The sequence below is a fragment of the Semicossyphus pulcher genome, unplaced genomic scaffold (assembly GCF_022749685.1).
Source record: "Semicossyphus pulcher isolate SPU_LCO1_2020_fin unplaced genomic scaffold, fSemPul1.0.p SCAF_1, whole genome shotgun sequence".
Classification (NCBI taxonomy): domain Eukaryota; kingdom Metazoa; phylum Chordata; class Actinopteri; order Labriformes; family Labridae; genus Semicossyphus; species Semicossyphus pulcher.
The window spans coordinates 3,903,701-4,034,532 of record NW_027211603.1 but is presented as its reverse complement, the minus strand read 5'-3'; the positions used below and the strand labels follow the sequence as shown (position 1 = coordinate 4,034,532).

Sequence of the window (130,832 nt, the reverse complement as noted above, 5' to 3'; positions counted from 1 at the left end):
TCACTGTCCCACTGGCAACTTGAGCTGGCAGAAACGAGATGGAAAAGAGGGATGTCCAGTGGTTCGATCGGCCTGTTTTCCTGTGCACAACCAAACCATCCGTCCATCCATCCAATGCACCATTTATCCTGTTCAGGTTCGCAGGGAGGGGGGCTGGAGCCTATCCCAGCTGTCATTGGGCAAGAGGCCGGGTACACCCTGGACTAATCGCCAGTCAGTCACAGGGCTCACAGGTAGAGTCAAACAACCTTTCACGCTCACACCTACGGCCAATTTTAAAGTCACTAATTAACCCAACGAGCATGTCTTTGGACTGGAGGAGGCCAGAGTAGTCTGGAGAGAACCCATGCACACATGAGGAGAACATGCAAATTCCCGAATGGGTATTTGAACCAGGAAACTTCTTTCTGTGAGGCGACAGTGCTACCACCGCACCACTGGGCCACCCACAACCAAAGCACAACACATATAATTGGACTGTACTTCTTGGCTTCTTCCTACTCCAAATATCTTGTCCCTCACCTTCAGATTCTGCGAGTATAATCAGATACCTGTACCGATCCACTGGACGTTCCTCACACTATGTTAGTCTACCTTGCAAACGAGCAATTGGGAGGGAGCAATCCAATCCATTTGTCAGCAGAGATCAATGGTCCTGGACTTAGAGGTGCTAACTCTCATCCCGACAGCTTTATACCTCTATTCAAACTGTGTATCTGAATGTGTGTAAAGTAAAATGCAACTGCACTCTGAGGTTCAAAGTTCATTACTGACTTTGAGCTGCAGTTGAGAAAACTCAATTAAAGGTCAGAATAGCAACTCTTTCGATCCCATTGTATAGTCCTCAACATATAAAGTTTAATCACTTGGGAGTAATGGAAGAAGTTAAAAGTTCCGAGTTTTGTCCATGTTGGACTGAAAAAACTCCATCTGCTGATGAAGATCCTGTGATACGATGACAACAGCTGCTAAACAGACCCAGTTGTGAGATATTTTGCCGCTTCCTCAGAAATATTTGCTTTCTGAAAAATATTTAATGATAGTCCGGCCATCTGTGTGAAGTCTGGGAAACGCAGAACAGAAAGCTGATGATGATTCTGTTTTTCTCACTTCACTAACAAGGTTATGTTCAAACCCTTTCTTGTCTCTTTGGCAGAAGGAAATCTCAAACATCTGAAAATTTCCAGGAAATTCGGCAGGAGGCTGATCCGCTTGCCAAAAACAAACAGATTAGATTTTAGTCCTGTGATTTGTGCCGCGTTCATGAAAGAAACATGAGAGGGACTCGATTGGAAATCCTCAAAGGATGTCTGCAGGTCGGAGTGATTGAGGTAATCTTAAAAATGAAAGTGATAGGATTAATTTGTTTGGGTGTAACAGGAGGAGGCTGAATTTGGGCAGCACTGGTGGAGGTCTGTGCTCTTCAAGGTATTAGCCTAAAATTACACACATAAGATATACAAGAAGGTACCATGGAGGCAGATTTTTACATATTTATTTTCATGTTCTCCTGTTCTAGCGTTTTCTCATCATCCTTTTCTGAGATTACTGGACTTCAGACACCAGCACCCCGATTCATGGTCTTTAACAGTCACAATTCAAAGGAATAAAATAAGGCAGGACGTGACGTAAAAGTACACTGCTTTGCGTGCAATTGGCAAACACTTTCGGCGTCGGCCCTCACAGTCAGAAACTCCTGAATCTCTTCATCTCTCCAGTTTGCAGACATCTTTGCTGTTGTCGTCTTGTAAATGATCCTTCTTCTTCAACCCCCGATGGTCAAGTTTCAGGAGCAGGACCACATCTCAACCGCGCCCTGAGGGTGTTCGTTGTGCCCGAGTGCTACGGCGGATCCTCAGTGAAGCTTCCCCAAAACAAAACAATCTCTTTAATCAATAAATTGTTAACTCTTACCTTTACACCTGGTGATGGTGTGGTCCATGCTCGTGAATCATCCTGTTTTGTGTCGCTCTTCTGGGTTTGCAGCAGTCGCATGATGTTAATGTCATTACCCTGACCACTCGCTTCCGGTGAATGTTCCTGACTACGACCTGCAGAGTCTTTGGATTAGTTTTAGTCACATTTTAATCTTTATAGTTTTAGTCTAGTTTAGTCTCGTTTTAGTCGACTTCAACTCATTTTAGTTTTATTCAATTAAAAGTCACAGTTTAGTCATTAATTTTTGTCAAAATGTCTTGTCTTTTGAGAAAACCCCTCCAGTTGCCCCGTTCTCGTTTGTTTCAGGTAAAATTATCACTTTAAATTTCAGCAGATCATCCAGTAAAAGAACGATGAGGGCACAGCATCTAAAGACACTCGTCCTAACTTTTCATCATCGCTTCTTATTGAAACAGTCTGACTGAAGCAGACAGCTGATGATCTCTACTTTTTGTGCAGAAGAAGCATCAAATAACGCATTAAACGCCCATTTTTCTGTAAGCGGGCACAGAGCCTGAAGCGGAAAACCTGGGTTAACAGAAAGTTCAGGATTTCCTTTATGAAATCTGTTATCTCTAACTGGTGCTTGAGGCTATAAACTATCACGGGACTTGAATGTCCGACAGCCCAACACTAACATTTTAGTCCCGTCTCGTTAACAAAAACAAAACATATGTCTCAACAGAGTTTTTATTATCAACGATCTGTTTTTAGCTCGTTAATGTCTCGTCTTCGTCACGAAAAAATGGTCGTTGACGATCATTTATTGCTTCGTTAACTAAATTAACACTGACTACCTGCTGCGTTCACACCGGCTCACCTGGACGTCTTGTGGACATTTCACTAGGAGGCTGGCAGGAAAAAGTGCGCATAAAGTCAGGGTGAAAACTTGGACCGTTTGGTTCACAAAGGCAGAGCGCAACTGCCGGGAAGAACTCAGACGACTCTCCGCAGCCTCAGCATGAAAAATCTTCTCTCCCTCCGTTTATGAGCATTTCACCTCTATGATTACATTTTCGATTTAATAAAGGAAATCAATGAGTGATAATGGCTTTAACCTGGATTCACCTCATCATGTCCTTCATTAAAGAGAGAAAGCAGCCCCATTATTGGGTACAGTCCGTGTCTTGTTGGGTTTAATTTGCGTGAGAGTGTGTTTGCGTGTGGCTGTGAAACTGGGCTGCTGAGGGGAGGTTTTCTGCCTGCAGCTTGCCAGTGGACGGCCTCTCTGTAGCCGTGCCAGGGCCGGACAGGCGGGTGAGGAGGGGAGGGGACGCATGCGGGAGGGGGGAGGGGTGTGTTGGCGAGGGACGGACATTGAAACAACAAAGGGCAGCGGGGGCGATAATCCCACCTAATGCCCCCTGTCTGCCCCGTGTCTGCAGTGGCTCTCTGGTGAGTGGCAGATTGAGTGCACTCATGCAAAAGGTTACTTGGGTGATCAAGTGCTCTCCTCAGGGACGGGGTGGGTTTGAGGAGGGGGGTAGCACAGGATGCCTGTCTTCAGTGGCCGCTGTGGGCCTCGGAGCAGCAGCAGCAGTGTTTTCCTGTCGCTGATTCAGCAGAGATCGGCCCGCCTTGTCGCCGGTGGTCATGCATTATGTAACAGATCCTGTGATGTCTGGACAGTAAACGCTCGCAGACACGACACCGGGGTCAGCGAGGGATGAGGCTGGAGTCCAGTTTGGGGGATTATTGATCTCTGTGCGTAAAGTGTTTTGATCTCCATGCTCGTCTTCATTCCAACTCTCACATAACATTACACTTCCTTCCTCTCCGGTCTTCTCCTCGCTCTCTCTCTGTTTGCATTTATGTACAGTAAAACCAAAGGCTTATTATGTTGCAGAGAAAATTGCAGCAGTGTGAACTGGTTAGTTGCAGAGCGTCTGAAGCCGTTGTGTGGAGTTGCAAAAGATTTGTCAAATCTCCAAATGCAGTTTTGTGGGTAAGTGGGTTAGCATCCCTGCTAACCCACTAGCTAGCTAGCTTGTTGGTCTTGACTCTGGTCTGTAACTGGCAGGATTTAAATTCAGGGTGGAGAGACATAAATTGCTTTAATTATCAATCTTTCAATAAGTGTAATTGGATTTCTGTAACTAGAGTTTGATCACAGTTTGTTCATAAGAGGTTTAACAGGGTGTCAGAGCTCTATTAGTCCTATTTGACCCCAAACAGGACAATCGTTTGTGTGAAAGTGACTCTGTGAAAAACTCAGGAAACATTTTATTGATGCAAAGTGCACGTAAGAAAAAACGAGACATTTTTATCGTTTCAATGCTACATTTTGGGTTTTAAAAAGTCCAGAATTAAAGTGAAACTCTTTTAAAACAAAAACATTTTTGATTTCGCTGTTAGTTTTATAATCACACGGAGAGTAGAGTCTGTGGGACAAAAAACTAGATGTTAAAAAGAACAAGCAACATAAACAAAATCTTGAGGGTATCAGCTGCTCTCCCTCTTGAACAGCAGCTCTAAAGTTTGTCCTTCTTTGCAGAGGACAGCAGCTGCAGTCAGCTCAGATTCACGGCGGTCACACCGGATTCCAGTGGTAACCCACGGTAACAGCTACACGTCCAATAGACACTCCTCATACACATCTTCATTTCGGTGCATTTCTTGTTGTGAGCGGGGTTGTTTTATTTATGTTTTTATGAATGACAAATGAATAGACACCATCACACAGGTATGCAGAGGTGATGGAATCAGGGAGGCACAGGTAGTGTGTGAGAGAGGCGCGTTCCTGTCCCTGAACCTTCTTTATATTAACTTAATTATTGTACATAGCAGACTGATACATATATATATATGTAACAGTGACAGAATGCAAACTGACAACACTCACAGTTATGTTTAAAGCTTGTATTAAAGGGTATGTCCTATATGTTTAACCTTGGAACTGCTCCAGTTGGTTGCATCAGCCATGAAACCAACTGTACATGCTGCATTGTTGCTTTCCGGCCAAAGGCACCTGTCAAAGAGCGTCTACTGAAAGTGGTTGTTTTTTCCACTGACAGGCTCCGTTATTCATCAAAGTGTCTGACAACAATTCAGAAAGTCTCCCTCCAAAGATAGAACTTTGGAAGATCCTTTATTTGAAGCAGAAACAGCTGTGACATGGCTCTCTTCAAAGCCACCAGACTCCAGAGACAAAAACAGCAACTTCAGATTGTGAGGCACACAAATTTAATGTTTGCCTTTTTTTGTGTGACTTGGTGTTTTAGTTAGTTAGTTCAGATCCAACATTATATAGTGTAACATATAATAACACAAACAAACAGATCAAGGAAGCATAACCCTCAAATTCCACAGGATCCGTCTCCGTGTACGTGCCAAGTCTATGATTGACGGAGGCCGCTTCAAGCACGCGTCAAGCTGAACAGGAAGTCAGACAGAAAACAGCATACAGCATCCAGTCATTTCAAAATAAAACACCATGTACAGACCGGTACAGACTCCTGTTTTTTCTAAGATCAATTTACTGAAATCTTGGAAAAAGAACATTTGCAATTAAGTAGTGTACTCAGTTCTCCCGCAATCTTGTGATGTCTCGAGTCCAACTGCTTGGGCCGTCTGACGGACCAGAACCGCGGCGCAGACGGAACGCACCGGTCACGGATCCTATGGGATCGAGGGGTCAGACAAGCGACTCATGTTTTCTGCAGGGTAAAATTACTATTTTTATCAATGAAGTCTGGTGGCTTGAAGAATGTAATGTCACGGCTGGTTCTAGTTTTAAAGAAGGCTTTTACTCTTAAACAGAAAGGTTTATCTCTGCGATGATGTTGTCAAAAACCTTGACAAACAATCTGAAGGAGGAAAACAAGCACTTTCTGCAGACGTACTTTAATTGTTTGTAATTGCCCCAAAGGATTTGGTTATATTCACGGCTGCTGGCTGAAGCAATCTACTAAAACAATTCCAAACAGGCTTGAACCAACTTAAACACAAAAACATGCAAAAAAAAGGGCAAAGGGTCAGAAATATTTCCCTGTAAGGCTGGAGGACATGAACCCACGAGACTGTCGTCATATTTCTGGCTCGTCTGCACAGCTGCATTAATAAAAACACTTTTTGTGCATATGTAAATCCTCTGAAGCACAGCTGACTCTGCGAGCCGGCGTACGAGGTGAGCTTAACTCGAGGCTTTTAAACGCCTTCAGTGAGATAAAGGAATTTTTAGCGGAGGGATCTGAGTGAAGGGTTGGCAACAGTCTCCACTGGACGGCATTCAAACTGTGTTTAAGCTGCTCGTGTGAACTCTGCGCCGTGACCATCTGCTCACAGCCGCCAGTGCAGTTCAGTGAATTATTTTAATTTCTCACATCAATACCGATTTTTTCATGGAAAACAAGAGGATGTTCTCTGTCTTTGTGGGATTCCCTCTCCCACACGGACACAGAGGCCTTCTTTTAGCATCTAAGGAGAACTGGAGTGACGTTTTTACTTTAATGTAATGCAGAGAAACACAAGCTTTAAGACCTTTCATCTTTCAGCTGCAGATGCAACATGGTAAATATGTTTGATGAAATTAAATATAAGAGTCACTTTGTCTCTTTAAAGCAATGTCAAGGAAGAAAACTACAATACTTGTATTTACTTTTTTAACAGGTCATGAGTGTTGTTAAGTATACTCAGTATGTTAAGATGAATAGATCACTTCTTGATGAGTGAAATTAAATTCCCTCTCAGTCAAAAGCAAAGCCACGTATCAAGATGCACAAAGAGTTTCTGTTAATTAAAATGTGCTGTTTACTGGATGTCGCTGGTATTTTTTAACTAAACATGAACACAAGAAGGATGTTTTTACACTCGCATGACAACATTATTTCAAAATAAACAACTCAGTTCAATCTCATTGTTGACGGATAAAGCAGACACAAAGTTTTGCTGATTGTCTGCTTAACGTTGGCTTGTATTTATTGTTGCTTATATGTCCTACTTTGCATGATGCTGTCTTATTGTCTGTTTTTATATGTTGCGTGTTTTATTTGTTGTTTTAGTTCACATCAGGCCGAGGAACGGCAGTTGAAAATAGCCTTTTGGCTAACGCTGGCACTTTTACCGTGATGTTGATTAATGTGCAATTTCCCTGAGAATAAACCAATAAATTAAAAGTTAGGCTATGATTATGGTTTGTTCCAATGTTATCTGAAATTGTGTTTAAGGACATTTTGCACGTTATGTTTACCATGTGAAGCTTCTCCACTGGAAACGACAGTCAGTTGACATTTGTCAGGTCACACCTGCATCGTTAAAAACAAACAAACAGCTGTTTCAATGGAAACAATACAACACAGGCTCTTATGCTGCGTTCCAGACAATGGGGAACTTGAGAACATCCCAGCAGAGATTTCCGACTTCTGAGATCGGAGCGTTCCAGGCCCACGACCCCAAACGTAGATGCAAAACATGGCTGACTGTGATGAACTGATGTTTCTTTGGCAAGTCTTTTAGCTTATTTAACTTATTTACATTTTTAACGTTTTTCAAAAAAACGTTTGGAAAGTATTTAAAGTAACCAGCTACCTTAACACATCAGCCACATTTCCTATCATGCAGAACATGTGTTACTATATGTTAATTGTTGTTTTTCAATTAATTGTCAATTAAATGCAGGCAAATAATGTTGCTTTTCAGTTGATAGTTTACCATTAATGATGTGCCTCTCCGTGGGTGCGGCCATTGTTGTGTGACGTCAGAAATCTGATTGTGGGCACTGGGTTAGCTCAGCAGTTAAATCGGCGACCACATGAAGAGGCTACGGTCCTCGATGTGGCGGCCCAGGGTTCAACTCCCGCCCTCGACCCTTTGCCACGTGTTGTCCACTCTCTCTTCCGCCATTTCTGCCACTATCCACTGTCCTCTCTCTGAAATAAAGGCATAAAAAGCCAAAAAAATAATATTTAAAAAAAAAGAGAAATCTGATTCCGACTCGAGTTCACAAGTAGGAACTTCAAATGCCGTTCCAGACCAATTTTTCTAGTCAGAGGTCGGAAAAACTCGACTTCCGAGTTGTCCGGAACGCAGCATAAGTCAGATGCCTTCACAGCTGATGAGCACTTATCCTCCAGACGCAGCTTACATTTCACTGTCACGTTGTTCTCGTCCCTTTCATCCCAAACATTCAAAATAATGTGAATATTTCCACAAAGTAAACTCCGTCCTCTCTGACATCTACGCATGCGCACTGACACAGCTTTGTTTACCGTCTGCTGGTACGCAGCTACCTGCCGAGAAGTAGGACAGAAACTGAGCTTTGGGGATTTTCTGTTTTTGAGGCGACAAAAGGAAAAGAGAAATACGGTAGAACTCACGTGTAAAGTGGTTACAACAAAGAAGTAATCCGTTACTCGAACACAGCTCACGACACTGCTATATTATTCATTCGTAATTTGATGAGACCAGGCCGTTAGACCTCTTTATGCATTATTGCAAAGTAAAGTTTAAAGGTGTGCATTGCCTTCCTCTCCTCAACTAACTCCTGTCCTGTTGGCCTGCAGACGGGCCGTTTTTCACTAGAGGAGCAGTCAGTGACCTTGTGTGATGAGGTGAGTCTGTGCCGAGTCAGGGGAGCTGTAGATTCTCACTCCGGCCACGACTCTGTGACTTTGGGTCGTAATTCCAGAAAACTGAGCAGCGAGAACATTGCCGCCGTGTCCTTGATCGGTAGCTCATCCTCACCCAGCGAGCGGCATGCTGTGGCACTTTATGGCGGATCGAAGCTGCTCCAGTTTAATGTGTTTTTGTGGCTGTCGCAGCTCTGATAAAGGGGGCAATACATAACACAGGAGTAATAGAGGAGGACAAGCCAATCAATAGCCAGAGAGCCCGTTTGACCCGCGCTTTAAAATGACAAATCTAAAGCTGTGCATCACTGAGAGAGTCTCTGCTTTCAGCTGAAAATAACCAAAGTGGACACGATACCGTCAGCGGGAAGAGACCTGCTTTCACCGGCCGTACAGCTGCCTTTATGTGTGTGTTTCGTGTGTGTGTGTGTGTGTGTGTGTGTGCTAAATCTCCATTTCAGGTTCAATCTCAAAAAGTCCAAACTGGCAGTAAGAGTGTTGTAAGTAAAGACTGGGGCTTCACCTGTGAAAGGAGGCTTTTGTGGAAGCAGCCTCCTGTTTCGTGGCAGATAAAGCACATCTGCTTCAGCAGGAGATAACAGCGTGCATACTCTCTCACAGCCCCGCTCGCTCGCTCTCACCTTTTCTTTACCTCTCCTTCTCTCCCCGCCTCACTCATATCTATTTCTGTAATTCCCTCTCCATCTCGGCTGCATATTTTCTCTCTCTCTACATTTCTCCTCCGTCTCGTCTCCTGTCTTCTCCGGAGCAGCAGCTGCTGCACGTCGACGTCGTCTGCTCTGGTATATCGTGTGTGTTGTCTCTCCTGAAGTGTCCCGGCCTGGAGATTACCCTGCCCTCTGTCTGGGAGCAGCCTCTGGGATGAGACTGCCAACCCTGATCTAGTTCCTGTGTGTGTGTGTGTGTGTTTGCTTGAGGGCATACGGAGCTACCTGCTGTTATTTGACTAACTGAATCAAACATGATTATTTGTCGAAAGCTAATAACGACGGCCTTTTCTGTCTGTGATTAACTAAAAACTCTGTCTGGCAAATTAAAGCACCTAAATTAAAACTAACTAAACTGAGTAGTGAGAATACATTTAAATTTAGCCTTTAACTTGTTCATTTTATTTTCTAAAGTACTTTTTGTTCTTTGCACACATCCAATCATTTATCGATTTTCTATCTTCTCCCATGCAAAACATCCAATTCTCCTAATAGATGCATGATGATGAGAGTGGTGTGTGTGCTTGTGTGTGCGAGTGATGTCAGATTTGCACACAAACTCTTTAAAACTCTTTAAATTCCCAAACAGAATGATAACCAAACTGCGTTTGCATGGTGCTCGTGCAGGTGTGCAAGAGAGACAAACCTCCAACACTGACACTCTCGTCCACCGAGCTAACCCATGTTACAGCAAGCACACGTCTGTGACACCCACTGTTTGGCTTGTGTTTGATAATATGATGATGGCATTTAACAGAGTTGAGTATTTATTTTAGAACCGCCAGGGGTCTCAGTATACCTAAAACCACCAACAGGTAAAATGTATCCACTATTAGAACGTGTTGATTTTCAAGGTACAAGGTTCATTTATTTATCATTTTACAGCAGAGTTGTGTAATGAAATGCAAGATGTGGTGTTTTTATGCAGCTTACAAAATGACAACATGACAATGAAATATATAAATAACAATAAAGCACTTTGTGAACAAGGTGCTTCGCAGAAAACAAACCCATTAAACAGCATACAGTCCAGAGAGCTCCCACCATCAGACTCACCTTCACTCGAGGCACTGAGTAAATCTAATGCCTGATTTACACGACCAGTCAAAAGCTTGGACACACTTTCCCATTCACTCGTATGAGAATATTTACATTCATGCATCTCTTTCTCTTGCCCATGTTGAATTAGAGTTTATGACCTGATGAGAAACTTGATGACACACAGTAAAAAGGTGTTGCCATAGCAACATACAATGTAACAATCTAGACGGCGGAAAATGACGGCGTTCTATATCTGGGTAAATTTGACCCGCTGGTGGTTATAGGTATGAATGGCATTTTTTTTTTAAAAATCTGGCTTTATGTTGACGTGTTTTAACAATAGGGGGCGCTACCTAACACACTACGACTGGGGGGCTTGAATACTTCCTGGAAAAAAAGTTACATGCAATCAAAAGACAGCTGCGGGTAAATTTTCTAGTGTGAAAGAGCCAGGAAAGGGTCTGAAAGTGTTGCAGACTTGAGTTTGGGGTGATGTTCTCAATAATGCACAAGGCAGGTAAAAGTTAAAGGCAGAGTGTATTATCCAGTCCAGGTGCGGTGCACAGGTAATCACAGGCAATAACCCAAATGGGGCCAAAGTCCAAAAATCAGACAAAGGTCAAACACAAAAATCACTAGAAAAAGATGCTGGACGAGGCGACACGAAGAACCACACAGACAAACTGGTAACGAGAGAGACGACACACAGGGTGTTTATACACTGACAATCAAGAGGAAACAAGATGCAGGTGAGTCCAATTAGGGCGGGGTTGACACATGAGGCGGGAAACACAGGGAGCAGAAAGAGAGAGTTTTTCAAAATAAAACAGGAAACAACCACGTGAATAAAATGAGAACATGACCTTAGGGAACTTGACGGACTGTGTCATTCGGGCAGAAATTACTGACTGTGCTTTTAACACTGCCAGTCCGTTGTTTCAACAGCGAAGAATCAGGGTACAAAGCAAAATGCTTGCAGGGAAGATGCAGATCATTCATCTCTCTTTCAGTTCATAAACAAGACTGCAGTGCAACATTACAGAACAACAACTCAACAAAATAAGAGCAAAAAGACCTTAAACAGATGATTCTCCCTCAGACTGCTCACAGGTGTTTGGAGAATATCTACATAAGTCATCACCGAGCCGTCCTGCAGGTTGTGCAGAGTTTTATCATCCAGTAATCAGGTAAAAGATATTGCTCTCTGTGTAATTTAAGAGAAGCAGAGACAACAAGCAGAAGACGGCAGCCGTAATAAATCCTCCTGAGCTGCAAGACATTTCCTACAGAGTGCTGCTTCCAAGAGATATCCTCGAGTGTCAGGGACTTCCTCCTGCAACAGCTTCTTCATGCACACACGTATGTTTTCTAGAAATTGGTAATAATCCTCTTTTTTCCTCCTGCTGCTGCTTTGTGCTCAGTGTAGATTAAAGAGCAGAAATCAATAAGCTTTTACCTGGATTCACCTCGTGTTGCACCACCTTGTTCTTTAAAGAGCAGACTCTCAGCGTCTCAGTGAAACCTTGAGGCTTTATTCTTTTCCTTCTGGAAAACTGGTCATTAATTCAGCTCAGATATATTAACGGGAGAAAAGGTGCTAATTAAACAATTTATGAGTTTAATATTCTGCTTTCTAAAATCTCATCATCAGCGCTGGAAGATTCTGTTAGTCTGAGCTAAAAGGAGTCTGAAATATGAGTAGTGTGGTCGACAGACGGCTTCACAGATTGCTCTCTCTGCATTCAGAGGACGAGGCGACGCCACAGTATGTCTGCTTTGATCGCACAGCCGGCGTCTATAATTTGATTTCACAAGTGTTTGGAATATAAGTTGACCTTTTCTGCTAATGACATAATGTCAGTATTTGCCATATTTTTCATATTTTCTGTTCCTCCAGCTGTAAAAATATTCTGCACATGCTTGCAAGTGAAATTGCTTCTGGGTTAGTGACGAAGTCTGGAGTCATTTCAGGATTTATTCACACGTTTTTAAAGCACAGAATTAATTATGTTGCCAGATCATGGATGCTTGGATGTCCATTCTATGTTGTATATTTTTTATTGTTTGGGTTTTTGCTCTCTTGGCCAGGTAATTTTGTATTTGTTGTATTTATTTTCAGTTTTTCATTTCCTGTTTGTGACTTTATTCTCCTTTCTTGTTGCTTTCCTTCCTGTCTTTGTCTTTTCCTGCCTGTGTGATTGTGAGCCTCGCCCTTATTGTTTTCACCTGTGTCTCGTCAGTCACACCTGCGTCTGATTACCCTCACCTTTCCAGAGTAATTAGTCTTTAGCTGCGTCACAATTCAGGGTCCTTTGAAGGACGTATTTGAAGCCGATTGTGACACAGCGGCATGTCGAAGTCTGTCCCATTTCGAAGGCTCGGTCAAATGCATCCTCCTTTTCCCGGCCACGTAGGATCCATCGGATGCATCCTTAGTGGCCCACCGTATCCCGAGATTCATTGCACGCCAATTCAAACCAGATGGCGGACTCTCAAGCGGCCGAGGAATACACTGGTTTCAACTCAGTCGGCTAGCTAGCATTACAAATGTTAAAAATAACGAAAGGAGCCTTGAAACAAATTATCTTTAAAATTATAAGTTATGTGACATTAGTAATGATAGCAAGCTAGCTACCTGTTGCTAGGCGACAGAAGCAGCGTTGACGCGCCTACTCATTCATTTTCAATGAGAGGCGAGTGGGCGATCTGACAGGCGGAGCGACCAGTGAGCCTGTGAAGTTGTTGCAGTTGTGCTCGTCTCACGCACACACCCGCCCGCTGCCAGAGTTGAAGGCTCTTGAACATTTTTCTACGTGACGCGCAGCAGTAACCATAAAAACTCTAATCACTTTGGAAACGGTTACCGTACATAAACAGGAGAGCCTTTGCATATCAGAGCATCAGCGCGGGACTGGATGCAACAGGTAACGTTAGTTTTAACTTAAGCCAGGCTGTACGTTACGTTAGTTGGCAACGGTTAAGTTCCAACTATGCTACTTTAGCTAGCTGTTATAGCCTATAGAGAAAATACAGTTGTACCGGCAGTGATACAGTAGTGCACAGAAGCGGTTTCCATGGTTACCACATGTAGAGTGCCTAGAGCGCTTGTGTACCTGTCTATTCACATGAGGAGCGCAGTGAGACACCGAAATCCAAGCGGGTAGGCAGGCGGACTGCTGACGCAAACAGGAAGACCTCCGCATACCAGGACGACTCATTTCAGTTCGGCCTTAGTGGTCTTAGTGACGCATCCTTCATCGACACGTGTTTTGTCTTCCACCTGCAACTCCTTGGTCCTTGCGTTGATGCTTTCCTCGAGGCTCTACTAGTGTTTCACTTGTTTTGCCGGAGCTTACGTTTGTTGGAAGTTTATTTCTCACCAGCTCCCTTTGGACTGTCGAACAGTAAGCCTTGTAGTGTTTCCTTTTATCCCTCTTGACGTCTACAGTTGGGTCATCTCCCTTTGTGAAGTAGATGTTATTCTTAAGGAGGCTTTTACCTGGTTAAATAAAGGATCTAAATGTAAGTAAAATCATTTCACAAGGCAACATTTGTATTATAGATTCTTTGTGAGCATGTGTCTGATTCAGTTCTCTCTGCTTAGTGTGGGGAGAAAAGTACAGCAGGGGGACACAGGGGGACGTGTCAGATAAGTAAAAGCAGCGTCGGAGCATCACATTGATTTGACAAACAAGACACAGCTACAGCCATTGATTAGAAAATCCACTATTAATGACTTTGCTCTGCACAGCGCACAGTGTTACTGCTGCAGAATCACAGGAGGAATCAAACCAGCGAGGTTTCACTCTTCATACTGTAAATAGTGTAAACGCACAGAGGTAGGTTTCCTGCTGTGTGATGCTGTGGTGGGGGATGGAGAGAGGGTGAGGTGTGAAGGTGGCATACGGGTGAGGGCGGTGGGGGTGGGGGGACGGTTGGAGAAGCTCATTCATCAAGTCATTACGGGAGGTGGCTTCTGTGGTATTTCAGGCTGTCCATCAACTGAGGAGGAGGATGGGGAGAGAATCCCAGAGGAGGACCGCTGCTCCGCCGTCCTTCCTCCATCTTTTTTAGCCCCCCCTCCACCCCCCTCAGACGTCCCTGCCCTGCTTCTCCTCTGACAGCTCACCTTCTGACTGCTATTACTCCCCCTTCTTCCTCTCCTCCATCACACCGTTTTCCACTTTATCTGCCCCCTCTATTACATCCTCCATCTCTCTGTCTCCCACACACACACACACAGTCCGTCCTCCTCTCTCTCTCAGTACTTCCCTCGCTCTCTTCCTTTTTACATTTCTCCCGGGAGGCAGCCCTTGACTCTCAGATGTCCCTCGCATGCCAAAAATTACTATTGACATTTCAATTCAGTGGGGTTTTTTCTCTGGCTGCTCTCCGCTGATGCCTTATAGCAGGAGGACATTTACATGTCAATGGGGCAGACAAAAGAGAGGCAGAGTGCGCCCGCTCCCGTGTCCTTAACACAGTCGCTGTAGCACTGAATTTGTGGTGATGAAGAAGCTTTGTGTGCTCGATCTCTGCTTTAGGAAATGGATTATTAATATACTAAGAGTTAAGCCGACCTACAATGTCAAACTACTAACAATGAAGTATCATCAGCGTTTTTTCCTGGCGTTCACTTTGCAATTTGTGGCTTTAAAGAATTGATTTAAACACAATTAGAAAGACAAAAGCCGAGGAAAACTGAAGCACAAAAAGGGCAAATAAAGAGATTAAAACAGTTAAAGATTAAAGATCAAGGGTGGCTGGTTGGTATTTGATGGGAAGCCAGTGAGGGATCACATTGTAATTGTTGTTTAACTACTGGTTGTACACAGCACTTACGAGGAGGAATTACCGTATTGGTCCGAATATAAGGCATCTGAAAAACACATCTGAAAAAGTGCGATCGTCTTATATTCGGGGTCTAGACTTTTCAATGCCGATAACAACAACGGTAGACGATAGAGATGGGAGGTTCGACTCTTTTTACTCGAGTTTGTACGAGTCACTCACTGAAGAGACTCGGGTTTACCAGTCACTTGAGTCGGTTACCCAGAGCTTGAATTCCTCTCCGGCCCAAGCACCCATAGAGCATGCGCACTAGAGACTTCCATCGTCCGATCGAGCTAACGTCCAGTTTACCACTCGGCTAACATTAATGGAGATTATGTTTAATCGTGCAGCTCGTCGAGACCTTCTGATTGTTTTTGGACCTAATTGATGGATTTCTGATAGTGAAGCGAGTCACTTCGCAGTTTTCCTATGATGGTGTGCAGAAAAAGTCCTTTATGTGCCCTGTTCGACCAGGAAGTTGTAATTAAATAGTTTGACCACTATGTAATATTGCCTAAAGCTCCATGCTTGAAGCACTCAACCGGTTTCAGAGCTGCCAACTTGAGTTGAAAGTTGAGTATCAAATTATCCAGTAAGTCACTGACTCGCAAGTCACGACGAGGCGAGTTCCACCCGCTCCCAAACCCCGTGGTGTGTTGAGCGAGTACTGAGTGAGTAACTGAGCGAGTGAATGAGTGATTTGTGTAACTCGGAGTCGGACCTTCAGCTCAGGGCAGGGAGCGAGCTCCGAGCGCCGGCCTGTGGGAGTAAGTACAAAGTTGAAACAAGCGTGGTTGTTTCTCTCACAGGCGAGGCTTACACGGTGGTCTCGCCTCACATTCTCAGTTTGCAGTGGCTAGTAGCGGGAAGGAGGGATGAGTAAGTGAACGGGTAAGTGGAGATGAGGACTCGTGACTCCCGAGTCAGTAAAAAGAGTTGTTCGTTTCAAACAATCGACTCATGACTCGCACATCACTAGTAGACTGAGGACAGACGCCACCCGCAACTACAGACCCAGGCTGATGAAAGATGGAGAGACACCGTGTGTGAGTGTAGACTAACATTTGAAGACAGTGAGTCCAAAAAGATGGTCTTAAAAATGCTAACAGTCTTAGCTAAGAGATGCTAACAGAGAAAATCGTACCATGGTCCTCAAAGCGGCCACTTCCAACAGACTGACATGAGAGAGTGTGAGCATGTTACTGAATTACAGAACAAAGGTCTGCCCGTTACCAGAGCCGTCATCCAGCTGTACCGTGTTTAGCCACCGTCTCCAGCTTCCGGTCGGAGGCCTTTTGATCAAAAGTGGCGGTGTTGATATTTTTGACAGATTAAGAACCATTTAGCATTTTCATGAGAGGCAGGTTTCAAACTACTTCCTATGTAAACTGATCCGACGCAATATGAGACGCTTTAAGCCTCCGCTCGGGCTGTCTTGCACGTAGGGAGTCCAGTGACATAAACCAATAATGGGGTGGTGATACCCGTACAATGATGCACTTCCTCAACCTAGTAGTTTTCTATGCTTAAACCTAACCAAACTGCAGCCATGTTGCAGCAATGACCTCATGTTAGAAAGGAAGAAAGTAGACCATTATATGGTTGCTAAAGCAGATGTTTCCTTGTGCATCATTGTGAGACACCAAAAGCGTCAGTATTTGACAACCAGTTAGTCGTAGAAAGGCTGAGAAAGTCCGGTTTGGGTTGAGGTTAGGTGTAGGGATGCACGATACTGGTGTGTTAAAAAGCGTTGATATGCTGGGATTAAAACCCGTTGGACCTGCTGGTACAACCCAAGCTGGCACGTGAAAAAGCAATACATAACAACGATGGCGGTTGCAGGGACAAGGGTCACAGTGAGGTGTTGTTAAGAGCATGTAGAATAAAAGAATAAAACATACAGCTGAGTAAAAAATCCATGTGTTTTTTAAGACTTGGATTAAAACTATTGATTGCAGGTGGAAGATGAGTTGGGGGAGGGGAGCTGTGTCCCTGCACCTTAAACATTAGAGGGGCTGTTTTACTTCTGGCCTCATGATGTGTGACTTCAATTGGTTCCAGCGTCTTTACCATAGAAATAGCCTGAAATGAGCTCTGTTCATGCATGCAGGAGCGTGTGTTTGCATGTTTCTGAGCATGCACGCACGCCTGGGTTTATTTCCCCCTCACGAGAGGCTTTTTCAGACATGCATCTTCATTTCTAAAACCCTGTAAGGTATCACCACCTGACGGGTCCCGAGGCGACGGGGCCCCCGCCTGCCTCTGATTATCTTAAAGGAGATGCATTGCATATGTAAATGTCCTGTTTGGGAGAGAGCTGGCTGCTGCTCAAGAGAAAGAAAAACCCCTCAGCATTGATCTGCCCTCCTGCATTTAGTCTGGGTTAAGTGTTCAGCTTCCATTAGGACAGAATTCATGCAGGGGTTTGTATAATTATGCCAAAGTCAATCCCCATTACTCCTTAGCACTATCGAGCAGCTGCTTACTTTAATAAAAACACATGTCAAAATCAGGGAGAAGAGCTGCTGCGTGTATCTGTGTGTGTCTGTTAGCCAGCGTGCATGCATATCCTTGTGTTTGCTCATAATTTGAATCAATACACACAGGATGGAGGCATTAAAGCGGCTAACCAGTCGCAGGCAGAAAGAAGACCTCGTGCGCCAAATATTCTGTCAACTCCACAATCCTTTCAATCAGGGCAACAAACAACTCTTTCAACATTTGCCTCTTTCTCCCCCAGGACACGATTCCTCTTCTCCGGCTGCTTACTGGAGACCATCAATCTGCAGCTTCTCCCTGTTGCCCTTCTTTCATCATCCCACTTTTTTTCCCCCCTCTTCCAATGAGAGCTTTCAAGCCTGACCTTTGTGCACTCAGAAAGGACCGCTGCGGGTTACAAAGAGCGTCGACCAATCACAGAGCGGTCTGAGTGGCCTTGGGTATGTGAGGCTCATTCTTGATGCCATAAGAGAGCCTGAAATGGATTTTAAGGGAAGCTGGTGAGAACTCCTCGAGTGAACTCACATGCAAGTGCATGCTGGAATATCCTCCATTTCTATTTTATTTGTTTATTATTATTTATTTATTTATAGCGTGTCATCTTTACCTTCTAATTAATCTTGGAACCAATCAGCTACAGTCTGAAGACAATAAAGACATGTCGGGAGTGGCTGGTTTAGCCAGCGTTTAATGATAAACGTCTTCCAGCCCAGACTTCCTTCTCTGTGCGCTGCATTGTTTACAGTCCAGTTAGGAGGTTGGATCGATCGTTTGTGATGCATTCGAGGAAGTCGGGAAATCTAAACGCTGAGCGGCTTTGTGACACAGCGTCAAGTGAATTTGTCTCAAGTTGAATTTTTGATCTAGAACAGATTGTTAGCTGAACTTGCTGCAGATGTCTGTTTATAGAGATTAATAAGAAGCTAAATCGTCGCCAGATGACTGCTTTTGCTCTCCACACTCCTGCATATGCCGCAGCCTGCTGATACGTGGTTGATCAATATTACTCAGACTACAAGCGTACAACAAACAAACCCAGGATACTTCCCCTACTAAAATCCAGTTGCGTGCCTACAGATTCTACGTTTTTAAAAATGTTTGGACTCGGTGTCGCTGCTTTTCACTCATTTGTTTGTGGGTCAGTTGTGCAACCTTCTTCCAAGTAAGAAGTACCGAACGTCTAGCAAGCAAGGTGCAGAATGCTATAGCCCCGGCCTGGTAATTTGTTGGTGGTGTCTCCTGCAGGACGACACCAAACAAAGCAGCCAAGGTTAGGGTCAATATTACACATGCACGAAAAGGTGTTTAAATAGCCGTCCTGGCTGGGTCCCTGCTGCACCACAATGGCTGGTGATGCAAAGTGTTGAAAGTGATCCTGCAGCCTTCAGCTCCAATAGTTGCTCAAGGATTCATATTTAGATGTTGAAAATGTGAATAAGGGTGAGACTAACTTCTTGAAAAGGATCGGAAGGAACTCCAGATCAACTCTCTGGTTTATAAAGCCGAGGACTTCCTGTCAACGTATGGATCATGTGCGTACACATTTAGGAGTGTCTTCAGTAGAATACATGTGGCTGTCTTTGCTATCACACTGAATCTCTACATGGAAACAGTCCAGGGGGTGTTAGATGCTGTAAATGTCGAGATGGTGGAGTTCAGTGAAGTATCCGAGTGTCAGACAGAGACAGAGCTGCGGCTGATCGCATTAGAAGTGAGACGCAGAGCCGCTCGACTCGTCTTCCTGTCGCAGGTTTTCATCCCGCTGCTCCTCCCATCATCTCTCTCTGCACTCTCTCCATGGCAGGTTTGATGTCGCTGCAGGGGGACGCTTCTGATGATGATTCTGTTTCCTCTGACGCTGCTGAGAGGTTTAACTGCAGATTAGGAAGGATGAGGATAAATAGAGCTCGAGTCTTACAGGTGAACGGTGTTCCTCATAATGAGGTCGATGTAATAAATCACATTTGTCGTCTTAAGTTGGAGATTTTGGAGGTTTTGTCGTTTACCTGTCGTCCTGGTCAGATTACTGCCTAAAGAACCGACACCATGTAGCACACTAATTACTGCTTGTAAACATTAATGTAAGAAGGTAAAATTATCTTTAAAGAGTTAAAGGAACATTTTAATAAGTGTTATGAGAAAGTCAGAAGACAAATTACAAAGAGTAAATGTCTCAGGGATTTTTAATTGAAAAAATCTGTGTAAAAGGTCTGCAAGGTGGTGTAGTGGTTAGCGCCTCACAGCTAGGAGGTTCCGAGTTCAAACCCTGGTTTGGATGAAGAGGGCCTTTCTGTGCAGAGTTTGCATGTTCTCCCTGTGCATGTCTGGGTTCTCTCCAGGTACTCCGGCTTCCTCCCACAGTCCAAAGACATGCTCGTTAAGTTCATTGGTGACTCTAAATTGCCCATAGGTGTGAATGTGAGGGTAAAAGGTCTGTCTCTATGTGTCAGCCCTGTGATTGACTGATGACCAGTCCAGGTGTAACCCCGCCTCTCGCCCAATGACAGCTGGAATAGGCTCCAGCTCCCCGCAACCCTGAACAGGATAAGCGTTGTAGATAATGCAGCGTGAAGGCGTACATTTGCCAATTATTACTGATGGGCATTTTAAGCAAAAAGTACTATTTGTTATTCACTGGGAACTATTCAACTATTTTTCTTTTAAAGTACTGTAGCCTCTGTACATGGGGCGCCTGCTCTACCGACTGAGCTAAACCAGCGTCCCTATTCAACTGTTTCAAAGACACCCACCCGTACGTGCAAACACACACAGGCATAAGGAGAGAGAGACCGATTTACTTTTTAACTACTCTGTCGGTTTTATTCCGCTCTCAATGTAGACTCATGATGTAAATCGAACTCTGGTGCGGACAAAACCACCGGACCACGGTCCGCCAGAAAAGACGGATCTCGGTCCGTTTCCAAATGACCAACGGTCCGGTTTGATTCTGGTGAGAACGTAAACGGACTTAAAGTAGGACCAGATGCAGGAAGCAAACCAAAACACAGTGCATTGTGGGTTGTTAACGGGTGCTGAAACTTGCAGAGATGCCACGCAGCCAGGCAGCGAGATCAGTAGAGGACAGACATGGGGGAGCGACGAGGGATAGGCTGACAAAACAATTCACAAACGCAAACTCGGAGGTGTTCAAACTATTCAGTGAAAAACTAAAGGAGATGGAACTGATCGATCTGTGGAACAATGTCGGTTAAAACCACAAAACATTAAAGTCTGCGATCAGTGTGCTCTCTCTCTTTGTTTACTTCAGGGAGTTTTCCCACGTGGAAATTCTGACCAATCAGAGAGCAGCTTCCTCGTGCATCAAAACTTTTGGTCCGCTGGTAAAAGCTGCCGTGTGAACACAAACTCGAGGCAAAAAGCAACTCTGTAACAATTTGGTCTTTAAGTCTGACCAAACAAACAGACTTCAGGTGTGAATGCGCCCTACAGCACAACTTACCCTGCAGTCAAACTTGCACTAGCTTAACATGACCATGCCTTAGACATTAAAGCAATGTAATTTGTTTAAAAGGAGAGTAACTTATGTCTTCATGTATCCCCATGAGTCGTGGAAGTGCTCCCATGCTTACATTTGATTCAGTCGGATTTGTTTGAAATAAAAGAAACAGGAAGTCGAGGCTGAGCTCAGAAAAATGACTCATCGGAAACATTTTCAGGACTTTAAACAATGCATATGCAGCAAAATCCCAGAAACGCACTCAGATTTGTTCTCAGGTGAGGCTCCTCAACCTCTTCTCTATTTTTATTTCCAACGACCTGATCCCCTTTGTTTCTGCAGGTTTGCTAGCTGAGGCTAATTAGTGAGTAGCATAGCAACAAGAACAATGATGAACGCTCCTCCAGCCCTCTCTCTCTCTCTCCGTCTCTCCCTCTCTCTGTGAACCTCACAGCTCGGCTTTAAGAACGAGGTCGATTGAATCACAGCCGTCATGATGATCATTACACCGTCTCCCCGTAACCCTGCACCTCCATGAAATATGTGATGAATGTTTCTGCATTCACACGGATCTATACCGCTCCTGACAACCTCTGCAGCGCCATAATTACCAGAGATTTAATTAGTCAGAGAACAAAGGCAGCATGACCTTCTCTGCAGGTTCAGGCAGGAGGCAGATGCTTCATATTTTATGTAGAAGTTATTCTTCTTCACCAAACACACAGATTTAGACACCTCAATGCAAACCAACTGTAGATGATTTTCACGTTAGAACAGGAAACCGCCTGATCTGTGTGTCTTAGCATTGACGGCGGACTCAGAGGAAACAGGAGGGATATCCTTGCCATCTCCCTCGTGCTCACAAAGACAGTAATTACCCAGAAGGCCATTCAATTAAAGGAGGCCGCGCACCTACATTGCTCGTCATCAAATTAAATTATTTAACCCCGTCCTCGAGGATGCAGCACCGAGTCTCTCTCCGGGGGAGAGGCAACCTTCAGCTGAACACCTGAGAGACACAAAAAAGCAATTAATAGATTTTTTTTCACACTTGTTGTGCTCATAAAATGGAGCTGTAAATTTAATTACATGAACATCATGTTTGAAAAGGTCCGACAGTCCTGTAGGGCTGCAGGTGGACGAGCATGATGGGTCATCGATCAGGTACTTCCAAAGCAAGCGTCATGAAGGCCACGTAATGCTGATCTTCTTCTTCTACGGTTAAAGGAAGACAACTTGATCGACTTCCTTTAACCCCCAATTGTTGATTTTAATCAATGGGAGAACGGGAAACAGCATCTGTAGTAGACTGTTGTATTTTAACACATCGAGCAGCCGGGGAGCAACATGAGAGATTTGGGGTTGCTTGTTTTTGCGAACGTCTACAAAAACTTATTGGTGGCAACAAATCTGTCTTGAGGTAAGTGTAATGCTGCCTGGATTAGCTCAGTTATTACCATATGTCAATTTTCAAGGCAAGTCAAATGTGTTTATAAAGCTGAAGTTTTACTAAGGGCATTTTTTTACATTAGATCAATGCGGAGGATACGTCGCATCTTAAAGTAGCCTTGAGGCAGACTCCACCTGGCAGGAGGAAACAAGATAGGCCACAAACAACCCGGCTGAGAGCGGTGATCTCGGAACTAAAAACAGCAAACCCAGTTTAGGGCGAGGCACAACATGCTGCACAGGATAGGACCGGATGATAGTCGCAGCTTTATGTTCCACAGGGAACCAAGAGGATTAAAGAGACTGTAGTCTTTATGAAATACAGCAATATTCATCCATCCATTATCTATACCGCTTATCCTGTTCATGGTCGGATCCCAGCTGTCATTAGGCGAGAGGCGGGGTACACCCTGGACCATCACAGGGTTGACACAGAGAGACACACAACCTTTCAAGCTGTCAATCACGAATTAAAGACAGCAGAAACCAGGGTCTAAGTTTAGTTCCAGGGTAGTTGATTTACCCCCTGAAAAGTCCCTGCTCAGGGGGTAATAGTTTCCAAAGGTCCAGGAACTTTTGGTCAAGTACTCAGTTTTATTTCACCCACTAGGGCTGCATGATATTGGAGAAAAAAAACATACACAGTAGCAATATCTTTTTGTTTGTTTCGCGATATTTATTGCGATATTAAAAAATACAGGAAATTATACCAGATTAACGCAGTGTGTTTTCAACTATTTCCCCTGACAATGTCCGAGTCACTCTTATACCCCCCTGGCCCCGCCCTAATTGGATCAAACCATTGTGGGGGGTAAGAGAAATCAGGGAGTGTAATCCCCACTGAAACAAGAGTCAGAGCACTGAATGACAATATGTCAAAGTGAGCAGTTAAACCAGAGTTATTTTGACTGTAGTTATGACAAAATTTCCCCTAATCTTTTTTAAAAAAGGAAATAAATCTTAAACTGTGTCTAACCAGGCACAGGTGGCCTCACTGAGCCTGATCTCTCTCCTGGCTGCAGGAAGTGTGCGGGACTCTGGGGCAGGTGAAAAGGTGTCGAGGAAACCTTTGGGTGCTCCGAGCTGGGGCCAAGACACACAGAGAACATCTGTAACAACTGCAGGACATTTCACGCTTCATACCGGACTTTGATAGATACAGATCAGGTTGCGAGTCTGCACAGTTTACCTTTAACACACAGTCATGCTGCAGAATAACGTTCATGGGCCACGTCGAAGGTTTGAAGACAAAGGGAGAGAAACCAAGCAGATTAATTTATTGTAACAATAACGCTTACTGTTTGAGAGTCCAAAGGGAGCAGGGGAGAAATAAAGATGGTGAAAACATCCACACAAAGAGCAAGAGTTGAAAGTCTGATGAACAACGAAGTGACCAGACACGGGGAGGACTCAGTACTCTCGGAAGGTGAGGGTAATCAGGGACAGGTGTGACTAACGAGCAGGGGTGGACAGTAACGAAGTACATTTACTTGAGTCGGGTACTTCAGTACATTTTTAGAGTATCTGTACTTTACCTGTGTTATGTGTTACTTTTACTCTGCTACATTTGAAAGACAAACCTCATACTTTTGACTACACTACATTTCTATGAATACTCTCGTTACTCGCTACTATTGCTCTGAAGTCAGCTCAGGAATTTTCTTTTCTTTTCTCAAACCCGAAAGACAATAAACTGTGTTCGTGTAGTACCTGTACCTTGCGCGTCTCCATCAGTGTTGCCAGATTGGGCTTCTTTTGATCACCTTGGGCTGGGGAAAATAGCGTTGTGCTGGTAGACGGATTTTGTGCTGCTTCTGTCAACATTGGGTGGGATTCAGTTTCATTTAGCAGACGCTTTTGTCCAAAGGGATGTACATCTGAGCGTTAATAATCTATGCATTCATACCTGATGGCTATGCCACTGGGAGCAATTTGGGGTTCAGTGTCTTACCCATGGACACTTCGACATGTGACTGTAGCAGTCAGGGATCGAACCCCCACCTTATGATTGAGAGACGACGACTCTACCACTGAGCCACAGCCGCTGCCAGAATAAATAAGAACCTGTTTACTTTGACGCCATTATCACTGACAATGTGTCATAAAATTTAAATCACAAATGTTAATTTTAGTCACATTTGATCAGTGAATCAATGCCTAAGTTACGCCTTATTTTTAAATATTTTTGCTGCTCTTATTGGCATATTAATTTATTTACATATTTTTTTATTCATGCTTGATTTCATTCCTTCATAATGCTGTAGTTTTTGAATAGGGTTGGATGTTTTGGCGTCACATTTCATGGCAGTATTTGATCACTTTGGTTGTGTAAAGGCTCGTTTTAGGCTGCGATAGCATTTTATCTTTGGTTTTTTGAGGCAGGTATGAAGCGTTGCATGCTTATGATCTGTTTTCTGTTGCGTATGTAGCCTTATTTGTTTGACGGTTTTACAAGTGTTTCTGGCTAGGTTATGATTTGGGCTGGAAACTGTCAATCAGATGTAGCAACACTGGTCTCATGGTTGAACGTAGAGCCATATCTTCAGCCCATGTTTGATCACGGCCTTCAAAATTCGCCATCCAATTATTTTTCCTTTTATTTTGGATCTGCAAATCTGCAGAGTGTGAATTTAAAAATATAAATGTTTTCTAACCATAGACTGTATAAAAATATGGACGACATGACAGTTCCATAAAAGTGAAGCCAAAACATTTCTGTCACCCCCTGCTGACTGGCTGCAGTATAGGCCATAAAGCCCGCCTCCTCCATGTTAACAGGTGGGACATGAGTCAAACTATAAAATCAAAATACACGCCCGATAAATTTTTCTCAAACATGGTTTCTGTCATTATAGCTAGTTATTTTCATGGTGATTCTCGTCCAAGTGTTAATTTTTCTGACAAGTTTATTTTTAATTAGTTATTTGATGCTGTCAAAAAGATGATTGACAGCTCTGTTGACAGATTAGGCTCCTGCAGCCGATCAGTTCCGGGTGAGCAGAGCGGAGGACGATCCGCGAGTGGAAACATAACTAAAACAATCACTACAGTCATTGAAGTTTCCATACCTGTGAACGTTAACCTCAGACCAACACAAAGAAGCTGTTCTGCTGTTAAACACGCCGGTGTGCGGGATCCTTGCTGTTTTTTTGGTAAGTTAAGTGTGTGTTTGGGTTAGCGGAAGTGGCTACCGCTGCTTCAGTCGCCGATCTCTACTGCGCAGACTCTGGCTCCGTATGACGTCGCCATCGCAAGATGCCAGCGCCTATCACAGGGGCTATTTTGGCATCAATTTCGGACAATGGGAGCAGATGGAGACGCGTTGTCCATCTATATATATTGTTTCTAGAAACATAACGCAGCAGAATGTACACTCATTAGTAGTTTGAAAACTCCAGGACTTTAACTCAAGTCAAGTCATTTGACTGAGCTTGTATTGGAGTCATGTTTGACCAGGAGTATCTGCACTTTGACTCAAGTGATGAAGTTGTGTACTTTGTCCAGCATTGCTAACGAGACACAATAAGTGATGTCATTTTGTTATTGTGAAGGTAAACAGGTTGGATTGTGATTATTTTATAAACTCACACAGACAGGGAGATTTTCTTATCTAGCTTCACCTGCAAACTAAATTAAGTTTTGAGAAAACATTTCATTTGTTGCTACTTTGCTGTAAAATTAAACGTCTCACTGAATAAAAAATGTCTCATGAGACGAGGATGTTGCGTTTATCTTTCATGTCCTGCTTCGTGTGTATTTATAATTTACTCTTCAGAGCACAGAGCTCCTTCAGTCGCCTAATGGAGGCTTCAAATACTTCCACGTCCTCCGGTCGGATTGAAATTCAGCGTGCGTGTTGGAAGACGGAGAGCGGCTGGATAAACAACGGTGACACGGAGGTTATCATACTCAATTAAGCCGCCATCGCTGATAGAAACGGATCTTTTGTCGTGTGAGGCGGAGGGGCCGAGGGCGAGCGGCGTCTCATGTCGAGTGGCTGCTGTTAACTCTCAGGGCAAACACAATTGACACCGTGTGCCAACTATAACAGCTGTAGTGTGTCTGAGTGAGCCGGAGAGAGTGTGTGCCAGGGGTTTGCGTCATTGTGTAAAGGAAGAAACACAGGCGCCGACTGACAGAGGGAGAGATTCTTCAGGATTAAAGGAGAAATGCTCCTAAAATACTCTGAGCGCTGCAGGATCACATCCATTTATGATTTTATTTGCAGCAGTTTGTCCCTGTGTGTGATTGAGCTACTTCTGTGTTAGATATAATAAGTTGAAACTTCCTGAAAGCTCAAAGACAATCTCGGAAACCATCGGCTATAGTATGAAGACGATAAAGCCTCTGGGAGCAACGGCAAACATGTCGGGTGTGTCCAGCTGAGCCAGCGGTTAGCGATGAACGACTTCCACTCAAGACTTCCTTTCCTGCATTGTTTACAGTCCAGTTAGCAGCTCGAGAAGCGACCGTGTGTTCAGATCAAAGTGTAGTGAAATTCTCCCCTCCAGATATGTCTGCTAAATGAACGCTGTCATCTCTTGGTTCATCCCATCCACCGGAGGAGCGCCCATTCATCTGTTTGTGCTGAGTCTCAGTTACACTGTAAACAGTAAGTTACACAGAGGCTGCACTCTGGCTTACTTCAGCGGGATGAAGCCAGGGGCGGATCTACCAGGGTGGCATGGGGTGGCAGCTGAATAAGGCCTTGCCACCCCAGCTGCCACCCCAACTTTGAATGATCACATTAAAAATCATCCAAAATTTTGTCGTGAGATACAAACGCAAGAAAGTGATTTGTCCATTGTTAAAACTTTCAGGATGATTGAGGGACATAATGTGATGTTTAGTGCTTTAGAGATCTTTGAATGTTAGCTACGGCAGTAGTTACTAGCATTAGCATGTAGAGCAGACGAGAAACGAAGCGTTCCTGCTGCATATCCTGACCTGACACTCTTTTATCTCCAGTTGAAGTTCATAGTTCATCTTCTGGGTGTGCCGTCTGAGGATCTTCTCAACCAAGGGATAAGGGCGCACCTCTTCTTCATGAAGACGGAGTCCGACACCTGGAGGTTAAAGGTACTAAAAGTTGTTTCATCTTTACCAGACTTTAAGTTTGTTTCCATCAACTGGTTTATAGGGAATGAGCTCATTCAACATATTCACACAGTGGATATTTCCTCTGACGTCTTGCTCAGGGTGGAAAGCACAAATGTTGTTCTAATGCTGTAATCTAGTTTTGCTAATCAGATATATTCATTGAATCTATCTAATGATCATTTCACTGCGGTGCGATTGAACAGAAACTGTAAAGACAATGGACTGTTAAGAGAAAAAAGTCAAGTTGAAACAACTTATTACCTATTACCCATTTAACAAAAGTTAAAGGTACAATTTAACCATTTCCTCGCCAACGTTACGGTTTGTTGTGTTACACCACAAGATAGAAAAGGGGCCACTTCCTAGCTAATGGTAACGTTGGCTAATTAACAGTAACGTTAGCTAGAAAATGGTAGCCTACGAGTTATGAAAACAACATATTTGCAACACTTAACCAGTTCCTAGCTAACATTATTAGGAATTCACATCTTTCCAATCCTGTCTTTTAACACGACCAAATGGTGACTTTAGCGAGGACATGGCTGAATACTAATGTAGATGTTGTCAAATGGTAGCTGATGAGTGATGAAATTATTTGTTTTAATAAGAATATTAAAATCAATTCATTGAACTTTTCTTTTAGACACCTGAGGAGTATTTTGAGAAAGCCCCTGACGTCACGTCCACTGAATATACATTTTCCTCTCTGGATGACCTGAAAACAGTAAGTGTGAAGTTCTTTCATTTTTAGTTTAGTGTCTTTTCATGAATCATGTGGATCACTTGACTGATGGTAGATTTGACACTTGTTTCCTAAACTAGCTCTATCGGCAAAGAAACTACAACGCTGACGCTGGGCAGACAGAGCAGTGCATCGAGCTGTTGAAGGCCATGCTGACGATGGATGAGAGCCAGAGGATCACTCCCCTCGGAGTCCTCAGTCATCCATTCATTACCCAGGACGACTACCAAGATGATCAAGACCAGCAAGACCACCAAGTCCAGCAAGACCACCAAGACCAACAAGTCCAGCAAGACCACCAAGTCCAGCAAGACCAGCAAGACCACCAAGTCCAGCAAGACCACCAAGTCCAGCAAGACCAGCAAGATCACCAAGTCCAGCAAGACCAACAAGATCACCAAGTCCAGCAAGACCAGCAAGACCAACAAGACCAGCAAGACCAACAAGACCACCAAGACCAACAAGACCAGCAAGACCACCAAGACCAACAACACCACCAAGACCAGTAAGTAGAGTTTTTGAGTATTTCCATGTTGGTGGACCATTTCTATTGCAGTGTTTAGAAAGGTTAAGACCTTTACATCAGACTAACAGTGACTGTTTGTACACAGGAAGCGTACAACCGATGAGGGAACCGTTCCACCTCCCACAGCCCCTCCATCCCGTGAGATCCAGGTCTGGCCTGCAGCAGCCGAGAACACGCTGCAGCTGGAAGATGAGGAGAGAGCCGACAGGTAAGGGACTTTTACTTTCTGAACTGTAGAATAACTGCTTCTACTTAAACATCAGAGAACTTCTACCATCTCTGTGTTTATGTGTTCATGACAATCACAGGAACAAAACTCTAACTGCGCGTGTGTGTTTAGTTTGCAGGACGGGCCCGTCGAGACATTCAAGGTCTCATGTGACACATCTCCACCTCAATCACCAGTGATGACTTCAGGACTTTTGAACTGATTGACTGTGTGCTGGTCATTGTAACAAGTTATTTCACTGTTTGGTAATTGAATCAATAATAATGCTTCATATTTAATAAAAAGCTGATATCATTTGTGTATAAAATCTTCAGGTGTTTTTATGTTTCCTTGTTGGACCTCCTCTCAGGTCTGTGGGGGCGTGAACAAAACGTGCTTGACTGACAGCTCTCTCATCCTCCTGCTGACTTTGTTTTACTTTCTTTGTACAAATTGGTGAAGTCACATCCTGCCTTTAACACCTGACCAGAGGCCTCTTTTGAAGACGCTTAACCTGCACAAATGAGACAACAGAAACTGACTGAAAAGAGATGCACCCCAGACTGTGCTGCAGGTGAAACAGCATCTCCGTTGGATTTATAGTCACGTCGTCTTATTTAAGCATTTAATATTATTTTCTATTTAAATAACTCATCATGCAGACATTTGAGCCTCATTGCAATAAAAAACCAAACACCAGCGCTAACAGCCGTCTGCAGAGAGCTGGTGGAAACTGCAGTGGCGTATTTATAGGAGGTGTCACACTCAGACTTTCCAACCATCATGGGAACAGTTCCACCTCTGTGTGACCTAGGAATCACAATCCTGTGTAAATAATAGTTTGACATTATTATATGTAAAATCAGGGGTTACACTTGCCCTGGACAGTCACACTTTCCCCGATGCTTGGAGCCAGTATGGAGCCGTTACAAAGAGTCCCAGTTTCCGACAGGCAGCCCCGCGTCCAGTGTCAAGGTGCAAGGAGGAGCGTCATGCCATCATCTTGTGTTGCATTTACTTGCACTCGGACATTGGACATCATCTGTTGAGGCTGGACTTGCCTCATCAACAGATCTTTTCTTTAAAATGCTGCGACAAATTTCCCCCAAAAGACACTTTAAAAACTCTAAAGTCTCAGTGATTTCAATAAAAACCTGTTATGAACGGTTATGGAAAGTCTTTTATCTTACGAAATGAATCCAGGGGTGACGGTGAAATATTGGAGTCTGCTGTGATAATAAAGGTTGTGAAATAAAATCAAACATTTCCTGCATTAACCCTCCACAAACCTGAAAGTACATGTAGGACACCTGAAAGCCTAGACGAGTGAAAGTAGGCTTTGTTAAACTGTAACTCATGACTTCCTGTTCAGGGGTGGTTCCAGAGGGGTGGCCTGGGCCCCCCTTGAAATCTGATTTCCTAAACTAGGATCGGCTATTTGCCTTGTTAGAGGCGGGACTTGTGTTAAAATCAATTATTTGGGCTGTGTGGCAACAGGCTGCTTTCTTTCCATTTCACTGTGGCACCTTTCCTTTAGTACTTTAAGTTGTTAGTCTGACCACACATCTTCTGTTTGAGTCCTTAAAGAATTAAGCTTAGAAGGAAGGGTTAATTAAATGCTATTCATTTGCGTGTGTGTGTGGATACATACTTCATGCCACCCCTGCATAAGTCAGTGCCCCAGTTTGGCCACCCCAGTCAAAAAAGTCTGGATCCGCCCCTGGATGAAGCCCAAACAGAAACAGATCTTCTTGACTTTAATTAACGGCTCTTAAGTTTGCTGAAATAACAACATCATGATGCAGATAAGTAACAAGTCAACAGGAAGCTTTGTCAGGTCTGTCCAGAGGAGAAGAAAACTACTTTAAAATGAGACGTTTGTTGAACGGAGGTCGGATCGATCTGATGCATTTAAGGAAGTCGGGAAATCTAAATGCTGAACAGCTTTCGCGACACAGCGTCAAACGAATTTGTCTTAAGTTGAATTTTTGATCAAGAACAGATTGTTAGCTTAACTTGCTGCAGATGTCTGTTTACAGAGATTAATAAGAAGCCAATCTCGCCAATCGCTACAGTCTGAGACGATATAGCCTCTGGGGATACCGGTGAACGTGCCGGGTGGTAAGCGATAAACGACTTCCTGTCAAGACTTCCTTTTCTGCGTGCTGCATTGTTACAGAAAGAAAAACTGTTTTCTTGTGATTTACTTGTTTTTAACGGGTCCTACCTTTGCCGAAATTTCAACATCATGATGCAGATTTGTATGAAGTAAAAATTCAAGCTTTGTCAGGTCTGTCCTCAAGAGGAGAAGAAAACTTTTAAAATGCTCGTTTGTTGAACGGAGGTCGGATCGATCTGATGCATTCGAGGAAGTCGGGAAATCTGAAAGCTGAACGGCTTTCGTGACACAGCGTCAAGAGAATTCATCTCAAGTTAAATTTTAGATCTAGAGCAGATTGTTAGCTGAACTTGCTGCAGATGTCTGTTTTATAGAGATTAATGAGAGGCTAAATTATCGTCAGATGACTCCTGATGGGAGCCGGGATGTCATTACAGCAGATTACGTGCCTCCTGCTTTTGCTCTCCTCACAGACTGTTTTCCCTGCATACGCCGCAGCCTGCTGATACATGATTGGTCAATACTACTCAGACTTTAAAGTTCTACAAACGGAAACCAGAACACTTCCTGTTCTCAATTCCAGCCGTTCGCCAAAAAAATACACATTTTTATGTACAATCTGTAAATGGAGATTAGCTCCAAAATAACTGGTTTAAAGGTATGTGTGGTTTGTTAAAATCCCTTGAGAGTTAGACTTTTGTCGTGTTCTCGTTTCTCAGGGGAAGAAAAACCTAATTCACTAAAATTACTCACCATGATTGTCCCATCTGTTAACATGGAGGAGGCGGCCTTCATGACCCATACTGCAGCCAGTCAGCAGGGGGCTTTTAGGGAGCTGCCATGTCGGCCATCTTTTTATCCAAGTTGGAAGTAGCTACCTAGCATGGCAGCATAGCACTGTTGCTCTGTTTCTGTTGATTTGCAAATTAGAAAGAAAAACAGAAATCAAACTCTCTCCACTTTAGTTTAACTTTTTTATGACATTTTTGTATCATTTTTTGTCCATGTTTCTCTTATATTTAAGCAGCTTTATCCCACAACCCGCTTTGAGCAGAACCCAAGGCAGGCATGACCACATTTAGTGGCACTGGACTCTGCAGAACGACTGAATGAAGCTCAGACTCAGTGCTTTATTCAGGGTGTCAGCATCCATCAGGCCTCTGCTGCTGAGCCAGTTCACGATGAACCCTGGGGAACACTTTTTATTCTGTAAATCCACTTTTTGCCAAACCTCCGCTCCCTCCCAGCGTGACCTCCTGACCCTCCTCGTGCTGCGGTTGGCATGCTCGGCTCTGGCTGCTCCCTCCCTCCAAACGCAGCCATAATGCTCCCCCATATGGCAGACAGCATCTCCTGCTGAGGGACTCCTTCCCCTCTATTAATACACACAGTGTAATAAAGGGCTCAATTGAATTAATCAGCTTGAAGACATTAATCAGACATTAATGAAGTATTGACCTCTGCACTGCACGGCTGTTCGCCGTGTCTGCCGGCCTGTTTACGTCTGCAGACGTATCGACCTGCTGCTCGGCTTCCTCAAACGTTTTTCTCTGATTGTTGAGAATCTCCTCTTTTCACCGAGCTGACAGGAGAAGAGCTGAAGCTGCTGCAGAGGCTTCTGCACCATTTAATTCTCTGTTGGGTTGTGTGACAGGAGGAGGAAGTGCACATGTTAAGGTCAGTTATCCTCCTCTCTTGCATCAAACACTGGTTTATGTGGTAGGTTCACACAGTTCAGGCTAAACTTAAACCCTAGTAACCTGTGTGAGAGTCCAGTGTTGTTTGGTCTGCCCATCACCGAGCTGCCACACCAAGCAGACTTTGTTCTTTTAACGGCATCACTAACAGCAGTTTCTCTTTGTGTCAAATATTGCTGCAGATCTGTTTCCATCAGTGTTGCCAGACTGAAAATAACGCAATCGCACTGTTGCTTTAAAATGATCGCATTTTACCAAAAACGATCGTACAAGTGAAATGACATATGACTGTATGCTTCACACAACAGAGTGCACTGCAGCCCCATCATTCCTTCCGTTGTTACCCTTCAAAATAAAAGCACCATCTCTACACTGGTTGGTGAAGAAAAGCCTCAGGGCGTCCCACTGCGTGCACATTCGCCTGTCGACTTGGTGCAGAGAGAGCACGCGGGTCTGCGGCGGCTTAAGAAGTTTACGAGGCTCCTGTAACTCTTGTCGCTGTGCCGCACGCTAGGCGCGGTTTTTGAAATAGCCGTACACATCCCTGCATAAATCCTCGCACATTCGGGGAAGCTGCTTGCAAGCAAGATGCAGTGAGTGACAGATGCATCGCTGAACTACTATTATGGGTTTCTTTGAACGGGCAAAATTAGCATACATTTGGCAAGCATTTGTCAAATTGTTGGTCAGCCCATATTTCTGTTTCAACGTCTGTCCTCTACTCATCTTGCTGCCTGGCTCTGCCAGTGTCAGCACCCGTTAACAACCCACAATGCACTGTGTTTAGGTTTGCCTCCTACTTTAAGTCCGCTTACGTTCACACCTGAATCCAACCGGACCGTGGTTCCTGTCTTTTCCAGCGGACCATGGTCCGGTGGTTTGGTCCGCTCTTGAGTTTAATTCCAACATTCAAGCTAAACGAAGCGCACCGAGGGGGCGAACGCTCCAGGGTTTGGTTCAGTCGGACTAAACGAGGCTGGTGTGAACCCGCCCTTCGACTAAGCGGCTTAAATGAACACTGGTTTGGACACATCTGATTTGATCGCTTACAAACAACTGTGCGGACAAAGATCTGATTGTAGAAACAAATCTGATTTACTGCAGTCTGAACAAAACGTCGACTTCACAGTGAAACGTTGGCTCGAACATCAGAAGCAGGTGAAGCGTTTCGTGTTTCTTTCTTTGGTACAATGTAAGATGTAAAATAGTATCTGATCGAGTCGGTGTGGTTACGTCTGTTTTCTGCTCTCTGTCAAAATGAATTAACTTTGTGTTTGTTGGTATTTTATAATTTGTTGATGTGAAGATTTTGCGACACTTGTGTTTTTTCAGTCCTTTAATCAATGAATTATGGAACAACGACGCCCAGCAGATGTAATTACGGTAATTTTCTAAACTAATCAATGAGGCGCTGCAAGAAAAGAGCGAGACAGGAGAGCGAGAATCGGGCAGGAGGTAAATTACATACGATTAGACAAATGCAGCTTTTGTCTGGGTGGAGATGTAAAGAAACTGCCGAGGTGCTCCTCGTCTCCCGTCATTCAGCCGATCCACTTGTGATAATGACGCATTGTTAGCGAGGTCGGGGGGTCAGATCTCTCAGTCAGAGCTCAGAGATTCCTTCAAAACTCTGCATGTTGAGAGGACCGACGGCAACGTGCGCGCTGCAGAGGAGACAAATAACGAGGAAATTAATTAGGACGTTTAATTTAATCACGTTTTATGTTCAGATCTGATGTAATTAAAATCATATCAATGCCTGTGTGATCTATGTCTGTTTACTCGCTATATTTTAAATATTTCCTCGTTCCTGTCAGGAGCTTTTTATCTCCTTTTTCTAAAATCTTCCTCCAATAAAGTAAACGGCATTAATTAAACATTTAGTGTATAAGGATGTTAAATAAGACCTCATGGGGAGATGAGCGCATGGAAAGCATGACTCGGATTCACAGAATTATTTCACAGTAACTCCTCTGGTGCCAAATGAGCTCCAGATTACAATAATACCACCGACGGGCAATTAAGTCCATATAAACAGTGCATGCAGAGAGCTGGCACCAGAGTAAGCCACACACACACACACACACACACACACACAGGTCCTGTCAGCCTTCACCGCGTCTCGCCCCGTATCCATCAGCAGCAGACGAAGGCTAACCTGACAAACACCCAACACCACCCGCAGCTGCCCGAGAGGAGAATTAATGCAGCCGGCGATGAGGCAGAGCTGAGACACGAGCGAGCGAGAGAGCATCACTGACACAGAGAGAGAGAGAGAGAGAGAGAGAGAGGGAGAGAGAGAGGGAGAGAGAGAGAGGCACTGATGATACAGGATACAGAACAGATTTTTCACGAGGACGCTAATAGATGCAACCTGATTGTCTGTGTTAAAGGTAAAATCAGCAACAAAGGTGTGTCTCCATCCACCTGGTTTTATGCACAAACTGTTATTTTTTTCATTAAAGGGCCAGTTCGCTGATTTTCAGCCTCAGTCCTATCATGCTATTATGAGGAGCTAATGCCATTATGGTAGGAAGAAAAAGGAATTTGGCTCTGTGCCTTTGGAGGACGCCGTCCGCTTCTCCAACGGGCCCTGGAAAACCTCCGCCAGATGACACGTTTTACGTAGACTGGTGGAGGTTTTCCAGGGCTCGTTGGAGAAGCGGATAGCGTCCTCCAAAGGCTCCAGGGAGCTCGCTGAACTACACTTCCTCAATGTAGGACGCCCGTCTGCGATGTCATGTCTCGTTCAGAATCGTCAGGTTTGAAATGTAGACTGCAGACCTGAAGAGTTTTTAGACGATCCACCGGTATATTCTCATCATATTTCAGATTCTGTCCCGCTCTGAGCCGTTGCCTGCAGAGAAAACGGTAGCGTTTCACTCCAGCGTCTCTCGCTGGGCTGTTCCTTTCAGAGGGAGGCGCGCAATGCACGCTGGGTGTTGTAGGAATGTAGAATTGGAGAGACCACGAGCTGTTTGTTCAACTTTCTGCACAGCTATGGCGCCAATTTCAAATATTATTGCTTCTATCGATTACAGAGAACACCAGCTTTGACTGACGGCGGCTTTTTCCTTTTAATACAGTAAATATCAGATATTTAAGACTTTATTAAAATAACTGACTTTCACTTATTCCAAAGTCAGTTTCAGGTTCTTTTACTCAACTGTGGCTTTTAGGTTCTTCATCCACCACTGCAGTTACATTTATATTAACACACAGATTAAAAATGTGTCACTGATCTAAATACAATCTATTCTTTTTTTTATTCAAAGAAACAACATGGTACGTATCGGTTGGCACACCTTTAAATATTCTTTTAATTGTATTTTATTTCTTTTAAAATATGTGTTTAACTTTATTTACTTTACTTTCTTTTACAACCTGAAGATTTTACGACCTCCCTGGTTTATTTGCAGACTTAATGAGTCACTTTGTAGCTTAAAAAGCGCTCGATGACGATTTGATCGTTGTTTTCACTTTGAAATCGATGATATTGCATCGCAACAACGATCCATATCGATGCGTCCTTTCACCCTTAACAGACGGATGATTAGCCTGTAACATTTAGCATGTTAGTCAGCGCATTAAAGGCCTGATGGCTGCAGAGACGCGACATGTGCTGCGTTAAAGAGCCCGTTCACATTCACACCCACACCAAGAGGTTGATGAAGGCAGCCGCGCCGCAGCAGCCGCGTCTCCTCCTGCTCATCTGCGGCCCGTGTTAATATGATTAGACTGGATTATGGTAATGTGCGGGGGGATCTGGTGGGTGTGGGGCGATGCTTTGCTGCTCTCGTTTCGGGGAATACTTAATTGGTTGGGTTGCTTTGATGTTGTGGTGATGAGAGAAGGGGGTTGGTGGGAAAAGGCTGGCGAAGGCGCCCGACAACTCGAGCCCGTTTTATTTTGGGCCTACGAGGGATGTGAGCTGGCGAGCGGTGAAAAGGAATGAGACCTGACGAAACCGGAGAGAAACGATGCAGATCTGGAGCTGCAACATTTTGAATATTCAGAAAACAAGAGTGGGAGAAACAGGAGACATCATTTTATTCTTTTGATGCAGGTTTAGTCAACTGTTGCTCCTCCGCATTTGGGTTTTATCTATGAGCTTTAAATCTCCTTCTTTTAAAGTTTAATTAAAAATATCTTCACTTTTACTGCAGATTGAAATGTTAATAATTTCATCCTCACAGTCACAGTGGAGTGAAACCTGCTGCTGCTCTGTCTTCATCCGTGAGTCCAGACTTTAAACATGTTGCTCTCACCACGATCAGAGCCAGCAGGTGTTCTGTCTGTAGAGGCTAAACACCTGCTGGGATATTGAACTGTAAAGATAAGCGTGCATTCATGTACTTGGTAAATATGTTTAAAAATGGTCCTCATAAGTAGGCCAAGTCTGTGTGCAGCTGTGTTCACGGCTTTGAGCAAACATCCATGTTTACACTCAAGTTAAATTCCTCAAAGTAACAAGAGGAAAATGTAAAGATACACGACACGCTTGGCTCAGGGATCACGTGTTGGCTACCTTAACATGCAGCTACAAAGGAAGGAAGCTGTTTGTCACGGCCGCTCCGATTTCAAACCATAAATATTCAACATGTTCAATATTGACGATCTGATATCCTGTTGTGTGGGGGGAACCCAGAGGACAGCTGGGTACGCACTCTGTGGATCGTCACGTGGAGCCAAACGACAGCCAATCAGGAAGCACAACAACCGCTGCCATGGCGACAAAAGCAAACGTGAAGCACAAAATAACATGTCCAGCCCGTGTTCACGCCGTCTCCACCACTTCATCCACCGTTTGTTCTTTTTTGGGTGTTTTAACAACCTAAACATGTTTAGGTCACCCTTTAATGTGTAGTGGCTCAGGGGCGTACTGATATTTCCTCGCTCCTCGCTCAAACCGGAAGTAGTTCTAGACCTGCCATACTGAGGACCAGCTCAAAGCGCGGAGGAGCGATAAGCGAGGATACACGAAAGCAGCCTCCTTGGAAGTCCTTTACTAGCCGACACGCCCCCTTATCAGATATCAGTTACTGATTGGACGCTGCAGCAGAGCGGACTCATGTGAAACTTCACATCACCGGAGTTTCATACCAGAAGGAGGAAGAAGCGGACCTTAAAACAACTTTAAGGGTGCCTTGAAACCGACTATAAACAACATCGGTATAAAGAGTCGGTATTTGGCTACCTGGGATCGTTTAGAACGAAATATGGAGCAAAACTTGTCGTAAAGAATAACAGCAGATTTGATTTGTTCTCTTAGTCACCATCTAAGTAAAAACAAGATAAGAAACATGAGCCGCCGCTGAGGACCGTGCTGCCTGGATCCGCAGTGTGAGGGATGTTTTGTATACATTTCTTGTGTTGGTGAAATCATAACACCCACCTTCAGCAAACTGCCTACCTTTCCTTGCCCTTAAGTGCACAGCATCCCTTAAAGCGACAGCGTTTACGGAATGGATCGTGCCCGCTGCGGACCCCTGACTCTTTGAGGACATTGGAGACTAAAGATGAAATAAAACACTGAGAACTGAACCTGAAAGGTGACCAAGAGCTTGATAAGTAAAAATCTTGCAATTTTATTTGCATATAAAGGCAGCTAAATAAATTGTAATGAACTGTCCCAGGCGCGGTTCGCATTTACGCACGTCACACAGTCCTCATCAGAAATCCTGAGCTCCATCAGAGCCGTCTTTAGATTGTTATTTAAGATGCTAAAAGTTTGTTTAACTCTGTCCTGTCAATTTATAAGAGTTTAAAACTGTTTTAAGTTTTGCTGCTGAAATGTCCCACGATATTTGCTGCAGTGACATCACTGCACACGTTTACAGTCGCTGTAACGGCTTCTCTAATCTTCTAAATAGTTGCAGAAGACATGCATACAACAATACAACTCAATAAAGAAGTCACGTGGAAAGCTGCACTGCTCAACATAATTCATAATCATTTATTGATCATTTGGCTCCATGTTTTAGAAATATCTTACCCTCTAAACCCTGGGTACAAAACATGATCGATGAAACAAGACTGTTACGACTGTATAGTCGTAATGTGTTTTTTCTTTTATTATTACTGTGAGTTATGTGTGCCTGTGTTCTTATGTGAGTGAGTATGCTAATAGGTATGCACAGGTCCCTCATCATCGTCCGCAGGTGGTTGGCTGCGTCCGAAGACGGCGGACATAAGAAGGATTCGTGACGTCACCGCCTCGGCTTTGGGGAACCCCGTCTCCCTCTCCTTCCAACCAGCCACGTTTTCCTTTGATTCAAGATTGATCCAAGATTTGATCCAAGATTCAGTCTGTTTAATTTAGTATATCAATATGTCGGGGTGAATGTTATTTATTTATGGTTGTTTTCTCCTGTTTATGTTAGTTAGGGAGGTAAGTGGTTGTATTTCTTTCTGGTTTTTTTTGAGTGGTTAGGTCAGATCATTTACCTTCTGAGTTAGAACTGTTTGTTTGTTATTTTGATTCACCCTGAAGTTCAGTTTAACACTTTTTTGTCATTGTTAAACTCATACTTTTTTTGGTTATAAAATAAATCCGTCTTATTTTTCTTTAACGGTAACTTTTGTGTCTGTGGCTGCTTGGGACTTGAGGGAAATGGGACTCATTCATTTGATGCCTCGGCCACCCCTAGACGGTGCATAAGACTCACAGACGATAGAGAGTTAAGCTCAGCTTATTTTTATCATAGTTAAACCTTGAGGACCCGGACTCAGTGGGGCTAACGGGGACTCAACTCGGATTCTTCTTTGGTGACTCGAGACTCGACTCAGACTCGAGGTTTGGTGACTCGACTCGATGAAAGAAAACCAAGACAAAGAGCTTGATAAGTAAAAATCTTGCAATTTTATTTGCATATAAAGGCAGCTAAATATATCACAATGAACTGAAAGAGAGAACTAACATTTCCATGAAGAGGGGTACAATCAGAGAGAGAGCGAGAGAGGAACAGAGCACAGAAAGAGCATTTACAGCGGCAGAGTTCAGACAACTATTGGCAACATTTTTTTTGTGCTAGCAAGATTGCATTTACACACAGTGCAAAATTAGAAAAAAGAAAAAGCAATAAAACACAAATACTATCAGATTTACACTTTAAAGGACAACTTAACCATGTTTAGGCAGGCGCGTTGTTGGGAACAAGCAGCACCTGTTGGATTGTGACTCTGACAAGTTTTCCTCTCTCTTCCAAAATGAACGCTTCGAGTCGATACAAAAAAACATGAAAGAAACGCCTGGTGGAGAAGCGTGTCGATCGCACAGGTGCGTACAGAAAAAACGCACCACATGTTCTTTTTTTCAAACACAACTTTTAGTACAGATGTTTACAACATGAATATATAATATATATTTATATATTTTATACATACATTTTCCAAATTAGATCAGAAACGAGATGTTACAAAGTGAATTTTTCGGGCTGTAATTTGATAGCTTCCTGTCCCTGCGTTAGTCAGGTGTCGTTCTGCGGGGATGATGGGTAATAAATAAGGACTTTTCTCTGAGCTCGCAGAGAGTGGGGCTCTAGCTGAGAACATTAAAGCTAGTTTAAGGCAGCGTCCCTGTCAGCCAATAAGAAAAGAGCAACTGACGAGAAAAACAAAAGAAGAGCTAAACACAAAATATCAGATGATACAACGTAAAACAATGGCATCCATTGTCCGGCCAATGCAAAACCAAACATAAAGAAATTGTACAAATTCACAAAGCATCATTTATCTTACAGGTCTGACCAATATTTATCAAGAGCAAGATTGTTTAACCACAAAATCCCTCAGAAACAAAGGAGAACACCGGCGACCGCTGGAGCTCGTTTTCACTTTCCCCTCTCAGATTCACTTTGCATCACAGACAGCCGTTATTCTGTTTTCAACACTTGTTATTAAGTAACTAAAGATGGGACTCAGGGAGGAAACGAGTGTAAATATTCCTTGTGTTGTTTTCCGGTGATGGTGAAACTTTGATTTCACAGTAAAGTAATAATCTAGAAGACTTTCAGGTAAATAAATGTCTGTTAAGTCGCTATCTATCGCTGAATGAGGTAACAACATGGTGGTTGAGCCGATGGCCCACTGATGAAAGCCTTTGCATTTGCAGTATTACAGACTGGGTGTCTGGTGCGACTACCACGAAAAAAATCACAAGCAGCGCCCAGTTAGTGATGCGTTTTCCATCCCCCAGCAGTGGTTGGTCTGCCAGAGAGGGTAGGCGGAGCTAAGCGGCTGCTTTTCCGCTCTCTGCAAGTGTTGCGAGTAAACAGTAATCTACTATGGCTGAACAAACAAAGAAAAGATGGACGACTACAGATACAACTTCAACAAGAAGTGAAAATCCAAAGAAGAAGAAACAAACTCGACGCTCAGATGAAGCAAACAGTCTGAGAAGGAAAGCAACCGTCAGCCAGGAAAATCAAGAGTTACAACCGGAGCCAACCGTGGACGTCACACATGCAGCACTGTCTGGATATCTGGGAAGTGTGCTCCCGCAATTACCGTTTATCACCATAGGTGCCGCCAAAGAGAACGAAACTGAATCCACTTTAAAAGGACTGTGAAATGATTAAATTAAAGTAGATTTGTGAGCCTTTTATTTTGAAAATACTGCCCCTCATCCCTCTTGCTGTCTCCTTGTTTTCTGCACGAAGTCAACATACTTTTGAGAGATGATTCCCTGGATGGCTGCACAGTGGTGCTGTGTTTAGCGCTGGTGTCTCACACCCAGAAAGTTCCTAGTTCGAATGCTGGTTTCCGACGTAGTGGGCCTTTCTGCATGGAGTTTGCATGTTCTCCCTGTGCTCTCCGGCTTCCTCCCACAAGACATGCTCGTTAGGTTCATTGGTGACTCTAAATTGCCCGTAGGTTTGAATGTGAGCGTGGAAGGTTGTCTGTCTCTACGTGTCAGCCTTGTGATTAACAAGTGATCAGTCCAGGGTGTAACCCCGCCTCTCGCCCTATGACAGCTGGGATAGGCTCCACCCCCTCTGCGACCCTGAACGGGATAAGTGGAATAGAAAATGGATGTTTTTCCTGGATCATGTTTGCATCTCTTCCTGTGGTTGTCAGTAGACGAACAGGAAGTGGACAGGAACATCGAGTTAAACAGATATAGAGTCTGTGTGATGAAACACGGACATAGAAAGACTTTTTCCTTTTCAGACCGAGAGGAATCTGAAGCTGTCTTTGTGCGGTAAAATTAAAATCTGAGAGGGGAAGCAGCACTGTTGGCACAAAAATAAAACAAACACCGGTGTTCTCCTTGAACCCTCCCAGACAAACTCCCCACCCCCACCCTAACGTCTCCAAACCTCCTCAACCTCGACCACAGCTCGGAGAAGACCAAAAGTTTGCAAAGAAACACTTAGAATTTTTTTTTTTACTCAACATATTTATAGAAAAAAGTAGTTCATCCTGCCCCCTCTGACCCCCTCCCTACACCCCTCCCCCGCCCCCCCCGCCCCCCGTCCTCTGGTCTCAGGAGCTGGAGGGGTTGGGCAGGTCGAACACGATGGGGGGGTTGGTGGGCTGGAAGCTGACGGTGCAGGTCGACGCGTTGATGAACGTCGTGTAGCCGTCTGTCATGATCCCGTAGCCTGAGGGGGAAGCAACAGGAAGCATTCAATCACTTAACCATCAGCGTCAGAGACTCGGCAGTCAGGGACGAAGTGTCTGATGAATTATTCACCAAAAATTACCAATTTATACGGTTAATACTCAGTTTAGCAATTTGTACTCTGGTCTTTACTTGAAGCATTTTTCATGAATTGTATTGATTTATCACCTTAGTTCCTCTTCTTTGGTTTGTTTTTCTACAGCTAGACTTTAATTAAAGAAGAAATATGTGCATATAATTTGTGTTTTGGCTGTTAAACACAATTTGGATTTATCTTTGAGGTCCTTCAAAGTGTTTTAAGCTTGTTTGGTTCTCTTATGCCAAAGACAGAGACACAGTATTTCAATTAATGTTTCGCAATTATTTACATTTTATGTCTTAAGATGACTAAAATAAGGGGAAAGAAGTATGTCATTAATTTTAGGCAGCGTTCACTTTTAATTGCCAAACATTTGAGAGTCTGTTGATTCTAAAACACAATTTTTCTCATATGTAATCTCTCCAACGTGCTGTCGTACAGACTAGAAAGTCATCAGAATTAAAAAGGATGTACAGACAAAAAGAACAAAGTCGGAGAGGGACGTGTCCACTATACGACGGCGTATCGGGGCCATGGTTAAAAAGGTAAACAAAAAGGGAGGAGAAGAGTAAAATTCAGAGAAAAAACTGGAGATTAAAATCAGACATTTGCCAGAAAAAATGGCAAATTTATGAGATTATAAAGTCATAAATCTGTGAGAAAGAAAAACGAGTGACATATTGCTAATAGGAGAGTTTAAACAGGACGCCTGTGTAAGCAGCAGAGCCACGGCTGTTATTAGCCCATCACAGTAAGAAATGATATATATGAGTATCGGCTTACGTCCGATATGCATCAATTTGTTATCGTCTATTCAGCACACGACAGAGCAGAACAAAAGGAGCCAACAGACAGACGGCATGATTGAAACTTGCTCTAAATGTTAAACAGGTTATGAACTATGAAATTATCGGTTATCAGCCATTAGAAGAAGGTCATTATTGGTTATCTGTCTTTGCTAAATAAAAATCATATCACGCAATCTAACAAAGTGTTTCCTGGATCTAATTCTCCGTACCTTCATGAATGCCTCCGAAGGCGTGAAGTTTGGGTCTCACCCTCTTCTGCACCGTGTTGAGAAGCTCCACGCAGCCGACCCGCTGCAGCTCTTTAGGAACCCAGTCTCTGAACCCTGCACACACAGACACAGTGGTTGTTAGTCCAGGTGTGGTTTATTAGTTTTTAATGTGCATCCACTTCATATACAGAACTGTGACACACTGGTTACGTCACTGCGTGTGTTTTTCATGCTGTGCATGGACATAACATTGTTTTCTGGAGCTGAGTTGCTGAGGGGTGAGCCATCTCACATCCTCACTATCTCTGCTGAGAGATGAACAAGCAAAACAGCGACCAGGAAGTGACAGGTAAACAAAACATAGCAACATGGCGGCGGCCGATGTAACACCATCACGTCCTAAAACTTCTGGGAGCATTTCAGCCTCAACGCTGCAAAGAAAAGGATCGCCTGCAGGATTTGATGTTTCGCAGGAGCACGCTGTGAATGCGCGAGCATCTGAAGAGAAGGTTGGAGTTGTGATTGATTTATGTTTTACATCAGCACTTTGTCTGTCGTTGGTTTTAAATGGACAAAAACTAGATCAGCAGCAAAGTTTATTAATATTATATCATATTTATTGTCTTTATTGTTAGTTAGCACATGCTTCAAAGAACCCCCAACTGAATTTAAAAGCTGAGAGCTAAATAAGAGCCATTAAATAATTGTGCTATTCATTCGATTAGTCGATTAATCGTTTCAATAATCGATGACGAGTCAACTATCAAAACAGTCGTTAGTTGCAGCTTTATTATTTTATTGGAAGCAAACATTAGCTTTTCACATACTCAAGTTGCCATATGCAGTCATTCATCATTGCTGCAAAGATTGTGATTATTTAGATTAAAAAAACTCTCTCTCTCTAATATCTTTCCAGTTTTCTCGAGAGTTGGCTGTCCAAGCATTAGCTGAATCAGATACGTTGCGACTAGGGGTGGGAATCGCAGGATTACTCACGATACGATACGCAATATGTGGCGCATGATAACATCACGATACAGTGATTCTGCGATAATTGATATATTGCAAGGTAAACATACATCACGATATTTGACGAATTTCTTCTTTGGCCAATTAATTTCTGTTCCCGTTACCTCATTCATGTCATAAACGCCACAAGGAGTTATGAAGTAGTGACGCTGTGAGTCAAAGTCGCAAGGAAATCTGTTTAGAGCGCCAAATATTTGTAAATTGACATATCGATATTTGACGGCAGTCTGATGATAATTGTATCACACGTAAGGTTGGGTTTAAAAAAAAGATTTTTCCGATTCAAATCGATTCTCATTTGAATGACCCAATATTGATTCATAAATCCAGAGATTGATCTTAAAAAATATGTATATAAGCGTGTCTGATCACTCACATATCTGAGCGCTCCTGAACGCAGCACGACTCAGCGCATCCCCTCGAAACACGGCAGTGAGGGAGACATGCCCGGACTTGTTTACTGCAGCTTCTACGGAGACGTCAGTGATCGCTGACTGACTTTTTTTAACGTGTGTGCGTCCATGAATATGTAAGTTAATTTTGCTCTGATGTTTATGTTACTCTCTGTTAGCGTTAGCTTTAGCTGTGAGGGTATTTTTTTGCATGTTGTTATACAGTATGTGTTTCCCTATAACTCTCGTGTGGCTTTGTTCTCTCGCTGTGAGATCTCGTGGGCAAATCTCACGCAAGTTGAAGCCCAGTTCATTTAATCAAAACCACGAGCCAGATGTTCAGACTGAAAATCTGAAACTGGACAGAAAGTTAATAAGCGGTCTAATTCATAAAATTGTTAATATTGTGCTGACCGCTGTGTGTTGGTCATGTTAGATAACAAGTACATGATGTCACTTCTTTAGGGTCAGTTCTTATTGTAAACATTTTGATAACGCAGCAGGTTAGAATTGAGAAATCTTTATCGATACCCAGCTCTAATCGCACGAGTCAGGACAATGATACATTGCCGTATCGGTATATTTTGTCCCACCCCAGCTATCGAAACACATTCTGGCAGCTGAATCACGTAATGTTATTGATAGTTCTTCCATACTTATAAAACCCCGAATCTTTCCCATCTTGTCTCTCCCATTTTAGCAGAGCCATCCCTTCATCTCCCGCCCCCCCCTCAGCCCTGCCCTCTTCTCCCCTGTTCTCTCTCCAACCGTTTGCAGCATCTGTCACACTGGTGCAAAATCGAGTTTCCATGCAATCAAACGTCCACAGCGGCTGCCGCAGCAGCACCAGCAGCAGCCCTCCGTAGGCGAGAGGGAAGGAAATCACTCAATAAAGCCAGATGGAGAGCGAGGAAGAGGGGGGAGAAAAAAAACACGCCGGGAAAAACAACCGGGGCTCAAAGAACTGGAAGGAAAACTGAATCAGACTGGAATAAAGGACAACAAACAATGTGTATTTTCTTTTTCATGAAGTCAAATATTGAATCGTGGAGCAGGTTTGAGTGTTCGATCTAAACAGTCTGCAGTCTGCACACACACACACACACACACACACACACACGCACACACACACACACGCACACCTCTGCACACACTGCCTGCTGCGACGCCTCCAGTGACTTCCAACAGATTTCGAATAATTAGGTACAACCTCATTAGATATGGTGATGAGGGGGCTGTGATTGGTTAATTGGACTCACCGAGCGGAGGTCCGTGGGTCATCAGGATGTCGATGCCTTCAGGGACCTGGTTCCACTTATCCAGCAGAGACTGACCTCGAGGCAGGTTGAACCCCCAGCCGTTAAACCACGGAGTCCTGCAGAGACGGAGGGACAGAGATCACATGAACACCGAGCTCAGCCGTGATTAGGCAAGATGGGAAAAATGGATATTCGACAGGAAGAGAAAATATATCAGTGAATTTTTCCTCAGGATGTTTTTTCTTAAAGCTGCGGGGGCATGATAGTTTTATTTTAATGAGTTTCCTCTGTGTCTGTATGTTGGAAATTCACTTAATTAACCGCTTTTAAATGAAATGACAGTAAATTTAAATCAAAATAAACAGCGCTGATGAATGTTAAGGAACGAACAGGTCGTGTTTATGTCCCTGGACTGTCCCCAGTTTAGAAAAATTCAATAAAATGTTTTGACATTAACAGTAAATCTGAAGGCCGTGAACGCATCATAAAGACATATGGCTGCATTTTGTCACAAAGAGGGGCGAGACAAAATATCGATACAGCAGTATATCGTCGTGTAAGCAGCAGTCCCAACAGGGCAGAGCGGCGGAGAGGAACAGGTGAATCGAGAGGGAGGGGGTTGTGTTTTTGTTTCTCACAAATTTATTATCTTATAATCTTAAAAATTTGCCTTTTTTGGGGCAAATTTACGACTTTAATCTCAGAATTTTGTTTGCTTTTTCTCTGAACTTTAATCTTCTCTTCCAGCTCCGTGTTTTTGTTTGTTTTTTACGCGGCTCTAATTCACCGTTGAGTTAAGAAAAATTCATTAATATGTTACATTTTGACATTAACAGTAAATGAGGCTGCATTTTGTCAGAAATGGGGTGGGACAAAATATCAATATCGCCGTCCTGACTTGTGTGATACAATTATTGGTAGGCTGGTGCCAAATAGCGATATTTAAATGTACAACGATGCTCTAAAGAAATGTCTCTGCGATTTTGACTCTTCGCGGTGGGAGTATAAATGAATTGCCCGAAGAAGAAGTTCATCAGATATCGTGATGCATCATTATGTGATTGTATTGCTACATATGAATTAACGCAGAATCTCTGTATCATGATATTATTGTTATTGTGGGTCCTGTATCGCGTATTGTATCGTATTGCAAGTAACCCTGTGATTCCCACCCCGAGTCTGAAAGGTTTGCATTATGTAAAAAATGCTACATTACTTTGAACGGCTTTAAGGGAATGATAGGAGTTATTTTATTTTGAAGCAGCTGCAGGAAGTTGAAGTTAGGTTCTGTGTAAAAGAGTTTGAGGGATAAATCAGACGTTGGAATGTAAAGAAGCTGTGACTGCATGATGAAGAGGTTGAAACGTGCATTAAAGGGGCCTCAGGGAGATCGACAAGTTCCCCTTAAACATGCAAACAATCATTACAGGATTTAAAATAGCCGTTAATAAGGAGCTTTAGTTAGTTTAGTTAAGTTGGAGAAGGGGCAGTGCAAATAAAACATGCCTGTGTTTGGCAAAAGGCTATTTTTCGTCTTTATTCTCTGGCCAATGTGTTAAAAAGGCTCCATAAAAACATCAGAGACGGAGCATGAGCATGCTGTTTAAAGACACGGGACACACAGGTATTAAAAACAGTACGAGACATTTATACATGTAGAAAAAAACATTGTAAACAACCGGGACGCGGCCGGAGCGCTCGGTTTGCTGCACCTAAGCGGGCGCTTCAATTTAAGGAGTCACAATCAGGTTTAGTTAATTACAGAAGCCAAAAGTAAACGAGTGACTGTGGAGGACTCTTGGCAGAGAAAACCAAAGTGAATTTCTAAACAGCAGGGAGCCACATCATGTGTCAACCCCCCCCCGTCCCCTCTGCTGCACAGCCTGCAGATTGATTGACAGCAGCCGGGCCACCTCCGGCAGCCTGGATGGGAGTCTGCAGCTTCAGGGGTGACAGGCAGCATCTCAGCCGCCTTTCCCCCGGCAGACACAAAGAAAAGCCTCGATGTGGGAATGAGGGACGGATGGATGGATGGAAACGGATGAAGAAATAAAACGAACCATGCAGAGGTTAGACGTAAGGAGCGGGGGCGGGGGAAACCGAGGGGAGAGAAAGAAATCGAGTCGAGGCCGGTTGATAAATTGAGCCTTCATTTATCACAATAGTGGTAATGGCAGAAGAAGGCTGACAACAGGGGAAAAGAAGATAGATTATCACCACATAATACCTCAGTATATAAGCTGACCTACTGCAACACGGCTGGAAAATAATCTCTAATTTTAACTTGAGTATATAAAGATGATTTCAGCTCCCGGGTCGCTCCGGGACAGAGTTTGGAGCAGCATCCGGTCATTTAGCGACGGTGCTGTGTTTGGTGTTTGACCGAGGGGAAATCAGGGCTCCACGAACATCAATAGTCTTTGTTACAGTGAGGGATGGATGCTCCTGCACTAATCAATACTTATTGTTCGACAGGAGGGCCGAGTGGGGCTAACCAGAGCCCGGGCAGACTGGAGATGTGTAAAACACGCGACCTCCTGCTTCATTTAAAAACACAACCAAGCTTTAAAGTCGCTCTGCAGACACACAAACACCATTTATTATTACGCAGTCAGACCGGCGGCTCAGACATTTTTGGGTCTGCTGCCCGAGCAGTATCGAGTGTTTCTGCGTCTGGACCAAAAAAAAAAAAAGGCGGCGGACCTGACGCTCGCGCTTTGATTTGCTCGCTCAGTCGTTGCCTCGCTCTCTCGCCCGGTGGAGAGCTGAGAAATGAGGTTAAAAATGAAATGTGAGGAGCGCGCGGGGGGAGTGAAGGCCACAGACTGAACTGATTAATTAGAACTAATCACACAAATCGGAGCTAATGGAAGTCTAATGGATTACTGGGAAGACTTCTCGGATGGAAACGCTGCTGCTGCTGCTGGAGGAACGTAGAAAGCAGTGAATCAGAGGCGAGCCGGCCTGGTCAGCCTGAATGCACACAGAAAGCACCGGCAGCGTATTTGTCTAGCTCCGTTTTTTGACTAATAGCGACAAGGCCAAACATTGAAAAATAGCCGAATGCATTTATGCTCAAAAAAATAAATCGTTGTTTCCTGCAGCGGAAATAAATAAACAGCTGGAACGTTGATTCCGCTTCGTGTTTCACATGTTTTCTCCCGCATAAACACATTCATCTGCGGAGATGAAACATGACCCCGGACGCGCGGCGTGGATCCGGAGCCAACCAAAAAGGTCCTGAGTGAACGCAGCGGCCCCGACGCCACAATGGCCCCATTGTCGGCTGTCTGCCTATGAAATATACCTTCCACGCAAGTGCATTTGTTAACCTCTGCAGAGATTAATGACATCCCGGTCACATAAAGGAGAGATTGTTTCCTGTGTGGCTGTGACACAGGTTTTATTATTACACTGTACTGCTCTGTGTGTGTGTGAGAGTGTGTATAGTGGGCAGAGTGCACATCCAGCAGCTTCTGAGTAGGATGCAAGTGTTGAACAGAATGTACGCAGCCAGTCTGTTCTCAATGCGTATAGATGAAGACCTATAGAGCGAGCGCGTGTGTGCATGAGCGTTATGAGACTACATTTGGAGCCCAGTCTTTGCCATGACACCCGCCATCTGGAAGCCGTCGCGGTGGCAACAAAGGAGAAGCGTCTGGAGGCAGGCGCGGTGGGAAGTAACAGAAATAGAAGCAAGAGAGAAAAGGAGGAAGGAGGAGACGTTCAGGGAAGAAAGAAAGGAAGATTATTTAGTTACCAACCGGTTAAAATGTGGAACACGTCACTAGATGAGGAGGTGTGTTCGCTCAGGAAGAAAATCATCAAACCTCCTTATAACAAATCCGCCTTTAACTCAAACTACGGCACAGAAAGCTGCATCGAAAAGCCAGTAAGCAGTGTATAACAGGAGCATTCAGTGATGCCTCCACAGTCGAGGGAATCAAACCGTGGAAACAGGTTAAACATGTGCAGCTCAGGCCGGCAGCGGAGGTGAAGCAGACAGAAGCCATTTAGCCCGCGTGTGCAGAACGTCAATATTCAATTAGGCCGGTGGACATCATTAGGACGACGGGCAGCGTCTCTCTGGGCGTGACATCGCCTCTTAACCCCTCTGCTCCCCCTGAACGGAGGTCTCCGGGTCCCTAGACAGGCTATGATACCCCTAAATACTACACACACACACACACACACACACACACACACAGACACACACACTGACGGGTATCGTGAACTGTTTGACTCAGTTTAAAGTACTTTTCTAGCGCGTATATGTTCTCATAAATTAATCAAACAGTAACGATCCTGAACTACTGGTTGTGATGCTGTCAGAGTCTGACGTTACAGGTTCTCAATCATTTCTTTCTCCTCCGTCTAAACTGCTGTTTCCTTCAGTGGTTAATCCTACACATGCCCTCCTTTCTCCTTAAGGTTAACCTCTATTTTTTCCTGTTCCTGAACACCACACACACACACACACACACACACACACACACACACACACACACACACACACACACACACACACACACACACACACACACACACAGGTACCTTTATTTACCCTGTCCACATCAGACTGTTTACCAAACACGTAGCAGACACTCGCCTCTGGACGTGTCTCACTCCGCAGACAGCTCAGACACAGCAGCACAGACTTCACTACAAACTCTCCACCTGGTAAGTTCGTCTAACTTCACCTGCAAAGACCCAGAATTCACTTAATGATTTGTTTTTTACGTGAAATCCAGAGAAAATCCTCAAACATTATAACAAGCTTTTTAAAGCCATTTAAAGGTGCTGAAATTCCAGACAGCACCCCTTGGGGGCTACAGGGTCCACGCTGAAGATGGACTGAACAATTATAAGTCATTTATTCACCACAGTCAGTGTCAACAGTCTTTGTAGTACTGGGACGACTGGGAAATTAAATCTAATGGGAATGTTTGTCCAAAGTGTGCACCAGAGGATTTGAGTTTAACCTGATTAAAGTTCACAATCTGAGGAGAAGACTCATATTTCTCGTGACTTTTATAAAGTAAACATATACAACAATATCTACTGCAAACTTTAACACAAAGCAAACAGGACATGTTGGAAAAGAAGTAGGATGAAGTTTAAACTGTAACACAGCCGAGCTTTATGGATCATTTCAGTTCTTTTAAAACCCAAAGAAACACAAGAGAGAGGGAGGCAGCTATCACAACCTTTCCTCCTCTCTACACCGATCCATTTTTGTTTGTAAAATATCTTTAACAGAATAAAGTTGGTGCTTCATTTGAGTTTCAGGTTTAAACTGTTGCACAAATCCTCTACGTAGACTGTTACACACGTACTCTTCATTGTTGTGCGAGCACAGAGTTTCTCACCTCTTAAATATTAACCCCCATTTTTTTAAATATTTGTTGGAATTAAGTGTTGTTAAAGGGATAGTTCGTATTGTCAGCACAGTCCCAGTTGGGAGAAGCCGGCCGGGGTTCCTGCACAGAAGCTGATCGAAGCACCGCTGCAGACGGGGTCAGGAAACCTTCAGAGTATCATCCAGCCTCCACCGTGAACGGCACTTTGTCGTTTCCATAATGTTATATTTTCTTTTACTTGCTGTCTCTTCTACAAACCGCTGACCCAAACAGCCAATCTGATACAGTGCGCTGCATGCGTAGGTATACAGGGCCGCTGTGCAGAGTGAGATAAAATACAGCGTACACTTAAACTAGTGTTAAACTACTCTTTTAGGTGGCTGAAGTTCGTGGTACTCCTGACCCCGTCTGCAGTGGTGCTTAGCTTCTGTGCAGGAACTCCAGCCAGCTTCTCCTCATACAACCCCACCTCAAAAAACCCAAACTATCCCTTTAAAGTGGAACATTTTGACCTGATATTGGGACAAGAAGCAAGAGGGTAAGAAGTCAGAAAAGCATCAAGATATAAGTGTCAAAATGTCATGAAATCTGGCCAGTGTTTGCGCAGACATCATGCAGTAAAGGTTCGGAGAGGTAGGCTCAATAACCGCAAGAGGATGAGACACGATGTCCTGATATTGGCGATATGAAACTCACAGTTTTAGCAACAAATAAAGCAAACGAAAAGCTTATTTCTGAAGCTCCATTTGCATACATGAAGAATTATATGGGAATAAGTTGCAACAAAAAGTAGCAGGAAGTCGACCAGAACACACGTCAACTACAAGACATGTATGGTTTACAACAAGGGGCTCTGCTAGCCGTCCTCCTCTGAGCTAATAGACTGACTTCTCTCTGAAGCTGCTAAAGTTCTTAATTCATATTATTTTCCTCTCGGATTTGTGTGATGTTCTTACTGCTCATGTTCCTGTTCTGCTTAAATCAGCAATGTGTCAAATCTGGGTAATAAAAGTGATGAAAACAAACCATATTTCAACGGGACTGATGTCAAAATCCAAGAAAATAAAAATGTTCATAAAGAGAAAAAGAGTTGAAGCTGGATTCATCAATTACAGTCGTAAAAAATGAGAGCACATTCGGTCTGCAGAGGACGAGTACGCGAGCACACAGATTCACAAGCAGACAGGTCCCTGCAGGGCGAGACAGAGCGCTGTGTATGTGTGTGTGTTTAGGTCGTGTTGAGGGCAGAGATAAGATCGAAACATGTCTCAGGTAAAGTATGACTCTGCGCCTAAAAGCTGCAGAACAAGTGCACCCTGGGATATCAGCCCGGCGCTGAACACACCGCGGGACGGACAAGCTGCACCGTGACCAGCACTGAGATAGAAGGAGAGGGAGTGTGTGTGTGTTTGTGTGTGCGTGCAGGTCCAGTGATCCATCGTGTCTGACCTCTGAGTCAGAGCGGCCCCGGGGTCAGCGGGGGGAGGGGCCTCATTGATCAACCTGTCAGAACCAATGAAGAGGGCCATGTTAATGGGACTTTTATAAGCCCCGCGGGACGCACCACCTGACACTCAGGGCTGCATGAGTATGTGCAAAGAAGAGTGCATACCCTGTGTGTGTACATGTGTGTGTGTGTGTGTGTGTAATCCCAGGGCCCAGGTAGCCTTATTAAAAGGAGCCAAGTGGAGACTGTGGCTGGCTTTTGACAAATGGCCTCTCAACACCAAGGCCACCTTTGCAAACTTTGGGGACGAGGTAGAAGGCGAAGTCGCAAGGGTGAAGGGGCCTTGTACGTATGAGCGCGTGTGTGTGTGTTTGTGTGTGTGTGCTCTGCTCTGGCCCGGCACTAATAACCTGTGCCTAGTGACTGATGGAGTGTGGAATGGATTAATCTCGCTGCCGTCATGTTGCCAAGCTCAGAGGCGCTAAGGGTTAGCCACCAGACTTAGCCCGCTTAGGAAAGGCTACTACCATGGGGACGGGGTTGTTGCACACACACACAAACACACACACACACACGTGTTCACACACTCTCTCCCCAGGGTTTGTCTCCACGCTGAGATGCAGCCAGCTGCAGTTTGACCTGCCGGCCGCTGATGTAAAACAACCGCTGCATCAGCCAGAAGACACCTCGCAGCAAACACAGCTGCTCTCAGCGACCCGGCAGCTTCCAGATATCCACTAAACACACACACACACACACACTGAGACACACACACTCACAGGTTTGAGTGCACGGGAAAAGCAGAGAGACGGGGAAGTGGAGAAAGAGGAAGAAAGAAAGGAAGAGGAAAGAGCGAACGACCCAACATTGTGGCAGGAAATCAAATGAGAGCAGAGAGGTTCAGACACACACACACACACACACACACACGCACACACTCTCTCTCTCTCTATAGCTGGAGATTACAGCGACTGAATCAGGAGGAGTGTGACTCTGTGTGCGTCTCTCTGTGTCTGAGTCCTGCGATGCATTGAGGGCAATTAATATCCAAAAGGTGTGAAAACAGTTTAACAAAGAATTAAGTGTTGGTGTGTTTGCAGCAGAGTGAGCAGAAGACTGTTAACACACGGGGGCACCGAGTGAAGAAATATTTGCACTGTATATTTGCACATTTAACCCCTCGTGACTGCTGTACATGTTGCTCCGGCAGGCAAGATGCTTCACTGGTTAGTGTCACTTTCCGGGTGTCCAAAATGCAGCCATATAAGTCGCATTTTTTTTACAAAATACTTCTTTCCACTTGGAGTACCACTTCTAGTTGCAATTTGTCCCGGTGACTTGGAGCTAAACAGTCTGATAGGCTGCACCAAGTTTCACCAACTGCTCCAAAAAGCGTGTCTTCAGGCTGATTTTTAAAGTTGCTACATATTTAAATAAAAAGCCTTCGCAAAGAAGCTTGAGGGACATCAGGATACTAGTCGTCAAAATGTGTCATCCCACTCATATGAACTAAAAGTGGTGCCTTGGGACGGCTTTGTTATGGAACAAAAAACACTTCAAACAAATTAGAGCTGTCACCTAATAAGGAACAAACCACAGGTGGTTGAGAGGAGCTCATAATACTCACAGCTCATAATGTTTTATTCCCGCTTAGTCATAAAACAGCAAAGAAATAATCACTTATTACGTGCACACAAACCAGCACAGACTGTATAAAAAGCAGCTCCCTAAAAGTGAAGCCAAACCCTCTCTCTCGCCCCCTGCTGACTGGCTGCAGTATAGCTCATAAAGCCCGCCTCCTCCATGTTAACAGATGGGACATGAGTCAAACTCTAAAATCAAAATACACGTCAAATACATTTTTCTCAAACACGGTTTCTGTCATTATAGTTAGTTCTTATCGTCGTGATTTATGTCCAAGTGTTCATTTTTCTGACAACTTTACTTTTAATTAGTTATTTGATGCTGTAAAAAGGGGGTGTGACCTCATGATTGACAGCTCTGTTGACAAATCCGGCTCCTGCAGCGTTCTGTTCCCGAGTAACAGAGTAGAGGAGGAACGGCGAGAGGAGACGTAACTAACACTAACACTACAGTCATTGAACTTTCCATCAGCGTGACTATCTGCTTCAGACCGACACAAGAAGCTGCTGAATGTGCAGACATGAGGAAAGTTAAATGTGTGTCTGTACGTCAATACCACGGCTCCACCTGATGATATCTACTGCACACACTCTAGATACAAATGCACAAGATGGCAGCGCCTGCTCTGGGGGTATTTTGGCTCAACTTTTGTACAATGAGAGGAGGTGGAGATGTGGTGTCCACCTTTATATACCTGTGTCTTTTGGAACATGCATGCCAAACTCTGACCACATAACTCCGATCCTGTCCTCTCTGCATTGGCTTCCTGTTCTTTGGTGGATTTTAAAGCTCTACATGACCAGGCTCCTGCTTATATCAAAGATCTACTACTTTTTTAACTTTCACGTAGCAGAATGACATTAAAATATTTTAAATTTTTCATGCACTAGTTTAATAAATTGAACCAATATCTAAAACAAAAGAAGAATGATTAAATTGTGTCTACATTTCTGTGATCTGCAGGTGTGAATGAATTAATGTCTTTGTGTGAGGCAGTGCGGCCTGCGGCTGTTGCAGGTGGGCTTTGGGAGGAGCAGCGTTGCCTTGTGGGAACACGGATGTGTCTACATGTGAACATGGAATCTAAACACTTTGAAATATGGATCTGGAAGCCGGGAGGAAACTGGAGACCAGACTAATAATGAGCGGGGGAATCCGGGTCCTATTCAGAGAGCCTGTATGGGGGCTGGGGGCAGGGGCCGAGACCCATTCAACCTGCCCCGAGACACAGGGACAAGGGTCTCATTACCCTCCTCCCGCCCCGACCTCCGTGAACTTGATCCCGGAGAACAATGTGAGAGGGGGGGAGGGCGGAGAGAGGCAGGGGGGGAGGATAACATCTCTGGGAAATAAGTGAGCTTTCCTCGGTGACAATAACCGAGGCAGGGTTTCATTTCCCAGCTCTGCTCCAAGGACCCGAGCTGCCCCTTCTTTTCAAAACAGGACAAGGTGATCTGAAAATCGAATGAGCGCAAGTCGTTACACAGGTGTGTCTTTCAGGCCGTTTCAAAGCTGCACCCTCTCGCTGCTTTTCTTCCACAGCTCCGGGCCTGCAAGTTAATTAAAAAAATATTTGAAAAAGCCGTTTGAACACCTCAAACTTTCATTTATGACACACAATACGGAAGGCAAAAAAAAAAAAAAAGGGATGAAAGAAAATGATTTAAAAAAGGGACCATTGTGTGTTTTTGGCCTCTGCTCGTCGGTGTTCCAGCTCAGGCCGAGCGCTGAAGGTCTGCTCCTCTTCAGGCTCAAACAGAACTTTATCAGACAGAAAGAAAAAACCCAAAACACATCGAAGTGGTTTGACATAAATTAGCCCGGAGCGGTGACATTAGAAAATTGGGTTATTCAGATTCCTGCTGTTTTAATACAAAGCCGAAACGCAGACAAAAATCTGTCCTTATTCTTCACGGAGCGCACACTTCTCTCGAACTCTGGAGAAGGAAACTTGCCCTGCTTTAACAATGTGTACTTAGAATGAAAGGTTAAAAATAAAGCAACATCATTGCAATCTAACCGTGGATACTTCCTTTTTTATTTCTATATTCTGGGTCACAAAACCTCTTGACGTAGCAGCTAATGTAGCCTCAAGTCGCTAGCTTCAAGTAGTGATACGGTGAGCGCTACAATCTGGTAAATGTCTTATTAAAAACACAAAGCAGCTCACATCTGGTTGATGATATCCAAACCTATGACCCTTCCCACCAGCGTACAAGGAACAATAACAAGGGTGTGGAGGACCACCCTTTTCTTCTTCTTCTTCTGTTTTAAAAGCAGGTTGCATCCAGTGTACCATTACATCGCCTCCCTCTATTGTCCATCAGTTTTTCTTGAGCAACATGCAAGAAGCTTTACGGAGCTCTGAAGAGGAGGTGCAAAAGTTTTCTGAGGTTTTCAGGTGTTTGTGGTTTGACTCCTTTTTCATGGCCGTTGCCGCTTGAGGCTCAAAAGATATCGTTCACCGCATTGGTCCGAACATAAGACGTTTTTTTTTCTTAAAATACATCTGAAAAAGTGGGATCGTCTTATATTTGGGGTCTAGACTTTTAAATGCCAATATACTGTACGTTCACAACAGCAGACGCCGCCTCTTATCTGTAAAGCGAGTGTGCCCCTCACGACGGAGGCCAGCCGTCACTCACAACTACAGAGCCAGGGGGATGAAAGATGGAGAGACACGGCGATCGTCCGGAGCAAATGGCTTAAAAGTAGACGAAGCTAACCAACAACTGAGGCGGAGTTATGATGTCAATTTTAAGATAATGGTTATCAATGCAGCAGAGTCATTAAACAGCTGTCAAGCAGCCAAGAAATACGGCGTCACAGTGTGTAACGTCCGAAGACGGCGAGCCCAAAAAGATCATCTTAAAAAAGTCTTAGCTAACAGATGCTAACGTTACCAGAGCTGTCCTCCAAGTTTTTTCTATTCAAGATTAAAAATACAAAGATAACATCCGGCATTTACCACAGCGTCTTTAAACCTTCTCTGTTCTCTCCTCCTGAGGATTATGAGAAAGAAAGCAGCAGGTTCTCACAGACTGCCGTCAAAAGACCGGGAGCACACCCTGCCTTGTCCAGACATGACAGGCCAACCAGTCTTTACTGCATGGGTCAAGGGTCAAGGGGGGGAAGACGTGGAGGGGGTGTTAAAGGCAACAGGAAGGGCCACAGGGTCAGGCCAGCGCAGATACACGGCACTCTATTCGTGGTCATTGTCTCGACCTTACAACGAGTGGATTCTACCGGGGGCAGAGAGACGCAGAGGCAACAATAGACACAGGAAAGCACACAAACTGGCATTGTTAGTTTCATGGGTTTGTGTACAAAGAGCCGGAACACAGACAAACACACGAGGCTGGACAGGGCGGCCTGGAGAAAGCAGCTCGGGAGGCGTACAGATGAATCGATAAATAAAACTGAAAAAATAATGAAATGCAATGAGGCACACTTTTCATGAAACATCAAGAAGCACAGTTAACCCAGCAACAACCTTGTGCTGTTGATGAGTCAATCTAAAAATAATGAAACTTTAAATCATTTATCCAAAAAAAACGCTTCCTATTTGTTGGTTTAAACTTCCTGGTATGTGAGGATTTACTGCATTTTTCTGTTTCATGTAACAAACATATTGTTCAATTATGGACAATAAAGCGACTTACATGGGGTTGTTCTGATACGAGAATTGGAGACGCCTCAGATGCTGCCTAACATGCGGGGTTGACTATTGCAGAATGCAGATCTGATACAATTACTAATGACCCTTCTACTTGTTCTACTTGTTTAACCAGAAATCAGGGCTTCTTTATACTTCAAGTTGCAGTAACTTGCATGACAAGTTGTGCTATGCTGCCAACTACTATTCAATTGCAGCAAAAAAGAGACGATTTCAGGTAATTTATTAGGTGATACTATAAAATACGATACGTTACGATACATTAGCTACAATACGACAGTACGATACGACGATATGATACAATACGATATGTACGACGGTACGAAACGACATTACTATACAACGGTAAGATACGATACAACGGTGAGATACAATGCGATGGTACGATACGATACGATATGATGGTACGGTATGATACGACGGTACGACACAATGCGATGGTACGATACGATATGATGGTATGATACATTGCGATACGATATGATGGTACAATACGATACAACGGTACAATTCGATGGTAAGATATGATACGATACGATGGTACGGTATGATACGATGGTACGATACGATGGTAAGATATGATACGATACGATACGATTATGTTCCTCATACTACACACCAATAAGTGAAAGAACACCATATTGCTATTGCACAACCCCTACAGCTTCAAGAAACATTTAAAATTGTAACTGAGGCACAAATGAGTATTGAAGTGATGATAGCAAACAAACAGCCTGCGATTTTAGCAAAGAAAGTAACATTAATCGAAGCTAACAATATTAAACATTAGCTTTGGAAAATCCAACCAATCAAAAGACAAGGTGCACAATATGCAAGGCCTCAGTTTGGAGGAGTAGCACTGGAGGCTTTATGCTTAAGGATGTCATTTTAAGAACCATTTTGTGACAAGCAATTTCAATATTTTCAGATGTTTTATTGACTGAAGGATAAATCTTGGAAACAGATTAAACAGTAGAAGAACTTTTAGTTGAATCTCAACAGCTTGTGGCAAATAGGTCTTTCCATTTCACCATAAATTTAGCACGTTACTTAAAATACTTCCCTAAATATAACCAAGTTCTGATCTATTGTTTGTTGTTTGACTGACACGGATCCCTGAATGAGGTCACGGGTTTCCCACCTTTTTTATTTACGGCTGACACTTTGGTGTCCCTACCACCCACATCGGGTGTCTAAATCCAGCCAGCGGAGATAAGCAGAGTCCCGTCCTTGTTACTGAAGCTGTGCAGAGGTCAGCAGGAAGGAAGGGCAGCACTACAGGACGATGTGAATGCTATCACCGCCGAGCAGGAACGAGTAGGTAGGCTGCCCTTCTGTTTATGGAGCCGTCGTAACCGCCGTGATTGATGGCTCGCTACAGACAATCCACGTCTCCGTTGTGGAGAGGTGGACGAAGACGAGGGAGAAGCAAAAGTGTGTGAAAGTGTGTTTAGGTGTGGAGAGCCTTGGGGGGACAGAACAACTTGAGCCTCTTCTCATATGAGCCGGACACGATTCTCTGGATGTTGTCCAGAGTTGCCCTTTCACACATGAAGGACACAACAGGAGATCGTCTGTGTCAAACATGTTCTCACCTGCTGGAATTAATCCTTTCGGTTTAGGCGAGGGGAGGCTACTTGGTAGAGCAGGCAGGAGGATGAAGGACGAGTCTTGCTCGTAACGATTGATCGACTGTTGGGCTATGGGTTCGCCAATGGTTCAAAGTCTTTGACCAAGTATCCCTCTAAAGTTTTAACATTTTGATTTAAATGTGCGATTTTGTTTTGTGGTCATTTTGGAACTTGGTTTGTAAAGTTTACATCCTGCTTTGTTGTGTCCTCCCAATGCTTCACTGTTCAATATTATATTTCACATTTGCTATAAGGAGTTTTGTCATATGCCAGTTCAGTAGACCTCACACAACACTAATCAATATTTATTTTGATTTATCCGCAATCTAAAGGAAATCGATACCATATAAAGCAGCTACACTCCCATCTGTACTTAATCATACATTATATGGAGTCTGTATTTGGTGGGTTTGCAGGGAAAAGTCTGTTCAATGTTTTGGATATTCCAGTTAAAAACATCTCCTCTGGTTAATGTCTAGATAAGTTTTGGAACACCAGTTCCAGCGTTGGTAAAATGTTCTGCTGTTCTGTGACGTCCAACGATGTTTAAAGTAAGGTGAACTTTTAATTGTCTAGTTATCTCACTCAGTGTAATTGAACTGAAGGAAGCATAATTAATGCACTGCACACTGAGTGTCGTCTTCTTATTGGCTTTTATCTATCTTTTCAAAACTTTCATTTCACTTTATTTATCATTATTTTGTTGCTTTTACAGCTCGTATTTCTCTTTTTGCTTCATGTCCTCTCTTTTATCTTGTTTAGTTATTTTATTTCTATTTATTGTATCTACTTTGTGTTGCTTTGTCCCCTCGGTCTCAGGCCTGGCCAAGTTGTGTGGGTTCTCCTGTTGTTGGGTTCTGTTCTGTGCTTTGCTTGTGTTTGTGATCTGCTGGTTTTATGATTTGCTTGTTTTCCTGTTTTGCTTCGTTGTCAAAGCACTTTGTAAACTCTTGTTTTTAAAGGTGCTATATAAATAAAGTTATTATTATTAATGCAGTTCAACAGTTTAAGTTCCAGATTGGAAACATTTATATCAGAAGGCCATACGTATGATGACACCAGAACATTGCAGCTACATGAGATCTTGAGCATAGTTAAAAAAACATTAATTTTCCGATTTAAAACTTCCACTCGCCTGGGAAAAAAATGGAACCTCCCATCAGGAATTCTTCTACAATAGCTTCAGTGAAGTCCAACACGGATGCTGTGATGCTGTGATAAGGTCTGGCTCCTTCCAGTTAGAAGCTGGCTTTTTGCACGGTGGCACTGCGGTGTTGAAACAGGAAGTGGGCTTTCCCCAAACTGGTGCCACCAAGTTGGAAGTGCACCATTGTCTACAATATTTCTGTTTGCTAAAGCTCCCTTTACTGGAAGTAAGGGAGCAAAACCGTGAGAGCAGTGAACCATGAAAGCAGTGGTTTCCACACATTTATTATGAGTTCAGCGAGTATACAACAGAGTAATCCTCACTGTATAAAGGACCGAGCTTTAAGTGTGGGCTGCTTTTAGAGGACATCTGCAGAAAATAACACCTTGAACAGTCTGATTGAGCTTTTAGCTCCTCTTTTTCCCATTTTCTCTTTTGTATTTAATCATTAATGTTTTCTTCTTTCTAAAACTTGGAAGAAAACTCAGCGGAGCTTGCACCTCTTTTCTCTCTATCAAAGACCTTCCAGCACTTAGCATCTTTACTGCCGTATCCAGACGTGTTGTCATTGATGGCATTACTTATTCATCTGAGCTTTAGCTGCGGCAGCACTTAGGTTGGTGACCTTTCACACCAAACCCTGAAGAGGATAATGGCCAGGACAGCGAGGTGCGCTCTGAGCTGAAATCTATGTTTAGGCAGACAAAAAAAGAGTCACTTGTGGTAAAAGGTGCCGCTAATGCAGGGCTGCTACACCTCAGGCCACAGCAACTGGGGACACAGGGCTTCCTCTGCCTTTCAAATATTTATCCCCCCATAGCGTGAGACACAGCATGGGACGGAAAACAAGACGAAGTCCTGCTGGGCCCGGGATCTGCCAGTGTACACAACAGCACAAACAGAGCAGAGACAAAACAAACAGATGGGCAGATTCAGATGTCAGAGACATACATGCGCCTCCTTTGTAACCATGAACACAGAGGTGATATTGATGGAAACCCACTGCTGCCCGCCTGTGGAAAGAGCAGCCTGGAGGTTTGAGCGTCTCCTCCGTTGAGCGAGCAGGTAGCCTGAGGTCGGGTTCAGAGGGAGAGCAGGGGACCGTCTGCTGACAGATCGCCTTTACTCCTCGGCTGGTAGCTGAGCCATCTTGGGCTCCCTTCCAGGGGATTGTGATTGCATTTTATAGCCTCGAGCAGCCTCCTCATGTCATATATCCCTCCTCATGTCTCAGACATCTGGTTGGCTCTGGGCTCTTCTGGACTCCCCTGTGCTCCCCGCTGTGCCGGATCATTTGATTAAGCCTGCATCGCTCGCAATCAGACTCAAAGCTCCTTCCTTCCTCCAAACCTGCAGACATGCTCCCTAACTGCCTCAAAGTCATCCGACAACTACAATCTGAGTCGCTCTTCTCTCGTTTGACGCATTTTCAATTGAAACAGGAATTTTTGCTGCGATGTAGGTCATTTCAAAACAGCCACCAGGAACAAATTTGGTATGCAAGGCATAAAAAACAGTTGCATACTTTCAAATGAATGAAATTTTGTTAATTTTGTTTTCACAGCAGTCTAGAAATCCTTTTTGAACCCGAGCATACAACAACGATGATGCCAAATAAGCAAGGGAGGAATGTTATTTGTGAAAAATTGCAACAACTGGGAGCATGGAGGGGAGCTGAGCTGTGCTTCTGTTGGTCCTGATGTCAAGTGCTTTTAAATCGGGATGCACGATATTATCGGCACGTTATCTGTATCTGCCGATATTGGCTTAAAAATGAACTATCGGATATCGGCCAACACGCTGATATCCGCCGATATAATTAACCGATAAAATAATGGGCTGCTGCATACTTGATTAAATGCCCGACCTCGGCGCATTGTCCCTGGTGCGAAGAAGACCTGCGCGGCGCAGCGTGATGACCTCACGTGTGTGTATCTGCAGCATGAGAGAGTTAGAAGCCAAAATGTCCGTGGTGTGGAAGTTTTTCAAAGTGTCCGAAATAGAAGGAAAACTGCTCTTTGCAATGACTGCTCAGCTTCGGTGATGCGAGGAGGAGCCAAGGCAAAGTCTTTCAACTCTACAAACTTGATTAACCATCTCACGACCCGTCACCCCGACCGTTGTGACAAATGTGATAAGAGGACCACCATTATACTGTACGCTAATTCCAGCGCAGAAGAGAGTTGATGATCTCTGCAATTAGGTGTGCGGGAAAAAATAACGGTAACGGTAATCGGCTAAATGAGTTGTAAAATATCGGCATATCGGATATCGGCAAAAAATCCAACATCGTGCACCCCTACTTTTAAATGCTCAATCGAGCTTGGACTTTGTGGTTGCAGACCTGTCGCAGACTTCTTCTGTTCAAAGCTGTAGATTTATTTTTAATGATGGGTGAATTTAAATAGAGGTGCAAGCCCCACCCCAAAAGTTTCTGTACTTTTGGAAAGCACTAACCCGAGAGCAGGTAAGATGATCTCCCTGGAACTTGATTCAGACCTTGGTCCCTGCATGGAAACTTAATTAGAGTTTGGTGAAGGTTTTTTGCTGTGGAAACATGACTTTAATGCTTTTCAAATATGCAGTTTATCATCCAGTTAAAAAAAGGGTTATTATTATGCATACATGATATTACCGAGATAAAAGCAAACAGGCCTAAATCTGCAGCTTTTATGTCCTTTAGTTTGATTTCAACTCAAACACATAATAGCTTGAATCACTGTCCCTTTAACAAAATGTGATGACATGTCACCAAACAGCGTCGGGTGAACTCTGCTTTTCATTCTCTCTCGCCTGCCCGTTAATTTTGAGCAGCATGGAACCTACTTATTACCGCTTGCTCACCTGCCCCATCGCTAAGCTATTCATTATCAAGGTGACTAACCTGCGCAGCCATTAGCCGCAATGCTATTCATATCCTGTTAGTTAGCGCAGGTATGCTGTTAACTGGCAGTGTGCCATTAATTCTGCAGGTACAAAGGAAGACGTGACCCCGTTTCAGAGCGCCGCGGTGAGCCGGTGCGCCGCCAACACACAGCCGCCATGTGTTTAACGGGCCTCATAGGGGAAAGAGACTTACAGTGTGTTTACACAGTGGCATCTCTGAGCTGGTATTAATAATAGAGCCACTTAGCATTCAGAGGCAGCGGTCTCAGCCACGCTGTTTGTTTCACAGGTCATTAAATTTATGCCGCAGCCCTAATGTTCATTACAGCAGCAAACTGGCCAGGGGTCTGTAACACTCGCTCACTGTCTTTAATCCCCCGCTGTATTCCTCACACCGGCTCTCTTTTCATCCCTCGCTCTGTCTCCCTCTCTCACATCTCAGTCCATTTGCTTGACAACAATCTTTTCCTGCTTTAATTAAAAGGATTGCAGCAGTGTGTCCAGGTTTCTTCTCCTTTTCCCGTTCTGTCTGTATTTCCAAACCGCAGCTCGCAGACAAAAAAGAATCATTTCAAAGAATCGCCTGGACAAACATTTTAAGGGTGGAACATGTTTGTGCTGAGAAGGCCTACACCTGTCAGAGGTGTTGATCTTCCACCTGTGCAGCAGCACAAAGCTGCTGCTGTCAGGTGAGTTTTGCCAGTTTCACCTTCGTAAAACGATGCTGGCGAGAAAAAGCTGATCCTGGCTCAAGGCTTAACGGCTGGTATTTCTACTTCAACACTGTGAACAAACCAAAGTCATTGTGCTGCAAGCTAACCGAGGCTGGAGGTCAAAACGATAGACAAAAGACGTGCACAATGTGAGAACTCATTACGGGGTTTCACAAGGATTTATAGACAAGACGAGACAGGAAAACAGCAGGGATTTATAAAAGCAACCAAGGAGACGTGCAGAAATGAGTTTATGTTGCTCACATTTCTGGTCATTATTTTCTGCTTCCTCTTCAACGTGAGCACCTTTTCTTTGCCGCTCATCAGGCCTCTCTTACAATCACACAACTCAAAAGCATGAAAGCACTGCAATCCGGCAAAACAAGCAAAACAAAGCAGTCCTGACGGGGGGGCGAATTTAATGCGCGGGCTAGGTAGGGGGCACGTTTAACATGTACACACAGTGTAGATCAACACTGCGCTGATTCACGCTGCAGCCACAAACAGCAGCTCGGTCCCACGGGCTCAAAACGCCCACCAATCCCTTCATTATTCCTTAATGCGACTGATTATTCTCTTTAGGAAAAAAACACAGTGCCACAGTCCTGCAGGAGGAAACACAAACACTTTAAGGAGCGAGCAAACACACTGTTTAATCTAATTAATCCTCTTGGAAATGTAGCACACTTCGAAGGCCCACTGTACGGCCGCTGGAGGAAACAAACTGCAACTGGACCGCAGAGGAGAAGTGAAACGATCACTCACAGGAGGAAGTTTTGTTGGTCGTAGAGTTAAAGCAACATGTCCTCACATTCAGCTCAAGACTCACAGAACCAAAACGTCTATCACGTCAAGAAACAAAGGATGAGGATCCGGTGTATTAAGAAAACACACAGGATGGATTTAAATACTTCTTAAAGAGGTTTGCATTTCATGGAAATATTAGTGCATAATGCAAATGATGCATGACTAAACTGCAAGCATACGTGCAGTAGCTAACCCCTGTAATCTGAGTGACGCCGGACATTTCATCGCAATGAACACTTCACAAACGTCTTAATTTATTGCAAAGGCTATCTTATAAACACAATCCATGCTTTCTCCCCCGTAAGGATGCGACCTAGTTGATGGAGCCCTCGGTATAATGGCCGTGCTTTTACACCATTTTTATGCGATCAAAGCATGAGCAGCTATCAGTTACCCCTTGATTAAATGGGGTCAATTTAGTGGAAAATTTGGATTCAGGAGGACATCATGCAAAGACAGGTACTTTGTACAACGTGCAGAAAAGCGGATAAACATAGAAAATGAGAGTTAAAGGTAACATGCACGTGATGCAGGCCGACTGGACACAGTCTGAAATGTAATCAGTGCAACTAAGTTCTGGTCTACTTCAGGAGCTGCAGGAATCGTCCCATCGCTCATCATAAAGTTAAGCTTGCAGAAACTGCCAACCATCATCAGACGCAAAGGAGCCAAATCCTCCTTTGCTCAAACGACCCAAAGACAAACCAGCAAGCAACAAACATTAAATCAGAGTGACTCACAAGTTTGTCCTTTAGAGAGAAAAACATCTTAATATGAAGGAAGGAGTCTTCTTTCCTTCACAGATCTACAGAACTGTTCATCAGGTATGTACACACACACACACAAGGAAAATGACTCTGGTTTAACTTTGCTCTCTTTGCACACTTCAACATTACACATGTACAAGCCTACATTAAACATTAAATATTAAACTAGTATCTACAAGCCTACAAAAGACAATAGTGCAAATATGAGGAGTGCAACGATGCTGATATATGATTTAAAGAAATCTGCAAGTATGTAACAGATGGATTCATTTACACAAGGTCGATAGTTTCAAGTATTAACAGTAAAAAAAATGACCATCTATTCATCAAGTGGACTTCATCTTTGCTGTGTGTGTTGATGCGGACGCAAGGGCGTGCACTGTCAGGTGTGAAGACAGTCGGATGAGAGGTTCTCTCGAATGCTGCAAACAGCCGAACCATCAGCAAGCCTGCTCCTTATGAGCATGCCATCCTTAGAGCTACTTGGTCCTGATGGGCATGTCCCGAGATAATTCTAAAAGCAGGAGCCAACCAATCAGTTTGGCCTGGACAAATGGTTGTGTGTTCTGCAGTCACAATTAAATCCTTCAGGGGCGTCGGTTCGGCACAGCGGTTCAATGGCGCGTCCCATAAACAGTCCTCGATGCGGCTGGACTTCCACCCTCGGCCTTTTGCCGTGTGTCGTCCCCACGCTCTCTTCCCGTTTCCGACGCTATTCAGGCATAAAAGAAAAAAACAAACAAAAAAACCCACACCGTCCTGAACCCAACGAATTCAATGATAAATAATGCTAGCATCCTTAAACATGTATGAGGCGCCCTTGTTGCAAACCTTGCCATTTATTCCAAATGTCTCAGCTGGGCGTCACATCATCCCACATTCGTATAATGTTTCTGCCTTTCTTTTCCTCTTTTATGCTTTTATTGACGGCAAAAGGTTAAAACAACATCAAAAAAGGTCAGCAGAAAAAAAGAGTTGAATTATTCTTAAACTTTTCATTTCGTTTTTCGAATCTTCGGCAAGAATGACAAGAACCAGGTCTCAAACAAGAACTGAGAAGGAGAATTAAACCAGTGTAAATAAAAATAGCAATTATATCGAGGCCGTCTTTCGGGGGTTCTCTCTCTGTTAGAACTCCGCGGTATCCCCCGCTGTGTTTTTCTGTCATTAGATACATCTGTCGGCCCTTCTGCACGTTCTGGCCTGATTCTGAGTCTTTTCAGTGAAGGATCACAGGCTCTGCAGAGCGTCCAGTCGTGTGGCTCTCTAATTAAAGCCGACGCTGCCACTGAAGCCCGCCAGCCCCTGGGTCAAAGGTCACCACGCAGCCGCTGACACAAGCAGGTAGCCAGCCACTGTGAAATGGGCTGAAAGGCAAGCAGCCGTCGGCCCCTCCTCCACCTCCTTAACCTGCTTCTACTTTCCTTCCCTCGTCCCCCAATCCCCTCTACTTCTCCTCTCCGAGTTTTGTCCTGACAAGAATAAAACGCCCGCCTCTACACATTTAATCACTCAATGACATGTGAGAGAAAGAATAGAGAGAGAATAGAAAAGGAGAAAAGAGGGAGGGGAGGAAGAGGAAAGGCTTTCAAACTGCAACAGCAGAACATCTATAGGAAACTCGCACTCCAGAGCCCTTTCAGCGCGATGAAAGAGCGGGAGCGCCACAGTGAAGGCCGAGGCCATCGTCGAGGGCCAAACATGTCACTGGAAAAAAGAAATATAGTTGGTGGAGAAATTAACTTCCTTGTATTCCTCTCTTATGAATGATCCTTTCTGGACAAAAGCGTGCTGTTGACCTTTGCATATCCGTCCTTTTAGAACAAAGTGGAACCGGACCTTGGTGGTTTTTCTTGGAGATAAAGGGAAGAAAAAAAGGTCTTGTAGGACGCTGGTGTTGAGGTAGAAGGAGAAACTGTGCTGAAGAAAGCCATTTATCAGGATCACAAGAAAAAGAGAGAAAAAAAGGAGTGAAAAAGAGTCCCTTGATGTATCTTGGTCAAGTGCAAGTGAACCGGAGCTTGTAAATAGACGTCACACGTCAGAGGTGTCTTGTTTACAGGTCAGAGCTGCAGCAGCACGTCGACCCCGGAGGTCAGACTCTGAAGGCTGCAGAGGAGGCGAATCAACAGCGTAGACACTGTAACTTCATCTGCAGTGTTTGCAGCTTTTATTTTGTGCTGCTCGGCTCTCTGAAGACGAGAAACTGCCGGCTGTAAGACATCAACATCCACCCGGTCCTGCTCAGAAAATCTCAAACGTTGGGTCTGTCTCATTAAATGGCTTCCTCCTCTACTTGTGTTTTACATGATCTGCACACACACAAATATACACTGACAAACTGAGTACTTAATTATGATGTTTTACATCAGCCAAGTATTTTGGATTGATAAACTCAGAAAATATAAGAGATTTTAAATATAATAAACATGTAAAGTATGACGTGGTGAATAAGATGAAGCTAGCATGCACTAGAGGTCTTCACGGTTCTACCGGCACCTGAGGACCCGGGACCCGACGTATTACGTGGTCCCGGTCCCAGCTTTCAAATAACAGACGGGTCTGGTTCGGTTCTGGGTCGCACAATTACGGGTCTCTTAGGGTTCGGGCACGAAATTTTGGACGTGTGAAGACCTCGATGGCATCCTTTAAACCGAGTATCATTTGAGTGGATTCAGCTGTAGTGCTGATACCAAAACAACGCTTTACTTAATATATTTCTTTGTCAGCAAGAACAGAAGCAGCTGAACATGAGATGCATTTGCTGTCAGCGTTGTGACGTTAAGTGTCTCAGTGCCACAGGTGGATGTGCAGAAAATCAAGAGCGTGTCATTAAAAGGTGACAAGAGCCATTCATGTCCATTTATGTCACAACATGCAGAAAACAGGTGACAATTTCTGTTTCCCGCACACTTGCAGCCTTAAATTATATTATTTTTTTTAGAGATTTTAGTCACACACTTTAAGACCGGGTATCTTGGAGGGTCACTTTTAACAAGACTAAAACAAGGTTCTTGATCTTATTTATTTCCGAACCTTCTCCTGGGAAATCTCCATGAAGAATCATGAACATTTGAGCGGGAGCAGAAGCAGCTTTTAGCACTGCTGCCCTTCGGTGTGCAGTGTGTGGTATCATCTGCAGTGATCAAAGCTTCATTTAGGATTACGGCTTCTCCAATTTACCAATCGCAGGAGGCCCAATATTTGTCAGGTGAAAGGTGAAATATGTGTCTAAAAATACCATTTTACTTTAAATATTGTGCTGCAGAGATGTTCTGGCCTCCACAACATACACAGACGGAAGTATCGAATATCTTGCAATGTCTGCAAAAATCATGTTTTTCAATGAAAATGAAAATTTTTAATTTTGCAAATCATATCGAAATTGCAATACGAGTCAAAATAATCGCAATTAAAAATTTAGTTCAAAATCGTTCAGCGATACTTTAGATGTGTTAGCATTGTGAGCTAGCAGGCTGCTAGCAATGCCAATCCTTTCCACCTCCTACTTACTAGCTAACTGTGCTAACACCTTGTCTGAACAGAAAGCAGGTGATGCAGTAAGACAGTGACGGCAGCCCTCACCAGGGTCTCCTCCTCCATGGTCACATCATGAATTCACTATTTGTTTCAGCTAAGACTAAAAACTTACGATAACAGTGAACATGTTTGATTTTAAAAGAGCAGAGAGGAAAAGACTGAACACATAAGAAGAGACGCAGCACTCACTGTCTGTCTCTGTGTCCCCATCACAGGGACAAGGCCATCAACAACTCAGACAGGATCTTACACTCTTAGACACACACAGCTACAAGCACAGACATGCAAACCGACAGGAACGATTATCTTCCAGCCGGAGGCCCCGTGTGTGTGTACTGTAACCACAGTCTGTCCACACCGTCAGGGACAGACACACATCTGACCTCAGAGCAGCGCCGACAGTCTGCTGCGCAACTAGAGAGCAGAAACACACCTCCGGCTGACACGCAGCTGTCTCTCCACATTATCTCACAGTTTATTCACAGAGCGCTAAATCTGCGGTTTACACTAAAAGGCAGGAAGCTCACAGGAGAGTACGCTGCAGATTAATCACTTAAAATTAATCTTCATCCTTAAATAACGATCACAGACAGGCAAAGCAGGAGGTCAGGCTGCCTACAAAGGTGACTCTTTGCCCTTCGAATGTAACCGTGCAGAAAATGTTTGCACAAGATAAACAACACCCTAACAATCAATACAGTCCACAACCCAAATGTCTTGTGATGTTTCTAAATCAATACCAAACTAAATGACTAATCTGTCTTTTATTGGATCTGCCACAAGTGTCAAGAAAATGTCAAGACAGCTGTTGATGTGTGCTGATTTGACAAAGGAAAAAGAAGTGACTCAAAATGAAACGGATCTCAGCAAAGGAAGAGAAAAGGCACTCCCAACCACATGAGCTCATTCAGTGTTTCAGAAGCAGTGTTTTTACCTACATCAGAGGAATGACACCTGACTGAATGAAAACTTGATTTTGAAGCCACTGAAGACAAAAACTCTAAACTATGAAGCAACGAATAAAATCAATAACATTTGTGGCTTACAAATTGCATCATCACGCATGTTTTTCATGCCGTGCATAGACATACACACAGAGTGAGCCATCTCACATCCCGACTATCTCTGCTGACAGTTGGGCATGCACGACAGCGACCAGGAAGCAACAGATTAACAAGACATAGCAAAATGGCAGCGGCCGACGCAACACCATCACGTCCTAAAACTTCTAAAGTCTATGAGCATTTCACCCTCAACGCTGCAAAGAAAAGGATGGCCTGCAGGATTGGTAAAGCGGACCTTGATATTATGGGAGAAGACACATGGACGTGTGGACGATGCAGACTCGCCCAGATAAGATAATTAGCTTCTTAGCTAGCTAACATTAGCTATAGATGGAGTTGTAGTAGTTTTTGGCTGACCGCACGGGGTCAGCCCTACACACGGGTCTGTATGTGACTGACTGACTGAGTGATGGTACTTTCACAGCTGTAGAGAGAGTTGTGACATCGCAATGGTGGATCATGGAGCACACTGAACCTCCACTGACGCGACTCTCTGTCTATATGGCTCTGGATACTTTGTTCGGGGAGTAAGCAGGGCTGCTCCTCCGCTGTCCTCACCTATGTCCGCAGCGTGCACCTGCTTTCAAACACGTTATCAGCCTCATAAGGACAGTCCTTGTAACACAAGAAGTTATACCCACGCTGCGTGATTTTTATCTCATTTACGTTTTCAGTCCCTCACCTTAAACACTTCTTCTCTCTTCTCATCTCTTCTTCTTCCTCCTTTTATTGATCTTTTGTATCAGTCGGAGCCAAATCAGCAGCAAAGTTTAATCAAAGACAAACTTGTGAATGGAGAACTCATATTTGTTGTTAGCACACGCTTCAAAGAACCTCCAACTGCCTTTAAAGCTGATCGCTGAATAAGAGCCATTAAGTCATTGTGCAATTCATTATACCACTGATTGACTGACCGTTTCAATAATCGAAATATTCAAAATAGTCTTTAGTTGTCCAGAGTGATCACCACACTAAGGATGTCTTCAGTTAACCACTGAGAATATATCTGTTTGGCCAGCAAGCAGTCTGAGGTAAACAATTTAAGGATGCTAAACGAAGCTGAGTGTGTGAAGATTTCCTCCAAATTGGCACATATGATAAAAGTAAATTGTATGATGCGACCCTTAAGCATTAAGAACACGTTTCTGGCTGCTATGTCTCAGGACGGCTTGCAGAAACATCATGTCACTGCTCGGCTGGGAGGGAAACTATGACGCAAGCTGGCCCTAAGCACGCTGATGATATGCTGCCAATAAGCGCGGTAGAGGTCGAGGGATTCATGAAGCTACTTCAGTACCTCGAGCCTGAGGAGCTGCTGCATCTAAATTAATAGAAAGACACCTTGAGGGGAGGCAGGATGCGCTAACGGTCGAGCTAGCCAGGGCTGAGAAGCTAGCTCCGGCTGCTAAAACAACCTCACACAACTACCTGTAAGAAATCCCCACAGAAAGCTAAATTACACACCAAACTAGATAATTTTCCATTCTGTTGGCTCGTGTTGTGGTCTGGATCCAGAGCAGTGTTTTGGCTGCGTCAGCCCCTTTTCCTTGCTCGCAGTGTTTGATGGAGTGGTGGGCCGTCGTCTGGCAGACCTCTGGCTGCCTGGCCAGTGACTGATGCACACGAGGCCACAGAGGAGGGCTTTATTAAACGACGGCGAGGACCCATCACTCTCCCTCTGACATATTGGGGGCTCACCTTGGTGTGGGGGTCGGGTGGAGGGGTGCACTGGTGAAACATTTAGTCCCTCTGTATTAATAAAACCTCCTGATGACGTACAGTGTGTGATTGTTCGTTTCCTGCATAGATCATTTCTGCATTTTGACTCTGGTTTGTTGTATAGGGAGAGGTTTCAAAAGGTGTGTGTGTGTGTGTGTGTGTGTGTGTGTGTGTGTGTGTGTACGTGTGTGCGTGTGTGTGTGTGTGTGTGCAGGGTGAGTCATTTAGCATGGAGCGCTGTGAGCCGTCATACTGCAAAGAGCGAGGGCGCGATGATAAATCCATCACTTTACCCTCTCATTCACTACTCTGACACACACACGGGGAAACTTTACACACACACCCCCTCCTCCTCCTCCCCCCTCCTGCAGGAGGCTCCATACAGTCTGAACCTCCCTGCATCTGTAACCTGACGACCACCTGCAGCTGCACCAGCACCCATGGGTGCGCCGAGCAAGGCCAACAACAGCAACACACTACTACACACACAGCAGGGGCGTCCATCACAGTCCGACCCCGCTAACAGATGCTTGACGACTTCTATTTTATGCCTCATTAAGTAAAGGTGTCACATTTTAACATCAATAAATCATTATCTCATTAATTCTGAAACATTACGGTGATTAATTTCACGCTGCTGTCGACTGGAAACGTTTCATTTCAACTACGTTTTTAAAGAAAACTGAGAAGAAACGGCATCAGTCGTCGTTTCACAGACAAATCATTTTAGAAAAGAGATCAAAGGTCGTAAAACTTTCAGAAAAAGGAAGAAAGAAAAATATAGATGGAGTTACAAAGTCCAGAATGTCTCCTGAATCAACTTTAGTCCGTACGTTTAAGGTGATTAAAATGTGGTTTGTCTGATATAAACAGATTTCAGGGAGACGGTGCTTTTTTGTTTACATTCACTTATTTGGTTTTAAACAGAACTCTTGATTAAGCTTAAATTACGCCAAGCTTAAGGAAACTAAAGACTGTTACTGTCGACAATAATCGAGTAATCAGAGTGAAATCATGTCGATTATTTTACCTCTTAAAATAGACACATGATGTTGTCTAGTCGGGTGTTTTTTATCAGCAGGGTTGAACTGTACACATTTAGAATACTGAAATACTAATTATTTCTACGTTGACACGATTTGTTTATGTCTGTTTCAAGTTGGTCCCATGTGAAGCTGTAATTAAGACAATTCCCATTTTAATTACCAGTTCTAGTAAACATATTTGGTTGTTTTTACAGAAAAAAAAACAGTTTATGATCTTATCTGGGGTCCAGATTAAAATAGTGCTCCGGCTGCATTGGACCAAAGTTGGATAATAAAAAGATAAAGACAGATCTTGACCCTACATGTGATCGTTGCTAACAGGCTCCGGCCACACTACTACATGTTTTAATCTGTTCCGTGTTCATTTTGTGTGTTTTGTGATGTAATTGAAAAATAAAAAGACCCTGATCAAAAGAAAATCTGGCAAAGAAAAGCAGCAAATGTTCAGGCAAAGTGTTCATTGTTAGAGGAGGTAGAAAAGTTTGCATGACAAATACTTGGTCAATTATTATTAATTTATATAAATGAAATTGATAGAACTAATTGTTTGTTACATTTCATATCTTCTAGACATTAATAAAGTTTAAATTTTAAATGTAAAAAGAATCATAACAGATCATTCAGATCGTCTCTGACTGTAAAAGAAACTTAAATAAAGAAACGTTTTCAATAAATACATTTTTACAAATGTCCCTGCAGTGCGTCAAAAAAATGCCATTTCTCTTAATATTCTAATTTTAAAGTCAATTCTTTTTTGTAAAACTGCGTCAGCAAAGGTGTAATAATAAACAAGAAAGAAAGAAAGAAAGAAAGAAAGAACCCTTTAATGGTTCTGACCATAAAGAGTCATTTCAGCCGTTCAGAAAGCAGACTCTGTGCAGAGTGAGAGGAACGAGGGCACAGCGACCATGAAGCCCTTGACTTGTTGGTGACGGACATTTGTCAGGACCCATTACCTCATCGGAGGTACCGCTGCCATGTGCTCACACTCCGACAGAGTGCGTGTGTGTGTGTGTGTGTGTGTGTGTGTGTGTGTGTGTCTGTGTGGCGGGCAGACAGCCAACACAAACTGACAGAGGCTGGCGCCGGCCAAGAGGTGACTTAGGGGTGATTAAGCTAAAAGCAGCAGACGCAAATGTCAGATCTCAGTGACACAGACAAATGTAAACATGAGGCTGTTAAAAAGTCCTGAAATATTCTTTTGGACCTGAATAGAGCTTTATATAAATGTACCAAAGTTTTTAACATTACTACATTATCTTAAGTTAAAGGACAGATTTTGGACACCATGAGGAAGAACAGTTGGCATTAGGAAAAGGAATGACATGTTTCTATAAAAGTAGACATCTGTTTAAGATCATGCAGCTACATTTCATTAGTTATCCTGTTTTTAAAGGAAACAAATAGAAAGCTTAATTTAAAAGTAGTGCAGTAAAAATGGACTTAAAGGTCTTTAAGTCTCACAAATAAACTGGTCAGGAAAGTGCACTAAACTAAACAAACTTTCAGGCTATTTTAGAGGACAAATCAAGCACAGATTCACCATCAATTTCTCCTACTAGACCTAATCTCTGGACTAAAAGTACAAAAAGTAAAGGTCTGTGTCCACTTTGCGATGGCAGTGCCTATTTTCTTAACAAAATCAATGCAGCATTGTCAGCACAAAAACGCCCACGGTGTCAGCTGTCTGTCGCTGCGTACATACTTGATGGTTAGACAGAAACTTGACAACATTGAATTTTATCATTTTATATTTAACAGCTAACATTCAAACTTATGAACACACACAAGTCAATCCGAGTCATCATGCCTCAAGTCAAGTCAAGTCTCGAGTCATCAAAACAGTGACTTCAGTCGACTGGAGTCGAAGTCACCAAGTCTCAAGTCCACATCTCTGATTCGAGGGTAAACTTTCCTGATGTGGAGCTGCTGCTGATGCCAGGGCTCGTTACTTTCCATGGCTTCTGTTTTATCTGTAAAATGTCCTTTAATAAAAGAAAATATAAAGCATACAGAGCGATTTACAAAGAGACTTGACGGTCACTACCGAGGGAAGCGGAAGTTTTGCCGGCCACTCTCGTAACCTAGCAACAGTAAGCGGCAGTAGGAAGCCCTCTGACATTGATGTTGTGGGTGAGCGTCTTCCAGGTAACGATGGCACACGTTGTTTTGTTTGTAAACATGGTTTTATTATGTTGTTTTTTATATTCTTATTCTTCAGTCTTTATTTTTATCTATTCTTGTTCCTTGACAGAGGGAGCACTGCTGGTTCCTAGCTTCCTACTTTTAAAACAAGTGAAGAAGAAAACACACCTCAAAGATCTTTGCCCTCCTCGTGATAAAAACAAGTGAGGCTAAAGATGCTGGTATTCAAACATCACCACTGTGTATCACTTCCTCTCTCACTTCCCTATTCCCCCCTCTCTCCCTTTCTCACACACACACACACTCACACACTCACACATGGCTGACCTTTACAGTGAAAAATGAATACATGAATAAAATAAAATCTGCAAATGACAAATCTGCATTTGGCCCTCGAGGTTTCCCCCCGAGGTGAGCTTCAGAGAGTCAAATGAGGGCAGTCGGATTTAATCTGCCGCCTTTGGGAGGCTCAAACGCGCGCACACACACACACACACACACACACACACACACACACACACACACACACACACACACACACACACACACACACACACACACACACACACACACACACACACACACACACACACACACACACACACAGGAAAGCCAGCAGACTGATTTGTTTTTGCACAAACCGACCAAATGTTGATTGCCATTTTATTTATTAAAAGGAGCTGGAGTAAGAAGTAGAAGTAAGAAAAAAATTAGGTGATGGAAGAAAGAAAGGAGGAAGAGGAGGGGGAGAAATGAAGCAGGAGGAACAGGAGAGGAGAGGAAGGGAGGAGAGGGGAGAGGGTCCCCGGAGTAGGAGGGAGTGGGAGAGAGAGGAGGGCAGGGCCTGGGGGGGATCAGACAGGAGGCAGCAGAGGGAGCAGCAACAGTTTGACCTTCGACCGGGGAGTTAAGTTGTGGTCAAGTCCAGAATCACAAAACAGGTTAATCCCTACAGAGAGGGAGAGAGACCCTCCTTTTACTCCCCCTCCCTCCCTCTCCCTCCCGTCTCTCCTCCCCGCTCGTACTCCTCTGGTCTGAATCAGTCAGCAGAGCTTATCAGAGTCTGTTAAACCAGCAGGATTCCTCACATATCTGTGACCAGCCTGCCGTCACTCCCTCTGCACTGATGTCTGAGCCAAGTGTGTTTAACAGAGAGAGAGAGAGCGTGTGCTGAATATAAACATCATTTATTTTAATTGATTCATAATTTTGCAGATTAAATGGTTGCATCACAAGTTTCCAAAGGTTAAAATGATGTCTTCAGAATGGCTTATTTATTTGTTTATAATGACAGGAAACAAACACAAGCAGCAAAAAGTCACATGAGAAGCTGCCCCTTCTTTCTGTTGTTAGTGCGCATTATAGAGGTGGAAAGGTATGTTTCTTGCCATGCCGAAAAATGCATGTCGCAGGCTGTACCCACCGAGGACGTCACACACGACACACATCAATCCAAACTTCCCGTACTGAATGATTTGGGAGAAATGGCAATATATCGTCGTCCTTGTTTCATCGCAATTTGTGTCAAATTCTGTGAAACTGACATCAAATTGCTGTGAATAAATACATTAATCATGCACTTTATCTTTTTGGAGGTATTTAGTATTCTTCAGTTAATCAGATATCACGATGTGTCATTATACGAGCTCTTGGAATATATCAATTAACGCAGAATCGCCGTATCGTGATATTATCGTTATTATGGGCCACGTATCGCATAGCGTATCGTGACTTAGCCTGCGATTCCCTAATTGTACTAACATTTAAAAAAGCGTCCAGACAGTGTTGCATGTGTGACGTCCACGGTTGGCTCCGGTTGTAACTCTTGATTTTCCTGGCTGACGGTCGCTTTCCTTTTTAGACTGTTTGCTTCATCTGAGCGTCGAGTTTGTTTCTTTTTCTTTGGATTTTCACTTCTTGTTGAAGTTGTATCTGTAGTCATCCATCTTTTCTTTGTTTGTTCAGCCATAGTAGATTACTGTTTACTCGCAACACTTGCAGAGAGCGGAAAAGCAGCCGCTTAGCTCCGCCTACCCTCTCTGGCAGTCTGTAATACTGCAAATGTAAAGGCTTTCATCAGTGGGCCATAGACTCAGTCACCATTGTGTTACCTCATTCGGCGATAGATAGTGACTTAACAGACATTTATTTAAATGAAAATCTTTTGTCTGACATCAGTGTATCAGAATCAGGTTTATTTACACATACAAGGAATTTGTCAAGAAATACAAGAAAACACTAAAGAAACTTTTGTAGTCATGACTCACAAATCTGCACCGCTGACCAAGAACAGCGAGCAGTCTTGACAGCGCTGACCTTCAGAGGAACAGAGAGATCCAGAGTCCAAACTGAAGGAAGCTAATAAAGCTTATTAGCTTTGTTATTTTACTCTGTCAGTGTATTATTAACTACCCCAGAAAGGGTAAAGAGTTTGTTGAGAGTTAGGAGAAAGGAGATGATGGCACAAGTATTTCTTTTGAATTCATTGCCTCAACTCGTGGTCCTATGAGGAACCTTAGGAGTGTAATCATGTCAGACTTAAGCACAGATATTAAGTATTTTAGCTGTCACACTTTAGGTAGGCTGGATCAACTTATTATTATTTACAAAGGGCAAAATAACTGATAATAATTCATATTAGAGTTCAAAGTAAAGAGAAGAGATTTACTTCATCTATAATTTTGTGCCGGGAGACGAAAGAGTTAACGATGTGAGTAAAATCAAACAGTCTGAGAGACCTTCAGCCCCTTTTACAGTGTTTGATTGACACAGTGCAGAGCCGTGTGTGTGTGTGTGTGTGTGTGTGTGTGTGTGAGAGGAGGAGGTTTAGGTATTTGGTCTGTTGAGCATCTGTCATTAAACAGTGTGTGTTGTGTGTCTTTCATGGTACGCTGCTCTCACTCCTCGCAGGAGTGAAGCGAGTCAGAGCAGAGGTTTACCTGACAACAAAGAATCAGGAGTGTTATAGCAATAGATAAATGTCTTATTTAAAGATGTTTATTAAATTAAGGGAGGTATTAAAAAGAGGAGTGATAGAAAAGCTCCTTTTTCTGATATTTTATTGATTATTTAAGTTTTTTTTTTGGTTGTTTTGCTGGTTTCAGGTCTTTAAACGAGAGGATTTCCTGCTTGAATCTTTCTCATCTCTTTGGGTTTTATCATTTTCTTCCAAACGCTGAAAAACAAGCAACAATAAGACGCAACCTTGGACCCAGAGACACAGTGAGAATTGTGATTACCGAGATGTTTAATCGCCAACATAATCTGCAGCTTAATTAATAAGGAAAACAATCAGGGTTTTCAACCTTGAAAACTCTTAATTCATCGAGTTTTCTAACCATTTGTACCAAGTATTTATCCTCATAATGAGAGCTCAAGGAGAGGCGTTTAATTTATTCAAGATGTTTATGTTCAAGCCTCCAAGTTTCAAGTGTCTGAGAGTCTGACTCCAACATTTTATTCACCTGGAAGTGGAAATAGTTTAAATTACAGAACGTCAATAATTATATTACATTTCTTTTTAGTTCTTCAGCTGCTCATAAAAAGCATAAAATCAGTCTGTGCTCAACTGACGCAGAGTTTTGTTTCAGGAGGAAATGAAAAGAATAACTTGACTAATGCAGCCTCACGATGGCCGCGTGATTCTTACTTTACTGAAATAATGTCATTGAAGGTAAGGGGAAATTTAATTACAACCCACTTTTAACAGTAATATAATAAAATCCAAGTAATGTAAGGAACTAAGGAGTTTCTTCAGCATCCTTAAGTCTTGTGTTTTTAAATAAATCTCCAGCAGTAAATCGCAGCTCGAGGAGAGCTCACATTTCAAACATCTGGGGCAATTTTCCCCTCAACGCTGCAGGTTTTTTTAACTAGATAACTCGTTTTATCACAAACTCTAGTGAGATTAATTAACTGAGGCAACTTGTTGGCGCAATTTCAATGTGAGCGCATGTTTAAGTAACCAAAAAGTGTGTGTGTGTGTGTGTGTGAGAGAGAGAGAGAGAGAGAGCTCTGCCTTTTTCAAATCCACCTCGATCCCTGAAGAGTCGAGCGCAGAGCGGGCTTTACTTCCTCAGGTTTTGAAGATAAAAAGTGGAAACTTTCAGCGTGGGAAAGTGCAGATTTTTTACTGATAGGATGTGAAAGCATGATTGGTTTGCGTGTGCTCCTGTTGGCCTGAAGACGTGGATGTGTCAGAAATACTTTAAGGAGAAACGGTGGACTGAATGAAGTGCTAAGAAACGGCCACATGCTGAAGCGACAACCTTCTGCAGATAATTATAAAACAGATTACGCTTGAAAAGCTCTGCAGCAATACTTTACTCTTAAGATCTTTAAAAACAGACATTTCACTGATGAAAATGTTTAATGTCGATGGAAGGAAGTGTGTCTTATTGCTGAAAGGTCACAGCGCCATGCTTCCTTCCATCTTCTGCAGACAAAAACCTGCAGACTGATAGAAATCTGACTGACTCATCCAGCAGATGCACAACATGAAAAAGGCAAACATTAAAGTTGTGTGCTGGTTGTAATGTCAATAATGTTTAGTGAAATGTGTCTTCATTCAAAGGAGGCTCAAACGCAGAAATTGTTTTTATTTTTAGTCTGGAAACAGGCAAAGTCGATTTATCGTTAGAGTGAAAAGAAACCTTTTGATGACGTTTTGTTTCTGTAGTCGACGTTTGTGATGGGATGAAAAGTGTTCTGAAATGTTCAAAAACATTAAACATTTTTGGCAACTTTAAGACCTTCAAAATTGTAATATTTTTGTTAATAACTCAACTGCTTTATTTTAGTCTAATGATGAGATACAGGGAGTGTTTAAGGTTTGTTAGACTTCAGAGTTTTACTCAACAAATCTATCCACCTATCCACCTATTTATATGTTTATGTTTGAGTAAAATTAACTTTAGTTTTCTTGTAAATAACATTTCTACTACTTCCAAATAAAATATTCTCACTAAGTCTTTTATTTGCAGAAAATGACGACTGTTTAAGAAAACAAAAAGATGCAAAAAGCTGCTTTTCCAGACCTCAAATAGAGCATTTCTACAGATGAAGCCACCTAGTAACAGTAACTGAGCGGTTGGGTAAGGTACTACAAGGAGAGTATATCGTCAAATCTTACGTTTAGAAAGGAGCATCGATTTATACTCGGAGAAGGGAAGTTAATTATGATTTACAGCGCTGATACAGTCAGTTAGTTTAATTCTTTAGAATGAGTTATTTTGAACACAGTGCAACCTTTTAAATGTTGTACAAGTGTGAACAAAACACAGGACGGTGTCTTTTCATTCTTGTGTTTTTTACCTTCAACAAAGAAATACGTTTTAAGCTTCAGCTGCTTCTTTCTTAGCAGGATCGGGGAAGAACTACCGGCTGCATTTTCATGAAACTTGGTGAAAAGAAGTATTGTTTGGACCAGATCCAGTTCCTTTTGTGAACAAACAGTTTTTTGTAATTAAACAAGCTGCATAACCAGACATGTAAAGTGAAGACTAGACTACTGGCCTGGGTCTGGGCTCTACTAAACCCTTCTGATAATAAGTTTATTAAAGTATTTGAATACTTTTTCCACTACAGAAAGCTGCCGTGTGATTGGATGAAATGGCCTTACATGTTACTTCATTGTGTTTTTAAAGCACCAGCGGCAGAGCGCTGCAGCTCCAGCAGCGTTTATCAGGTGGTCGTTACACGCTACATTTCCTGAGTGATGCTGTCGCGTCCCGGCCTGCAGCAGCAGCAGCAGCAGCAGACCGCTCAGGACTCGGAGGAGCTCGGCCACCCAGGCGGCGAGCTGGTGAGCTGTTGATGAAGTGAAGGGTCACTGCAGGGCTAAGTGAGACCTCACACTGGACAAGCAGGCCAGACCTCGGGCCACGGTGGCATATGGGTGTGAAGGAGGTAAGGAAGCCGAGGAGGAGTGGGGGAAGGAGCGGAGAGGAGGGGGGGGCCGCCAAGCTGTCCACTCCGCCTCTCATGAGACCCCCAGCTGTCACAACAGACACTTACCAGCCCTCACACTAAACAGCCACCAGGGAGAGGGGGGCAGCATCCTTCCTCTCACAAACAGAAGGATGCAGAGGAGGAAGGATGGAGGGAAAAGAGACGATAATCTCTTCTTCCTGCTGCTGTGAAGTCTGAGGAATGCTGGGATCTGCCCCCACTGTCCTCCGCCACTTCTGAAGCCGGGCTGCAAACCTGCTAATTATAGCCGCCAAAGGATGAAGGTGTGACCTAAATAGTTATTTTAAGTCTGGTGCAGACTTGTGAGAACCATGGCGCTCAGAGAGAGAGAGAGAGAGAGAGAGAGAGGAGAGGGAGTCACAGCGGGACAGGGGAACTTTCAGCCTCGACCGTCACACTACAGAACACACACAGCTGCAGAGGAGGAGAGCCGAGGTCACACTGCAAGGCTCTTCAAGTTCTGGAAGACGACAGAACATCTGAACTACAGGGCTCCCACACAGATGACATAAGGAAACAATACAGAGAGAAATACAGAGAAAAATGGATGATTTCAGTCATTTTTATATCTAAATATGCTTCACAAATTTGCAGAGTTGCTGCATTTCTTTGTCTCTAAGTTAAAGAATATTTTCAATCACCTTCTTCAGAATAAGAAAATTTTAAGACATCACGTTAGGTTCTTTTGGATATTTTTAAAGACTCAACCAGTGAATTGAAAAATAAACTATTGTAATTAACGTTCTGTGTGAACTACGACTTGTAGAGTAATATTGACAAATCACGATTTAGCTTCTTATTAATCTCTATAAACAGACATCTGCATGTAAGTTAAGCTAACAATCCGTTCTAGATCTTAAGTTAAACTTGAGATGAATTCTCTTGACGCTGTTTCACGAAAGCAGTTCAGATTTCCCGACTTCCTCGAATGCATCAGATCGATCCGACCTCCGTTCAACAAACGAGCATTTTAAATGTTTTCTTCTCCTCTTGAGGACAGACCTGACAAAGCTTGAATTTTTACTTCTTACATGTTGAAATTTCAGCGAAGGTAAGACAAGAAAACGGTTTCTCTTTCTGTAACAATGCAGCACGCGGAAAAGGACGTCTTGACGGGAAGTCGTTTATCGCTTACTGCCCGGCACGTTCACAGGTGTGCCCAGAGGCTATATCGTCTCAGACTGTAGCCGACGGGATCCGAGATTGACCTGTACACTCACTTGTTACCTGTCCATGCCTTGAAGAAGGTCTCTGAGCGAAAGCTTTCAAATTAAATACAATTTTTGCACAGATTTCAGTGTGCGGACGCTTTTTCATTAATTTACTACTTTTAGCTCTTGTAGCAACTCTTGTATCTAACTTGTAGCACAAAATGGATCGGAAGCGTTGCTCTGATTATTTAAATTTGGAAGTACAATATAACAAATGTGTCCCACAAATTATGATCACATTATCAAAATAATCATGATTTTCATTTTGGCCATAATTGTGCAGCCCTATTGTGTATCTTGCATTCAGATTCATAAAAGTCTGACAATTATTAAACAGAAAACAGAAAAGCATCACGTCCTCCTTGAAAAACACACGCATCCTTAGAGAAAGAAGCTATAAAATCCTCAGCTTGCGTGCAGGTTTTTGTGTAAAATGATGTAAAAATACTGGACAAACAAACCATCATATCCTTATGAAACACTCCAAAACAGTGTTTTTAAATCACGTCACAAAATAATCTAATCTGGTTTGAGGTCAATAGTGAGTGTTTAAATTTTCGAGGTTTCTAAATAAATGCATGAGAACGTCCATGAATGCAGCAGTGATCTCTTTTTCCTTTATGACGACATGTACTTTCTCTGAACAAACACTTCAACAACACCTGCCTCTGTTTGGTCGAGGAATGGTGTAAGCAGCAAGTATTCGGCAAACACACCTCCCTCCCTCCCTCCCTCCTTCTCTCCCTCTCTGCTTGCTTGCTTGCTTTCTTTCCACACCTGAGAGCCTATTGACAGAGTGTCCCGGTAACACGCGTATCACTTAACCCCGTGTCAAAACACCGGTGTAACGTAAGCCCGGGGAGCAGGTGAAGGTCTCGAGCTCATAAAGGAGCGTGCGAGCTGGGAATAGCACCCTGCATGTAGGAGAGGCCCCTCGGTGAGAGCGTACAGCACACAGAGTACAGAGTTGTTGCAGAGTGGGGAGCTGGAAAACTGCCAGACACTGACAGAGGGGAAGACACACCTTCGCCTCGGGGATCCACAACACAACCAGACAGAAATGTGACTCAGCGGTTATGAGAGAAAGTGAGAGGGGTAGTTTTGGATGGAGGATAAAAGAAAGAGAACAGTTTGTGCTCTTACCATGGCGCTCCGTATATCCGGAATCCCTTTATGGTGACGTCCGAGTCCTGCAGGTACACACAGTTTGTGAGCAGCGACTGGACATTGTCAAAGTCCTCTGGTTTGAGTTTGGACACTGAAGGGAATCGGTAGTAATCCTGCTTGACCAGCTCGGCCATAAAGTCCTTATCGAAGGTCAGCTCGTGGTTCCCGGCGATCACCACCTTAAACTCGTACGGGAGGCCACCTGGACGAGACAAGAGAAACACATGATAGGGGGGTGAGCCGAAGTCCAACATCCACACGTTTGGCTCTCGTCTGCAGCATTTCATTTCCTGACTTTGTTAGACAAAAGTTCCCCTCTGACGTTTCTGACCTGACCTTTTGTTTTGTTTTCTGGTGGTGCAGAGAAAGCACAACGTTAGGAGTGATTGCACGGACAGACTAACACACTGCATAAAACAGCACAATGCAAAAACCTAAAACAAACCATTTATGTACTTAATGACATTTTTGTGCACAAGCTGAAACGACACAGGCATCACAGGAACTGAGGATTTCATGGCCTGAGTCTGATTGACCAGGATGCGCTCAGTTTAACTTTCCCTTCCAAATTCAGTCTGTCAATCAATTGTTATTTTTATAGCCCAAAAAGTTATCATACAGATCATACAGGTCATACAGATCAAGTCTAGGCAGTTTGATAGTAGGGAACTGCAATGATCCAGCCTAGAAGTAACAAATGCATGGACTAGTTGTGAGAGTTGAAGAGCTTAGTGTGATCCAATAGAACTCCCAGAATCCTAAGGCATTCTTTGAGTAAAGTTAACTGAATGATTTAATTTGGCTTTATTGATAAGTATAGTTGGGTATCATCTGCATAACAATCAAAAATGTTGTGCTGCAGTTTAGCTCGCGCGTTCCATGGCTATTGCTCTGGATGTGGCGGCCCCAGGTTTGACTCCAGCGCTCGGCCCTTTGCCGTGTGTCATTCCCACTCTCTCTTCCCCTGTTTTTGACACTCTACTGTCCTCTCTCTCTTAAAAAAGGCACAAAAGGCCAAAACAAAAAAATTGATAAGAAAAAAAAAATTTATGGAGTATTTTACCTAGACTACAGAAAGCATATAAGGTGAAAAGAATCGGTCCAAGCATCGAACCTTGTGGAACTCCATGACGAACAATTTTTGATCAACATAATTATAAATATTGACAATTTCTCTACAAAACATTTGTTTTATAAGACTTTTCCAGCTGTGGAAACCATTCAGACATCATGAACTCAAAAGATCTTCTATTGAAGAAACATTTGAGGACTAACGTTGCTGCACAAACCTCTATAGGAGTCTGTTTTCCTGAAGATGCTTCTGCTTTATTTTGATTTAGATTAGATTAAACGTTTTCCAGTTATGTGTTGGATGCTTCTATTTGACCCTGTTTTGGCTAGGTCCCCCTTGTCAAAGAGGTTTAATCTTACTGTGACTTCCAAGCTGAATAAAGGTTATATACTGAAATAAAGTGTCTTCAGAGGTGGACGAAGCTAATGAGCCAATTAAATTTAAATAAGAGGCCAAAATTCAAGAGGTCAGTGTGAACGATAAAACTGGTTTATCCACCAGTTTTGCAGACTTTGTTTAGAGGCTGCAAATTGTTTGGAATGAATATGGCATTATAGTAAATCTTATCTAAATCTAAGCATCCAGTTCATTCATACTGAGAAAGTTTCAAACTGTTCTTATATCAAAACAAATTAAGTTTGAGGCCAACTCTTCACTGAAATAAAAAAGACACTTATACAAAGTTTCCCAGACTACAAAATGTTGCTTGATAGAAATATTTTAAATGTATAGACTTTAAAAGAAGCATACTGCACATTTTGTCTATATTGTGCAGCCAAACAGTATTTTATAAATTACAAAGGCCTTATGCTTTCTACCTGGTCGGTCTATTCGTTCAGAAACACCAGGTTGTTTGATATTTTGCACATGGATACTCTTTGTCGTCCGCTCTCTCTACACCTGAGCACAGATCAGGACTGAAAAGAAAAGACTCTGATAAGTGTGGAGAAAAAAAAATCCCTCAATTCAGACAGTCAGAGAGGTTACAACCACATCCGACAGCTCTGTTTGACCCCTGCAGACCACCGTCCGCCTCTGCAGACGCTGGGCCGCAGGGAGAAGCATGAACCTGAACTAAATAGAGAAGAACATCTATTACGATTCTCATCCCCTCATCTTTCAACTTCTGCTGTGCCCTTTTCGCTCTCCTCTGTCGGGGTGATTTGTCCCGGTCCCCTTCGCCATCAGGAAACTGACTTTTTACTTTATTCCAGCCGATTGAGCACTCAACCAACGGCTCTTCCCTTCATCACCCACTATTCTCCCTCCATGTCGCTTTTTTTAGGCTTCCTGTTGATTTGGTTCCAGTCTTCCTTCCTCTCGTTCTTTTTTTGGCCTGCCCTGTAGGTTCTCTATCGACTTATTTGCAGGATAATTTATGCGTGGAGTTAACTGGACCACAGCCACGGGAATAATGGATGCTCAAGAAGGCTGCAGCGGCCCTGTCCTTAGTTGCCACAATATAATTTATAATAGGATGAACTTAACAAGCTTTTAATCATTTGGTCTATAAAGTGTCAAGAAAACACGTCACAATTTCTCTTTTCATGATTAATGTATACAAATAAAACAAAATAAAACAGCTGCTAATCCACAAACGAGTTGGTATCTTGCCAGAATAGAAACTTAAATGATGAATCACTCGACATAGTTGTTGATTAATCATCTGTTGATTGAGATACAGCTCCGGAAAATATGAAGACAGCACTGCAAAAATGTGTTCTTCTCTGGTTCCACTATTTATAGGTTTGTGTTTGTGTATTAAACAACATTTCTCACTAATGCCAAATCAAATATTCTCACTGAGGTCTTTTATTTGCAGAAAATGATGACGGCTAAGAAAACAAAAGATGCAAAAAAGATGTTTTTCAGAGCTCAAATAATGAAAGAAAACAAGTTCATGTTGAAACAACAGAATGTTTCACCTCAGGAAGAGTTCACAGATCAGTGTTTGGTGGAACAACCTGGTTTTTAATCACAGCTCTCATGCATCTCAGCGTGCTCTCCTCCAGTCTGTCACAGTGCTGCTGGGTGACGTCAGGCCGCTCTTTTAGCAGCTCGGCTTTGTCCGATGGCTTGTGACCGTCCATCTTCCTCTCGATCACATTCAGGAGGTTTTAATGGGGTTCACATCTGGATTTACTTTAGTACTGAACTTATAGAAGCAGTGTTTATTGAGGTGATGCACTTTGCTTGTGTGTTTATCTTTACTTTTATTCCACTGAATTTAAAGAAAAATATAAAGTGATCAGCTCCACATTTAGATAATAATCCACTGATATTAAAGAGATTACTCTGAAACAGGCCGTCCTGCACAATGAGTCGGCTGCCTTAAGTTATGGTGCTGTAGGAATATTTTGATCCGAGTCTTTTAACTCTTGCTTAAGTTTTACGTAACGGAGTATTAATACACTTTGATATTACTCTTTTTCTTGAGTACTTATTTCAAACAAACCCCCTGGCGCCCGACCTCATTTATTTCAGTCACCAAAGTAGATTTTTACCCACATTTGGCGAGTGACGGGTGCTAATTTTGGACCCTGCTTAGACTACATGATTATTAAACCAGGATACCTACATCCAACTACAGCTTGGAGTTTGACTGACATGAAGGTATTCGGCTCAGTTGCTTCGGCCTGTTTGTGACTCTGCCACATATTGCTGTGGCCAGCAACAGCAGAGGGTTATGATACAAGCCAGGAGGGCAAATTGAATAAAACCTTGAATAAAGAGTCCAAAGAAACGTATTTGTTGGATAAAAATGCTTTCTGCTGGCGACAGAAGCGGAAGGAAGACGTGTAAGTGCTCTGCTCAATTCTGCTGTGGTCCACTTCACAATCGGGAATAAAACTAATAGAAACTGAAAAGAATATAAATTCAGTCAAGATGCGACGGCTCGATGCAGATAATAAAAAATCCCACTGCATCCGTGTAATGTGTGTGTGTGTGTGTGTGCGCGAAAGAGTGTGTGTTCTCTAACGCTGAAAATGAAAGAATCATGGTTCCCCCGGTCTACAGGTTTCATTCCCGCTCCTCTAAATTAGCTCTTGTCGCATCTCAGGATCATAAATTCCAGTCTAACCTTATATGAGAGCGCCGTCTCTCAGTCCCCTAGCACTCTAACTGGATCACACATCCATTTACACACACACACACACACACGCACACACACAACCCAAAGCGAATCATCCTCTCCGCCACCACACGGCAGGGAAAAGGTGGGGAAAACATAATTACCATCAAACAACTCCACCTCCATTACTCTGCGGGGAATTCCTTCTGCTTTTTATTGCCACCGTGATACATCTTACGGAGGGCTGCTGGAGTGATACACTGAGATTTATTTTCTATTCTTTGCCCACAAACCGGCGCTATGAAAGACCAAGCTCCATGAAGAACAAGAACTGTGCGAGCAGAGAAGTGTTTCGTCATTCCTCTAAAGAAGGCAGACTTACATTTACTGATGAAGACACAAAACATCTGCACAAGTGTTATATAAGTGTTAACACACTCTTTCCAACCAGGGCGAACGTATCCTACATGACCTGCTTTAAATTAAAGAGCTGAATATCTAAATAAATAAATAAATCCCCTCTTCCTCTCATCAGATGAATCCTTGAGGAAATATGATGGAAGCAAATCCACACGTCTTCCAATTAGTGGAGAAGCTGCACAGACGCACCAGTTCTGTGAAACAAGCCTCAACTTATCATTCAATATTCAGGAGTACGGGTGATGTTAAAAAAGAGGTAGAAATATGCACCTGAACTTTATGCTTAAACTTAAACTTTTAAAAGGTCAAAATAATTGACAAAAGTTAAAAAAGGTTTGAAGCCAAAGAACCAAAAGTATTCTCAAATGTTCAAATGTAAAGTCAACATCTATCACCAAATGAGCTATCACAACGCTGATTGAGACTATAGCCTACTAATTAAGCCCTAGTGTCAAGCAGAGTCATCTGCACAAAGTCACAAGTGGCGAACAACGTGCTTTCCATCCCAAAGCAGTGGATGATCCACGAGAGGGGGCAAGGAGAGCAACGTCAGCAACAAACAAACTGACAAACAACATCTGAAGCAAGTTCAGCTGACAATCTGCTCCAGATCAAAAATGTCAACCTGAGCGACAAATCCGAAAGCCGCTCAGCGTTTAGATTTCCCGGCTTCCTTGAATGCATCAGAAACGATCGCTCCGACCTCCGTAGTTTTCTTTTCCCTTTGAGGACAGACCTGACAAAGCTTCATGTTGTTCCTAATCTGCATCATGATTATTTCATCAAACTGAAGAGCTGTTAATTAAAGTCGATCACAAGAAAATCTGTTTCTGTTTGGGCTTCATCCCGCTGCAGTAAGCCAGAGTGCAGCCTCTGTGTGACTTACTGTTTACAGTGAAACTGAGACTCAGCACAGACAGATGAACGGGCGCTCCTCCGGGGGATTAATGAACCAAGAGATGACAGCGTTTATTTTGCAGACATATCTGGAGGGAGAATTTCACTTCACTTTGATCTGAACACACGGTCGCTTCTCAAGCTGCTAACTAGACTGTAAACAATGCAGCGCATGGAGAAGGAAGTCTTGGCTGGAAGTCTCTAAATGCTGGTTACACCAGAATGCCCGAAAAGTTCACCGTAACTCCCAGAGATCGTCTTCAGACGATGGCTGACGGCTCCAAGATTGGGTAAGGTCTAAAGACACAGCTAGAATTACCCCTCATCATCAAAGAGACCAAAAGGGGAACAAAACAGAGATCTGCAAGAATGCAACATTCAACAAACTGAAAATGAAAGCACCCCCCCTCGGTGATGTAAAACAGGAAGTGAACAAAACCTAAAAGGTTTAGTTCTCACTGTCTAACAATCACAATCAGCGCCTATATCCACACACATTACACATCAGCTATAGCAGCCTCTGGGAGCAGATTAAAGAGGCAGATCAGAGCTGGCGCTCTCCCATCACACAGGCTGGGTCAGGGAAACACGTTCCTCTGCATCGATCTCCAATGATCTCCATCAACAGGCCAAAACATCCGTCGATAGCCCCGACAAACTGCTGCCTCCTTGAAAGTCTGAGAGGAGCAGACGAAGGAGGCAGAGAGGGAGAGGAGCACAAAGTCAGCGCTGTAACTCTTAGTTTATATGTTTAGCTTTTTCTTCTTTTTTTTACCTTTAAATTGTTAATCTGTAACCGATAGCTGCCTGGGTTCACTTGATCGCATCAAAATGGTGTGAAAGCACGGCCTTTATTCCCATCAATTAGTGAGAAAGCCTGGCTTGTTTGCATAAAATGGTCATTTCTTATTAAATTCAGACTTTTGTGATGTGTCATACTGCAATAAGGATGAAATCGCAATTTACTGTGCAGCCCTAGTATCCGGTATGAGCAACAAAAGCCCGGTTATCGTATCAGGGCTGAAAAAGTACGATCGGTGCACCCAGCGTAAAAATGTACCTTACCATGAAAACCAATAAACCTTCATCAGGGGAAATAACGCCTTTTTTAAAGAGTATTTTAAGTTAAAACAAAAGCAACAAAATCCTATAAATGGAGCTTCAAAACATTTGAAATCAGTCAAAGCTACAGACGTGTAAATCCGTCACACCTGCTTCCCTCCACTTTACGCTTTGAGCTCGTCTGAAGAGTCCGTCTGTGCAAAAATATATCAAATTATTAAACTAATAGTCCTTCAAAATGCCATCTTACCTTGTGACTTTTATCTCTCGTCCTCCACTTTTGTCTGACTCAGTCGCTTCCTCGCTCAGACTTTCCCTGCCTTCGTCAACAAGGACAAAAAAAAACGGCCTTGCAGAGAATATCGTACCTTTTACGTGGCACAAGAGCCCTCGCTGTACGTGGAGCTCACATCAGCGCTGTAAAAGCCTCACGATAAAGAACATTTTCTCAGGCTGCAGACTGCTGAGAGCTGCCTGTACTCCAAACCACAGAGACAAAAGATTCAGTCTAAAACAACATTTTCTCACTTAATTGAAAGCTTCTTCTCCGACTGAGACAAACACTTTAGCAGAGCGAAGCATTAGAAACAACATATCTGACAGGGTTATACCAGATGGATATTTCAAGACAGGATAGGCCAGATATGGACGCTTATGATTTGTCATTTTTTATGATTTGTATGACTTCATATTAGGGCTGCACGATAATGGAAAAAATGGACATTGCAATAACTTTTGTTCTGCGATATTTTAAAAAATGTAGTGCGATTTTAAAAGAAACGCAGTGTTTTTATGTACATACAACTAATGGTCAATTAATGGTACGGAGCAGCAATATACGAGCAGCTTGACGTGTTTCTTTTAATTTGCTTCACTATTACACATACACACATTGCAATTGACCCTTCGCTAAGTCCCGCCCCCCTTGGTTCCTGTTGCTACGCCTGTCAAGCTTTCGCACCGGCATGTAAATATTATGGCGTTTCCAACTATGTCAGTGAGATGATGTTCCGAGGGAAATAAAAGCATATTTCTGGAAAAAACAGTTGCCACATATCAGAGAGAAGTCGACAGAAAGGACAACAACACGCGTTTGAAAGATACATCCAGAATATAATGTGTCAGCGGAGCGTTGAGGATGAAGAGGACGTGAAAATCGAGGCACAAGCTCATCGGTCCCAAGGAAAGGCAGCCCACGACAGTTCATGTTTAGGACGATCATACAGCAACAACAATGTTCATGCACAGCGGGATAAGTGTTTTATTTTAAGCTAATGTTTAGTTATGACTCCCTTTAACTTTCATTATCTAACATGTTTGAGCCCGCTGCTAGCAAAACTAAATTATCCCACTTTTTCATTTTGTTTTAAACGCGTCACGATATTGCTCGCATATCGCGGGCTTGATCCAAACACTAAATTTTGATAACAATTAATTAATTCAACCGTCTTTGTTTGCTAAGATGCTAACCTAGCCAACTTAGTTAGCGTCTTAACTTGGAGCATAAACAAAGGAGTTTTAGTTGATCTTTGATGGATTAAGCTGTCGTCCATGATTTATAATCCATGTCCGACAGCTCTCCTGTCCGACCCCCCCCTCTAAACTTTGATGAAATCTGCTGTCGGACTTGCAGATTCAATATGCACACCGTTACAGCATCCGAAAGCTTGACAGGCCTACCGTGCATAGTTACGGTTGCTAACGTAGGATTGGACAGCTATTACAACCTTTTGCTCCATATTATCCTTTTTCCTTGTGAAATCAAAGCCGTATTGTCATAATACCAGACTCTTCTAAAAAAATGTATCAACTTTCTTTAAATATTTTTGACCTTTTATATTTTCTACCCTCCCACTCTGAGAGTTTGATGAACAAGGTGTGCGGCTGCACGCTCACAAGCTTCAGCAGGACAGTGAACGCCATTTTCCACTTTGCTCTGCATCGATTCCCCATTATGGCCGATATTGCCGCTTTCACCCGGGCTCAACAGACACGCACAAAAGCACACGCACTTGACATGGCTGTCTGTGTTGATTGATGGAGGAGTTTGATAGAAAAGCTGACCGGTGCGTCCTCCTGGTGCTGCCAGGTGCTGCATTGGAGGTGACACAGCAGAAAAGAAAGGGGAAAGAAATTGGACTTGCCTGCATGTGTGTGTGTGTGTGTGTGTGTTCACCCTTTGTGAACAAGTGTGTGAGTGTGTTTCGGGGGAATTGAGGGCACGGCAGCTGGCAGCACTTTAAAGAGCCCGCCTGGCATAGTGGGTGCTCTACTGTTGCTTCCCAACAACAGATCATTTTCACAATCTATAAAACTCAAAGTTAGCGCGCCTGGAACAGGATGCAGTTTTTATTATGTGTTCAAGTCTTTCTCTTTCAAACCTTTGAGTCCATATTTTCTGCATTTCAAACCTTAGTTTAGTTTTTGTAGTCGTGTTATTAAACCCAGCATCCAATCCTCCACACTTTCCCCGTCATGCTTTTTTTTTGGATCAAATTTTAATCGTCGTTTTTGGTGTTCCTCATTTTGGTAAATCACGCAACAATTTTGCAGAAGGGAAGAGGAAGGAGAAAGAAAACATACTTTGGTTAGAGCCTTGGTTGTCATATGAGTGTCTGTTTTAAAGCATTGGAGTGAGCCACCCAGTTAAGATGTGACGCAGCAGGAAGTTGCACCTTTAAATGCGGTTTGAACGTCGGACAGTCAAAGAGGTTTGTGATGTTTCTACGAACGTCTGGAGATTTTTTTTCGTTGCTGTGAAAACTGGGTCAACGTTTGAATTCACTGTAACTGCTGTGAATTCAGACCGACTGCAGCAGCCGTCACCTTTTAACTCTACAGGGGGCGAGCGTTTGATACTTAAAACATAGATAGATTTTTAGAGAAGTGTCGCTACCGACTAAAGTGGAGAAGAAGATCATGAGCTGGTACCTGAACCTGGATCTTGGAGGTAAACATCAAAGCCAATCTCAGATCTTTTTTTCTATGTTTGTTCAACATTAAACCACTTCCTGTTTCCTGTGGAATCTTCCTCTCTTATGGGATCCTCCAGCTCTTAAACCTAAAGAATATTCAGAGGGATAAGTTAGCTAAAGTTAAGCTAAAACAACTAACTCTGTGAACTACTGTTTAAACCTTCTGCTGGTATGAAACACACGTTTTTGTTTCTTTTTTTTAAGTTGTCTATTGTGTGTGATATTAGCTGTGTCCCAATCCAGGGGCTGCGGCCTTTGGAGGCCGTATTTGAAGGCTGATTGCGTCACCGAAGTGCGTTAAAGGTTGTCCCAATCCGAAGGCTCCTTCCGATGCGGCAAATGCGTCCTCCATGTTCCCGGCCGCGAATGATCCATCGGGTGCATCCTTCGCGGCCCACTCTATCCCAAGATGCATTGCGTGCCAATTCAAATGAAATGGCAGACTTTTAAACGGCCGAGGAATACACTTAAAAATGGCTTCAACTCAATTGGATAGCTAGTGTTACACGTTTAAGAAAACGAAAAGGCCCTTGAAATAAAATAAATAAAATAACAGGTTAACTTACACGACATAAGTTATGCTAGCTAGCCCGCTAGCTACCTGTTGCTAGGTGACAGGAGCTGCATGTGGTGACGCAAGGGTAGACCAGACCGTCTCATTTCAGTTCAGCTTTAACGTCCACGCAGGCTATGAATCGAGCGTGCTCCGTGGACCGCCTCCTTCGAAGGCTGCAGCCTGTATGGACCGCAGGAACAACAGCTGTTAATGTGAAAATAACTAATGGGGCTCCTGTATAAATAACTGTTAATTTCAGCAGCTATTTTTGATTAATCTTCAGACAAAAATGCTTTTTAGTTTTAGTCCTTTAGAGTTTTACTCAAAACGTTTCTCTCTTCAGAGCATATGACCCCCCTCCAGTCTCCCTCTTCTTGTTTTTACCTGTTTGTTTCAGGTAAAATTAACACTTTCAATTTCAGCAGATCATCCAGACAGTAAAAGAACGATGAGGACACAGCATCTGAAGATTACTTTTCATCATTGCTTCTAATCTAAACAGTCTGACTGAAGCAGACAGACGATGATTGCTCCTTTTTGTCGTCACATGAGGGGTTAAACGGCCCTTTTACTGTGAGCCTGAAGCAGAAAGTTAACACAGGAAGTTCACAACCACCTTTGTGATGCCCGCTATCTCTAACCGGGTTACCCAGTTACAGGAAGGCATCGCTTGTATTTTGAGAGACAGATTAGACGCACAGTGGGGGAAAATTTTGAATGTACGCCGGCAACCACTTTTAGGCTCGTCTCATCTCGTTAACAAAAACAAAAAATAGTTTTTATTATCAAAGATCTATTTTCAGCTCGTCAACGTCTCGTCTTCGTCATGAAAAAAACATAGTTGATGAAGATTTTACGTCATTATTTTCTTTAACGAAATTAACAGTGCTATAAATACACCTCCTCCTGCAGTTAAAGAGCTTGAGCAGGGGTAACAGACGCACCAAATGCTGATGCCTTGTCCCCATGGTTACTAAAAACTACAAGACAAGTTTTCAATGAAAATGATTCATTATGAATTTTCTTTTCAGAAGTGTCCAACGTAAGAACGGTTGTCTTAAGTTGTGTGTAAGTGTCTTTACTTTGTCCACCATATTTAGAGGCTTGTTGTCATACGGGGCCAGTGCTTCAAATTAGCGTCCATCAATGTCATCAATAAAACCTTGGTTGTAATTAGCATTGTGCACTTTCAATTTTAACAACCTGCATCTTTAGATTTAACATTTACGCACTTGGTTCAGTCTTTTGGAAATACTTGTACACATTGTGCTTTTACTGTTTAACTTCAAGCGGCTGTTTAGTCAGACACATGGATAAAATAACACATGCGTGTTCGGTCGTTTGAGGCCACTGTGCTGGGTTGATTTCTGCACTCGCTCAGATCACATGTGATTTCTTTTTACTGAATGTGAAACACGACTACATTAAAGCCACAGAAATGCTCCAGAGTCTCTTCGGCTCCCCGCCTCGAGCGTCCGGAGATGAAACACTTGCTACTGAGACAGACCTCGGCGCTCCCACCCACAGCATGGGGCCAGAGGGAGAGGTCAGAGGTTAACTGAGGCAGGGTGTTGGGTCACAAGGGTTAAACTGGACACTTTAGCGCAGCAGTTGTGAGGTCAACAGGGGAAGGAGGGGGAGTCATTGTGTGGTCTAGTTACTGGTTTATGAGTGCAGCATGTCGCCCGTCCCCCTGCTCACGAGAGCCTGTCGCACGTCAGTTTTGTGCGAGCGTGAAAACAATGCGTGCGTCCAGCGGCGTGTGTGTGAATGTGCGTCTTAAGCAGCTTTAGTACCTAGCCAGTCGTTGAACTTCTTAACCTCGGAGGGCAGGCCCAGCTCGGTGAAGTCACCCATGTGCAGCAGCACGTCGCCGTAGGGCATCTGGATGCCGTCTGTACGCGAGTGTGTGTCTGACACACACACAAACCTGGTGTGTCCTGCTGGTTTGGGAGTGTCATAAGGAATCGGGTCCACCCTGAAAACACAGAGAGAGAGAGCTGGTGAGAACTCTTACATGACAAACTCACATTTACATTAATAAGTAGTGATTTGTGATTAATCAGTGGTGGCTAATTAATTCAGATCCATTCATTTGTATTGATTACAGTCTGACATGTTTGTGATTAAGGTTTTTGGATTGTGGGACGCTCAGAAGAAGGTGGTACGCTGTGTAAAACATGAATAAAACTAACTCTTTGACATACATTCAATTAAAAACTAAATTAAATAATAACACAAATATAAAGGCAAGATATCCACGCTCATTCTGAATTACGATGAACATAAATTTGCCTCAATTTTTGTGGGGAATCAGGGTCATATTTAAACACCATAACCTGCTCAAACATTAATCATCAACAGTTCAGTTTTAGGAGATTTGTGTCCCCTCTCCCACCACATGGTGCATGTCTGTCTTTGCTGCTTTCAATAAACATTAAACATAAAAGTGGAAAAAAGAAAAGTGAGTGAATTCTGCATCGCTGGGTGAAGATTTATAATGTCAGTTACTCTATTTCACTGAACTCTGTTTTGTCGCCCAGCGTGTTCAGCGTGTTTGCCTTTCTCTGAACAGAATTAGCTTCCACATACTATAACATTTAACAACTTAAAGGGGGGTATTATGCTAATTTCAAGCTTCATATTTCTCTCTGTGATACCTGTGGAGTAGCTTAGCATAATTTATAGTTAAACAAACTCATTTTCCTCACACTGGTGCTCTGTGCAGGCCCTCATACAGCCTCTGCCTGAAACGACTCAGCCTGCTCTGTCTCTTTAAGGAAACCCCGCCCCCTACAAGCCCACTTTCTTCTGATTGGCCAGCTCTCCGAAGCCTGCTGAGGCTGCCATTTGTGCCATCACAAAGAAAAAACTGTGTGAAAGCTGGCGTTCACAGCAGCCTGCAGACTGAGCTGAGAAGCCTGGGGATACAACATACTTTTACCTGCAGAGTTTAAACTTCACCCACGTTTAGTCTGAACATCCAACATTGTAACATTATATATATATCTATATATATATATATAGATATCTATATGTATATATATATTTATGTATCTTAAAATGTAAAACAGCATAAAACCCCGTCTTTAAACCTGTGTTTAATCGATGTTTTTCATAATAGTTTTATAGATTATAAGATCCGGACGAGAAGAGGTTCTGCCTTACAAACTGCTGTGGACTTCAGGTTTTACTTCAATAATGTTTGTACTTAAATACGATTATTAGGGGTCGGACAAAATATCGATTCGGCAATCTATCGTCGTCCTGACTCATGCGACACAATTATCGCTAGGCTGGTGCCAAATATCCATATTATAATGTACAAATATATGCAGCTCTAAACAGTCACTACTTCATGACTCCTCGCGGTGGCGCATGAATGAGGGTAACGTGAACGGGAATTAATTGGCCGAAGAAGAAGAAGAAGAAGATGGAGGGATAATGTCGGACAGCGGTCGAAAGAAGTAAAGAGATGCTCGAGCCACTTTGAATCCAAAGTCCTGATTTGTTTTTAGTTTTTCTAAAGTTCTGTAAATTTAGTTTCTTTGTTTCTTCTCTGTTTGTGTCAAATTCTGTGAAACTGTAAAATACAAATACATTAATCCTGCTCTTCACCTTTTTAGGAGCATTTTGTGTTCTTTAGTTAATCAGATATCGTGACGTATCATTATATGACTGTGTTGCAATATATCATCATGTTATTGTGGGCCACGTATCGTATCTGAGTTACCCTGCGGTTCCAACAACTAATGATGACACCAAACATGAACAACATGACAGAAAACTGAAAGAAAAAACTACAGCAGCCCACTGAGCATACATTTATGTTTTTTATTTGTGGATACTTCCAGTCCTTCAGGTTGTTTGCAGACATTAAACTGTCTGTTAAAATGTCTTCTACACCACAGCTGTGAACTTATAATAATCCCCGTGGCCGGCCCACAGTGCACAGCTTCATGCAGCAATACAAACTGATTTCTTACCCGTCAAATGACCCTTCCAACAGCCAGGCATGTTTGACCAATGTTTCAACCAAAAACTGATCCTGTGTGACGAGCAGTGAAATGTTCCACTTGTTTATAAGACGTCTGGCCTCGGTTTTATTTAGTCGTTTTATACGTTTGAGCACTATTCTGTGTTTAAGAGAGTAAAACATTCAAAGAATGTGCCCTTTTCTCCCCTTGTGATTTTCTTAGAAAGGTGTTCTCGATTCGGCGGCATATTTTTAGGAAGTGTATGCTAATTTCATACCAGAAAGCAGGAGGTGCACGGCTGAAAACCTTAAAAAAAAAAGATCATTTGTTGTGCAAAATAAATTACATGGTGGACAGAATAATGCGCGCAGCAGAGCAAAAAGCATCTCGAAGAAAAGAGGAGACGTAACAACGGTGATTTGGACGGGAAAACAACCAGCGCTCGGGTTGATTTGTGCACACAAGGAGGGCAATGGCTGTTTTGTGGCATCAGATTGGCTAAAGAGACGGTGAATTAAAGCATGCCATGTTCCTTCCATCCATTATCTAAAGAAAAAACACTTAGACCCAAGTCTGGCTGGAAAAAGCCTTTTCTTCAGGCTTTTTGTTCGACGTGAGCACGTCTGCTAAAAAGGAAGAAAAACCTGTACTTCCTCCTGACTGAAAGGAAAGAAGGGAGAAAAAATCATCCTGTCTGTAATTGAAGTCTACAATGTGCAATCTTCCAGCACTCTGCCACTAGACCATTATTTCATTAGAAGGGATGTCACTCTGTCGACAACATCAGACACATAATCAACGCTGCAATCTCCAACCTGACAAGCACACACACACACGCGCGGGCACACACACGCAGAGTTAACTTGCATGTGTGCACAAACAGGGCATGAAAACAGCCACAGACGCAGATGAAATCAAAGGTTTCCGGCGTCATTAACGGCGCAGGAAGAAAAGAGGCTCCTACAGGAAACATTTCAGGGCTCTCGTTTGGTTGAGGATAACGGCAGACGTGGAAAAGCTTCGGAAACAGAAGCTGGAATCTGTTGTTGTTCTGTTTTTCAGATGAACAGTCATCTGCGAGGTCTTGTTAGTGGTAGCTAAACGGTGGACAAGCTGGTCACCATCTGCAGCGTGTAGCCATCTGCAGACGCCGCCTGTGGTCACAAGTCTCTGGTAGGGGTGGGCGGGTGAATCATGATGAACAAACGGGTGAAAAAAAAACTGGTGAAATCTGGTGACTTTGGGGGGCAGATGATTCACGTGGTTCTCGTTAAACCGTTCAGTGATTCTGCAGCTTTGTATCGAGTCATTACCTTTGTAAAGTGTCTCCTCTTCATTTAAATGTGTCCGTGTAATGTGATTTAAACTTTATGTGAAATCTCGTTACAGACAGAATAATTAGGTGTGAACCTATTGAGCCGATCCTGTGGAAGAACACCCGCAAAACTGCTGTTTCACGTTTCAAAAATCTGTTATTTTATTTTATACATATGCTCACAATTAAGCGTAAATAAAGCAGAGTGTGTCAGCAGCTTGTGTGCATGTGTTATCCCTGAAGCAGTAGCCAAAAAGCACAACCATAGAAAAGTCTATCAGGGTGAGTTAATCAAAGGAAGCAGTGATAAAGACATCAGAAGTGGTGACACTGACTGTTTTAAACACTGAAAGTTAAATTGCCACAAAGACGTCAAACTCGCTGATTTCCAACATTGAGCAAAAACACCTTATGATACACGAGATGTGAGAGTCTGTTGCCAATGTCTGCAGAAGGAGCTGCATACTCTCTCCACTACTCTGCATCGGGATGAATTGGATGAATTGGGAGCTACAAGGCACAAAGCATCTGACATGCAGGGTGAGGGCCCGATCAGACAGAGCGCGTTTTGCCGGTTGTAAAACGTGAGGCGCACCGCACTGCCTTTTTTGTTGAAGCCTACGGTTAAAAAAAGAGCAGCTCGCTGCGCCTTTTCTTCCTACTGTTGTTAAGGCAACCACTGAATCATAGCTGTCATTAACCTAACCGTTATATTGTAAACTGATGGAAGGCCCGCCTCTCCTTTCATCCGATTGGACAATCCGAAAAAAACACCAATCAAGTCAGGCGCTTTTCTGCTTTGAGTTGAAGTTTCTTCAACTCGAGGCGCTCACAGCGTTTCCTCAAAAACGCGAGGCGCCCTGCAACGCAAAAGCAGCGCACAAAAAGCGTCTCATCACGCGTCCGATCGGGCCCTGAGGCTGTGCTCAGACCAACAACAGCGCTGCCTGAAAGTCGTGCAGAACCCTCACAGCACCGTGATTGGTTTGATTGAATACGAAGTACGAATCAACAACAAAACATAAAATCACTGCTTCTGTTTTATCTTTTTAGAGGGTAAAACTTTCTGCACATTATTTATCAATTTGCAACATTAAAAACTTCATCTCAAATTTGACTTTGCAAGATAGTATTTTATTGATTGACCAGTGCTGCGAGCCCTCACAAACGCAGCAGAAAAAGCAGTTTGAAATGTACGGCTGATTTCAGTCTGACTACCCGAGCAAGGAAATAATTTAAAAAGTGCAGACAAAAATAAAACTTTGGGAAAGCTTAAAATGAATCCTCCAAAAGCAGTTTCCAATTTAAAAGAAGGCTGAAATTCTTTATTTGTTTAGTTATCTATTAATTGGTCATTCTGATTGTTTGTTGCATTCATTTTTTAGTCAATATGTCCGTCTCTGATCTTCAGCAGCTTCTGGCTTTGTGTCAGCCTGCTCGGTTTATAACTTGAACACATAGAGTCTAATCTGTTGCCTGTGGGCTGCTTTTTCTCCTTTGTACTATGCAGTCAATCAGGAGTCAGTATTTAGAAGGCATTCGTCCTGTTTCTCTTTTTAAAGCTCCTTCAGAATGAAGCGAAGCTGAAGCCTGAAACGCTGCAGCAAAGCGAGCCTCTCAGTTACCCGAGCAGGGCTGGACTCCATATGAAACACACTGGACAAAATGAAAGAGTAGCTTCAGAGATAATGATATTTACTATTGACTGTGTCCAGTAAATAAGCCTCGGTGCTCCTATACACACACACACACATGCATTAACTTAAGCCAGCGGAGCAGCACATACATTACAGCGTGGCTGGTGATTAGATTTGGTGCTCTGTGGTGCCTGGACGTCATGCAGCTTTACAGGATTCGACAGTTCTCGTCATGGAGGACGGACGAACGCAGAACCACATGGGATGACAAAACACACACAAAAACTATATATGTATGCGCACACACAATGCACACACAGGCGTGCATATTAAAACAAAGCCGGGAGAAAAACAACCTCCATCTCCTCCCCTTTCCTTTGAGATTTAATCCACCCTGAGAATGTAAGTAAATACCAGCAGCCCCTATCAATTAGAGCAGGCCCGGGCCAAGAAACCTTCATGATAGGGCTGCATAAGTCTCGCACACACGCACAAAGAGAGAGAGGGCCCCTGTCTTTCCTGTTAACATACAACTGTATAACAATCCAGAGGTTCATTAGTAATGTATACAGGAGTTCAGGAGTTCAGCGGTGCAGCGCAGGCCTCTGATCTATTGTAAACGGAGACGGGGAAAATGAAAAAGTCTCTTCGCGCTCCGGCAGCAGGTAAAAGAATATTCTCCAGCGACGGAGTGAACCGTGTTAGCATGAAGGTTCGTGTTAACATGTCTGAGCTCCGGCGTGACATCAGAGGGAAGACTGCGCGGGGAAAGGAGTGGCGGGGGGAGAGGAGAAATGCTAATGCGCTGGAGGAGGGCAGCAGCACACTCTGAAATCCGCCATGACATTGAGGCCGACACAAAAACCGAGGTCTGCGGCTGCGAAAAAATATCTGCCGGATGAAGAAACGTCTCTGATCCTTCAGCAGAGAAACCTCAGCGCATTAACTCCTCCTCACCTCCGGCTGCACAGACTACAGCGAGAATCAGCTTCATCACACGTTTATGCGTTTCTATTTCAGGAGACAAATTCTATTGTTGCACTTCTGCAAGTCAACATCCATTTTCAGTTTAATCACTTCACACCAGCCAGACCTTCCTGTGTATATTCCTGCTGTCATGCTCTTGTTACTTTCTTCATTATAAAATTCATGCTTGACAGAAGTCAGATGTTCCATATTTGGGAACTGGAACTATTTTCTTCTTTGAAAATCAAGTCAGTTTGTTCTTTTTCACTTTCCTCAATAAATGTGAGTTTTACAACAAAGCTGGGCCATAAACTGCATTTATTAAGAAGTTTCATAGTGATGTTTAAATCCATCTTTACTCTAACTCGTGTAAATAAGCTACAAAACCGCAGCAGCTTCTTTGAGCACCTGTAATTCATAGTTGTGCAACAGCTTTTCTTCAAGCAGGTAAAATGTCAAAACGACGGCGTGCACGAGCATTTCAAAAAAAGTCTTCAGAGGTCTGGAAAGGGTTTGGGTTTGCAGCATTCGATCTTGCAAACCACTGCCCGCTTTAAAGTTTCACACACAGCAGAGTGTGCGTCACTGAAAGGTGCACAACAGCCTGAAAGCATCTTCTAAAAAGGAGGAAACATTACCGGCATGGAACTGATTAAAGCTGGGGCAGACAATCAGAGAATCAAATACGCGTAGAGTGTGTGGCTGTACAAAGTCATCCCAATAAATACATTTGGATAAAATCAAATGCTTAAATAGTAAATCTGCTACCTGCTAGCACTCTGCCAAAGCACTTATTGTGCTTAAATGTGGTCTTCCAAGAACAGCAGAAGAAAAGTAGTTGGATGCGTCTTGCCATGAAAATGACGCGTTGTGCAAGACAAGAAGTAAGGAGGCAATTCCCACTTTGCGTCCCAACCAGTCGAGATAAAACAACAAAGAGTACGATCTAGACCTGCTCTTCGTGTAAAGCGTCTTGAGATAACTTTGGTTATGATCTGGCGCTATACAAATAAAATTTGTTTGTTGTGGAGATTTTCTTTTTTGGCTACATCGTCTCGCGCCACTTTTTATCTGCTGCTTTAACATCAGAGGCTGTCATTCATTCACACAACATAATGTGGCAGATTAAAATGTTGTCTGAGCTATTTCAACAACGACATTCATGTGAATTAATATTTTAAAAACCTGAAGCCTCTAATCCCAAATAGGGGTGCAACGATTAGTCAACAGTGTCGGCAAAAATCGCTGACAAAATTAGATGCAAACGAATTTAATTGTGAATAATTAGTCGGTTATGTGATCGCGCATTTCTTTAAGCTGTGTGCGGAGGGGTGAGCCATCTCACATCCTTACTATCCCTGCTGAGAGTTGCACTTGCAAGACAGTGACCGGGAAGCGACAGGTAAACAAAACATAGTAAGCGCCAAAGACGTCAGCACTCGCAAGAAAGTCTTTTAAAGCATAAACAGCAGCTGAATGAAACGAACGCATTTCAGCCCGAGGCTTTCTTCAGCGTTTCAACAAACGAAGCGGGTGTGTCACCTCGCTACAAAACATAGTGAAATGAAGGCAGCCGATGCAACACCATCGCATCCTAAAACTTGTAAAGTCTGCGAGCAATTTACCCTCAACGCCGCAAAGGAAAGGATCGCCTGCAAGAGAAGCGGACCTTGCTCATCACCAGAGCACATTGGTAGGCACGCTGGACCTGCGACTTGATTTTATTTATCTTTTATATCAGCACTTTGTCTGTCATCGGTTTTAAATGGACAAAAACTGGATTGATCTTTTGTATCAGTTGGAGCCAAATGAGATGCTTTGTTATAAAAATACTAGCAGGTCAGAAATCTGCACAAGGTAAACGTGTAACACAAATAAATCCTGGAAAACGGGACGGAGCCCGTGCACAGTTATTGGTACCATGTGTCGTGTAGAGGAGAGCATCAGTGGGAGAAGCATAAATCAGCGTGGGAGAGACAGAGGGAGGGAAGGAGGAGTGCTCTCCGGTGTCTGTAGGAGGATATTCACTTTGACGGAGCGCACTTGGCTCCCTGGCCTTTTGGAAAAACACACAAGTAAACAGGGTCAAAGTTCAGCCTGAGCTTGCTTCTTCAAACGAGACACTTCACTCACAGCAGATAAGAAGGTCGCCGTCTATGTCACCCTCTGACTGGCCGAGCTCTTTAAGGAAGCCACATAATCACTGTGATTGATTGCAACACTTCCTGTGGCTTTTTTTCTGAGAACCTCTCGAGTCCAAAACAGACGGCGGCTGCTGCAGCGCGGCCAAAAAACTGCCCGGCTAATACATTATAGCATTAGTTACATTTAGACTCCGCTTTCCATCACTACAAAAGATAACTTGACCTATATATCCAGTGTATAAATAAGACCTGACCAAAGGAATCATTGCAGAGCTGCTCCTGACTCTAACTGTGAAATCCTCCGTTCTGCTGCAGAAAGGAGGTCAGAAGACAAAACAAATACATCAGACTGATGTCTCTCTGAGGTACTCGGGTTAGCCTTCAAGGTTCTTTGCTCGTATTCTTTCAAGGAGGCTTCAAAGTTTCAAGGAATCTTTAAGTCTTCATTCGAGAGGGGATTACGATGAAATAAAACTGAGATGATTTCCAGGCATTACAACTTTCCTCAGCATTAAACTGTATCTTTTTATCCGTGTTGGAGGACGTGAGGGTGGTTACAACAAAATACGACCTGAGTAAAAATATATTTCAAATAATCTTCGGAAAGAAATCACGGTCAAATAGAGCCAATAATGTGTTTTAAAAGACATTTCATTTCGTTTCAAACCATAGTTTTTGGTTTATTCCAAACTTCTTTACACTGCTCGAGCGCTTTAATAACATGTAACATTTATTCAGTGTTCACAGATTGGGCTGGTTTCCGCCCAGTCGGCCTTCTTTTGATCACCTTAGGCTGGTAGATGAATTTTGGGCTGCTTCTGACAACATTTTCAAGCCGTCACTTTATGGTCAGAAACAAAGATTTCATGGTTTCCACTCACTCATTGTTTACCCATTCTTGTAAAGGGTTAGGGCTCTGATTTTATCAATTAATTAATGCTTAAATAACACCTGTTTTTTTTACGTTTATGATGCAGTCAATAGCATTCATTAATTTATCATTTTTATTTCTGTTGGATTTTGGTGTTTTGGTGTCACATTTCGTGGCAGTATTTGATCATTTTATTGTGGTTTTGTCATGATGGCAATTTGTGTATTTGGTTGTCTAACTGGACTCTTTTTGGGTTGCGATAGCATATTTATCTAACATTTTATCTTTGGTTATTGATGCAGGTATGAAGCTTTGCATGCTTATGGCCGGCTTTCTATTGCGTATGTAATGGTTTTATGGTTTAACGTGGGTTTCAGGCAAGGCTATGACTCGGGCTGTAAACTGTCAGTCTGACAGCAGGACGCTCTTCAGTGTTTCGCACGGCCAAAAGAATCTGAGAACAATGGATGAAAGGATGTGAACACCTGACTACCTCATCCACATTAATTTTCTGCTGTAACGGCCTCCACTCTTCAAAGAGATGTTTCACTTGGCTGCAGGTATTCACTCCCATTAAGTCAAAGAACAATGGTGAGGTCAGCCATTTTTAGGTCTTGGTTGCAGTCAGCGTTGCAAATGTTTGGGTTAGGATTCTGTGCACCTTAGTCAAGGTCTTCCACAGTAAACAGGAAAACAATTCTTTAAAGACCTGGCTTTGTGCAGGTTGGGGCTGTCACATTAAGACAAGAAAGGGCCATCCCAAAACTGTTCCTTCAAAGCTGGAGTCATCCTTTTGTCTAAAATATCACTGAATGCTGTAGATTTTATTTTGCGAGAAAAAACAGAGTACTGGCGAAAAACAGTTGCAGACCAAAAGTGTGTGGACAGCAGTGTCCGGGTTGAATATTCTGCTGATGGTAGAAATTGCCCTACTAGTGGTACTTCTTCACATCCCAAGCAGGCCTCGGCAGCGCCTCTTCATCCTGGCAGGGTTAATGAGGTCAACGACCTTTCGGCTGCCCACTTGTCTCAGACAGAGACGTGTGTCAATCACCGTCCTGTGATGGTTCCTGTTCATTTTTCTACCTGCCGCCACCTGCTGCTGGAGGATTAGCCCTCCGGCGCCTCCTCCTCTCTCCTTCCTGCTCCTTCACTGTTATTGCAGTCTAATGATTTTCCATCAATAAGGCCGGCGGGGACGCAGCCACCTAAAACCTCCAGGGTCAAAGGGGAAATGTTGAAATAGACTTCTAATCAACTAGAGCTGCCTCGTCCACGACAAAGAGGATGAGGACTTTAACACTCATTGTTTCAAAGGCCGACAGGAAGAAGAAGAAGCCGAATCAGGCAGTGATTTTGTGTCTGTGTGCAACAGTTCACATCACATACAGCAGGATTAACTGTGCTCAGAAAACCACCACACTGCTGCTACTTGTGCAACAAATGCCACCTTATTAAAGATTTGTTTAGAACATACAAAGACTAAAATTTAAGAAGAAGACGAAAGAAGAGATACTTTATTAATCCTGGAGGGGAAATTACTCCGTTCGTAAAAACATGCAACACACACAAAGGGCCGATACACACATGCACTAACAGGAACCAATGACATGCATTAATGGAGAGAGATGTCAGAGTGAGGGCTGCACATGGACATGCGCCCCGAGCAGTGGGGGATTCAGTGCTTTGCTCAAAGACACCTCGACAACAGGCACCTCTGCAGCTACCAGCCCAAATTCAACGCTTCCACGTTGAGCCACCGTCTCCCCCAAATATCTTTAACTTCATGTTTTAAAGAGGAGATAAGTAGGAATTTTAGAGTTAGAGTTAGCATGCACATTTAATGACATTTATTTTCACTGCATTTTGCACATTTCTTGCATGAAAGAGAGCTGATTTAAAAACAGTTTAAAAAATTCAAAGATTTGCTTATAAGTTTGCTTCTGGTAGCATGATCTTCACACATAAAATGTTTTTAAAATCGTTTGTATTTGTGATTTTAAAGTCGAGGTGAAATGAAAAATATCATTTTAATCCTTTTAGATCACATCCCCGGTAATATTGTGCATCTATTTGACAATATAGGCCAAAAAAAATACAGAAAATCCATTTCTTCGTATTCTTACATCAAAATCCGATCATTTTTTCTTCCGGTAAAACTAAATTTCACGCGTGCTTACGTAAGTTAGCACCAAACAATTTCAACCAATCAATCTGCAACATTTAGCTGCAGAGCACCAAGAACGCTCGGCCAGTTAGCTAGCTACTGCGCTGTGGAGAACGTCTGTCTACGCCCACTTCTCAACGATCAAATCAAATCCCTCTAATGATATGTCCCGCCTGCACGTCCTGTTTCACTCGGAAATACGTCACGATACGGAAGCTAGATACTCTCGAGATGCCGTTTCAGCTCGACTTTAAAGACAAACGATTTGTACTTTTAAGTTTGGTATTATGATGCAGAATTTTTGAATCAAAATTTAACTTTTATTGAGACTTAAATCTGTCTTAAACTGAGCACCGTGGTGTGACAGAAATACGAGAAAAACAGGGCTTCAGTGACGAGCCCTAAAATCACAGCAGCTCTAAATGGAGCTCCGTACTTCACCGCCTTCACGTCGAACTCCACAACAAAGACCGTCTGAGGAAATGTGATGTTTGTGTGTCCACTACGCCGAAAGATGGTGCATTTAAGAGATAATCACAGCTGAACTGGAGACAAAATAGCCGCTGTTCTTCCACTGAGCTCACACCGTCTTTATCGCTCTTTCAGGAAAAACATCAAAACACAATGCTCCCCATTTCCTCCGTCTGTAACCTCTGCATCAGCTCCCCTCCCCCCTCCAATACACACACACACACACACGCACACACACACAAACCCAGCGCTCACTCATCCACGGTGCAATACCATTTCTCAGAGAGGAGCAGAAAGAGCGCCTCTCTTATCTTCTGCATTTCAGCTGTCTGCGCTAATTCAATAAACTTCAGAGGAACAAAATGAACACAGGAATAACGGAGGGGAGCGCGGCGGAGGTGGGGGCTGCGGGGGTGGTGCAGAGGGGAGCGGGGAGTAAGGCAAAGGTGGGAGACGAGCACAAGCAAACAAGAGAACAGATGCAGAATGATGGAAAAGGAGGAAGTAAATAAAAAGCAACCAAAGAACACTGAACTGAATATTCAAATGATTTAAAGAATGATGGCCCTTTTGCCTCGGCGCACCCTCCTCCTCCCTCTCTCCCCCTTTTACTCCATTTGTTCAGGCAGGGTGCGTCCTCCTCATGCCTCCCATAATGGCAGAGTAAGGCACACAAAGCCTGCGTTGGAATATCAGCAGCAGAGAGACCTTCCGGCACTGCGCTGGGAAATAAATTGCTTCTGCTAATGCCCCTTTCATTACGGCACAGCCCTTAATTGTGCTGCTGACAGTCGGCCTGGCTGCAGGGCTGATGGGAGGAAGGCTGAGGAGACAGGCACGACGCGGCCCCCGGGTGCCAGACACCGACCAGCAGACTGCTGGGAGAATAAACTGGAGGAGTAGTGTTCACCTGGACGGACAGCACCGCTCACAACAGAGAGAGAAAAGAGCACGGCAGCTTTACTTCACAGCACAAAGGTTACTAGACGTGTTTTGTAAGTTAGCATTAAGGCGCTTTTTGTGGCTCTTTTCAGATTTATTTTCTTGTATAACCAGCTTATGTTAAGATTAGTAGTGCTACAGTACAGTTCAGTATGTACCCCCGCTTCTGGGTCACAACTCTCAGCGTTTTGTAGCTCAGCAGTAAGTAAAAAAAAGGAGGGAAAAAAGCTTTTTTTGTTATTTATTCTGTGAATTGTAAAACATGTCTCACTGGTAATTCTCCGTCTAAGTCTGCCACCTAGAAATCACAAGAAACTCCCCGACACAGACGAAGGAACAAAACTCAAAACAGTAAAACCTAAAGCAAAATGAATCATGTTTTTAGAAGATATTCTCACACAGGTCGCATTAGACATCAGTTGTTTTTAGTTCTGATCTGCTGTGTGTGAGGACGTAAGCTAGCAGCAAACGTCTGGTCAGATTCATAATCCTGCTGACTTATTCTTTAAATCAAACACTCAGCTGCTTGTGTGAAAGCTGCAGTAGGTAAGACGGAGACGAGAGCGGACTTTGCTTCAAAATTTTAAAGATTACAACCTCCAGGTCCCTCCCCCCCTCTCTCTCTCCGCGGCGCTCAGTCCTGCCTCCAAAGCAGAGGAGGAGGCAGTGATGCGCTCGCAAGCTAGTAACCGCGGCAACTGAAGCAGTCAGATGTAGAATATGGTGGACACACCGGTAAAAACGTGAAATGACAGCAGCCGTTGTTTTACAACCACCAACACTATCGCAGCTGATTCACATCAAACCAGCGGATATCAGTGTTTTTGCTGTGAATCAGCAGCACTTAGTTTGCTAACAGAGATGTGGAAAAAACAGCGCCGACTAAGCAGTAACACATTGATGTTGAGAACACTGCGCAGGCACACTTCACAGAGATATTTTCAGCCACTCCGCCATGAAACAACGCTGAACAGCAGCAGCGGGAACAAGCTAACGTTAGCCCGACTGCAACACCAACGTAACACAACGTCACAGTAACCACAGACATCTTAGCCATGTGAAACAAATACAGCAGAAATGAAGCTGGGGTAATCACCTGTCGAGCAGAACTGTCTAACTTAATCCTCTCAGGTCCCGTAGCTCTCTCCACCTCGGACATGCCGCTCCAATGTTTACTCTCGTTTCATTTCTGTCTCGGTCCAACTCTTTCTTTTTAGCTTGCCTTTTCCTCGTTTCTCTTCTTCGGTTTAAAGGTCTTTGTAGTGTAAGCCTAGTTGGCAAAAGAGGGATGGAGTTTTTTCATTCCTGGCGGTTGTTTTTAAGCCTTTGTGGTCAGAAACCGGCCGACGCTGCGCACACTGAAGAAACTGAGCTCGACCGTGTCAATAATGTTAAACTCACGGCCAACAGTCTGCAGGGCGGGACTAAATGAAAACGTAGACGCCAGCTGTCTGTCTGCTCTGCTCTCTGTCTGTCTGCAACAGACGCTAACGTAACTTCTTTATGAGACGCCAAAAGGAGAAAAAGTTGCTGACCTGTGAATGAGAACAGTCCGCTGTGTTGTCGCTGGATGAGACTCCAGGTGTGATATAGGGCGGAGCAGACACACACACAGTCACAGTGACTCAGCCTATAAAACTAAACCCTGTGCCTTCCTGCGGGGCTGTACGGAGGTGTAGGCGTGTTTGTTTTTTAGAGCGGAACCGCTCTGGAACAAATCGAAATTACATCTTATTTCTCGTTTCGCCGTTTTGATTTCATAAACGGCGCTCACTCTCTTCACTTCCTGTCTGCGTCACTTGACCACAGCTCTCTCTCTGTCTCTCACTCGCGGCAGATTTGGGTTGAAAACTGATCGTAGATGCGTTTCAGTTTTGAAGAACCGGTATCAAAAAGTATCACAAATTCTGACAACCTTAGTTATGACAATGTTAAATGAAAGCATTTGAAAGAAAGCACGCGTATATACTTAAAAATAAAATGGAGCTGTGCATCGTCTCTGTGTTTCTCATGCAAACACCTGAATAACACCTCTTGTGTCGAGCTAGAGGCGCCTCCTATGACAGTAATGAGTCTCTGAACGATACAAACTCAACAGTAACACTCGATTAAGTACGAGTATTACACCTACGAAATAAGACATTAAAGTTGCTGCTTCTTTTAAAATAGAAACAATGATGAAAGTTGAAAGTAAGATTGTTTCCCTTTTTATGGAGATAATTAAAAGTCCTTCCAGCTCATGTTTTAGTGTCTTTAAATGGAAGATGACAGAAACTTTGACACTGTTCCGTCTCTCTGATCTTTCTCAGCAGATATTAAATCACTTCTCTTCACGTTGCAGAAAAGAAAAAGTGCAAAAGCTTCCAACTGCTGAAATGACTCATGTGCATTATAAACAACACACTGATTGCTGGTAAAGGCAAACTAAACACACTTTAAACTGCATAAATGGAGGAGTTGTCAGGCTGAGACGTCGCAGGCTGCGGCAGCTTTCCCTCAAGTCAAGCAGGAAGTGACATCATCAGGAGATGGCGCCCTGCAATGCCCGGCTCAAAGGTTTGAAAATCTCACAAACATCAAAAGAGCTTCAATCTAAAAAAAAAAACAGCAGACCTGTCCAATGTCAACTGTCACTTAACCCCCTCCACCAGCACCACCACGGTAACGTCCCGCCGGGGCTCCAGCAGCAGGTCAGGGGTGGAGAGGGAACTTAATCAAGGGTTCTCCTGTTACAAAAGCCCCTCCACTCCTGCAGACGAGCCGCGGCAGGCTGACAGAAACAAAAGGCCGCGAAATGGGACTGGCTCTTTGTTCTCACGAGAGCCGAAGCCTGTCTGACTGCTGCTCCTACACAAACTGTTCAGGAGGGGAACAGGGCGAGGGAGGACGGGGTGAAAGGTGAACAGGAGGCTGAGCTATTGACTGGAATCTCCTCTTTTTATAAGCACCTACACATCAATAATCAAAGCTTTCTGGGCTGCCTTTAAATTAGCAAAAAAACTCATCAACAGCCGAATAATTAGACTGAACTCAATTTGTTTCCACCTCATTTTTCAGTCTGACATTGTGATCATGTTAGCTGTTTTCTGATTGGGAAAGGAGGTTTACTTTTCCTCTCAGTAGAGCCTGAAGTATCCGTCCTAACTTTGTCATCTTCAGTCCACAAGATCGCGATCCTTAGGTCAACTTGAAAACATGTCAATTTCAGAGATATTATCTCTGTTAGTCACGCTGCATCAATCTGTACACTTCGTAACCAAACTCCATTGACAAAAACAGTAATTTTACCTCACAGAGCACAAGAGCTGCTTGCTACAGCTTCCTCACTAAGTTATGTTTTTGTTTTCTGTTGTTGTGTGTTACGCAAACACAGTGTTTTATCCACACATCATTTAAAACTGAAAACAATCACAGAATAACACAAACAAACTAACTGATAGATGCAGCGATAAACCAGCAACCCGCTGTTCTGGAATGTAAAATTGGTGTTTTTGTAAATGGGGTCTGGTGGTGAAAAAGAGAGCGATGTTCCAGCTGTTTCTGGTTTTAAAAAAAGCCCCTTACCTTGACAAAAATCTCTCTCTATACTGTATATAGGGATGCTTTGCTTAAAGTAATAATCTTGCAGATTTTCATTTAAATAAATGTCTGTTAAGTCTCTATCTATCACCGAATGAGGTAACACAATGGTGATTGAGCCTATGGCCCACTGATGAAAGCCTTTGCATTTGCAGTATTACAGACTGGGTGTCTGGTGCGACTTTCATGGAAAAGATCCCAAGCGGCGCCCAGTTAGTGACGCGTTTTCAATCAGCCAGCAGTGGTTGGTCTGCCAGAGAGGGTAGGCGGAGCTAAGCGACTGCTTTTCCGCTCTCTGCAAGTGTTGCGAGTAAACAGTAATCTACTATGGCTGAACAAACAAAGAAAAGATGGATGACTACAGATACAACTTCAACAAGAAGTGAAAATCCAAAGAAAAAGAAACAAACTCGACGCTCAGATGAAGCAAACTGTCTGAGAAGGAAAGCGACCGTCAGCCAGGAAAATCAGGAGTTACAACCGGAGCCAACCGTGGACGTCACACATGCAGCACTGTCTGGATATCTGGGAAGTCTGCTCATGCAATTACCGTTTATCGCCACAGGTGGCGCCAAAGAGAACGAAACTGAGATCTTTGAAATTATCACTTTAATGTTGTCAGACACGTAGAACAACAATCTGAGCCTGTCAGTGGCAAAAAGAACATTTAGTGGACGTACTTTGATTGGGCGGCTGCAGGCTGATGGGATCTACTGAAGAAGGTGCAAAAGCTTTTATACGATTTGTTATTTAGACGGCAAAATATGTAGAAAAGTTAAAAATACCAGAAATGCCCTTTAATCCTGCCTCAAAAAACATCTGTCTCGTTTGTTTTTCCAACATATTTGATCCATTTGAATCAATAAAAAAACTGCAAGACGTGGGTCGAGATTCAAACGTCTGGAATCAGGCTAGAACAATGAAAGTGTCTCTGTAACAAATGACCAATCAGATCCATGTGACCCAATAAAAACATAACACAGAACGCTCACACAAAGTAACAGTGGAAAATCAGAAACAAGAAACAGATCACACCGAGGTTACAGAGCAAAACCCTGAACATGTTTCAGCATCTAAACGTGGATCCTCATCTGTCATCTGGAGACGGTTTGGTTTTCAACCAGACGACCGCAAACAAGAACAAGACCCTGGACAGAGTTTACCTTCAGGTTACAGCCGCACCACAAACTAATAAAAACGCTGTTCTGTAACAGTTACAGCGAAAACAGAAACAGGGGAAACCTTTTGACTCGCTGCTACTTTGAGGAACACTGTTTAATTCAGTAGCTTCTCAGAAGCGAGACGAATAAGTTGCATTTATAGTTCTGTGACAGTTTTTAGCAGAATGAGAGCAGAGTGGAAGCTTTGTTGTGCCAAACGTTCGACAGCAAAACATCCAGAACATGAAGCAAACATTGATCCACTTGAAAACAGAAACATTTCCCCTGCTTGTGTTTCTATTTGAGATCTATTAGCTGCAGGGTGAAATAAAAGTGTGACCCGCTCTGATGTGTTGGGAGAATTAGACAACACAGGGAGGTTTGAAAACGTCCACATTTCCGTTTGAAAGTCACACATTTTTCCACAATTAAATTGCCAATTTTCAGAGCTTCTTCATCTTCAAAGCAAGCCCCCGCTGCTGAAGGGTTTGAGTAAACAAGGTTTGACTTGTTTACTACACAACATGATGCAAAAAAAAAAAGCTCCCTTTTATGACTTTCCATTTTGTGCTGAAATGGAGTCACATGTGCAGTGGAGCTACTATTTCCAACACAGAGATAGAAACGTCCTGTTTAATTACAATCCCGGCACCTCGACTGGCTCGCTCTGTCACGTGAGCCAACAAGCCGAGTGTCCTCCCTGCTTCCAAACACAAACTCATTAACAGAGAGTGCATCACAATATTCAGCGTGCGCGGCGGACTCAGCCGTGAAACCGGGGCTCTAACTTTGCAAGAAACACCTCGTATAAAGCTCCAAACTATTTCCTCGACCACATCCACAGCACACGCTCGGAGAAGGAAATCCGGCACATAAAAAAAAAATCAGGAGTTCATTAATAAAAACCAGCACGGAGCTGAAAATGAATGTGCGAAGGCTGCGTTCCTCCGGTGCCGTTTCCTCACCAGCTCGTGTCAGAATATCCACGTGTGTGTACGTTCGCAGGCGGCGGCGTCATTAAATGATTCATACTTACGAGCTCCTCAATTATTCAGAAGGCGGGAATAATTAACAAGGCATCTGGAGGAGAAGGAGTTCGTTAAATGTGGATGATTTTTTTCTTCCCGTGTGTGAGGACGGGGGGGGGGGTTGTTTAAAGAATTTTCATTTCTGAGCATTATAAATTGATGGATGGAGCTCAGGTGTCAGGAGTAAACAATCGTCTGGATGCAGCATCTCTGTGTTTACAGGTGATTCGTCTGTCTTTCTGATTGGCTGCTAACTCTCCACATTATTCCAGTTTTTACAGTGTTTTAATTTAGGTGACCACAGAAAGGGTACTTCTGTTTGGTGCAATGTTGCTCCGAGGTCCTGACGTTGAAAATAAAAGACAAGGCAGATTCATTCGCTCTCTACTTTTTGCAAATATTCTGCAGTTTTGATATTAAGTGCCATCGTTTTGTCTCCCTCACAACATTTAGAGGGTACAAAAAATTGAGTCCATGTTATTTAGGGCAACTAGAATATTTGACTGTTGAGATAAGTGTTTGTAGGTTTTTACTTTTTAATTTGGGATTTAAATATTCATATCTCCTTTAAGACGTAACTCCAGACCATCTCATAAGAGGATGTGCCTCTAAATATGAGACAGATTTAAGAAACTGGGCTTTTATTTTGAAAAACTGTTTTGTAGAAAAAGACTTAAAGAGTAGGGATGCATTTTAAGCAAAAAACTACTCGATATTCCCTGGGAACTATTTCACCATCATTCAAAGACCCTCCTGTGCGTGCAAACACACGGAGACATAAAGAGAGAGAGAGATTTATTTTTTCACAACTATGTTTTGTTTGTTTTTTCAAAATAAAACTGACAGTTCTGTAGAAAGAGACTTTTAATTGTTAATGTAAAGAGAGTAGTGATGGGCATTTCAAGTAAAAATACTATTCGATATTCACTGGGAACTATTCGACCATTATTTAAAGGACCCCGTGTGCACGAACACACAGGAACATTAGGAGAGAGAGAACGATTTAGCCTCCTGTTTCACAACTCTGTTAAGCTCTTAAATCACTGCATGGTTGTTGTAGACTTATGATTTGCTAGTTTTGGCTGACAAAGTTTACACTTGACCCCTTTTACGTTTATTTTTCCACACAATTATTCTAATGCTTTCTTCTTCTTTTGTTATTTAATGGCGGTTAGCAAACAGCTTTCAGATGTGCTACTGTTTGGCGCCAGTAAAAGCAATTGAAAATTAAATATCGATTTTCTTTTTAAGATTATTTATTTCACAGGACAGAAGATAAGAGACAGTAAACATGGGGAGTGGAGAGTGGGTGATGAAATGCACCAAATGATCAGCAGACCGGGAGTCGAACCTGCGATCCGTGCGTCGAGGACTGTAGGCTCTGTCCCAGCGCCCCAGACTGTGCGTAGCTGTTGTAGACTTCTGATCTGCTAGTTTTACCACGCAAAGTTTGCACACAACCTCTTTTTTTGTGTGTATCTTTTTGACACAGAACTAAGTTATTTAATGGCGGTTAGCAAACAGCTTTCAGATGAGCTACAGACACCGTTTGACAGGAGCACTGCATCACAACCAGGCGGCAGTAAAACCAAGGGAAAATATATATCTTAAATTTCGATTCTTTATAAATTAATGAAAATTATGACCCAACCCTCGTTAAGAGATGGTACAAATGTAGTTTTTGGTGCTTGTGCCTAAACTAAGGTTTTGAATCAGCTCTGGTGTCGTACATTTTGCTCCCACAGTCACTTAATAAACGCAGGATAAGAGTCGTTGTTACAATGCAGGGCTGACTGCTTTTAAATCCAGTTGACAAAACTTATAATTAAACTTCAAATTGATTTAAAACCTGAATTCAAAATATAAAGCAGGAAGAAGAAGCAGACTGTGAAGCACAAAAAGCAGAATTCACTTTACGCCTGCAGAGTCTAAAAAAGCTGAAATAAAGAGGAACGGACAGCGACCCCGTGGACCAGGTTCGTCTCCGCTCACTGACCCCGTCAGCGGCGGCGGAGGCGAGGAGGAAGTCGTCTTCTTCCTCTGACTCTCCTGTTGGCTCGCTCGATGCGCTCTTCCGGTGAGAATTAAATAAATTAACACTCTAAGAGGCGTTAATGGCGTAATGCGGTTAAGTCATCAAGTGACAAATGCCAACACATCTGCGATCAAGATTAACCACAAACATCATCAACCCTGCACGAGCTGCAGCGGCGCGTCATCTTTTTTAGGGTGTGGATTCCTGCTCGGTCATTTTATTCTCTCTTTCTTCTACGGTACGTCCAAGTTCTCCTGCAGACTCGAACATATTTCAGCCTGTGTGTGTCGAAACCGTTAAAATGTCCAATTAAAAACTTCTTGTGCTAAAAACAAACAGGATTGCAGTTGATAATTGTCACTTCTCCAGTCGATAAAGCAAAACTTGTGCACTTTCCGACGTCTCTCATGTGAGGACTAACTGCCTTTCTGTTTTTATCAGTGCAGGTTGAATGTCTTTGAGATTTTAACTGTTTGGATGGAAACAAGACAATTTAAAAAGTTATTAAAGGCTTTTTCTGACATTTTTTTAAGGATCGATGAATAAAAAACTTAATTGTTTGCAGCCCAACTATGATTGAAATCCCAGAGGAAATTCTTTTTTTGAGCTTTGAGAGTAAAACCACAGGAAATTAAAAGTTAGGAGCAATTAGGTTTAACTGTGTTGGAGGAATAATTTGCAGCTAACCTTTCGCTGCAGTGCAATAACAGGATTTGTGACATTTTAAGGCTTCTTTTACTTGAAATTCAAGACTTTTTCAGACTGACTAAGGGCCCACGAAACTCCCCCAGAACTCGAGTCTACATTTCTTTCAGTTCCAACTCTCTGTCCGTCCGTCTGTCTGCGTCTGTGCGTCGGGCCTTCCCTGCAGTCTGGCCCAGATCCTGCTGCTCAAATTGGATTTGAAGCCATTAGTGTCCCAACTCGAAGCATATGTTCCAAGTTGCTGAGCATTTCATTTCACGAGACGACGATGAGGGGGCCGAGGAAAAGAAAGAGAGGACGAAAAAGAGGGAAAGAAGGAGAGAGAGAGAAAACACAGACGGCGCAGAAAAATAAACCAGACACAAACATGGCTGGAGAGAGGCTGTCGCTCCGGAGAAGACAGACAGACGGGAGAGAGAGAGAGAGAGAGACGTCCCATGCTCTGGAGAAAACACTCTTTGACTTCAGGGTCACGTTCCTGAGCCTGTAACTGCCACTGTGTGTGTGTGTGTCAGTCTGAGTGTGTGCACGCTCTCCATGCATGTTTTCATATGTGGTTCAGAGAGCGATACCTTCCCCACCACACAAAAGGCGCTGCTGTACTCCATCACACACATCTAAATATTCAGTCTGAAGGAGGGGGGGGGGGGGTCGGACATTAGAGCAGGGATTGTATTTCAAAAAGGCGGGCAGGCGACCCCTTCGATTTCTCCTCTCCTCTCTTTTCTTTATTTATGTCCAAATGTTGCGTGGATGCAGCGAGAGAGAGAAACCCCAAAGCAAGTCGGATCATTATCTCTCAAATCTAAACAAGCCTTTACTTTCCCAGAACAGAGCTCGTATTCTATAAGCACTTAAACATAGCGGGGGGATGGGCTTATAAGAGCGTGTGTGTGTGTGTGTGTGTGTGTGTGATCCCGGGGTTCCCAGTCTGAGTTTAAGAATGGCAGCGTAAAACACTGCAGGCTCTGTGGAAGCCAGGAAACAGCCTAATGTATTTATCCAAACACATATCTGCTGAGAGGCCCCACGGCTCCAACACATCCCCTTCTTACAGGGGCTTCACCTCTGAACACTGCCACAGTGAAGGAGGAGAACCAGCGGGACTGTGCAATATTTTATTCAGATGTTTATCCCAAGTTTAAGGACGTATCGTCTGCACCTTAAACACTCTTGATAGTTCCCTTTATCATGTCGATATTCGCTCAGAAGCTGCATCTTGTTTCATGCACCCTGTCTGGATGCACCTAATAAACAGCTACCTTTTTACAAGGCAAAACTCAGCCACAATCTGTCGTCATCCAGAATAAAACTGCCTCCAGGTGACCTCTGAAGATCCACGTTTAGAAATCTTTTCCTAAACATCGGGCAGGTCTGTTTGCTCGTCTCTCTATTTCCCAACAAAACAGGTTCCTCTGCTGCTTTTCCAGCGAAATTCAACTTACAATCTCTTAGTTCAACACTGCAGAATACAAAGGAAAGATTAAATATAACCAGGACGTTCCAGGTAAACTTTCCAGGAAGCATAAAATGATAATGTAAATTATGAAATTTCAGCACAAAAGGGGCCTTGCACAGGTCGATCTGTCTTGTTTTAAGGCCTAAAAATATAATTTGTAGTCTTTTATTTGCCAAGTTGAAGGCGCCTTTTCAAACCAGCTCCCAGTTACTGTCCTGGTGATCCTGTGCTGTCTCGCATGTGTTCACCTTGATTTATATCGCAGCATTTGCCCTGATTTATCGCCGCCTTTGTCAAGTATCAAAATGCACTGACGCTACACAAACTGCGAGGTGACCTCGTCTGACCAGCGCTCTTTGTGTGCTGGCGGCCCCGGCTCACAGCTGAGGAATCCCAAAGCAGAAACAGTGGCACAATAATGTGAACGCTGCCAAAGGCTGGGAGGAAGGTAAGAGTCCTGTTGAGCTGTTTACACCATTCCAAAATAGTCCTGTTTACATGAACGTGACTGTGCAGACAGAAATGTGGGAGTTTAGGTTTTAAATTAAACAAAATAAAACACTCGTCTGCCAGATGTTGTTGCTCCACGAGGTAAGGATGCAGGCGGCTGCTTGACTTTTCATCCCTTCAGTCTGCACAGAGCGAGCGCTGCTGATCAAATCTTCCTCCAGCTCTAACTTCTCATTCTAAAGTAAAAACCTGTATGATGCCTTTATACCTGCACGATCTCCTGGTTCAATCATTCAACAATGAAGTGTCAACCATGTTGGTAGCTGCTGGTTTAATGTAACACAAATATCCGAGCAACCTGACTGCAATTAACAAAGAAGGACCGACTGTCGTTGTATTATTCTGAGTGTATTCTAAGGTGCGACTAAATAGAGTTATCGTCGTTGTTGTTATTTGCAAACAAATCCTACAACTTCAGCCATCTCTTAAGTTTCAGTCTGATCAGAAATGATGACAATTATGCAACAAGAGATGCAACAGCTCAACTAATAACTACAGCTAATAACTAACTAAATACTAACTAAATACTTTTTTAACGTCCCCTGAAGCAGCAAACACAGACCTGAGAGTATAAAACTTGTTCTGAAATAGTTATTTATTTTACCCTTTGCAGCTTTTTAACCTGCACAAACTTGAATCCCCATTTCCCCTTTTTAAGCAGGTCAACAACAGAATCAAGCATTAGGGCTGTTTAACTGTTCATCCCTTCAGTCTGCACAGATCGAGCGCTGCTGCACAAATCTTCCTCCAGCTCTAACTTTTCCTTCTAAAATAAAATAAAATGATGCTTTTGAACCGGCACGATCTCCTGGTCTCACTCATGAAACATTAAGTTATAAGTGTGAACCACGTCGGCAGCCGCTGGTTTAATGTGACACTTTTGTCTCACCATGTGCAACCTATTCTGAGCATCCTGCTTTGTCTGCCAAAACACTTTCTGTCTTTTGAAAGGTGTTAATAAAGTTATTATTGTTGTTATTTGCCAACACATCCTATAACTTCAGTCTCTCTTGCACAAGAGATGCAACAGCTAAACTAATAAGTACAGCTAAGAACTAATTTTATATTGAATGATTAAAGGTAAGAGCTGCTGTGTTTGGAGACGTTTTTTAACCTTCCCTGAAGAAACGAACGCAGACCTCGGACTGTAAAACACGTGGTAAAGAAATAATTGTTAATCCCTGAATAATAAATGTTTTGCAGTTTTTTAACGCGCACAAACGTTTCCCTTTTTGAAGCACGTAAACAACAGAATTAAGCATTAGGGCTGCTCATCCCTTTAGTCTGCGCAGGTCGAGCACTGCATGCTCTCCTGCTCCTCTAGCCCTAACTTCTGTTTCTTTAATATAAAATAATGTTTATATATCTGCACGCTCGCCTGGTTTCAATCATGAAACATTAAGTTATAAGAGTCAACCACATCGGCAGCCGCTGGATTACTGTAACACAAATATCTGAGCTGTTGTGTAACCTGCCTGTAATTCACAATGAAAAGACTTCACAGCATCTTGCATCTTGCAAATTGCTGTTTTCAGAGACAGTGTTTTAATTTCCCCTGAAGCGTCTAATGAAGCCTGATGGTGGTGAAGAAATAATTGTTTATTCCTGAATAATAAATACCCTCTGCAGCCTTTTAACCTGCACAAACTTGAGTTCCCATTTTCCCTTTTCAAGGAGGTCAACATGAGAATTAAACATCAGGGCTGAACAATTAATCGAAAGGCGCAATATTTGTTAAAGGTGAAATACGTGTCTAAAAATACCATTTTAATTTAAATACTGTGCTGCAGATGTTCTGGCCTGCACATCGTGCACAGACATAAGTATCTTTGTTTGGTGCAGATTCCTGCAAATATAACACCATAATCATTGTTTTTTAATGTAAATGAGAATAAAGACGTAAAAATTATCATTCCCTTTAACATCACAAATCATATCCAAATAGTCAAAATAATCACAATTAGATTTATTTTCAAAATGGCACTTGGAGGTTGCAGGGTTGCATTGACATAACTCAGAAGCCTGGCTGTTTGACGCTCGACAATCAGGCGTTAATAAAGTGTAAAGGTGATCACTTACGTGCTTCATATTTTAGGCAACATATTCAATCTGCCCTGATTCAAAATATCAAACGAGGAATTGAAAAAGGCAGAAGAGAAGCGTAAAAACAACCGAGCATCTAAAAACAGCCACATCAAACCATAATTCATAATAATTGAGTTCAATCAAAAATACACTGTAATACACAATAAAGGGAGAAACAATCCTCTGTGGTGAGAATAAAAAGCAAACAGGCAGCACTCTGGTGCTTTTTTTTAAATCACTTTCAGCAGGTTAGCTCTTTACACAACACTCTCAGCACATTGTTCACATAACCACAACCAATAATCACACAAACCTTTCATGAAAGCTCAAAACGGCCGTCACTAGGAGAAGACACAAAGCATGCAAAAACACTCGGCTCTGTGTTAAAGTCTGTCCACAGATAAAACACACACAGCGCCCTGATGAGTGTGTGCGTGGCGAGGGCTGACGGGTCACAGCGCTCTGACCCACTAATGAGAGGCAGAGCGTAACCACATCAGACAAGAGCCACGCTAAGTAACTGGTCTGATAAATAAATGAAGAGAGAGTCCTAATGCGGACAAAGTGTTCATGCACCGCAACGGCAACATGGCACAAATGATAACAGTCTCACAGAGCGAGCAGAGGGAACAGCAGCGACTGTCCGCGAGACACACACACACACACACACACACACACACACACACACACACACACACACACACACGACAGGGAGGAAAAAAAACTCCTGAGTCAGAAAAGCTTTTGCTCAAATCTGTGTGAACCTTAGAAAGCATTCAGTGTGTGAGGAAAATGTTTTTACTGCTTCAAACATTCACCTGCCTCTGTCGGTGCACACGTTTTTAAAAGGCTAATTTTAATTCCCTCAAATGTTACACACTGCAGTTTGTACAGTTTTTGTTCTCAAAGTTTGTCCTCATTGGCCACCGTACTCTCTCTGAGCCTGAGCCAATTAAATCAGAGAATAAACAAAGACTCTGTATCAAACAGACTCCTCATTGGCTTCTTTTTGCAACTCAAAATGTTTACATGTCTGCTTTTTCTTCATTAATTTATCTAATAAACATCTTTATTACGACCTTGTTCTTTTCCATTCTTCCAAAACGTGTTTAAAACTTCACAACAAAGCAGTCTGAAGGCACCAAAACATAAAATATAAAATAAAAAAAGGGTAAAATAAATTAATCAAAAGGAAAAACGAGCCGGATGAGTGTTTAAAAGTTTCATGTCTTTGTCCTTAAATGTTTGATTTATGACAAACAAGGCAGAGCATCTAATAAAAAGTGCATCTATTTGTGCAGGTAAAAATGTTGTTAATACTTAATTTAGTTGTCTAGCTGATTGATTATTGTGTGTGTGTGTGTGTGTGTGTGTGTGTGTGTGAGATCTGCACACTTACATGTGGACGTGTGGAGGTTGGAAGCGGCTCTGGTTGATGTTGTAGTGTGTGAAGGCCTGTGTGGGGTTGGAGCTGTACTCGTCCACCGTGATGGTCGCTTTGCCATGAGCCATCCTTCCGCCGTTTGGACATGAGACGCCGTTCGTTCACCGGGATTCAGCAGCGAGCCGTGCAGCGGTCATCCTTCAGAGCCGCTTTGAGAAAGCCCAGGAAGTGTCCCTGCAGCAGGAGCAGCGGGAGCAGCAGTGACAGCGACCCAGCCGACCGTCTCGACCCTGACACACTGCAGTCTGCAGCGACAGGAGCAAAGAGATACATCAGCTGTTATAAACAGGAGCACGAGGCATGCACAAGCATCTCTTGTTGCACAGGAAGAAAATAAAATGCTCTGTGAATACATTTTTACATGGTATTGATTAAAAAATGTAATGCACGAGCTATAACAGGTGGCTTTCAGATCTAAAATGACTCTACTGGCAGAAGAGCACATATTAGGTAAGCAGATCAAAATATTCATGCATACTAAATTCTGCAATTACACTTTTTGGTTTCAAAGAGCGCCAACAGAAACTGTGTTTTTGCAGAAATAAATTCCTTGAAAAGCTCATAAAACCACATTATAAAAATCCTAATTGGAAAAATGCTTCAATATAATGAGCAAACTCACTCAACCTTTTCAAACAGTGTGGCATTTTGGGATTTTTCTTTCCAAAAAAACAAACACTGCACTGTTAAAGTGACAATTAACAATCAAGACGGCACATTTTAGTTGCTGCTCTGCTGCTCACAACCCAGCTGGTTTTAATGCAAACTTATATATTCACATGTAAAAAACTGCTGCAGGCATAGCCTCAAAAGCTTTAGGCAGTTAAAATTAAAGCCAAGCAAAAAGAAATAATTAAAAAGAACAGCAGGTGTAATCTCAGCTGGTAAAATAAAAGAAGAAATTTGTCACAATGCATGCACAAAAAAAGGACGACAAACACGCACAATAACGAGGCAAAAATCTGCTTTTGTAATTCCAGGCCTGGTGCTCTAATTCTGAAATGAACCAGCAACAATTAGTCTTTGCATAACTGTCTAAATCTGGTGAAAAACTCACACTTTCGCTCTTTAAATACTGCACGGAAAAGCAGCTAAATTTAAGCACAACAAGTGTGGGTTTTTTAGCATCTCCAGAGCTCACTTACCAGGCTTCACTGTGTGTGTGTGCGTGTGTGTTCCCTTGCATCCTGAGCTTCCCTCCTGTCTGACCTCCCTGACTGATAGTAAAGTGGCCACTGTGGGCACTGACAGCCTTTTTATACCAGACCTCCTGATGCAGCCACGAGCACCACAGCACAAAAAAAAAAGGGACAAAAAATGCCCTCAATTTAACAAGTCTGTCATCTTTTTTTATGTAGGATAATCATCAGCAGCTCCAGAGTTCAAATGATGGTTAAATCCTGTGATGCAGTGGCGAGGAGTAAAAAAAAAAACTCCAGCTGATGAATATGTTCAACAATTGAAGCTGTCCTATTTTTCACAAAAGCATTGATTTATGTTTTCTGGGTCAGCCTCCTGTGATATGTGCAATAAATGTACGTCTTTGTGCCACTAGACTGAAAAGGAAAGTGGGTAAAGTAAATTCCTGCAAATACATTAAAAGAAAGCTTCTTAAACTACAGCAAAAACTCTGACTGACGCAAAGTTAAAATCACATAATTACAGGGAATCATCGCTGCTGACGGCACAAGAGTTTGCAGATATTTCTGGGCCTTCAAAATAAAATAATTTCCCTTTATTAAAAGCTTCCCTTGCCTTGCACTCACTGCACTTCAGCAATCATTTCTCCTCGGGCAAAAACCAAAAGTACTACCACTCTTGCTGCTTCTCAGAAAATTTTGCAAATGTAGGCCGAAAAACTGTGGACTTATGTGCAGCATGCTTTACGGTCTCCTCGCCGTGTGCAGTCGGTGTGTGTGTGTGTGTGTGTGCGTGCGTGTGTGTGTGTGTGTGTCAGGGCTGGCTGTCTCTACCTTGTGGCTACAGTAGCAGCAACTAGCTGTGTAGCTTAGCCTGCTAAACCTGCCCTGGCAGTGGATTTTTTATTATTATGCAGGCTGTAGCTTCGCACTGAGCTTGCCTTTCTATAACGGCTGTGCAAACATACACACATTTGTCAGTGCTGTGTTTGAGCCCGGATGCACACCGTAGAGCTAACTTCACGAGGAGAAATCACTCCGGTAAGCAAAAGGGGGCGAATAAATTGACCCTTTCTGATACCATGCATGTACACGATGTGTACTATGTTAACTGCCGCTTGCAGAAATGTACACAAAAAGAAAGAAAGGTCCGTGCGATCCTGAACTCTGCTCCTGGAATAATAAAAATCACCCAAAGGTGGTCAGTGTCAGCACCGCCGCGCTAACCTCTTGCTCGTCCTCGTAAATGACAAGCCACCTTTTAACCGTCGGCTTTGTGTCAGGAATTCCTCTTTTTTCCTCCCCGTCTCCCCTCTCTCCCCTCCCTCCCTCTTCGGTTCTCAAAGCAAAGCGGAAAGGTTGCTCTACCTTCGTCGTGTGGGGCTTTTTTGTGCGTTTTTTTTTATCTTGGCCGGAGGAAGAGTGTCGGGTCGGGGTCGCCCTCTACGCGGCGGCGGCGGCAGAAGCAGCAGCAGCAGCGGCGGCGAAGAGACGCGGGTCCATGCGGCAGCAACAGGGGAGCAGGCAAGCAGGCAGGCACGGTTCGTTCGCGGCCGTCCGGGGGTTGCGGCAGTCTGGGCGGGTAGGGCAGAACCTTCGACCCGGCGGGACCTCGGCTGGCTCCTGTGGAAAGAAACCAGACAAGAGAGCGAGGGGGAGAGAGCCGGAGAGGAGGGCGAGAGACACTGACAGACAACAGGAGAAGAGAGAGAGAGAGAGAGAGGGAGAGATAGAGCAGCCTCGGTGTGACGGAGGGGGAGCCGGAGTGCAGTGAGTCGGAGCTGCCACTGGGGTCAGAGAGCAGAGAGAGCAGGAGCGAGCACAACCCCCCGCCACCTCCCGTGCGCGCGCCCTTACCGGCGGGCACACGCGCGGTGAGGCGCGGGAGGGAGGGGAGGAGGTAGGCGCTCGCGCAGTCCCGCTCTGCCTCTGTGATGCATTCACTTGCTGTCGGAAATAAAACGTTACTGTCGAGATAAACTTCAATTACAGCAACGACAAAAAAATTTTTTAAAAAACACTTACTAATGATTATGTTGCCTTGAAACTGATATAACTCAAATCGGACAGAATGTGTAAGTAAACTTATTTAATTTTTTGATAAATTTTAGCACAATTAAAATAAAGATAATTTTCGCACATGGTTAATTTGCAAACTATAGATAAATATGGTTTTAATAAAATGTGACTGATAACAAATAACTTGTAATGCTTTAATTTGATGGCTTTTTTAATGGTCTATATATGTTTCATTGAACCCTGAGTTTCCAGAGTTTGTGAAAAAATATATGCAATTGAGTTGTCATAATATTTCAGTCAATTAACTAAAAGTACAACTTACTAATAACCAATCTTTATAAAGAATTAAACTTATTTTTCTTCATCAACTGTCAAAAAATATAGTTTTGAAGGCGACTCCATGTTACCAATAGATTTAAGTAATGTCATTTAGGTAATGACTTTTCTAAACATATATAATGTCAAAAATATTTCACATTAAACAGCAGCGCAGTGACGTATTTTCATTTTTAATAAGATAATATTGCTATGTTTAACCCTAAAACTGAGTTCTAGAAAAGTTATGATGGATGGCTTTATTAATAATTAATAAATATATTTTTGGTAGCGAGTCAGAGTTTCCTGGAGAAACAGTTCATAAAGTTACACAACTAAGTTGTCGACTAACATTATAAAAGGGTGTGTAAGCCATAATGAAAGTTTCTATCACTGATGCTTGTTTGTATTATTATAAACAAATGGGTCACCTAGTTTTATAAAACAAAAATACAGTTTATCTCGCTCCATTATGACTTGCTTCGTTTTATTAGCTAGTTGTGTTGTTGATTAGAGGACATTTTCAATGGACTATTTGACGATTAACTGTACTTTATCAAAAAGCAAATTGCATTCATTTACAACTGCAGACTTCATAGAAAACTGTTAATTGTAACTTGCAAACTGGCAACCAAAATGCTCTTTCGTCTATGGCTTATTGTTGAACTAAAATCATTAAAGCCATTTGTTACATCTTACAAACCATTAATGCTGCGCAGGATGCATTAACAATTATAATTGGTTAAAACATCCACCCAGGCTTTAATTTAGTATGTTCCCTCTCTGTCTCGCATCTTTCTACCTTTTAGTTTGCCCTGAAGAAAGGAGTTACTGTTGTAGGTTCACTTCATTCATTGTGGCTTTATGACAGATAACAAGAAGCTTATTGATTTCATCCCATGCAGAATTCAATATGTTTTGTGGCTGCACCTTGAACTCAGCGTGGACCACCTCATTTACAAACCATCACGCATGCTGAAACAAATTGATTATCTTGGACACTAACAGGAAAATCTGGACACAATACATTTTTACATTAGACTTGTTGAAATTATTTGTGGCTCCTGAACACCACATACTGTATTTGAGAATTAAGTTCCCATACTGTAACATTTGCTGCAAATGTTGACCTGGAATATTCCGTCATTGGATCACAGATGTGTAAGAAAAGCTGCCAGACTCTAGAAGGTGTTGTAAAATCCATGATTAGAAGACAACATGGCTCCTTTGGGTTCACACGTAAACAATACTAATGAGTACCTGTGGGAGTCCTTCACACTACCTGAAATGGGGCAGCACAGTTTCCAAACTGGGAAAACCCTGTAACTTTGACGACAGCTTCCTCATCGTCAGGGTTTTAACTCGTTTATTATCAAGTCACTAAATTATATATGAAACAAGGAAGTCGGTCTTGTTTTTCCTCAAAGGTGTGGGATAGCTCAAATGAACAAGCGCTCTCGAACTCATCATATAACATTTGTTATGGAGTCTTTTGTTAAGGCTTCCTTTTGCAGTTTGCAGCCTTTCAATTTATCATTATTTTTCTATAACCAGGTAAATTTCAAAATAAAGTACCCTGTATTTCAGGTACAGCGTCAGTTTTCACATTTGAAACACTGCAGCTAAAGAGTTTCAATTAATCACTGGTGAATTTTTGTGACAAAATATCTGAATCTCAATTGGTTGCTTACTAGTTTCAAGACCTTTCATCTGTCTTTCAAGCTTTTTTTAACCAAGCTTTGTTCCTATAGCAACCTTACTGTACTGACATCTGTCAAAGAAACAGGTGTTAATTGGTCGGTATTAATTGCTTGTTCATGACTTAGAGCTGGCAATGCAAGACAGCTGTATTTGTACAGCACATTTGGTACACAATTAGAAGTGCTTTACAGAGTAATAACACACATAAGACACAGATTTACACTTAAAAAGAGCAGATAAGAGGTGTATAGTTTAAACAATGATATAAATTGAGTTTGAAAATAAGTTTGTAGCCATTAAAGGGTAGAGTAGGAACACTTTTAGCTTTGATGTAAGGTGGTCAGAGTCGGAGGCGGACTTGTCTAACACCATCTTCAATCCAGTCCAAAATTTTATAGGTTCTTTCTCGGCCCCGGCTTCACCCTTCCACCAAGTTTCGTGAAAATCAGGCCTGTAGTTTCCCCACAATCATGGTGACAAACATGCTAACCAAAGGAGCCAATAAGACAACATGCTAGGCGGGGGTAATGAAGTTAGCATCTCAGCTATAAGTTCTAAAAATAAATCTCTCCCAATAGTTCAGTTGTAGTTCATGATCTACCAGCACATTCACAACTGTACTCCACATGTGCAACACACATGCAGAGTTAAATACAACAATAGCTTTGAACTAAAGTATGCACACACTGTACGTGATGACAGGGCTAAAATTAGCTTCCACATAAGCTAATATTGATGCCGCATGTTTAAAATAGTAGCACAGCTGTTAAATGTGGTGTCCAGCCCTCCTTTGTAGTTATTTCTTGGGGACTTAATTTGCTACTTGTATTTTACATTTAGCTTCAGTTTAATTTATTATCATTTGGTTTTATTCTCAGCTAGCTGCTTTAGCTTCTTTTAGTTTTATGATCCGTGCAACTAAAGTAGCTACAGAGCACTTACTGCCACTGTCTTTTTCAAGGAAGAAAGCCCAATAATCACTAGAAGTTGATTACGCTGGGGTCAAAAAGGAGACTAAAGCTGTTACTGCAAATCATTTCTCTTGAACACATTCATAGAGGAAACTTTTAAACGACTAAAACAGCTTTAAACACCTTTCAAATAAAATTAAACTGATTTTAAAAAAGGGAATAAAAGAGGTCAACTGTCTTTCTTTGGCCTGCATTTCTTTAATTGAATCATTAGAGGAGCCATTCATAGATAACTTCAAATTAAACATGGATTAAACTTACTAAAACATACTTTAAATAATTAACTTAAGTGCTGCCTCTTTTTCCCTCTTTGCTGAGCGACCATGGTATAAATGTGATATTGGGCTCCGAGCTGTTCTGATGTAGAAAATAACCTATTGACAGAAAACGGCACCTTTCTTCACTTCTTATCATTTGCTTACAGACCATAATAGGTACTCTGTTTATCAGTTCGTATTTATAAAGTGCTCATTTCACTGCAACTCTGCAATCATCCTGTAAACCATTTTTAATACTTTCACTTTCACCTTTGCTGATGAAACAGGAAAACAATTTAAAAAATCTTTGTTAAACTATGTATGCATGGTAACCTAAATCATACAGGAACACAATAAAACAAATAAAGGTGCTTTATTTAAGGATCTTAAATAAAAGACTGTTTAGAAGAATCTGAGTGAGGAACAAGGGCATTAAAAGCATCACTTCCTGCTTCCTGTTCTTGTAAGTATGTTGTACAAATGTTTTTTTTACATGTTAGGTGACCAGTGGGACAAGATAAGATTAAATATAACTTTATTAATCCTGAAGAAAATGATACAAAATACAGAACAATGTTACAATGTTACCATTTCATTTAGCAGACGCTTTGGTCCAAAGCGACGTATATCTGAGAGTTAATACAACACAAGGAACAATCAAGACAGGCGGGAACAAAGTCAGTCTTAGAGGTGAAAGAGACTCTGCAGACCGAATGGAGTTTGGTAGCTCGTTCCACCAGCGGGGGACGACTGAGGAGAAGAGTCTAGTTAGAGACTTAGGGCCCTGTTGTGGTGGGTGTACCAGGCAGCTTTCATTGGCAGAGCGTAGTGGGCGGGACGGAGTGTAGACCTGGATGAGGGCGTTCAGGTAGGCAGGAGCCGTTTCTGTTGCTGTTTTGTAATCGAGCAGCAACAGAGTTTGAATTTGATGTGAGCAGCGACTGGGAGCCAGTGCAGGGATATGAGCAGTGGAGTGACGTGTGCCGTTTTGGGTTGATTGAAGACCAGTGGCTCTGCTGCGTTCTGGATCATCTGCAGAGGTTTGAATGTGCATGCAGGAAGGCCTGCCAGTAGGGACACGCAGTAATCAATGCGTGATATCACGAGAGCCTGTACCAGCAGCTGTGTTGTACAAACATAAGTGAGAATATTAAGTGTATGGGTTAATGCAAAAGAGCCAGCACCTTAGATAATAACAATATAACAATAAGTTAAAAATGAAGTATTGACAGTTATAAAACAATAAAAACGTGTATTGCACAAGATTATGAATTTAAAGATGTGCATGATATAGAATTTAATTCTACATTATATTTAAGAAAAAGATAATATTGCTCCCGATGCTAAAAGTCATTTTGCACATGGTTCTAATAAGTGGAAGTATTTTACTTGATGCATTCTTTAAACATAAATATAAATATGCCCACTGATAATGGAAGTGATGTGTGCACATAATGATGAACATGATTCAGCCAGATACAGAAAAGACTATTAAGTGTTAAATAATCAAGTTTATGTTAACAGTCATTAAATGTGATATAACTGATATATTTTCAAATAATGCTCTCTCTTATCCAGACAGTATTTCTTCATACAGCTGAATTAGCAGACATTAAGTGTATAACAATAAATAAT

At 43.0% G+C, this 130,832-nt stretch overlaps 1 protein-coding gene across 2 annotated transcripts; it reads right to left on the bottom strand.

Moving 5' to 3' along the window:
* Positions 1 to 42,383: 42,383 nt before the first annotated feature.
* On the bottom strand, positions 42,384 to 125,674 carry mpped2a (metallophosphoesterase domain containing 2a). Of its 2 annotated transcripts, none has more exons than XM_069659351.1 (7): positions 125,303 to 125,674; positions 122,751 to 123,040; positions 96,097 to 96,278; positions 84,222 to 84,447; positions 46,306 to 46,421; positions 43,626 to 43,739; positions 42,384 to 42,508 (listed from the first exon to the last, which is right to left on the bottom strand). In XM_069659351.1, exons 2-7 carry the CDS (start codon positions 122,861 to 122,863, stop codon positions 42,390 to 42,392), a joined length of 870 nt encoding a protein of 289 aa, XP_069515452.1. In that variant the 5' UTR covers positions 122,864 to 123,040; positions 125,303 to 125,674; the 3' UTR covers positions 42,384 to 42,389. The 2 variants fall into 2 exon arrangements, with proteins under 2 accessions (XP_069515452.1, XP_069515453.1); XM_069659352.1 differs by lacking the exon at positions 125,303 to 125,674 and adding an exon at positions 123,941 to 124,011.
* Positions 125,675 to 130,832: the final 5,158 nt, after the last annotated feature.

Excerpts from the sequence above, each read along its gene's own strand:
- mpped2a (XM_069659351.1), bottom strand. The coding sequence starts at position 122,863 with ATGGCTCATGGCAAAGCGACCATCACGGTGGACGAGTACAGCTCCAAC. Across the intron at positions 96,279-122,750 it reads CAACCTCCACACGTCCACAT|GGTGGACCCGATTCCTTATG; the intron begins GTAAGTGTGCAG and ends CTGTGTTTTCAG. Across the intron at positions 84,448-96,096 it reads GAAGTTCAACGACTGGCTAG|GTGGCCTCCCGTACGAGTTT; the intron begins GTACTAAAGCTG and ends TGTCTCGTCCAG.